At 39.3% G+C, this 144,179-nt stretch overlaps 1 protein-coding gene across 3 annotated transcripts; it reads left to right on the top strand.

Moving 5' to 3' along the window:
* Nucleotides 1-45,092: 45,092 nt before the first annotated feature.
* On the top strand, nt 45,093-127,585 carry spon1b (spondin 1b). Of its 3 annotated transcripts, none has more exons than XM_046393848.1 (16): nt 45,093-45,598; nt 46,841-46,947; nt 59,708-59,841; nt 72,284-72,357; nt 73,313-73,435; nt 74,127-74,275; nt 104,401-104,465; nt 106,431-106,632; nt 110,585-110,725; nt 111,127-111,202; nt 113,910-114,092; nt 120,706-120,876; nt 122,680-122,847; nt 123,121-123,279; nt 124,955-125,218; nt 125,313-127,585. In XM_046393848.1, exons 1-16 carry the CDS (start codon nt 45,373-45,375, stop codon nt 125,474-125,476), a joined length of 2,406 nt encoding a protein of 801 aa, XP_046249804.1. In that variant the 5' UTR covers nt 45,093-45,372; the 3' UTR covers nt 125,477-127,585. The 3 variants fall into 3 exon arrangements, with proteins under 3 accessions (XP_046249804.1, XP_046249803.1, XP_046249805.1); XM_046393847.1 differs by having other exon boundaries at nt 45,094-45,598; nt 125,310-127,585; XM_046393849.1 differs by lacking the exons at nt 45,093-45,598; nt 46,841-46,947 and adding an exon at nt 52,586-52,645 and having other exon boundaries at nt 125,310-127,585.
* Nucleotides 127,586-144,179: the final 16,594 nt, after the last annotated feature.

The following is a 144,179-nucleotide window of genomic DNA, read 5'->3' as shown; positions in this document are numbered from 1 at the left end:
TTTTTAATACAGAAATCACTGACTATATGAAGAACCCATATTGATGCCAACATATGCTTAGATGTTTATGTTTAATAATAATAATATTTGATAAACAGCTTATAGTGCCTGCATGACTTTTCCTTCCTACGTGCAGATAAAATAAAATTAAAATGATGAATCCCACACTGGCTTTGAAAGTGCCTCTTTAAATAATGCTGATGGAAAATTTCCATGAGTGCCTAAATGTAATATGTAGATCCACATATATCTGAGTATAAAGGTTCTGTGGCATATGGTTTTTAACAACCCTTTCGTAATTTTAGCTGTTGGCAATGTTTCAGTTGAATCTTTCCCATATCAAAGTGTCAGCAAGAAAAAAACCCCCCAAACATTTACAATCTGCTCCCTTTGGCGAAGCTTTATCAGAAGTAAAGGTTAAAGTGTCAAAATAAGCTGTGTTCATTTCTTGTATGAGTGTGCTACAATCATCATTTTTAGGCGACAAAGTGTTCACAGTGTCGAGCTAAGTCATTGTTTTGGGCAACAAAATGATCCATGATTATCCATGCAAGTTGTTCATGGACTGTTAAGTGTATAATCCCAAGATGATGCAGTGTGTGTCAGGGGATCATTAAGCTTCATTGTGTTGTATGCAACTCCTTTCAGTTCTTACAAAAACCAGTTCCACCGAAGACGTGAAATACACCAATCAGCAACAACATATACATTCTGTCTGGAAAACTGGCCCTGGAAAACCCTCATGGACCTCTGTGGGGTGCCTGGACCCCACGAGTTTAGAAGGTCGTGTTCCCATAGTGTGGTTGTGCTGTGGCTAAATTTTGCACATCCTCACAGTATTAAGCCCTCCAAACACAATGGGAGTATCAAATATAAATTTCAGACAGTTATTTTAAAGGTTAGATCAATAGTACAGTGACAGTGGAGAATACATGAAAGAGGTGGAACTTGTGTGATAGCAGTGAATATGCAGGTTCATATGCATGCATGGTCTTTTATGTGTTGATGCCATGGCATTTTAATCAGCTCGTTTTGTCCCAGGCTTCAAAGCATGTTTGATCAGTCTGCTTTTGCTAGCATCCAGTACGTCAAGAGACGATAACATTCTCCCACCGAGCCGCCCTAATCTGAATCAGGCCAGATCGAAAGTTTAAAAAGGGCAGCCCTCACTACAAGAGGAAGACAATCAATTTTTGTCCCAATCACAGATAAGATTAAGATCTGAGATTAGATATTCAAAGTCAGTGTTGTGGTAGGCTGACATACTGATTCAATACAGATGTGTTTTTATGTCCACTGACAGTCAAGTTGTTAAATCTCCCAAATCTCAAATTGTGAGCTCTTCTTCTCTTCATGACTTTCTCCTCTGTCTGTTTCTCTTTATACAGCCAGCATATTCCCAGACTGAATGAGGAACAAATGCTCATTCTTGACAGACTATGAGTGTCCTCATTTTTAAATGGGACCAGCAGATTATGAGAATCTTATCTGAACAAAACAAGGGGCAAACCAGGTTCCCCTTAGCTTATCATGTTAAGGTACTGCGGCATTCTTTCCCACAGTGACTTCTTTTCAGCTGGTTTTTCAGCCTTTAAACAGGAAAAAGTTAAACTTTTGAGGCTGAAATCAAATCATAGGCAGCACTTGTGTTGAGTTACTTGTGACATGATGTGAGTGGCAATATTCTTTTGGCAGAGCAGGGCTTTAGTGGAAATATTTTTCCCAGGCTTAAATTCAGATGATAAATCCGTTAAACAAACACACACATACATCTGCATTACACTCACACTAATATTGCATCGCTTGTTTACAAAATCAATTATTGTGCAATCAAAACATCCACACTGTTTTAATTAAAAAGAATTGCTACTTTCCATGCCACATTTTTTCTGATAAATGCCTAAATGCCAGGAAAATCCAGCTCTTAAAAGTGAATCACAGCCTTCATATCTCTTGGGGGGGGTGGGTGTTGAAATTGAAGCCAAACACTGAAACATAACTCTCCACAACTGACAAAACATGTGATTCATCACTGCAAGGAAATGGTCATCGCTGTTACGAGAAAGGCAGCATGAACCTCACGCCATTTAAATCCAACTTGTACACAATGATGATCTGAAGAAAAGCCTGCTCCATTTTAAAGACAGCTGTAAACACATGCTGTGGACATCCATATTCTCTCTGCAGTCATCTAGTTTCTCAAAGAAAAAGTAGAGACACAGGGAGGGGTGAGAGAGAGGGGGGAGAGGGAGAACACATCACACTTTTTTCTCTTTTTATTTTAATTTTTTCATCTCCCTGTATTTAGTGCTTAGAATGGACATTTGCAAATAAGAAATGCCACACTGGAAATACTCTATTAAAAATATAAGTCCTGTATTGTAAATATTTTTTAAGTGAAAGTACAAAAATATTAGCGTCAAAGTATACTAAAAATATTCTAAAAGTAAAAGTACTCTTTATGCAGAATAAATACATAGGTCAGAATATATAAGTCTATTATATCCCCGAAATATAATTATTGATCCATTCATGTATTCATTTTTTAATGTAGCAGGTGGTTTAAGTGAAACAAATTTTGATTTAGTTCTGTATATTTTATATATTACCTTACACACTGTTGGGTGGCTTGTGAATTTCACCTTGGGTGCGATAAAGCCATACTGACTTAGTAACAGCACCATTTAATTTATTGTTGTTCTAATATCTGAATTTAGTGCAAAACTAAGCAAGTAACTAAAGCTGTCAAATAAATGTACTGGAGTCAAAAGCACAACACTTGCCCCTGAGATGTAGTTTAGTTGAAGTAGCGTATACTAGCAGAACACCTCAAATTTGTGTTAGTATAGCACTACAGTATGGGTACTTAGTTAAAGTCCAACACAGGCAGAACTCCATGTAGTTAGCTAGTGGTGGCTTCTTCAATTAACATTACAAATCAGAAGGTTTGGCACATTATTTACCTTGCTCTGTATAAGATATGTGGCTACTGTGTTGTTATCAGCACTTTACTTGTTCAGACTGCAGATCATCAAACTTGACTCAGGGGAAACTTCAAAGGACAATAATTCTCCTATAATTTACTTTACCCTGAGCAAATAAAGTGTCTGTTAACCACTGGAGCCTCCACACATAACAATGTAACAATGGAAGTTTAATGTTTGCTAGAAAAATAAAAGATCACCATACATTTGACAAGAAGAGACCCCCCCCCATCCTTTTAAAAAAACTCTCCGGATCTGCTCGATTCACCTGAGTGACCTGGTTGACACTAAAATGTCAGAAAAGTGTTGACCTGGCAGGCATGCTTCTTCCCATCTCACACCTTCCTCCTCCATGTTTCACTCCAACGTTCCTGCCCTTCTTCCTCTCTTTGCAGGTTATATTAATGTTTGCAGGTTATATTTTATGCCTTACGATTCAGATATCTGCACCCTGACTGCTCTTTGGTGAAGTTCCAATGTCTCCCAAAAGCCCATGAAATGTACCACTATGACAGATTTAAAGTTTCATACGAGTGGGTTATATTTTTGCACAATGATTCACACTGTAGCTGACTACTTTTTGGAGATGTTCTGCCTTTTTCTCAGAAGGCCTTGGGAAGCATTTTTCTCTCCCTTAGAGTGCACCCAGAAAGACAGATTTTCTTCTTACAAGCAGCTTTATGTAACAAACAAATGATTTTTTGCTACAACATTATAGAGGAAATAGAGAACAATGGCAAGAGAGCAGCAATATTTAGAAACCATTTCTAACTGGTCTAATATACAATCAGTTACATAATGCTAAATTAAACAAATCAGCACAGTGAAAATGAAAGTGTCAATGCAGTGAAAGGCTGTATTTAGCATAGCCTGATTGGATTCTAAGACGCACAATATGAGGCTCTTGCTCCCACCTCTATGCCAAAGTGCAATGCTCACCTCTACATTCCTCAGTAAGGTTAAAACACACCACAGTTTAACAAATAACTGAAGATGTAGTTTGTCTGTAGTGACAGGCATATTCAGCATATGTGTATCTTACATATGTGTAGATGTTCATTTACACTGTAAGAGACTGGGGTATGTGGGGATTCAGGTGCATGTACATCTCAGATGCAATACACTGCTAAATGTCTTAAAGCCCTGCATCTCTATCAGTCTTACGTGTCTAATTTTCTCGATGCCACAGATGTTCTAACAACTGTGCTGTGCTTTTTTGTATATTCACATATGTCAACCTGCACATTTGTGTTACTTGTATAGCTACCTAAGTTACAGATCTTTTCACAGAACGCACCCTGACAGACACAGGTGTAACTAATAACATTCATTATGACTGAATTCCATTCAGATGTGTGGTGCTGCTGCTATTGTGTGGACTCGCTCACTGGCATGGCTTGCTGACACACCTAAATGGAACACAGCCATCATCGTCAGAGCTCTCCCTGCCACGACATGACTAAATATCCACTGTGAGAAAGGTCTGTTATGCCTTTGGGTGCTTGTGATGTGAAACCAATTAATTCCAGCTGGACAGTCCATTGTAATTTCCCAGCTGGGATGTGATAAGACCTGCTGGACTTCCAACAACTTGGCCTGCTAAAAAAAGCAAGTCAGAGGTCCTTATTTAGTGTCTGTCTGGTATAAAATATATTTATGTATGTATATTCTCATCCAGTTGCATATTTCCCCTAAAGGGTTTGTGTATGTGGTATGATATCACCAGTACTTGAATTTCCTTCGGGATCAATAAAGTATCTATCTATCTATCTATCTGATAAAATGATCTGAAATTACATGGCTTCATGGTGATTTCCTGACAAAACTAGAGTTAAGGGGTCGGTGCAATGAGTCATGTTTGCCAGCAAATGGCCATCTAAAGTTGTTGCTGGAAGTGGCATTGGCAGTTGATCTAAAGTTAAGTTACACTGCCAATTTAGTTCTACATCAAGGAAATTGTCCTCAGCTCCTGAATCTACTAAGGCTAACAAGGGTACAGATAGTTGTTGAAGAGCTAAAGTGATAGGAATTTGAAAATGTGGGGTTGAAGGTGGCTGAGGTCCAGTTTGGCCCACCAGTACGACCACAGCTACTAATGAGCCCTGTCTTTTGACTAAGAAAATGAGAAAAAATTGAAAAAAACATCCCTTCTTACCATGATATAAGCACTGACAATCAATTCTGAGAGCTAGCCTGACTTCTATGCCGCTTGACAGTCGGTACACTGAGGTGAAGGTGGAACAGAAGAGTATCCCTCTTCTAAGGAGAGGAAGGAGAAGGGGAATGAGAGGAGAGAACAAGAACACAGGAACAACACTTGGAGAAGTAATAATCCTGACATAAGGTTCCTTTACAATAACATTGTGCCCATTGAACAAACATAGATTTAAACAAGACTAACAAAACTATCTAGCCATCCAGCTATGTTAGTGTCCCCAAAGCAATGTCAAGATTTTCACAAATAAATGTGAGTCCTTGTGTATTTTTGGCCCCATTCTGAAGTAGTGAGATGAATAAATAATTTTGTGAGTATTTGTGATGTGTGTTATAGTCCCCATCCTGTGGTGAGGATGAGACACACTCAGTGCTGATATTCAAGATTTTTTTTTTCATGCCATTTTTTGCTAATGTGGAGTAGTCTGTTTCACTGGACGTACTTAGTCGGTGTCCACAGTATCACTTTGGACTTAAAAATTTAGGGTCTAGAGCGAATGCTATAGTATGGACTCTGGTTCTGAAGGGGGGAGTTGTTGAATTTTTTAGAAGCATTTTTTCAATGTCATGAACACTACAATTCTAATAATCTTCATTGTACTGGGATGAAGGCAGGAACCTCAGAGATGACCTCAGTGGCATGAAGTGAAAGTGAAAAAACATTTCGTTTCAAGTAAGCCAAAAATAAAAACAAATTTAATTGAGAACAAAAGAGCACTTTTTTGGTGAATGAAGCCGAGAATGGCAGTGTCAGCAATTAGTTTTTCTCATGCAGTTATCTTGAGATCACAATTAATCATTTCATAATTTGAGAAAACAAGCTTTGTTATCTTGCAATAATGAGATAATTAACCAGGTATCATGGGAAAATAATAATTTCCTCTTATCACTTATAAAGTTTATTAGAGATGAGGACTGCTATGCATGCTGCGTGGTGTTTTGATAACTGTAGCAGCTGATTTGGAATGTCAGGTCATGAAGTACACTATTAATCAACATATCAGATGTTAACTTGCTGAAATATTTTGATGTCATAACTAACATAACTTTTAGCTACTAAGAAATAAATCTTTTATTTATTAAGCAGGTATGGGTTCGTTTGAATGTACATGACATCTTCCTAACTTAGCTACACTTTAAACTTGTTGATAAATGTCCATGGTCACAGTCAGAAGGTATTTGTGGGCTAAATGGAGAGTTAGGTTAGGGGTTAGGGGTTAGGTTAGGCTGTGGGTGTCACTGTGTACAATAGGATGGACTTGCAAATGCAACTGGGCGATAAAACAATATTGGTATGAGATCTTAATAAGATTTATGTCAATAACCATGATAAACTATGGACCCTTTCACTTGATAAGGAGACAGTGTGATCAGTTTATCAAACAGCAGTTGAACAAGCAGAGTGTGGAAACTTGCAGAAACGTGACGTCTTTGAACACTCTACCTGCAATAACTCCCTGCTTACTTTCAGTCCACACCAGCTTTGTTTTGCACAGCCCTACGCTATGCTGAAGTGCTGAAAGCGAACTTGTGTTATCCACCATATTGGAAGCAATTGATTTTAATACAAATACTGCAATGTCAAATATATGCACTGGTTTGGATTTCTCAGAAACAATGAAGTACAGATTAAGATGGCTTGCTTTCGTATTGGTGTTTAACTGAGTTTGGCTGTATTCATTTTACCACCTATTTCAAAAATAAGACAGCTGTCCCATCATATTTGACTGACCTGAGCCACTGCTGCCAGCTTAGAATTGAATATTCTCACTGGAACAAGGGGGCCTTGAGAGGCGTCTTTATCAAGGGTTTGCATGAGCTTGGAAAACGTGTCGTGTAATGTAGTGCAAAGATGCTTTTTAATGTGGTGGGACATATAATTATTTTAGGTCAGCTAACCCAAATTACAGATATCTGGAGGTCAGAAGTTAATTACAATATTGGGTTTACAGCTGGATTGTCCAGCTATTTTGACCCAGCCCTCTCACTCTCTCTCTATTGAATCATAGCTTTGAAAGATTTAATTGCAGTTTTATGTAGTGGTGGTATTCACACAAAGGAGCAAACATCAGAAGTGCACTGGAGGTGAATCTGCCCACACATTCTGATATTCTTATTCAACATTGTTGTTTTTAGTTCAGTTGACAACATTGTGTCTATACCATGTGACTGAATTCACAACAATTACTTAGTTAGGGTGTTGAACTTCCGAATGAAGGGAGTCCCTGTGGATTCAGAGTGTGGTAGCTGTACAGTGCCATCAGATGGGGTTTTGGGGTAAAATGCTGGAATTAGGTGTAGAGGAATTTGACTTGACTTCTGCTGTGGTCCCTTATACTGAAGCCATATTCATTATTGTGCACTTACACAGACATACAATACACTCTGATACACACTATCATAGTTACAAAGTTGTATTTCCCCAAACTAAGAGATGTAATCTCTCCATTATGTGATAAACTTTCTCCTCAGGCTGTAACGGAAAGATAAGGTCCACCATTATTGAGTATGGTAAGGGAGGTAAACAGACAAAAAATTTTTATCGTCTTCACTGTCTTAATTGGAGCATCAGACTGAATTTATCTGATGCTGTCATTGAGTCAGATACCACAACCAGGCTTTCTTGATAGAAAGCAGTCAAAAGGTCACAGACAGGCAGACTCAGAGGTAATGAAATATAAAATCTCATTCACATAGACACACTTTTATGCTGCATATCCATCCAGCCAGTTGAAGTTCCTTTGAGCAAGACGCTCGTATCTTTCCTAATGTTTAGTTAGAAGAATAGTGAATGTACACTACAGTTTTGTCTCAATATGCCTTTATTGATACTCAGTGAATTGTTTAAAAGGATTAATCTTCATGCTGATTTTAAATCCAGTTGTTGTAAACTATCATTATTATGTTTCAGACAATAGAAAATTATAGAAAACACTACTAGAAATCAGATCAGTAAAGTAACTAAGTACAATTTTTTATGTGTCATATAAGTGTTCCTCACAAAGTGTATAAAACATATAAAATGCAGAAATAAATAATATTCGTTTGGATAATTGCTAAAGCTTATCCCAGCTGACTATGGTTGGGAGGTGGGGTACAGCCTGGACTGGTTGCCAGTCTATCACAGGCCCATTATGTAAACAAACACAATTCGATTTACGTTCAGTAAACATTCATTCTACTGGTGGACAAAAAATCCACATTGTGCTTTTTAATACAAACAACGCACAAAATGAGATGGACAAATCATCTCAGTACCACCATTTACGCATTAGTCAACATTCACTTTGACATTCAATAAACAACTTGCATGGATAGTGAATCCTACCCCGGCAGAACATTGTTTGGCATTACAATTAGATGTGTCAGTGAAGCTGCAGAGAGAGGATATTTTGTGGAGGACTTTTGGTGGCTAGAAGGCCTGGCTGTGGAGTAATTGCTTTATAATTAAAACAATGCAAAAGTGACACAGCACCACGTGAAATGATTAAAAAGCATTTGAAGTTCAAATATCCAAAGATGGCTCTTTGTCAATCACAGCATATTTTGCTGAAAATGGTTTGCACCACTGTCTCTTACAAACATCTGACCAATCCACTCCAATCCAATTCAATGCAATCAATTTCCATTCAGCAGGACTGATGTGAAAGACTATTCCTTTTCACATAATTCTCCCAAAAAAGAAAATGTTCTGAACAGATGAGCGATAATTGTCTAGAAACATATTATACAGCCAGTCAGGGGAGAAAATCAGTTTTTGATAGATGAATAATTCACGATAGCATTTTTTTTTTTTTTTTTTTTTTTTTTTAGTCTGAATGCTAAACCCCACTGTGACAGGGCACATATAATGTCATATAATGGCTGGCTTCTGCTTTTTCCATCTCTTTCCAGGTTCCTGCTCAGTCCCTCCCACTTCAGGTGATTGTGGTGGATGATTGTTCGCACCTGCTGTGAGTTTATAAAAGCTCACAATCCACAATGGCTCTCTTATCCTCCTGGAAGCCTGGTGCCTTCCATGCATCCAACATCCACAGCACACCACTACTGACTTGCTACCCTATTGTGTGATTTACGTTAACTTTATTAATTTTAATACTTATTTTCCATGGTGGCTGTGAGGACCTCCCTTCTTTGTTATGTTCTTGGACGAGGTGAGCATAACACCATGCACACACTCAGGCAGTTCCAGAACATATGAACATGCATACACTCACACAGACACAACAAAAACAACTCTAAAGGCCAAATTGAACAACTGCCAGTCACCTCCTCTGCATAGACATCAAACTATACACCAAGTATGAGTAAGACACTGACTCAGTGGTCCGCATGACCAGGATCTATAGCAACGACATCAGGATGTCATTCACAGGTCAGCCACAGTCAGGTACCTATGCAGAGTGAGGCAGGTCCTGAAAAGTTAACTGAATGGGAAGAACAAGGTCTGAACCATCATCACATGCGCCTTGCCAGTCCTCAGATATCCTGTTGGTGTAATAAAATGACCAAAGGAAGAGACAGAGGACACTGACATTAAGACATGAAAGCTCCTCATGATGCATGGAGGATTTCAACTCAAGTCCAGCATCCTGAGACTGTGCGCTAAGCGGAATAAGGGAGGCCATATTATTTATTTATTTACTTGGATGTATATACACCGATCAGCCACAACATTAAAACCACTGACAGGTGGAGTGAATAACATTAATCATCAGTGCATTGTTCTGCTTGGAAAACAGCTCAGGAATGTCTCAAGGACCATGAGAACAGTCTGCAGACTCACCCCCATTCCAACCAGATTGAGAATCCACAAGATGCACAGGAATAAGCTGAATCCACTCTCTCAGCAGGTGGGATCTCCAACAGCAACCTACAAAACATTAAGCAGGTGAATATATAAATCCCTCTCTCTCTCTCCCAATACATATACAGAGTCAGCCAAAATAATGTATACACACATCAGGAAAAGAAAAACATGCATAAATATTTAATTTGTATAAGTACTTCTATACTTAAAGATACCTCTTTCGAAGTTTGATCATATTACCATAACACTGTGTACTGTTGTATGATGTTTTCCCAGCAGATGGCATTACCCTTTTTTCCTGATGTGTGTATACATTATTTTGGCTGACTGTATATTAGACCTTCTACTTGAGCACCCCTAAAAAGAGGTTTAAGTTAGGTTCACCTACCATGCGGCATGACATTTTACAGTACTTTACGTACTATAAATATTCAAAAGTGTGATACTAATGTAAAACATGGCACTTTCATGTAACAAACTTGACAGATTAATCTACAATGTGGCATCATCAAATGATGTGGTGTTAACAGAAATATCATATCATCTCCTGAACTGATTACATTTCTTTATTAGCTCAACATTTATGTGTGTGTGTGTATGTGTATGTGTATGTGTGTGTGTATGTGTGTGAGTGAGTGTGTGTGAGTATTCTTGTGTGTGTTGGTAGGCTGGAGCAAAACCCCAGTGCAATCAGTTTTTAATTTCCCTGAAATCAAATTACATGGAAGGGCAATAACCGGAGCACTGGACTGTAGGAAAGTCATCTTGGAGATTATAAATCGACCCTTGAGCTTGTGAATGTGAAAGTGCATGGAGTCTGTGTGTGTGTCAATGTGCATCCATATGCAGGCATATGTGTGTATTACATCTATACATACATCTAACAATAAAATCAGGCACACTGGAGCAATCGGGTAATGACTTGCTTAAGGTCAGAACAAAAAAAATAATATCAAATCATAGATGAAAACTGAGAAAGAAATCAACCATGTAACAATCTGCTGAATGTTTTCTGTAAACTCCTCACAGTACTGTACCAATTAATTAGGTCATTAAAAAAAGAACTATCAGAAGGCGATGCTATGCTCTGTAATTTTTATTGATCTGGTGCAATGAGTACATGCATGGGTTTCTGCATGGGTTGCTTTTCCCACAGCAGTTTGCAGCAGAGTGGGTAACAGGATCAAAACGGAGTACTTATTGGAATTGTATTGGTATTGCTCCCCTTAAGGCATTGTTCACAAATTTCAACTTTTGATCATTGATTATACCCGCAGTGCTTGAATTATTCAGACTTGAAATCTTCATGATAGTTGTTACTGTTTTTGCATGCTATTAAATTAATCATTGTTTAACTCAAGATCAGCTTCTAAAATTAAGTATGCAGCAGAAAACCACTTGCCTTATAATATGGACAGTAAATCCAAGAAGCCATTTGTTTTGTTTAGAGAAACAATGAAAGTTATGCTAAGTGGAATATTACATTACATTTCTGCCAACAGATCGTCCTAAATCCCACAAACTGTACCTTTAAGTATTATTACTGACTCACCATCTAAACTTTGAGTCAGCAGTGCTTACACCAAACATCCCAGCAATGTGCTTCTTCTGTACCTCATCATTTTCCCTGCATCTGTCAGATGAAATACTAAGATCTATTTTAGGGCTCTTAGTGAGATCTAATAGCCGAGTAGATCAAAGCCCACATGCTTTTTCATTTGTTTTGATCACATTTTTTACCTAGAGATGTTTTTTTTTTAATTTCTCTGTCTTGAAAAAAAAAAGTTGCTGAAAGAGCTGTAATGATGTAGAAAAAACTGCATAAGGATGTTCTTTTGGTCTTTTGTTTCCAGAACTGATGAGGCTTTAAAGGGAACATCAGCCCAGGCCTTTATTCAGCATTCAGCAGAGATAAAAGCTGCTCCCTACCTGGGATCATATTGAAGCATAAGATTGATTTACAAATGTATTGAGTATATGCTTGTGGAAAGTCAGAGTAAAGGGAAGAAGATGAGGAGGAGACAGTGATTGAGTTAGGAGAGAAAGAGAGGAGAGGGGCTGTGAGAGATATAAACCAATCAGCATGTTCTGTGTGTGGAAATCAGAAGGACCCAGCTGACTGACAGATTAGGACCGATACATGTTCTGTCATGTATTCCATTTTACTTGCAAATCTCTGACTTAAAGCAGCCAAGTAGCATGATATTCATTATCAGTGCAGACTCAGCCCTTGTTTTTAGGCGTCGCTGAGTTTGGTTTGTGTGTGTGTTTAAACAAATCCTCTGGCACGCAAACAGCCAGAGGGATTTGGTTAAACATTTAGGCTGTGGGAATTTTCATGTGATTGATCCTCAGCTAAAAGAAAAGGTCTTTGTGGATCCTGCAATAATGTTGGCCATACTGATGGACACTGTACACCCCACTATTATTTCCTCATGTCTTATTATTTTGGCTTTTGTTAACTTGTAACCTGCAGTTACAGCTTTCAGTGGGTTTATTACTGGTTTTGATTATTGAACTTCAGATAGGCATTTTGGGGAGCTTAGGGGTCCTCTTGGGGATAGAAGCATACACGCATCAGTGAGTGGACAGAGGAGGAAGTGTGCAGTTATGTTAATGTGTCTGTACTTCCAAAAAAAAAAAAAAAAAAATACAAAGGAATAAAGAAATGTTAGACATGCCTGAGGTCTTTTTCTGTCTAAATGCACAACATATATTAGAAGCACCTCTGGGATGGTTAACATTCTGCTCAGTATCCCAGATGAGAATTGCCTTTGATTGATGATGGGAACGCACAGCCACAGAGCCGTGGCTACATCGAATGCAATGGATCTGGAGAAGCTGGCGGAGACCATGTCTCAGATACTGTGGCTTTTGCAACTCCATAGCTTAAAGAGGTGTGTAGGGCTTAAAGTTTCCAGGTACCATGCCTGATTTCAAGCACAGGATATTTTTAATTCATGTAATATTTAATTCAATATGTTGTGCACATTTCTTTCTGGACAACTCTTCTGGCTCACAAATTTTTCTCACTTTAATCCTTGGGAGTATATTGAAGCCAAAATCCCAAGTGGAAATGTCACAACAAAGCGAGCTTTAATCAGAGTAATAACAGAATGTGTAGACAATGTGATTAATGATTAACAGGAAGATGTTGCAATTATCTAAGGACAATGCTGAAGTCAGTTGAGAAATGACAGAAATACTTCAAATGCTGATAGTGAGGAAAAGACAGAGAGCAAAGCACAAAATAGCCAGAAAGCAGCTGAAGAAATGAGTTTAGCAGAAAAATACTCAATTCCAGCTAAGCAGTCAAGCTCTGTAGGATAAAGTGAAAAGGCTGAGTGAAAGAGTGAACAATGCATTTTCAAGTCAAGCTTCAGTAAAGGGAACAGAAGAACAAAGTTTCATACACAAACCTGAAACATCAGATTGACAGTGGCCAAAGTAAAAGACATAGTGAAGGCCCAAAAAGTTCTGAAGTACACCTATGGTTTTAAGTTACTGAACACACGGTCAAAGCTTTGTGGGATGCATCAAACTACCCTGACACCCCTACTGTGAGCTTGCTTTGATTTCAGCATGTCAAATGAGAACCCAACGACATGGTACAACAGCCACAGTAACTGGTTGGAGTGAGCAAAAAATATCCCTAAATAGTGACCTTTTCCCAGAATACTGCTGGTTCCTTGTCTTGCGTATTTGTAACATGCTTGATTTAAGTGTCCTCACCTTCTGCCAGGCTAAAATAATATTAAAGGGCCATTTCAATGAGGAAATGTTCTACAAATGAAGAACACAAGCAACAAGATTGCAAAAATAAATTAACTAACGACATAAATGTAGACCAGTCACGTGGGGCAAAGTGCAGCTAAAACCAAAGTGGGGGTACAGGAGCAATCAGTTGAAGTTGTGAAGCTGAAGAGTCATCAAGTACCTATTCTCACGAGTTCAAGAAACCAAGAGTTTTATGAAGCAGTGACGTTGCTAAAAGACCATCTCAAAGAGACTAAATTAAACGGAACTGGACTTGGTTATATGTCTTTGAAGATGTTTTGCCTCTCATCCAAGTGCCTTCATCAGTTCATGCTCATCAAGACTAGCCTAGACAGAAAGTGTAAAGACTTGCCTAGTCTAGTCTTCACGAGCATGAACTGCTGAAGCTTCTTGGAAGAGAGACAAAACGTCTTCAAAGACATATAACCAATTCCACACGCATGTTGCTAAGAGACAAAATGCCAAGTAACAGATCATTGTGGGAACACTGCTAGTATAAGTGTGGACAGACAGGGCTCCTTAAAGGACAGAGGAGTCTGGCAGAAATGTCTGACAGCATGAAGGTGACAGTATAGATTGTCACAACTCCAAAATCTTTAACTAAGGTGATAAGGTGCATGAGCTTCTCTGTAATCGAATCAGGTAGCTGGAGGTGATGATAGAGAAAAATGGAAAGGCTGAGTCACCAAGTCAAGCTGAAGATCCTCATTGGGAGGAAGTGCATGGTGGATTGTTTCTTCAAGGAAAAAGCAACACAAGCAGTGAGGGATGGAGGTTTTCAGCAAAAGCTGAAGAAAGACCTTGTTTCCACACTTATGGTCACAGAACATGGCTCCACTCCTTGTTGGAAAATAACAAACCAGACACCGATTCTCTTTACAGGCTGGGTTGAGTTGAAGTTCAAGTTGAGATCAAATAGGGACCCACAGCCAGAACTACTCTGCAAGAGTGGGAGAGCCACTGGTTATCAGCTATAGTGTGATTAAGCACTTGGTGAAGAATGGTATGGAGCAGTACCAACAAGTTACTATGATAAGAGAAGCTCTCTGCATTGACTGCATTGTAAAAAAGCAGATGCATTTATCCACATAGTGCAGCGCTGTGACCAGACTGACAAGAAGGGCATGGTGAAGACTAAGTATAGGCTGAGTAGGCTGAGTAGAATATAGACAGTGATTCAGCAGGCCAGACCAGGCATGTTAAGTGTTAAGTGGCCAGAGGGGTTGAACATTACTGAAACCACCATAAACCTGCAGAAGGGGAATTGTCCTAGGGTAGCTATCCCAGTCATGAATATCAACAGCCATGGCCTTATTCTTAATCACTACACAGTGCTGGAACAGCTACAGTTGGTCAGATTATTTACCTAGTAGATGTAAGACCAGCCATCAGTACTGAAACCCAGCCAAAACAGCCGGTGCAAGTGAAAACACTGCCAAAATAGTGAGTGTCTTTGAAAATGCAGCCACTCCTGGAGTCAGCCAAGGGAATTCCAGACAGCCTCCTATTTTAGATGATCACCTGACTCCAGACAAGCCAGAAAAGGTGAGGCAAATGCTATGAGAAGAGTGTGCTGTGAAGGTGTGCTGGTGCTCCACAAGGAGATGGAGGAGTATTTGGAAGACCTACTGAGTAGAGGTTGGATTTGAAAGTTCTGGTCCCCATCACCAGTCATCTGTGTATGAGAGTTTGCATTTCTCCATAGATCACTGGATCCTGACCCAAAAATCTATTCCTGACCATCACTCAATCCCTTGAGTGCAAGATGTGTGGAACAACACACTGCATGATTCTCCAAGGCAAGGCATGCCATCATGTTTTCCTTGAGGAGAATAGTGGGGTACTTAGAGCCTTTAAAAGACTTTGCCGTCTATGCAAGTGAGTAAGAATCCCTTTCAGCTTGTCCTCAGCTCCACCTGAGTTCAAGCACAGTATGGAGGAATGTCTTATGGGTTGAGGAGTGAAAGATGCCAGCTGTGTTTGGATAATTTGGATCTTGTCCATAGACAGTCTTTTGAGAACAATCGGTGTGATATAAGAGAGGTAGCATGATGCTATCAAGAAAATGAGGTCAAGCTGATGGCTAAAAAGTCTACAGTGTTGAAGGACAATGTGAAATTTCTAAGAATGATTGTATCCAAAGATGGCTACGCTCAAAAGCCAGATGTATAAAGGTTAGTCAGATTGAAAGAGCTCCTTAGCCAAAGTTGTGCATACATATAACAGCATGTGCAATGAGCTGAAAGGATATGCCCTATACAATGTCCTCCATGGGAGAACTGAGCCTCAAGTAATGAGTACTTCTCACAGAAAATATGTCAGCAAGTATGACAAGTACAGCTCTGAGCAAAATAGAGCAAGGAAGTAATATAACTGACAAGACTTATGGAACAGTACTATAGTCGGGAGTATTTTTGGAAAGTTTTAGGAACAGCCCTGTGAGGGATCCAGGAGGTTAAGGCTTTAGCAGCAGGTCTACTTTGTGACTGAGAGGAAGGTCAAGGACTCTCCTGCCTATGTAGTATGACCTGAGTGAGGACCATGAAAGAGTCCCTCATAGAAACCTATTACTGTTCTGTGACTTCCTGCCCGTGAAAGAAGAGAAACGGGAGAGAAAAAATACGAAAGAGAAAGTCAAAGACAGACAACAGGAGGAAAAGGTAGGCAAAGCAGGAGGAGAGAGAACCTGATGGTAGTTTGGAGGATGAAAGTAACTAAAATAAAGTAAATTCATCACCGCATCAGCAGGGTCATTGATCCAGGTCAGAAGTCAGCTGAGAGTCAAAGAAACTGAAGAGTCCAAGTCACAAGCAGTTGAAAGAAAATTTGAGCAAGGTAGTGAACAAGATGAAGATCCTGAGCCGCAATCATTTCCCACAGGAATTTTTTTTCAGCAATGAAACCCAACCAAGACACATACAACACATTAGGTAAGCCTTCAGTCATACACAGACACACATGATGTTTACAGCTCAAAGAAAAAGACACAAGTTCATGGTTGCAGCAGTTTAATAAAATAAGAGTTCATGGTGGCATGTTAAGTTAGAGTAAAATGGACAATTCATGTAGAGATAGATGGCTAGATGAATACCAGAGCCCAGACAGATGGATATGTGCAGATGGAACAGACACCCCTGTATAATTATCTTCTACAATCTAATTGTTTATTGGTTGGATATTATTTATTTTACTATTTTATTTACTTGCAATCTGGTGTGTGTTGATGTTCAGAAGCAAGGTTAAGCTTAAGAAACCTACCTTCTGGGACTAGTAAGAGACATGAAGGAAATGCTTTTCGCCTTTCAGTACTGCAAGGCCAGGAAGATGTCCTCTGTCTTTTGTTGGATATAAAACTTTGACACAAATTGAATTCTCACAACATGTATATTAACAGTGTTCATCCTAAAGACTGCCCAGACTGAAGCAGCTTCCTTCATAATTGTAGAGAATGCGTTCAAATCCTTCCTGTGAGAAATGCAATTACTGTATTCAATGATATGTATTCACAACTTTCTCAACTATTATTTTTTCTTTAGAGCTCTCTTGTTGTTGACTGAAACTACTGGAGTGTTAGATTTTATTAAAAAGCAAAACAAAAGAAAAAAGGAAATTGTTATTTTAAATGATGCAATCAATCATGGATACAATTTTGTTGTTACTGTTTACCAGGCACACTGAACAACATATAGCATATACATATGAGTTATTTTGTTTTAAATTTTTTCAATTAAATAGTAATTCTTTGGAAGTTTATCACCTATCACTTTGATGGCTGGGCTGATAAATCAGCTGTTAATATGTAGACTGGTATTTTCATTACGCCCCACAGAGTAAGATCACAGTAGTAGAATGAGTGCAGGCCTTTATCATAAAAATACAATGAATCTGTACTCTTATAATCCATGACAAATTGGGGAGAAATTAAAACAAACCAATACCTCTAGTGTGAAACAGAAAACATATGTTACTGTAATTTAGCATACCAACCCAATCAAAATAAAGAATAAATGTTAGCACTGCATCTGCCAACCGTTGATACTGTGTGTTAAATATGTACGTTTTGTTTATTTTGTTTGTATGTTTCATACCATTCATATCAACATTTCTAGTATCACAATGATATGTTGAAATTTTGTTTTATTTTGTGACATCGTGGTTAAGGTTGGTACACTGAAGAATCACTCCTGGCTTCAGAAAAAGTGAAAAACAAGATAAATTAAGATGAATACTTACAAGGAAAAACCCATTACGGCTACTGCTACAGCCTATCCTTTGAAGCAGTCAACACTGATGATAGGCTCTACATACGCATTTGTCCATCAAGCAGAAAATATGTGAGTCTGAGCACAGCTAACACCTGGTTTCTCTGTGACAACGCAAGCACCTGTGTTTGGCGCTTTCGTCTTTTCCAACAATTTTTAGCTAATTACATTTATGTTCCTTCACACTGCAATATGCTAACTGAATAAACACGCTGAAAAGTGATCAAATCGTCACCTCACCACCTGTTCAAAGCAGAGTGGGGCAGACGCAAAGAAAGTTTTCTTGCTTCATGAGTTTATGAAAACTAAAGCTGTCTCAGTCTTACAGAATTATAACAGCAGGGGTTCTTCTGGTGGAACTGATTAATTGTTGATTTATTCATCAGACAGTGCTATTGCAGTTGTTCTCAGTCCTTACATCTACTCAACGAACACAGACAGGAACACTTTCCCCCTTCGGTGTTCAGGAGCTGGGTTATTATTAAGTCAATAAACAAATTGCTTTTTGAACATACGACTCTCATGGACACTGGTGTTACATTTTTTAAAAATGTCATTCTGGTAATTGTGGTGTTCATGTGGAACCAGTTTATTCATACCTCTCTGTAACACTGTATAGATTTCTGATAGCAGTGTCTTATTTTTAAAATTATTCTCTATAAAATAAATGGTATAAATGTACTCTGTTAGTGGACGGCTTGCTTTTTCCTATAATCTGATCAGTAGCCTACATTGCAGCTGTTAAGATATTCACTTTAATTTCGGATTGATCAGCATTACATTGTTTATCATCATATTTTTTTGTGTTACCAACTACTAATGTAACTCATGCTGAGGCACCTGCTCACATGTCAGTCATAAAAAATCTGGGATGAGGAGTTATATGCCACAGTATTCTTTGTTGGAGTATCCCAGATACTAAGGCCTTTTTAAGGCCTGGAAAGTAATCAGGGCCCAATATTTACAGGCACTTTTACAACTTAACTTGAAGTTAAGTTGATTACTACCATTCAAAGCTTCCCAATTCTCTATAACCTTAATGTGAAAGACTTAACCGGCTTCTCTAAGGCATTGGAAATAAAACAGTGAACATACTTTAGACTTCTTTAAGGCATGACCAAATTAACAAACCATTTTTATAACTTAGGATGCAAATATAAATTGTAGTTTTCAAAGGATTGTGCACAAATTTAGCAAACAACAAGTTATTTACTTTACAAGTTACTTAAAATGCAGTAAATGCCTCAGGCGGTTTTTTGTACAGCTCTTTCCAACTATTTACAACACAATCAGGTGTCAACAATAAAATGCACCACAAATTATTTATAAAACTTATTTATATTATTTATTTATATTATTCATAAAACTCGCACCAAACATGCAGCAAACGTGACAACAATGTTCAGGAAAAAGCATTGCAGCTACATCATCTTAAATTGATCAAGTGATAAAGTCTCTCGACTCCAATGGGTTAATGGTTAAAAAAAAAATTTTTTTATATGGTTCACAAACATAAACTGTCACTTTTTTAAATGGTCAGTCATTTCCTAAAACAGCTGAGCATTCGGGAAATAGTGTATTTTTTGGGGACTATGTTCAGTGGTGGATTTGATGCTCCACTGAGTCATGAGTAAGGGTGTGGCTCATGTTGAACTTTAAACAGTTTCTGGACAACAATGTTGCCTGTAAAAAGGGGTATTTTCTTCATCAGTGCTTCCCAAAATGCACCTGACCGTTACAGACATTATTCACATGAATGTTTTCTGATCTGCCATCTTTGTACTTAATACTTGGTTAGTTTAAGTACCCAAAACTATTTGGTTAAAGCTATGAGGAAAATAATGGTAATGGTTAAAATAATCTATTGCATAACATAGCCTTGAAATGGAGCACAAGACCCTGAGTTGTCTCTTAAGAAGATCTACAGCACTGAGAACATCACGCTACGTCTGCTTTTGCTTCTGACAGACACGTTATTGTCAACATAGGTCATTTAAACCTACAATTTATGCTGTTATTTGTCTTACTGAGGACATTCCAATGTTGCAAATGACATCTCGGAAATGTAAATCCAGTCCCAGTAAATACTGTTTGTAGGACTGAAGCCCTCTCTGCCTTTCCTATTCAAAGTTTGAGAAGCAGCATGTAGCTGTCACTGTCTAGGAGCCAGTTCACTCCTTGTCAACATATCAGCAGTAGCCAGAGAAGGTGAGAATGACAACCTGCTGGCAAATAGAAGATGTATGAGCGAAGTTTCCAATTTGTCTCTTGTCCTCTGTGTCTCTGTCTGAGTGTGAGTGTGTCTGGCTGTACAATATGTCAACTCTTATAGCAATTGCTGACAGAAATAACATGACAAGATAACAACAAACCTGAAAGGTTTATGAAGGACTGGATGAGTCCTGTGTCCAGTTCTACTCCACATAAGGATTGACAATGTCTGATTTATACATGACATTAACATGCATCACCAGCATCAACCGTGAAATCAGACTGCTCTACCTCAATAAAATGCAAATAACTACTCCAAGCATAACACACACCTCTCATCTTTGATGCAAAATTTGTATTTTCATGGGTCTCTTGGAAAGATATGTAATCAGTGTAGGGGAAGGAACACTGCGTGTGGTTTTCCTTAAACTTCTTTCACTGATTAGTAAACTGCAGGTAATAAACTGGGCACTCACAGCCAGAGGGGTTTTTTTTTTTTAGCTCACTGCAGCTCCCAATTTGACATGTCCTTCTGATTAGCAGAGGTTGAGTTTTAGGTTTGAAAATTCTTGTAAACAAGAAAAAACTAACTGACGACAGTTACATACATATAATGAAGGATTTACCAATTTTATCACCATAGTAGTCAGTGGGAAAAAGAGCATCTTTAAAGATCAATTTCTCACTTATGGGGTAATTAATCTTTGGAAAAATAAATTATAAACATATCTATGTTGTTTAAGTGAAAATAAACAGCTTTCCCTACACAGCTCTGAGCAACCCCACAAGTAACCCTCAGTAGTGGTTTGAGGTTGTGGATGTACTGGTACCTATTCTCCAGGTAGCTGCTTAACCAGGAGAGTGCTGCCCTTCTAATCCCTTATATATTTCTTTAAACTTGTCAATAATAAGCCATGAGCTGTCATGCTTCTGTAACAAGAACACAAGGAACTGGAAAACTGAGATGCAGACAATGAAAGCAGAGCTGAAACAGTTCAATGATTTAATCAAATTACACAAGGTCAAGGCATGCAGGGGTCTAAACCCAATAAGCACTCTACACAGACAAACAGTATCTGAAAGAGGAGGCAGGAAATGGGAAAAAAAGATGATGTCTACAAAACAGAGATTCAAAAATACACAAGAGGTCAACACTGGGGAAAAAGAAACGTTTGAAACTGGCCAAAAAATGAGGGGAACATAAAGAGACTGACTACATGAGGTAGGGAAGGCTAATACGAGACAGGTGAAACTACTTAACAATCACAAAGTCTGGAAAAATGACGAAGCCAGGAAATGTAAACCACAAAAGGAAACACACTTAAAACAAAATAGATCTAGGAATACCCCCACTGCATATTTTTTTTCTACTGCAGTTGTTATTTCCTTAAGAAATTAAGAAAAAGTTCAAATGAAGTTCTCCTGTTAGGTCTAAACCAATGTATCTCCTCACTCGTAATATTATGCTTTGTGACAAATACATCTAATTTCTTCAGTATTTCTTCTTCAGTATTTGAGAGGACTGTGGCAGTACAGGTCTGAGAATGCATTCCATCCATCCATCCATTTTCTATACCGCTTATCCATCAGGGTCACGGGGGGGCTGGAGCCTATCCCAGCTGACTACAGACAAGAGGGTTCACCATGGACTGGTCACCAGTCAAAGACAAACAACCACACACAGACACACACACACACACACTGGCTACTGGCTTACATGGTTCATTATCTTGAAGGATCGTCGGTCCTCTCCCTGTGATTACTGTACAGGCTGTGAGTATATGTGTTAACCCAAGTGTTCATGTGCCCATGTGTGAGTAACCAGTTTGTAATATTAACATGGTTCATTACACATCTCATTCCAACCTGCTTTGCCATGAAAAAACAAGTTGCTCTTGAATGTTTCTTTTGTCTTTCGAACTCTTAAGGTGCTGTTTGGACCTGCAGCACCTGCTGGAAATGTCGGCTCAGTGAGCTTACTGAGCGAACACAAAGAACATCACCGCCTCAGAAGACATCCTGCTCATTTAAGACACACAATACACTTTCACTGCATCAGCACTCTGTGATGCTATAAAAATCGTTTTGAATGGAGGGGAGCACCGAGGTACTCGTTCACAATGGATAATCAACTCCATTTATCTCTCTTTCACTGTCCCTCTTCCATCTTTTTCCATAATGGATAAAATACTGTTGGGATGAATATTTGTGGTGTTATTCTTGTTTTATTGTGCAGAAATGGTAGAGATGGGCAAGAATTGTGCTGTCTCAGCCTTAAGCAACATGGTGTGTAAATCAGAGCTGACAGCGGAGGGGCTCATTCATGTGGATGAAGCAGGACAGACACAGGACATGAGGCCTTGAAAGGTGTTGGGACAGAGACAAGGCAAGAAAACTTGTTAAGGTAGGCTGTGAAGAGGTCTGAAATTTACAGCTGAGTGAGCCATCATGAAATAAAATACTTTTCAAAATGGCATTTTCCCAGTTTTAGTCTTCTGATTACTTTCTGAAAGTGGACAAGAGTGTGGACAGTACACTGATGCACATTTGCGAATGTATACTTTGCCAGCATTCTGTCAGTATGTGCACACTGTAGCTAAACTGTGTTCAAATGGCCATCCATTTTAATATACTGTAAGTTTGATGTCAGTTCTATAGTCGAGCTAGCTTGAATAGTAAGAGTTAAATAAGTAATGTGTCTGCCCACATGAAATCCAATATTCACTCCTTTTTCAATTTTGTTTTTCGCTCTATTAAATAATATTTCTTTTAGCTGCTAAATGTTCCACTATGTTCTCCATGAGTTGCTAACTTTGTCACTGTTGGTATTGGGCAAGTATTATACAGGGGGACTAACGGAAGCCTGTACTTCTTAATAACATTTCCTCTTTATGTAAAGACAAAATTGAATTGATTGGCATTGAGTTTCCATCATAAATGTATTTGCTGTTGAAAATTTGTTTTATATAAATGTAATTTCTAGGAGACAGGCCCAAATTGTATACTCCCTCTCACTGCAGAGTCTCTGACCAAGGAAGTGGCCAACATTTTTTTAAACTTCTAGGTTCGTTAAAGGCAACATTTCAAGAAAAAACACAATCTGAAACACCAGTAAATGCAACATTAGAAAAGTCTATACTGAAGTACTGCGATTTCATTTGATTACACATTTGCACTGCCATTGTCTGAAATTCCCAAATCTCATATGATATTCATAGAACTACTTATCTTGTCACTCTATTCGTTATGTCAGCATTGCTGTTTGATTCCACCAGGAATTCCGCCGGGAATATTTTAGAAGTGGAACGTTTTAACTGCCTTTTTGACTTGCGCAGATTTTGTTTATTTCTTGATTGTTGTGCTTCTATGGCTATGTAGTTGTTTCTTGTTACGTCTGTTTTGATGTGTTGTATGATCAGCAGTCTGCACAGGGTGTTTAATTTTGAAAATTATCTGGATGTTGTATGCCAGGAGTCATCAGCTACATTCGTCCAAAGGCCAGAATTTTTCTGACTGTGTCAGAGCTAGACTTTCAAATGATAACATTTTTTTAGTCCTAATTAGTCTATTATTAGCCTAATTAGTTTATAATTTTTTCATGTTTTTTCATGTTTGACTAAGTATAAGCCAAATCCTCATTGTGTACATTCACAAAAAGTGAATACAAAAGTAGAGCACAAAGCAGATGAAGAGTACTGGATACTTAGTACAACAGTTGGCCAGTGAAAATAAACCCAAGTGGCAAGCAGTGTCTGACAGACATCTGCAGCAGTTCTTCAACATCTCTGACGTTACCTCTTGTAATCTGTCCAGTCCTGCTGCTGTCAGCTCCAGCGAAGAGCCAGCCTGCGAGCCGCTGAGTTTGATGATGGGTTCACAGAGTGATGGTGTTGGAGAAAAGGCTGATTTGTAGAACAGATGAACTATAAATTACAGGCTTTTTGGTTCATTGCCAGGTGTTGGCAAGCTAATTGATGATCACTCTTAGGATGAACTGGGCTTCTTCTTCTGGTATGTACAATTTCTGACTTTATTAATATTCTGCAGGAGTCCTCCAGTTGACCATCACTGCTCTATGCTGTGTCTGACTTTCTGTCCGGCTCGATCTGATCTGTGCTTCTTGACACAGCTTCCATCAAAACAGACTGAGCATATTTTTAAAGTAGAGTACAGTAGAGATGCTTCTGGGCCATTTCTGAAACACACTGCATTGTCTTTGGAATCACAAGCCTTGCCTAGAACATCCACAATCAACTCTGGCAGCTGCGTTGCAGTTGAAATACAACACCTCTGTGCCTGGTAGAATCAAGCCATTGCAGCCCAATGACCTAAGGTTTATAATTGTCAGAGTCAAGTAAACTCTGCAGGAAACAAACAAGATGAGATGAGAGGAAAAAATAAACTAACCAATGGAAAGAAAAAAATTATCTAAACTCACTCTGGAAGTTTTCTTGATACAATATCCAGACTGATAATGATACCTGATCTGTCGTTTTTGGCTTACTGAAGCTATGGAAATCATGTGTATGTAGTGGAGCTCTTCTCCTACATATGTTTAATTCACACAAGCATATTTCCACAGTTACAGAAATTTGACGTGGCAGATCCTTTATAAGAAGTGACCACTGGATGTCCACTTAACTCCCAGCATCTCAGCACTGTAACCTAGCAACAGTCTGCTTGATTGAATGCTGTTCAGCAAGAACTGTTGAGGGCTTTGAAACTTTGCCAAATGCTCATTTGAGTTTTTGCAAGAGCAGACAGAGAGAGTTTCAATAAAACTGCAACTGAGAACAGTTTGATAATCGTTGACATTATCACGCATTCAAAAATGCATTCAAGCTACACTGCCCTTTTGCCAAGTATTCAGGGGTTGAGTGACTCGTTTGATATGAACTGCACTTGCAAAGCATACTGACCTGTTTTTATGGAAAACTATGCAGGGGCATACATACTGTAGCAACACAGAATGTCATTTCTTAACTGAGGCCGTAGGAAATATTTTAGACCTCTTTTGAACCAAGACAATAAAACAGTGCTTCTTCCTAACATAATTAAACTGGATTAACAAGCCAAGGCAAATTGCTTGCAGCCTGTATATTGTGTTTCGACTGCATCCTAAGAAGCATCATTAAAGAATGGCAAAAATAACACTGGAGGGGAGGCGGCGACAAGTGTACTGTGTGTCACTGTCTTATTATTCTGCTGACAGGGGACTGGGTTTATGTAAGTTTCCTCCCTCTGTGTGTGTGTGTGTGCATTGCTGCTTTTATGAGAAACAAAAATAACTGCAGCAGTAATTGGTTTTTGGTTTACTTTGATAGGAATACATGGTCACTGTGGGTCAAGTATAAGACAAAGACAAACAATGTTTTTGTTGTCTACAGTGATGCTAAAGTACTTTCTTGCTTTAATACATTTGTCAGGTACGTGAAATATTGTACTACTAAAGTTTTTCTAATGTGTGGGGGTTTTTTTTCAAGGTTACCTGCTGTATGTTGTGCTCTTTTATAAATTCACTCTCCACAGTGTGGTTTGTGGAGAGGAAAAAACACGAATATACTTTTAGATAACTGTAATTATGATTATCATAATGATTCTTTTTAGGATAATGAGTATAGGTCAAGTCACCTAATTTGCTTGCTTGAACACACCTCCAAACACAAATCCACACACATTTTGCCCTCAGACGTCAGGTGCTGAGGTTAAACATGTTGTCACTGCATGAACCTTTACTGCTTTTGATTTGGAGCGAACTGGAATGAACCACTTCAATTTCCACACATGTAATTATATGGCATAATTCACTGTCTGAAAGGTAACAACAACAATGATGCATTTCAGATCTGTCAGGAAAAAGATTGGAAAAAGACAAAAAAGATGGGCCTTGTTTAATCCTCACTTTTCCTTTCATGTGCAGTTATCATGTAATCATGTGCACAGCCTAAGAAAAGTTGGAGTTAAAGTGGTGTATTCACTCATATTCCTGAAAGATAAGATATTTAACTTCAATTATTGATAGATTTATCCACTTGGAGGTAGAAGAACTTCACAACAACAGCCCCTGTGCTCTTGCTGTACATAGTTAAGTTATTAACAGACATATCAAACATCCAGCAGACAGAAATGTGTTTATTTCGAGATTTGTTTCTGCCTGATGAATGTTCAAAACCAAAATTCAGTGTAATTTTTGCTCTCAGTGAACTCCTGGGAAAATCATTTCAGTGCTACCTTTGACTTTCTTCTCCAGATAGTTGCTAGGTTTTAAAAGGTTTTCCCAGAGTGCTAGCAGAAAAATGAATAAATAAATCTTTTCTAACAAGGCTTTTTTGAGTTCGGCATGTGCCAGGTCTGCACTGGTATGTCTTCTTAGCTGTAGCTGTATGCCCCCATTGCTGAGACTGTTTAAAGAGACACAGAGATATGTCCCAGTACATTTGTCTATATAGTGTATCATGCGATGATTCTGTTTTTTATTTATCTCTCTTAGTCGCTTGAAGTAGCCCAAGTCTTTTCTTGCTACTGAAAGGTGTCCTGTCTTGAGATGTCTCTTGAAATTCCTTGGCACCATTGCTGCATTTGACAGTTTTTTTCTCTCAGATAAGGTATTATGAAAAGCTGTAAGAAAGGTAGCTGTCTACATCCAGACTTTAGATCTACTGGCCAGCTCTCTGACATCTCAGAGTTGACTCTGCATTTCTGTCAAATCTTTCCATTCTCTGGCAGTAGGTTTTGCTGTTGTGGATGTGGAAAACTCAAAACTGCTGTGCACCCAGAAAAAACATGCCATAAGGCGTGTTGTGTTTCAATGGCAGCTGCCAACCTTGAGCTGTAGTTGCATAAATGCTGCACATTTAGCTGGGTTTTTTAAATGTTTTTTATGTGGAAACAAGGTTGGTGACAACAAAACTAAATTAATGAATTAATTAATTAATTACTAGTGGGCCAGGTTTACCTCCACCTCATGGTTTCAGCAGACACCGTATGATACTGTTACTCATACTTATCTACCCTCCTTTATTACACTTCTTGCTTTACTGTTTTTCAACTTATGAGAAAAAGCTGAAAGAAGAGGGAAGGGTCTGAATAGGCTTAGCCAGATGTTAGAAATCCATTGTTGATGCACACTACAGCCTTACTGTCCATTCTCCTCATAAACACGCATTACACTTATCACTCTCAAACGTGTTAGTACAAAGAGGATTGTTTTATTGTCAAAGTATACAAGGCCATTAAAATTTACAAGGCCATTAAAATTTGTCTTTGCATATTCTCCAATTAACATTTACTTATTGTTGGCATTTATTTAATTATTACAAACAGTACTGTACTGTAAATCAAGCCTTCATTTTCATGGGGGGATTTTGTACCTGACAGAATTGCATAGTTCAAATGAGGTTTGCCTTTCTCAAGTGTTTTCACTGTATAATGTTTGTATTGTTGTAAACATCTTTATACATGTGGTAAAATGGTAAAACAGGGAAGAAAGAGAAAGAAAAAGAGGAAACTGAATATAATCATGTTATTGAAAACAGAGGATGCTTAGATGGCACTTAGACCCCGGCAGGAAGTAAGAACACCACAGGAAACTTCTGATGAACGTGTTTCCAAATGAAGATGTCTTCCTCCGGAGCTCAGACACTGGTGGTGGTGCTGATGGTGGTGGTGAGGACTGACACTGACTCACGAGAAGGAGCTCATAGCGAGAGGATTTGATAGAAGCCAGGCGTCTGCGGAAATGGTGGTGAAAGGGCTGGAGGTTGGTTGCCAAAACGTCAGCAGCCTGAAATGACAGCTAAATGACAACAGAGGAAGAGAACACTTTTATATTTGACAGCTAGCAAGTGATTGGCTAAAGGAGTATGTGACAGATTGTGACTGGAAGATGCAAAAGTGAGATAGAGGAGAGCAAGGGGCGCCAGAAAGTGAGTGACATAAAGGGCATGTGCAAAAAGAAATAGTCCTCCTGACTGATCTTTCACTAAGTTCTATTTGTGAAATTTATGTGAAAAATTATATTGAGCATAGAATAAAGATGGTTTAAATGAAGAGTGATTCTGTTTAATAAAAGCAAGATCAGATATGTCCATCTTTGGTTTTTCTCAAACATGAAAAAAAAACAGCAAATATGTAATACAGACACAGTTTCTTCATGTTTAAAATACCCTGATATTGTGGTGGCATGATCTCACTCATGTCCAAGTACAATTAGTTGTCTCCAGAATGGACAAACCAAGGTCATCATCTTTTATCATCTCTTATTGTAGGAAGACCAAGAAATACTCCAATTCCTGACAGGCCTTCATCACCATTAACAATGAATGAATGACGAACGTGTTGAGCAGCCATCCATCGACAAGACAGAAATGCATATCTAAACAGATTTTGTAGCAATGGAAATCCAAATCTTAGTAAAACACACACTTGCTTAATCTGAAGCTTTTGAAACAATATGACAAACAACAGCTGTGCAGCAGGATATGAAGCAATGTGTAAAGATAAGGGCTATTTAAAATGGATTCTGGTTAAAATAGCAGTCTACTTAATGGTTGTGGTCGCTCACAAACAATCACTTAATCAAGCAGAATTCATTTCCTGCCTGATGTTTCTTTTTTCTTGCACTCTCTCTTTTTTTTCCATATTTTCCTGCTGTGTTTGTTGCTAATTAAAAATAAATAGTTTGTTTGAAGGCCATGTATTTAAAACTAAAGTGCAAACTTTATCACATACCTTAAAGGGTTTGCTGTGTAATCAAATATTTCATTAAAAGTCTTAAAGGTTAGCTGTTCATTAGCAATGTTTGTAGTTGTGGCCTGTGGGAACATAGCGATATCATTACATGTAACAGAAACACAATCACTTAAAGTGGTATTTAAGTAATTGTAAAATATGGCCAGAATTTGAAAGTAGTTCCAAAAACACAGGGGTCAGCATCTTACCAGAATATCTCCTGCTCACTGTAATCTCCCCGCTCACACTAGGGGAAGCCATTAGACTATCACCTCTGCAGTGGTATTAACAGAAAGGATGGGCCAGCACTAGCACGTTAGCATGCTAACTTGAGCAGATATCTGCAAGACAATACATGGATCATCTTTGCGATAACAGCCCTGTGATTGACTGGCGTCCAGTCCAGGGTGAACTCTCGCCGTAGTCAGCTGGGATAGGCTCCAGTCCCTCACGACCCTCACGGTTAAGCGGTATAGAAAATGGATGGATGGATGGATCTTTGCGATGCTGCTGTGTTTTCACATTCTGTTTATAATGTTATGAATTAACATTTGACGTTGACATTTAAATCTTTTTTGAACAAACTGTACTTTTAAGACATGTAGACAAGACAAGACAAGCAATATCAGAAGCTGATACAAATGCAATAAGTAAAAAAACTGTCATTTCACAGCATTTTCTACAATTTCCCTTGTTCTTCTCTCCCTAAAAGTGTGGATTTTTTTTAATTAACCTTATGAACCTATGTTTGTATATATATATATATATATATATATATATATATGTAAGCCACACACACACAAGCACACATACACATATACATGCACATACTGTCCTTTAAGTAATACCTGTCTGGCCAGCTGCACCACAGTCAGATGTTAATCAACAATGATCATCTCGTGCAAGGCGTGGTGAAGACACAAAACAGACTCAAAACCCATAAGTCATACTCACATGTAGTGTATTCACTGTGTGTGTGTGTGTGTGTGGGGGGGGGGGGGGGGGGGGGGGGGCTGTGAGCTGTGAGTACTGTGCAACTCAGCCAGTTTGTTATTTAGAGCTAAGTCCAAGGTGAAATCAAATCAATATGAAAAAGCTTAGTTTGAGGGTATATTTCAATCTGAATGTATGATCAAGAGAGAGACTTGAAGTGTCAAGTGATGTTTAGTTTGTTGCCTGTTTTTGGACCATGTTTGGTAAAAAAACAATTACATCAGGACTAAATTTTCATTCGCAGCCCCTGCGAAGGCAGGAAGTTTGAGTCGCTTCATGTTTGAGTCAATTCCAGGTGTGAGAAATATACAAAGAGAAAAGGCTTCTGCTGCTAGCCTGAGGATAATACAGGGAAGTGTCACATTACGCTTTACTGTCTGCATCCATTTGAATGTGTGAATAAGCTGGTGCTTTATTCACGTCGATAACAAGTTTTCCCCAAACTTTTTTTTACCGAATGATGACAATATGCTTAGACAGCGTTATGCAGATTCTGCCGCTAACAGTGTCAGGCGTCAGTCACATTGAAGACAAAGCTCACACACCAACAAACATATGTTTATGCGCTTCCATTCATCCATTCATACAGAAAAAAGCCACACATTGCCTCAGGCAGTTAGCATTGACAAAGCCTGTGGTTGCAAATGCTGGCTTGAGGAATGAAAAAAAAATACTGTCTTAAAAAGACATCAGAATGGCAGAGAAAGGAAAGATATGTCTTGAAAGGGGAATCTCATGGGACAGTGAGGTTCATTCAGAGCCTCTGGTCTTTAAACTCCCCTGCTGTTGAGGGTGTGTTTTGCTGAGACAGTGATTCATTAACATACATATGAGGGAAGGCTCCTCACCAGGGAATTTAGAAGATTTGAGTTTTAAACTTCATAAAGCTTTAGCTGCTCTCTTCCTTTCATTCTTTCTTTCTCTCTCTCTCTTTCTCCCTCTGTGTGTGTGTGTGTGTGTGTGTGTGTGTGTGTGTGTGTGTGTGCATGTTCTTGAGGCCATAACTTCACGGAAATTAGATTAGGAGGTCCCTGTTTGTCCTTGATGCTTCATTTCCACAGAAAGTGGTCAATTAGTTCCAAAAGTGTATCAGGTGGATTTAGAAATATGATAATACATGCAGCAAAACCAATGAGTTTGCTTAGGGACGACGCCAGGCAATTTAGGGCTGCACAGCTATTGTAACTGCTGTAAGCCTGGAAGGCCTTAGGCCCTTTACAGAGGTAATAAAGGACAGCCAGTCTGCGCTCCAGGAAAGGCTGGAACTACTTCAGCATCCAAACACACACACATACACACACAGTAGGTGGTTTGTGGTATTTGTACGGATTTAAATGGGATCTTCAAGGAATTTAATGTTTCCACAAAAGTAAAAACATTAGTATCCGACCACTACGCTCCAACACCTCGGGGTCTAAAAAAATAATCTCATATATTAAAGATTGTATCTATGACATTCCTCAGCTTCAGGTCAAGTTGTTAAATGGTTTGGTTTGAAATAGGAAAGGGAATTGGAGCATATATACTGTTTAAAAGTTTACACTAAGGGTTAGGCTCCCTTAATAAGTGTTTACAAGTGCTAGGACACTGGTTCACAATTAAACAAGCACAAACCTATCCATACATATTGTGCAGCCATAAGGCCATGGCATATTCCCAGCTCAGTACAACTGAAATAATGTGTGGAACTGCATAGAGAGTGTTTGCATGTAAAGCATAAGTGGTGGAGATTAAATTCAACACGTTTGTGGTAAATGAATCATGGATGATCTAACCCTCTCACTCTTTATTTAACAGGACAAGAGTCTTCCTTAACGCTTGCACTTCTGTGAGGCACAGTGCTGTTTTTGAGCCAAATGTCAGACTTCTATGAAGTTGAGGCATCATTTTGCCTCCCTGTTTTGTGTAAAAGGTACACACATGGAATGGTGGGGGGCATACTTGTTCAGTCTTTAAGCCGGCTGTGGAGGTAGTAACAGAGCCAAATTGATGTCTGTTTAAAAAGGATGAGATGCCAGCTTGGGACACACACTGTTAAATAAGCAGTAACGTGCTAAATGTCACGCCTCTTATGCTTCCATAATGTCGGCATGATATCTAAAATCCCACAAAGGGGCAGCATTATGTCAATGCTGCTTGGTTATCTTTAGTTCTGCAGGAACTTAGTTTTTAATAAAGGGCTAGACAATTCATAGCTTCTGACCTGATGATGGCACTAGATGGGAAGTCGGGGCATCATCAAAGTTAAACATATTGGACTAACAACTGTTATTCATCCTGAGAGGAACATGAATGTCCACATTTTACCAATGCTACCAGTAGCCTTTGACATTTCAACCAAATCCAAATGTCAATCTTATATTAAAAATGTCAGAGGATGCCATTAAAAGGAGGAAGGAAATTCATTATCATCCATCCTAGTACAATTGCTCTTGTACAAAATTTTTGGGCCAACCATGTAGTGGATGGAAGTTATTTTACTGGATAAGTGAAAAATTTGAGCTGTTGGTGGAACTGGATGAAACCTCAGGGGATCACAAAAGTTACCAGGATTCATCCTCAGGTCACAATGGTTATTTGTACAATATTCCATGGCAATACATCTGATAGCTGTCAGTCTGGTCCAAAGTAGTAACCTGGCTGACCAACAGACTGACCAAAACACACTGCCCTCCCTTGAGCCACTCAGCAAATTGAGCTAAAGATTGGTAAAACAAAATCTAAATCCACAATTTCCTCATGTAAATATATCGTCAGGCTATTGCTAAAATGGTGATGAATTACCAAAAATATGTTTGTTATTTCAGACCTGTTATTGCGGATTTGATTTTGTGAGCTAAGCTGATATATAAGCTGAGTGTATTTCTACAAAAGTTGTAGTGAATTTGATTAATATAACAGAGCAGGTGTTATGGTTTGCCGTTATGTGTTTTCTGTTGTGCTTTTCTCTTTGTGCTCTCGGTTTACCTTTCCATTTTCTGTTCCTTTGGCAGAGTCTGTGGTGGCAGGGGGTGTGGCTGACTTCTCCTGTTGGCAGCTTAGACACACCTGAGTTGTATCAGCTCATTCTCTCCTCTACTTAAGCCTGGCCTCCACTCCTGCTTGCTGCTAGATTATTGCTTGCTCAACCCATGCATGCGGCTCATCAGAGGTTACCTGGATTCTCCTATAGAGGTTATCTTTCAGTCAGCCAGCGCCTTGCTTCCACAGCCTGCTTAGTTTTCTGTTTTTAGTTTGTGGAGTTAATTAAAAGAACCTTTGTTCCCTCTCACCAGTGAGTAGTCTCTGCTTTGGGGTCCTTGTTTTTTTTAAGAACCTAACAACAGGTTTGGTTTCTCTCTACAATAAGATGACACGCCCAGTTCATTAGCCAAGACAACAGCAGGAGCAAAGCCAACACATGCCGCCATCTGCTGCCACTACAAGCACATCACCTGCAGGCAATGTTGGGCTGTCAGTGGGAAACAATTGTCCTTTAATCAAGGTGAAGGGAAGCCAATTAATAGCTTCTTGAGACTATAATGGCCAACAGCAAGAGGGGCAACAGCTGGTGTAACAGTGAGACAAGTCCAAAACCCTGCTGACGGCTCCTACAAGCTGCAGTGTTCAGGTACCCACAACAATATGAAGGTCAACACAAAACATGTTGAGAATCCAATGTAATCCACCTGTTTGATTATGAGACATGTTGTACACATTGATGGCCTGATGGTGGTGAAAAGGGCATGGACACAGTGTATCATGATGAATACAACAATGCTATAACTCTTCTCTCTCACACACACACACACAAAGAAATTTTCACCCTCTTGGCAAACTACACATGTATTGTTAAAGTTCCATCCTGTAAGGATGTCACTTCGATTGGTGAAGCATTTGCCATTTGAGCAGGGAGGAGCTCCACTGAACTGATTCATATGATTCACATAAGATGTCAAATCCAAAGTTTAAAGTCCCCTTCATTCAAAATGTGTTTTTGTGGCGAGTAAAAGAAAGAAGGACAACTACAGTATGGTTTTACAGTTAATAAAAAGGCACACATTAATTGAAATGAGGAGGCTCATGTCATGATCACCTTGATTTCACTTTTCAGTTAGCAACATACATTGCATGCTTCTTCCTGGAACATTGTTAATGTAAAATGTGATGTGTGGTGTTTGTCTGACTGGATGATACACCTGAAGATGTTCATTCAGCACAAAAGAAAAAAAAAGCACAATTGTAATTATGGTGACATGAAGGGCATTTACTGACCTACTTTGCCTACAGTACCTTAGCCACCACTTAGCTCCTATTGCCACTTTTCAGTTGGTGTGTTTCCTCTAACAGGGGATGAAGGAGAAAAAGACATCTGGAAGAAAGTTTCCTTCATCTTATACAGATTGCTGACCCAGTGCTTTTTCAAATTATTTTCAAGCATTGCCCTCCTGAACCTGTCCCCCTTGGGATGATGCTGCTGCAACATTTGTCTGATAAAGAGACTCAGCCCGGCTACCAAATCAAGAAATATTGAAGGAGACATCAGCAGAAACTTAGTTGTTGTCGATAACGCAGAAGAATCCACAATGAGAGCAAAGTTTGTTTTATGACACACAGTGCCTCTCATGGACTCCGGGCAGACAGAAACGCCTGCTTATATATTAGGAAATACTTACTTACTTTTTAATATCTCTCACAGTTTCAGTACAAAATACAACTGCAGCATATTTCTGATATGTTCTTCTGAGACACCCAACAATGTTTGCTTTTGAAGTCTCTGCTCCTGTTTTAGCCAACTTTTTGTTTTTGCTACGGGTAATTCTTCCCTCCATTCATCATGCAATGATCCCAGCCACACTGAGAAAATTTCTGCTTTTCCTGCAACAATGGATTGTGAAACCTCCTGCCTCAAATCCTATAAACCAATTATATGCTGTTAGTAGCAAAATCTTTACATGCATTCTTGCAGGAAAAGTAGATTATAAAATCATGACTGAGCAAAAATAAACGCAACCTGGCATTCAATTTTTAGGTGAGACTTGAAACAGAAACGGTACATCTAAATGTGTTTGCGTTGTTATGTGAGGGAAAAGATACGACAAATGTGTATGCGTCCTCATGCCCTGGTTCTGTGTGTGTCAGCTGTAGTTCTGCTGATAAGGTGCACACCAGTTTTTCTGGACTTAGAATGTAGTGTTGTGAACTTTTTATATATTCATGTCAATTTCTCCTGAATGACCTCAGCAGCACTTTGCTGCAAACCCACAGCCAAAAGAACTCAAGACACTGACCCCTCCAGTTGAACAGCTTCATTTTACCTCTGACCGTTTTCAATTATTCACGCTATTATTTCAAGTGGCACAAAGATCAAAAGCCATCCAATATCCTGAAGTGAGTTGGTGACAATATGAAGAAGCCAGGACGGCCATGAGTTGCAGCAGCAGGTTTGTGTTAATGTCAAAAAGATTTTCTTTTGTGTCATTCTGATTTTCTTTTGGGGTCAGTATAAACACTATAAATAATGCAAAAAAGTTCTCAAGATTTAGTTATGAATGAAAAGCCTACAGATATTGAGAAAACTGCAGACTTTCGTCTTTCTGAAACCTGGATGGCAAAAGAAATTGCCTGACACTTCTAAAGCACTCATGCCAGTGCTGTGTGCTGCTGTAGCTCCACCAGGCTTACTCTTTATGCACTCCATTTTTCATTCAGTGTTCATATATGTGTTTGTTATTTTATATCTCAGAGCTTAATGCTTATTGCAGAGTATTTGAGTGCTCCAACAAATCTAACTGTATAATCACCTGCTATACTAATCTACCAGCTCATTTTTATGTGGTGCTGCTGCTGTCACAGTCGAACTGAACACAGAATTTTACATGACAGTGAAATCAGAAATGTTTGGCTTGCAGCTGGGAATCATCCCCTTCAAAAGATTAAGGTAGCCTGTGTTGTCGTGAATGTTATTCAAAACACTGTCTCAAATCACTGAACAGTACTGTTACTGTGTGATCTCCACAGGTGTAAAAGTACTGTAATTAAACCCTAACCAGCTTCAGCTGCTAGCTTTTGATTGTAATTCTGCATATTGTGATCTATGATTCAGGTGTATTGTATTCAGATGAAATATCATAGCGGTCTGAAACACATGAATCATGCAGAGTATCTATACCAGCTTGTGCCAGGTATGGAAGTTGGTCAACTGCAATGCTGCTTATAGCGCAACCAAAGAACTAAACGTAGATAGAGACTGACCTCCAGACGTGCTATGGATGGAAGGAAGTGGGTCCTTGCAAATGCACCCTCATGTGGATGACATGACACACAGCAGACACACATTGCTATGTTTATGAACTCTTTGAAATTTCTGACTCAACGGACTTCATGGATACAAGTACAGCCTGAGTCCTTGTGTAGCATCCTCTGGGGTTTAGAGACGTAGATGGCCAACGCCCAAAGCTTGCTGCACTTCCAACAGTTAATGGCAGAATGTTATGCGAACATTAAGTATGTGAACACAAGAGAAATGTAATTGAAACCAGAAAAAGCATGCAGTTTCTCTTTAATAGATGAGGTCTATGCCATAATTTCTACATACATCTGAAGCTCCCTCATGCTCTTGAAAAAGAATTTATTAAGTGGTATGCCATATTATAATGTTATGATTAACAGAGACAGCTCTTTATGAGAGAAATTAAACAAAACAAAATTAAACAACTAGAACATCTCATATAGCTCTAACGATATCTAGTCAAGCAAGCAGTGTTGCTGGCATTGTGTTATTCAGGCCAAAGATTTGTCTGCTGAAATATCAATTTTGATATTATATTATCAGTTCTGTGACATATATTATATAAAATATTTTGTTCATTTTGTTGTCCTTTAATTTACATTTATTTATAATAATAATGATGATTATTATCATTATAATAAATGATTAATAATTTATCTCAGCTCATTTCCTATTTAAAACAGGATGATTTGGTGTCATGACCGTGCATTTCCTACCAACATAATATATTGCAAATTCATTTCTGCAAAGTGGCCAATTGGTGCATTTAATTTAGAGTGATGCCTTTCTTTGTTGTTAACGTTTACTAGTATACTACTATATCATATTTTTTTGGAAAAATGGAACTTGGAAAATCTCATTAGAACTATCACCTGGTGAAAAGCATCATTTTATACTTTATCGTGTCCTTACAGAAGGGTAAGGGTGAAGAGAAAGCGGGAAGAGGAGGCTCTGAAAGAGAAGATGATGAGAAAAAAAATTGGAGAATAAGGAAGAAAAAGGATCCAAGGAAGGACATTTTCATGGGCTTTGATTCATCTGACTGACTTTCTGTTATGATGTAAAATCTCACCAGAACCACTGAATAAAAAAGTCAAAGCAATGCCACAGACATGGCTGCTCTGCATTCAAAAGTTGAACAGGAGTGAGGATGGGCATACTCGGTCCTGAAGAAACTGACACAGTTGACAAGCTGGTGATAATGAAATTTGTCAACGAGGTGATGAAATCTTTAGCAGAAAGACAGCACATGTGCCAATAATTCAGGTGGACAGTTTTTGTGAGGCTATCAATTCGAGTGTGGTGGTGGAGTGATAATGTCCAATGAGAACTTTTTGTTTTGGTTTGTTGTGAAATGAATTGAACTGAACACAGAAAAGATGATCACCTACTCCCTCTCCAAATATCTCAATTATTCCATCCTGCAGGGGATACACAGGGTTGATACTATTTCAAGATCTGATGAGGCTAAACTGCATTCAAACTCTTTCTTCTCATTAGAATTGTGAGCTGAATGATTATTTCCCCCATCCCCTCTTAACATTTATTCCAAAATTATAAAATGACTCACATGTGTTGCATTTTGCTCTTAGCAGTCCTTAATTGGTGATCAGAAGATGTGGCCAACCTGAAGTGAATCCTTTGGCTCCATAAACACACAATGAAGACAGCCTGTTGTCATTATACACTGCTCTGCCTGCAGTTACTTTAATTCACTTCCCTGTTACTCCTCTGAAACTGAATTTCTTTACTTTCACTCGTTTTCCTGTCTCATTCTGAGGGCTGCCACCAACACAACCTACCCCAACTCCTCCCCGACACTGTTTCACAGCATCTATAGCTTGTTAAATTTGATTGACAGAACCTGATATTTGTGGTGAGTGTCAGGGCAGTGAGGATTTGGAAATGGAACAGAGATGGCCATGCATGGGGAATGTATGAAAGTAATTTCCATATACGGCTTTCACACTGTTATATCTTCACCACTTTGTCATGAATGATTCATTTAGATTCAGGAAGTGAGAGTTAAATTATGCTTCATTCTTTAACATAATTTTTAATAAGTGCAGCAGACGAACACTTTGTAATAGATGTTTGGTCCCTATAATTTGTTGGCAGACACACTGTTGCATGGCCAGCAGACGTTGTGGGGCACTGATTTCCACAGGACTAGAGCTACACTTCAGTGAGAAGCAAGAGAAAAGAAATTCAAATGAGCATCCTTGTCTTTTTAGTGGAATGTCAGTTGTATGTCCTCATCTTCCACAATTCCGCAAAAATTCAGGATTGTTTCTAAGCAGCCACCTCCAAATCATGTCCATGTCATTTTCTTCCAGTCTAATTTATGAAACCATTAGTCACCACAGCACCACAGTTTGCATGGCTGCTATACAGTAAAACTAATCACCAGTGCAAACACTGGTTGAAAAGTAGTTCAAAACAGGTTGCATTCTAATTATCAGTATTTGCCCACCTCCAAAGATTTTATATTTGTCTGTCACAGGTAGGAACTATTTTCTTTCCACTGAGCTACACTGTATCACCGTACAGAAAGGAAATGTCTATCTAATAATGAATAGAGGATGAAGTCCTTTGTGAAACCATTCGCACCAAGGTCTGTGGATTATCTCGAGTAATTGGATAATGACTTCTGAAAAGAGATATTACTGTTGAGTTTTTCAAATGTATTTTTTAGCACTTTGAGCACCACAAGTGAAGGGCCATCTAGTTTCATTATATTCAAGAAAAAACAGACATCCGTGCAGTCTGTATCTGCAAAACTCTGCAGCTGACACCAATACAATAGAGGAATAACTAACACTACAAGGTAAGAGAAAAATATATATTTTGGATTCTGAGGTGAAGTGTCCCTTTAACCATTTGAACACTGGGGTGTCTCACCTCAGTCAAAGACACTAGGACTACTGGTCTGAAAAGCACCACATAGACATAATTAATTAATCAGAATTGAGAGAGTTACCTAATTAAAGTAATTGGGTGTTTTAACAAAGTCCAAAATTCATTCTCCTTTTTTTTCTCCACCAATTCATGAAAAATCTGCTTCTTTAGATGTTTAATGGCTCACTGTGTTTTCCACCGCTTTGGCAGCCTTCTGTTTGGTGTTGGTGAGGTAAAGAGTATATCAGATCTTTCTGACTGAAAACAGCTGCCTGCTGCTGCTAAAAGCCTGGCTGAGGAGAAAGGAAAACCAGGAAGGAAACACTGTAAAATCAAAGCAATAAGTTGAAGGATTTTAAAATGTTTTGTAAACCTGAGGGCAATTGCAGAATAGGGTGATAATTATCTGAACAACGTCTTTCATCTTGCACATAGTTATTTGAGCCATTGCTATCACAGAAATATTAATTAGGGCAATTCTTTTCAATGAGATGTTTAGATTATTTTGTCTATGTGTATTCTTATGACAAAACAACTATATGACCACAGAGTACTGTCTAATTACAACATAGTCACACATATATGTAAGTGCAGACACATACACACACTCTTACATATATATGTTCAACATTCTCTATGTGTTGTATTTATATTTGGTAATCAGTGCTGATTGCACTTGCTTCATGTTCTGTTATCTGTGTCGTGATACAATCAGTAATCATTTGCAAGCATGTTGGTGGCGTGTGGACGTCTAGTGTGAATGTGTGTACACATGAGTGTGCATGTCTGCACTCTTCAGTGTGCTGTAACAAAAGCATGATGACTCAAGTGATGGGTGTCTCCTCAACAGAGCAGAGGTAACAGAGTTTGTTGCTATGCCTTCGGGCTGAAAGGTCATAAATGTCATTTCAGTTAGAACCAATATACTTACACCTTCCTCAGCTTTCAGTTTGTTTCCACCTCATTCAGCTTTGGCCAATTTGCTTTCAGTGTGAGCTTTAATGTGATATATAGATCTCATTTATCTCTGATGGCTATCTGGCCCTGAGCCCTAACTTGATATCACAGAAAGCCCATATCCTATATTACAGCATGGAAAGTCATTATGAAACTCAAGATCAAATGGCAGCCAGCTTCCCACACTACTTTAAAAACTACCTGCTGTAATACGACTGTGAGCTCCTGCATGTGACTACTTTTTAGTTTTAAGCTATAGTGAGTTAGGCTATAGTGAGTTAAGCACAGATTTAAGTAGAAAAGTGTATTAAGTGACTTTGAATGTGGCATGGTCATTGGTGCCAGACAGATTGGTCTGAATGTTTCAGAAACTGCTGATCTACTTGGATTTTTACGCATGATCATAACTAGGGTTTACAGAGAATGGTCCAATAAAGAGACGATATCCAGTGAGCAGCAGTTCGCTGTGCGAAGACCATCTCTGAATACACAACACATCGAACATTGAAGCTGACGGGCTACAGCAGCAGAAGATCACACCAGGTGCTGCTCCTGTCAGTTAAAAACAGGAAACTGAGGCTACAGTTCGTAGGGACACACCAAACTTGGACAAGATAAGATTGGAAAAATGTTGCCTGGTCCGATGAGTCTTGCTTTTTACTGCACCATAATTTCTAAGGTATGTTTACAGCACTCTGTTGAATCTATAAGGCAGTTCTGAGGGCAAAAAGGGGTCCATGTTAAGGTTGATGAAAATGAACCTCAAATGAGCAGACAAACACAACAAAGTTCAAACGGGTCTTTACTTAAGATAAATTCATTAACATAAGTTGAAAACTGAACAAAAAAACAACCCAGTTTCAGGCAACGAGTGAGTGCAATAAGTCCATAAAACACAAAAGCTCCAAAGGACCAGTCCTAGATCAAACACAGAAAACTTGGTTCAAAGAACAAACCAGGAATTCAAACACGGAGGCAGAACAGGCAGAGAAAGACCAGTGAACCTGAGCAGAGGAGAACAGGATTAATCTCAAAAAACATCGAACAGTTGCAAAATGCAAGCGAGAGCCTGACTGAACACCACTGGAGTAGACAGAATAATCTGGCGAAGGTGGAGAGGGAGAGCCGGCCTTAAATATCTGCAGGTGGAGGTGGATGATTGGAGACAGATGAGAGTCAGGTGTGCAGGTATGCGGCCGATAGGGGGACAGGTCCACTCCATCCCGCTCCGTCCTGCCTTTAACAAGATATGCTCATTCAAAAAAAACGGAGGTACTGAATGACAGAGAGACAAGAAGAAACACAGACAGAGACAACAACAACCACAAGAGGTAAATCCTGACAGTCCAACCCAGTACTTAATAAAGTGGCCGGTTAGTGTAGAATGCATCTGTTATTACAAGTTATTAGTTACACCTGTGTTTGATGAGCGAAACTATCTGTCGTGAGAAGGGTCTATTATGCTTTAAGTCTTTCAGCTAAGAGGTGATTTATTTTGTCTCCACAAACCCATTGTCAAGCATAACAGCTTTAAATGATTGTGATTAAAATTAAATTAATACCATCCAGCCTTACAGCAGCCAAATTTCCCCTTTTTCTCATGTTTAGTTCCTCACTGTTGGCAGTTAACGCTAATCCTAGGATAGCACTAAGTGTGTACGACTTGGCGAGTTGCAGTGGCGGCAGCGGTAGTTTTGGCAGGACAAAACTTTTTAGTTTTTTGTCCTTCTGTGTCCTACTTTCAGCCATGATTGTGCCAGCAGTTTAGGACAGTAGCTGAGGTAAACTAGGCCCATCTCAGTTCAAATTTGGCAGGGTTCTTGAATACTGTAATTAATCAATAATGATTCATTACTTGTTGAAAATTTAATTACATTTTTACTAATTGCTCAACAGAAAAAGTGATTATATACAATGCCTGTTACATTACTTTCTGTTAACATCCCAGAGGTGTACTCAAATGTCATATCCTCTGTGTTTTATACTTGCAGAAGTAGAAAACAAGACAATGAAGTTCTGCAAGCAGCTAGCTTACATTTTGGGCATATTGACCATTTAACAGCTGCTCAATGTTAGTCTTGGTGACTAAAAGATGGTGTTAGTAAACAAAAACAGGTAAACAAAATCAATCCAGCTGAAAACACAGAACACATGTATACGACTGGCTGTGTCTCAACCACCCTCAGCCTCTGTGCTGAACACTCAGTAGGTTCTATGTGGCTTTAAGTGAGCTTTCCCTCACTGCAACTAACGCAACCACTAAGCTTCATACAAATGACTACCTGACGCTAATTGATTGATGTTATCTGGCAACATTTAACAAGTTTTGGAGCTAGTACTAGCTACTTTAATTGAGAACGAGTTTGCAACACTGCACAGACTCAACTTCAGCTCTTGACTCCATCTGTAATGTAAGTATTGAATTTAATACTGAAATCCCTTATGCTACTGAATAAATTAATCACATTACTATAATACTGGTGAGTAACTGAGTACTTTGAGTGGCTCTGGTGTTTGCTTAATTGGCTGTTAAACATAATCAGTCAGGGTCCATCGTTTACTCATATAAAGCGTCGGCATGGACACACAAATTAGACATGACCTCACTTTTTTCTTTCTGTCATGTTGTCACAAAAGTAACCGATGGGCCTTCAAGCACTTAACTCGATGCTTCTTCTATTACGTGTGTCTTCTACAAAGGCACTGTTACTTAAGTAAAATGAATATGTAGTGGTAGCACTTCTTCTTCGGTAAAATATGTCTTCTTCACCATTTATGAAAATTAAAGACAACATAAGGAATATGTTCTTTCAACCATGAGCACTTAGCCCATACAATTCAATACATTCAATCCATTTTCATTATTTGAAATAGAAACAAGGACCTTAATGAAGCCAAAGCCTTCTATGAGCAGAATAAAAAAAGCTTTGTAAAATGATTAGAAATTCTATTACACACTTGAGCACAATACCAAGGACTTTTTTAGAACCCTTATAGTCCATTAGAGGAAATGACTTCCACACACCAAGATCAGTGTAATTTTCATATTTAATACACCCTTTTGGCCCATGCTTCCTGCATCAGAACCTTATTACCCCTGTGAAAGTTCAAGCATGCAAGTTGACTAAAGAAAAATGCATATGTTATTATAGGAGCTGTAGGGAAAATACTGTGTAAAAGGAAACAGCATTTTATTTAGACATGGATATATGTATAAGAATAAGTACCATGTAACAGAAAACCACCCTGGGCTGGCTAAAGGTGAATTCTGAATAATGTTAAACTACCAATGCCCATACCATGATGCTCTAGGGTGCAGACTAGAGGATTTCACACCAAAACTCGACTGAATTCCTCAGACTGAATCAACTAGTTGGATGTTTGAATGCAGGAATGTTTCTGGATGCTAAACAAACAGGTTGTTTTCATTCTGAAAGGTCCTTGGGTTGTTTTTGACATCTTGGGCAAGGGTATAAGCCAGACATCAGCCATCGGTCAGACAGTTTATAGTGCAGCTTCACTCCAGATGGGATCCATCACACAAAGACATCCAGGCTGATGCTGTTTAGTTTAACCATCTCCAGCTCTGAAAATTGCTTTCAGTTAGGTAACACCCGCCAAGTTTAGAAACACACACACACACACACACACACATTTGTTCCTAAGGAATACACCTTCATCAGGGAAGGAAAGTCAAAGTTTAAAAGGTTGTGCATATTTGTAGTTTGGGGAGAATAAAGGAGGATTACAAAATTGCATAAAGGAACAAAATAAATTACAAAAAGGAAATGGATCAAAATATCATCTAACTTCAACTTATTGCTTCAGCTGGGTGCAAAGTGCACATTTAATATGAGATCTGCATTTCCATAATCCCTCATATTTTCTCTAGACTATAATGAAACCTGAAGAGATGGGAGAGGTAAAGGTGCAGCGATGAAGAGAGTGACAAATTTACTAAGTAGCTCGAAATTACCTGAAGGTGCAAATATACTTTGGCGACACCTACTGATCCAAACACACTGCCGTGAATGCATGTCTGTCTTGGAAAAGTGGTTAAAATGGAGTATTGTCTATGTGAGGACTGCTGAGGACGTGTTTCCAGTCCACGAGATGTCCATACAGACAAATGTGCATTTAATCCAACAGGAAATTATCAAATAAAATTTCAGCAGCTTAAAATGGAGCAAATGTTTATACACTTTAAGGTTTTCGAAACGTAAATGATTTATAATCAGTGGAACAATCACCTGAATCGACATTTAAAGTCCATTTTTGCTTTATTAGAAGTGAAAGCAGCTCAGACTGGTTGCCGGTGCGCCTCCTCGGGTGTCCTTACTGCTTGCATCAAATTCAGAAAGCGAACAACCTGCTTTGTATTTGGCACTTCAGCAGAGTATTGCTGAATGCAGTAATACTCTGCTTTTGTGCGATGTTAAGTGATGTCAATTGTTTCATTTGTTCCTGAAACAAAACAAACCCGTCAGAATATGAGAAAATACGACAGGACAGCACCAGAAACATTTTAGTGTGCCTGTGTGGCTCAGCGTTGGGCTTGTAATGACTTTATCTATGCTTTATCGTGCTGTTTTTCAAGCCCGGTGCAGCGGGAGCAGAAAATGAAATGATTGTCATTGCTCATTTGTTAATGGAACCCGGTGATCACAATGCGCATAGGAGTTGAGCATTAATGCACACAGTTCTAATCTCCCTTCAGTTTTAGGAAAACTGCGACTCACTTTTGAGTTTATAATGTTCATATCTAACTTCTTGATCTCCTTCAACTCCCGTGTAGCCCGCGGTGTATAGAATTTTGAACAGCAGTTACAAGATTTCTTTCCCCCAAGAGACAGCTCGGTGAGATCCACAAACACGCACGTAGACAGCATGTGTACTCTGTGTGTGTGTGTGTGTGTGTACTAGAGGAGGAGGGCTGCCTCTTATTAAAGCGCGGAGCTCTAGTTTGGACCTTCCCTCGCCTCAAGTCAAGGAGACAGCCGCATGCACCCGCGCTTGGCAACATCACACACTGATCCGGGAACAGCAGCAGCGGCAGCTCCTCTCTCCCACCCGCTTCAGCGTGGTGCGTCCCAGGCGCGCTCTCTTCACTTCAGAGGATGGACTCATCTCCTTCTCTTCACCTTTGCCACTGACTGTGACGTTGCCGTAGTTTGGCAGGAGTTGCTGGGGAAGGAGTTGGAACTGATCCTCTGTCTGTTGTATTTTGATTGAACTGCTGCTGTGCACTCATTACCGGGCTCCGGGATGGCAATGCACTTCCATCTGCTGCTTCTGCAGTATTATTTTGTCTCGAGTTTTGTGTGTAATGCTGTCGCTTTCGTGGAGGAGTCCTCCGGGGGCAGGTCGGACGGGTACTGCGGGCGGATCCTCCGGGCGCAGACACACGGGACCCGGAAGGATGGCCACCATGAGTTCAGGCTCAGAGTGGAGGGAGATCCGGAAACCTACCAGCCTGGCAGCACCTACAGAGGTACTTTTCAGAGTCTGTCTGCACAATCAGTGCGTAAACCTGCGCCTGATTTAACAAGTTGACTTTTTTTATTAAGTTGGAATAGAGTGTGCTTGCTCTGAAATTAATTATACCCTAATTTTATTTTAATTCCAGAAAACTCTGTCTTGCTCACCTAACTCTAAGTAATAGCTACAGTCCTCTAATTTCTTTCTTTTTTTTTTTTTTTACTAGAAATTGCAGTCTGTAGGACACAGTTTCCAAACTAGTCGCTCTGCCTCCTCTGGCTCCTGCAGGGAGAGTTGTGGTTTGATAAGGCTATTTAGTGTTATAATGTCTGACCTATATTCGCTTCCTCTCCTCTTCCTGCAAACAAGGAGACATCCACACACACACACACACAGAGACGCACACAGATCTGGCCCCAATTAAGGTGACCGCTACAAATTTGAAGTCCCTACCTTTGAAAGACATTCACTCACAAAACTTCATGAGTTTACAGTAAGCAGTCTTAAACTCCAAATACAGCTGGTTTGTTTTTCTGCTTTTCAGTGCAAACTTTGTTTATAAATAAATCAGTCAGTCCTATAAAAAGACGAGGGCGATTTTACAGGAATAACACCTGCCATGCTGCGATTTTTTGCACAAGCTTTAAAAACAAGCATGAACATTGACGGTCACCTTGTCTGAAAGTCTCCCCACTGAGATCCTACTTTAGATCATGCAGGGCTTCGCCTGTGACATCACATTTAGCAGTCCAGGGCTAAATTCTAATCAGCTATCAGGGACCTGTGAAGGACACCACCTTAAACAAAGGAAGTTATTTATTGCGGAAGCCTTCATAGCTTAAATACAAAATCAGCCCACTTTTTAAAGACTGAATTTGATCGAAAAGATTGATGTCTTTGTTCTTAGCACCAGGGGCAAATTTAACTAAATGGACTTGTACGAAAATGAAAGGTTAAGACACACGGGTGAGCAGAATAAAATTCCACCCCCATCTCATTATATGGCCTGCCTCTTGCAACAGGCTCCCGTGCATCAGATTTATAGACTTTTTTTTCACTCTAGTGTCAGAGGTTAAACCTCTGTTGCTCTTTCACATCGCATAGATGCTCACATGAGTGCTTTCATGTGTGTTTCCCTGGCATTATCCTGGGTGACCCTGCGTCCTGTGGTGTGACCCTGATGTGTCAGTATATGTGGCTCTTTACTGCTCAGTGTCTCTGTAGAGTGAAGTCACACTCTATCTCCACTTTGCAGTGGTCCTCCTGGCAACCAGTCCTGCTTATTTCAGAGGTTTCACCCTCATCGCACTGAAGGAGGGCAGAGAGGGCACCACTGATGATGACTACACTGGCCAGTTCCAGGTAAGGGAGAACAGGTGTGGAGAGGAAAGGAAGAATCACTGTATGCTGAATGAGCTCTGAGCTTTCTGGCAAAGTTCACAGAAGATGAACTCATTTGCATGCTGTAATGCACATGGGAGTCGACTCAGCTACTCCCTGCTGTCTTCTGATATGGAGGTTAAAGGAGGTGTTGCTGACAGATGCAGCACAGCTCTGCTGGATGAAGCTGGAAAACTGAGCTCTTGTGTTGTGGCAGAGAAGAACAGAGAATCTGGTTTCCTCTTTGGTGCAGCTCTTCTAGGGTGAGGCGGGCATTGCATTCCCTCACTCAGTAGCAGATATTTGCAGCGGCGGAAGAAAGGGGAAGGCAGGAGAAAGCAGAGGGGGAAGAGAGGAAGAGGCACGTGAGGACAGAGAGAAAAGGGATAAACAGATAGAGTTCAAGAGAAAGCAGGAGAGAGATGTGTGATGTTCAGTTCAGTAGTAAGGCAGCTCCCACTGTGCAGCAGAGAGCTCCTGAGGAGAGAGCCAGACTTCCTCAATTACCTCCTGCTCAGTGTAAACAGGAACACACATCTGTAGCTGTGTTTCCACCAGCTGATCCTTACCAGACTCTTACCAAACAGAGCAGGAGCCTGCTTTCATGTAGCCAAAAAAATTAAAGAGAGGACCAAGAACATTTTGCTTTGCTTTGTTTCACCCACAGTTTAAATAATCATGTTTGGTGGCATTTTGTTGCATTGCTGCTTACCCAACATAAGGACACACCAATGAGTGTATAGAGTATATGTCTTTTTTTTTTTCCCATGGTTTATTTACATTTTTTACAGTTATAAAATCGTTGCACAAATAGATTCAGCAATTACAATATGCATATATGTCTTTTTTTAAACAAAAATTATAATTATTTATTTTTATCTTCTTGGCAACATCGGTGTTAGCCAGCTCTTCTGTGCTTCATTTATACAGATTGTGTTTCCATTGAAGATGGAATTAAAGAAATTGCAGTTATCGATTCCTGCTATAAGGATTAACATGTATTCATCCATAAAGGAGTCATGTAATTTGTCTAAGCACAATGGTACCCTGCTGAGTTATTTGACCACAATGCAGGTAATGTGCAGGCAATGCAATACACATTTCTGCCACCAGTGGTGCTTTGAGCTAATGTTAACATCAGAATGCTAACACACTCACACTGACAATGCTTAGACATATCAATAAAAAAACTACTACCCTAATGGTGGTGCTAAAGAAAAAGTCAGAGGATAACTTAACCTTTGGTCACTGCAAATGCCTGTACTAAATTGCATGGCAGTACATCCTGTAGTTGTTGATATAGTTCCATCTTGACCAATACTGGACTGACTGACGGACAGACAGATTGATAGATAGACAGACATTGCCATTCCCTACAGTAAAATCAGCTTTTGTTGAAAAGTCCACAGGGTATCTTAACAAAAGGACGCCTCAAAACCAATAGTAATAATGATAAATATAACCTACATCACAGTATAACACGTCAACAGCACCACAAACTACAACATCCAAAATGGTCATGAAATTGAATCATCACCTCTTTACAGTTGTTTGAAAGAAAAAGAAGAAGATTATAACCTTTATGACAGGAGGATTTATTGCAAGATTGTTTCAATTCAGTTCTGCTACTAGTTCTGCTCTTCTAAACCAGACTTGGAATTTCATCCTTTAAGGGGCAGTATCAGTTTGCTACAGGACAGGGCTAAACAGAGTTGCCACAAATGCATCCAATTAGCATCAGCTAGTTACCAGAGTTTTTTTAAATTAGAACCAAACATCAATAAAATTGGGTGAAAAATTCATTCCACTGGCTAAATGATTAGTGTTAGTGGTATGCACAAAGGAAAAGCAGAAGAAGAAGCAGCACTGCTGCGCTTAGCAGTATTACCGTGTTTTTGGTGGTGTGTTTTCAGAGAAACTACAGCTTAGCGTTTCTTACCTTCAGGTGTCCATAAACCACAAGTTATAATTATTTTATTTTTTTTTTGAAAAGTACAAAACTGTGAAATTATCTGTTATTTTGTCTGCATTTGGCCTGAGAAGCAGGTAGTGATATTGATAATACTGGCCGAAAAAAATCCATATTGTGCATGATTGTTATTAATTGCTTCCTTTTATTCATTCATCCACTTTCGTCTCATCTTGCTAGGGTGTTTTTTATTCTTACATGTTGTACAGTCTTACATGTCTGCCACTATTTCAAGTATTCGTATCTGGCAGCGGCGTTGCCTCTGGGTTTACTCCTCTAGTTTTGAACCACTGAATCAGAATGAAGATTCTTTGCAAGTTTACACACTGCTCTACAAATGATAAAACAAACAGCCACATGATCAAGAATTAAAATAAGTTGTCCTTCCTGAGAATAAACCACCTTGTTGAATGAAAGTGAAGCTATCAGCCTAACCATGTTGTTTTGTTGACACATGCTTTTGGCCAAATTACTCGGATGATTTTAATTTAAACAGTTCAAACACAAACATCTCGGCTCACTCTGCTCTGTTTGATTTCTGCTCCGAGCACAATAAATACCTTACAGTCTCAACCTCCCAATAGAGTCTGGAGTGAAGCTGAGACCAGGGAGTACGCAGTGAGCAGAAACTGGAACAGTGTGGGCTGAGCTTGAACAAAATTAAAGTTGACAATCTGGCCTTACAATCTGTTTAATACATATTGGCAAATCCATCAGACATGCTTTGTTCTGTAATTGACAGTTGTAATAGACACTTTTATCCACATGTGGGAAAAGATTAAGGCCTCTAGAGATAAGCTACTATCAAAATACTGTCACTTGTTTAAAGAATACATTTGGTTCTGAAAGATTCTGATAACCTGACTGTGTGAAACAAGATGTGTCCTTCATGACACTAGCTTATAAGGACTGTGGGTAGGATAGGATGCATGTTCGGTAGGCAGAGTTCTTCCATGTTGTGTCTTAAAGAAGCTTGGCAAGACTCCTTCCTAGCATTTGTAGAATGAGTATTTTGGAAAAAGGAGTGTGCATTGTTGAACCCACCTTTAATTGTTATTGCATTGTTTTGGATGCCGTTCTTGCGCTCCTACTTAAATTAAAAATACATTTGAAATAAATCAAAAAGAAAAAAAAAATAAAAGAGGATCCTTTCTGGGCTTTGAGATTGTCCACCTGTCTGTAGTCACCACACTGTGGTCTCACTCACAACAATTCAAAATATAGTAGATGGGAATTTAGTAGAAAATTGAAATTTGTATTGAACAGTAACATTACTTGAAAAAATTGCACTTAGTTACATTCCTCCACTGGTTATTCTAAATTTTCATACTAAGATTTGAATACAGGTTAATCGATCTCCCTGATTACTTAAAACAGATATCGGCACCAGCCCTAAAAAGCATATCAGGTCGATCCCTCATAAGGACACTAAATTAAATCAATGAAAACTTTACTTTAGATTCATGTAGTCAGAAAAATTTGTTTCAGAATGATTTCATTTTTTAAACAAGCCATCCTTTGTGTCCCAGTTATATTAGCGGGTCGATAAGGGAAGATGCAGCATGACAGCAAGTCTGCCTTTTTATCTAAATGACCTCAATCCATCAAACTCAGCTTCTCTTCAGAGAGGTTTACATAATAATCCTTATGTAAAATGAAGTTTATGCAATTCATGTTCCTGACAGTTTATTTTTCACAAGTTAATTATGCAGCTAGTTTTGCAATGTCATTGTTGTAATATTGCAGTGGAAGAGGAGCCAAACAAACACAGTCATGGTTCCCTGTACGGATGTTCTCTCTCCTCGTTTTCTGGTACTTGCTTGTTTCTGGAAGCTCTCCTGGAATGTGCCCGCCTGCTGTTTCACTAAAACACCACAACTGAGTCACTGCTTATTGTTTTTTTCCTTAAGCAATAATCTGCTCTTTGTTCCCATTACTACCATTAAAGGACTTCTGTCTTAATGTGTCAGACCTTGGAGAGTACGTCTGTGTGTGTGTGTGTGTGGTGTGTGCGGGCGTGTGTTTGACTCCCAGAGTATGCACTCTTTGTCTGCTTGGAAATGTGTGTGTGTGTGTCTTTGCGCTTAAATATACACTGAATAGGCAGTGGGTATACGTGTGGGTCTGCATGTGTGTTTTTCCCAGCCCTCCCAGTGTTAGTGTAGGACGTGGGTCATATTTATCGAGGCCAGCAACGTGTTATTGCTCAGGGAGACAAACGGAGCTTGTTTGGATAAGGGGAGAGATGAGCAGACACGAGATGTTATCTTCCTTTCTTACTAGACAGATTATCTAGGGCTCTGAGTTTAGCTGGGGATAAACAAACCCAATCAGTTGAAAGTGCCAAAGCTAAGTCATAGGTTTCAGATAGAGGCAATTGCATAAACCAAGCAGAGCTTAGAGGGCTTTAAAGAAAAAGACGTGGGATGTGCGTAGAGTGGGAGTGATGGTGACCTGATATGTAGCATAATCACACTCAAATGTGATCCTAACGTAATTATTTCCTCGGTACCCAAAGTTAGATACGTCTCCTTGTTTTTCGGATTAACATAGAAGGACTACCATGTGCTTGTTTTCTTCAAGGAACTTCTGGTGGAGCCAGAAGAAGCTTAACACATTTTTATTTGATAAGCTGGTTGGTTCAGATGCTTGAGGTTTGCATAAATAATTTTTTGCTCTGCACTGATTGTGGCTTATTACTGTAAGTGCGTAATGCATCCAGACAATGAGCATCAGGCTGCTATTTCTCTCTTATTGATTTGCTAAGAATTCAGTTGTGGCTCTTTACGTATCTAAACAAATGACTATCCACATCCACAGGGGGTTGGGGGGTTGGGGGGGTTTGAACTGATGTATTAAAAATGAGCAAAATGGATTTTTACAGTTACAGTTATAAGTAAATGGTATTTATGCTAATCACAGATAAACTAAAGCAATGTTTTTTTTAAACCTGTATCCAAAGCATATTTTCCATTTTCTATTTTCTGTTCTGTAAAGCCTTTTTCTTTGGAGCACAGGAACTGATTTTAAATTCATGCAAAAATGACAGTGCTCTCATGTAGTCGGACCTATCACAAACAAACAGATCCCCACCCATGAACATGTGGAACACAAGCACAATAGAACCAGAGATATCACCACAAAATATTAGACCTTGGCTCTCAGCGGAGGGCAAAAATATTTCTCATTTACACATCATACTTATTGCTAATCACAGTGTTTGGTAGACAGTTGATCTGTGGGAAGTCCAGTGGAGAAACACTCTTATTTTATAGTTTCAAACAGCAGCAACGTTGTTTGATAAAAGTGGTAAGCTTGTAAAAGGAGTGATAGCCCCACTGCTGAACAGACAGAAACAAAAATATCATGTACAGAAAGTCTTAAATTTGTCTTGTGTTTAAGTTATGCTTTGTCTTTTGGTTTTTTGGTCTCATGTCATGTTTCATGTTCGTCTTGTCATGTGTTTTTGTCATGTCCTGTTTTATTTTGAAAGCGTCACGTCCCCTGTGTGTCTCTTTTTCATGTAGCTTTGCTTTGGTTTATCATGATTGCTTTCTCCTCCCTTAATGTGTTTCACCTGTGTCTTATTGTCCTGTCTATTTAGTCCTCGTCTTCCCCCGGATTGTTTTCTGTTTTATGTTGTCAAGCCAGGATATTCTTGTTTCACCTTGCCAAGATTTTTGCTGCAGTTTTTGTTGATCGCTTGCCACAGTAAGTGTGTGCTTGTTTGAGAGTTTTTTTTATTTAAAGTAAAGATTATTATTTCGGATTTTTGCCTCACTGCCTCTTTGTGATTCTGCACTGGGGTTCAGCCCTCTGCGTCAGCAATGTTTCCTGACAAGAATACTCACAGATTTTTACTTGTATTCTTTATTTTTTGTGATGCCTAGAGGTCCCACCAACTCCATGTATATGCCCCAAACGACAGTAAGTCGCCAATCCAGCAGCAAGAGCCGATCCTTCTCTCTTGTCACACACACAATAATTGAAACACGAGTATGGGCAGTATGGTGGTTAGCACTGTGGTCTCACAGCAAGAGGGTTCCAGGTTTGAATCCTGGTCTGTGTTCTTCTATGCAGTTTGCATGTTTTCACAGTTTTCTGTTTTCTTATGCGACTGACTGCCCCCCCCACCACACACACCTGTATGGATAGAGCAGTGTAGAAAATGAATGGATGGATGAGAACGGAAGAGCACACAAGCAGAGATACTCCTATAAGGGTTAAGTGCTAAAACACTATTGTTTTACATTTTCGACAGCAGTAAATAATGTTATTTTTACCACACAACAAATAAATAATTGCCATTCACAGAAATACAATGGAAAATCTATAGAGAAATATGCCACAGTTTTCCGTGCTCCATACTGTGACTATTTTTTTTTTTTTTCATCGTAGGGTACAAACATGGTAGTTGTTGCATCCCAACATGTTTACTCTCCCTGCAGAGTATGTTTAAACATCATTAAATTAATATTTTGCTTGCTTTGCTCGTTTTACAATCCAGAGCTACAACCAAATTACACGTCCATATTGTGGAAATTTCCCACAAGTGTCATTTGTGTGCAGCAGTTACCTTATGAACTCTCCCTCCACGGATTACATAGCCTGTACATGCTACTAAAGGCAAGACACAGTTTAAACTTTTTATCATTGAATTTTTTCAACATCTGAATCGTACAACCCTCTTTAAAAAACAGGGCATTGTTATTTATGTAAATTGTCTATTTATTACAAAGCATTTCTTGATAATACAGTCAAGATGGAGAAAAAACATGAATGTGCTGTCTTACATGTTGTTTATAGTGGTGCTCCTCAGTTTTGTGCTGATGCAACAAAAATTTTCAGGAAGATTGGACTTTACTTTTTGGGGGATTTTCCTTTTTCTTCTCCAATTTTCTATTCCACTTGCAGCACTAACCCTTCTACTGGTCTTGGGAAAGCCTCAGACAGACATGTTCTACTTAGAACAATTTCTTTTCACTTGACAGAAAGGCAGAATGGCATGTTGCATGTCACTCCCGCCCTCCACTGCCTCTTTTCAGCTCGAAGTCATTAGTGCAGTAACAAGGACCTGATCCATCACTGGCTTCACACATGCAGTGAGTTGTTTGATGGACTGCATGCACGATCACACTCTAGGAAACAACCTGGTAATTAAGCCTTGGTTCTCTGGGGTGAAAATTTTGGCCCCACACTACTGTTTAAACTGTTTGATTGACAGTTGAACTGAGGGAAGTTGTGTACAAAAACACCACAATGAAAATAATGTAACACAGAAGATGGAGACTGAATAATGGTCCTAAAATTTTCTATTTATGAATTTTAAAAAAATCATTATGGGCTCTGTGATTGACTGTCAACCAGTGCAGGGACTCCAGCCCCCACACGAAGCTGCACGGATAAGCAGTATAGAAAATGGATGGATGGATGGAGTCTATGTACATTTCGTCAAATAAATTTTTCAATAAACTGTATGCTTTGTGAAACTACAGTATACTATGCATCACTGGTCCAGGTCAAGCAGAATGACTTTAAAAAAATACCTCTGTTTGGTATCAGAAAAAGTCACTATTTAGCTCTCACAACATGTCTGTGTCTCGCCCGTAGTCAGCTGGGATAGGCTCCAGCTCCCCCGCGACCCTGACGGATGAGCGGTATAGAAAATGGATGGATGGATGGAACATGTCTGTGACGCAGCCTTGGTCTGAGGAGAAGTCTGTGTAGTTTATTTATGCTGCTTCGCATTGACAATAGCCTAAACAAATTGAGTGGCCAAAACTGGAAAACAGACACACAGACACACAAAACTAGACCAACACTGTCACACACTAACAAAATTATGTTCACATGCACATGTACACACATACACAACAGCTCTGTTTGCTTCTTCAGAATAATAATGGCCCAACTCTTCGGTTAAGGTCTTAGTCAGGTTAAATTGTTAACATGAACCCTTGACACCCTCCCTGCTCAATGATGCTATGAATGAATCAGTAACCAGGATACTCCTAAAAAAATTAGGTTATTATTTGACTTCAAGCTACCCGCTTTCTTTCTAATTCCCTAAAACAAGGTCAACCACCCAGCGATTCAAATTGGTAATTTACTAAAAAACGTTATGTACTTAAAAACGTTATGTACTTAACTTGTTACAGAGAGAAGAGGCAGAGGAACTGCAGGGTTATTGTAGTCATAAAACCCAAAATGGCTGACAGTCAAGCACAACTTGGTATTTCTTGTATGAGAAAGAAATGATGATAAAGTTGGATACAGTTAAACTTCATTCATTCAGCTTTACTTTATTTGCAGGTAGGAGAATTCAAAAGTGAAAGGAGTAAATTTAGTTTCATGCCACAAAGTCAGCAAACATTGTTAGTTTACTGGATTATTGTGCTTCAGAAACATGTCAGGTAAAGACTTCATTTCAAAAACTGAACCCTCAGTGTTTGTGAAGGATTAGCTCATATCACAGAACGCCTTTCACTTTACCACATTGCATGTGTATGTCTCTACAGTTTGTATCATTTAGTCTGTTCTCTGAATATGCTCCTCACTGGTAACAACAGCCTTTTTGGACATGACAGACTTAAAGAAAGATGGGAAAGAAAGCATTTAACTTAGGTTTTCTTTAGAATAGAGACAAACCGTCCCTGTTGTTCTGACTATGACAATATCATAACATAAAAAAAAAATCAAATTTCTACAAAGTGTTATAGCATAAAAATGTAAAAAAGTGAATTTTAAAAAGAACCTTGGGGTCATTTTTATGTTAAATAGACCCAGTGAACAAAACACTGTCTCTCCTACTATGTTGTTTCGTGTTATTGAACACCAAAATTGGCTCAATTTGCTGGGAAATAAACCTACGCACACACCGACATCTTTTACAGAGTAGCTGTTTGGATATGTGACACCGCTGCCTTGGTTGGGTAGCTCAGACACAAAATGTAATATGATGCAATATTTGTGATAGCCTCAAGATCTCAGCGGTACTCTGCAGTAGTAGTACAGCTTTGATTGATGGAAAGCTTAAGGCAAAATGTAGGCACCTTCGAGGTCTTCATCGAGCAAGCGAACTTTGTTACTTTCTGAAATAAGCTCATTTTCAAGTGTTGATGTGACATTTCAATCTATCTGTCTGTCTGCCTCTGTTTTCCCTCAGAAAAGTCTCATCTCCACACTCAGGTCCCAGTGGTTTCAACTGTATTCACTCCTTTGTAGCTACTTTGCATTTAATAACAAACCTGCAATGTGTGCACACACTGACCAACAAACACACACAGATGCACACGTGCGCGCACGCACACACACTCTTATTGTCATTTTCCTCGAGGGATCCTGGGTGTCTGTTCAAGCCTGGGTCTGATGGTGTGTGTGTGTGTGTGTTTGAACAGGGCTCCGCATTTGCTTTTGCAGGCACTCTGAAGCATCTGTGTTTACCGTCTCAACAGAGAGCAAGAGATTGAGTGAGAGAGATTGAGACAGACAAACCGTGGACACACACAGACATGCCAGCTTCTGCAGTGAAAACAAACGCTCCTTTGCCAGTCTTCCCACACTCACTCTCTTCCTCTCTTTGTCTGTCCTTTCACCTCTCACACATTTTCTCTTTCAAATGACACAATAATATGCCCTTCTTGTTTCTAGTTTGTTTTTTATATAAAAGTGGACTGGGAATTTGTTAATTTATAATTTGACTGTGTTGACTTGGACTTGCCTATGTTCAAATTCACTTTTTTGACCATCAGGCAGACTTAGGGCTTTACTTTTTCACTTGTCCTGACCTGTTGACCTGAATCTATGTCTAATTTGGGATTTGCCTGTTTTGACATTGGACTTAGCTATCTTAACCTTGAGCCTAGTGCATACTGGACTTTTGGTTTTAGTGTGGGACTTGACCGTTTTGACTTAGGCTTTGATTGACTTATTTATATTGATCTTGGACTTGTGTTGACTTGACTGGCTCGACTTTTGTTATTGAACTGAGTTGAAGAGACATTGTTTTTGAATGAAAAAAACTCACAGGGACCATACATTTTGGACTTGGTATGCAACCTATTTTCTTTATTGCAGGACTTGACCATGTGGGTTTGGGATTTGACTATGTTGACTTGGAACATGACTTGGGTTTTGACTGTCCTGATGTAGGGCTTCATGTGGAACTTGCCTGTCTTGTATTTGGGCTTTACGTATCGTCTTGTCTTGGCTGAACTTGGCATGCTCCTTCACTGATATGACTCTAGTCTTTTTTAGGACTGATTTGGGACTTGACTGTCCTTAGTTTGGACTTTACAATTTGGAGTTGGAACCCAGTGTTGTGGACTTGAGACTTGGGCCATTACTTAGTACTGGACTGTTATGTCTTGATTTAGGACCTGATTGTCCTAATTGAATTATTATTGTTTTTATTAAGTAGATTTTCTTAAGTAGTTGGCAGATTCAGTCTTAGAGAACAGAGTGATGGACAATTGTCCCATTCATATCCATCCTGTTATGCTATTGCTCTTAATTTTAAATGCAGACACACATCTGAGAGGACTGCGTCATTACAGAAAAGCAGCTATATTTTTCTCATGTCTAGACAGCAGATATTTATTTAAGTATTACTGCAGTGCAATTTTTCTTTCAATTTATCACGTTGAACCCTTAATCCATCTCCATATTCCTCTCTCTCTCGCAAAACTCTTCTTGTCTTCTCTTTAAGCATACACCTTACTTTTTCTTTATTTTACTCTCTTTCTTTTTTCTTCCTTTGACTCCTTAATCTCTTTCTCTTCTGCTTTTTAGCCTGTTGTCTGTTTCTGCTTTTGACTGAGAGTACTTCTGTCCTGGTGGTGCAAAGAAAGCCCAAACTGTGTATAAAGAGGCATTAAAAAGTCAGTACAGAAATACACAGATGTATGTGTATGTGTGCGAGTTTATTTGTTCTGTTCTGTTCTGTTCTGTTCTTCTGTTCACGTTGTGTGCATAGCCATTCTTGTGTGTAGATATGTATTTCTGTGATAAAAAAGGGGAGTTTGTGAAAGAAAGAAAGTGAAAACTAAAGAAAGAAGGAAGGAAAGTTGTCTGTGACTTTTGTCACCCTATTAATGTCCTATCAGGACTTTGGAACTGGGCGTTAGGTCATTTGTTATTGTTGAGCCGAGGCAGCTGGAGAACACCACCTACAAGGTCATAGGCCATGTGTGCATGTGTGTGTCTGTCTGGGTGTGTGTTTAGTCTTTTAAATGTCTGACAAGGTCCAAGTACTGAATGGACTAGGCTAGACATGTGTTGAATACACAGGACTGTTATTATCCTCACTGAGGGACTTTGAGAATTCTCCTTTTTCACATAACTTTGCTTTGGGTCAAGCTGGTGTCCGACCTTTGATCAAATGAATAAAAAAGGAGAATAGTCAATGTAATCAATGAGGATGCTTTCATTGGGTTTTTGGGGTCGATCTGCAATCACTCATTGCTGGAAGTGGTATTGACCGATCAAATGTTGTTTCTTTACTTTGTTACCATTTATAGTTTTTAGTTGTTAGGGGTATAATAAAAAAAACCCTATTAAAATGTTGGGGAAATAAATAAATATATTTATTATGCTCAGCTCAAAGAAGAAGGTCTTAAACAAAATGAAAATTTGAAAATGAAATTATGTGTCTCAATTGTATACTAAAATCTGGTTACTTTGATCTCTGACACAAGTTCAGTAAAATGTACGCTGAAGTGCCTGTAACCCCAAACTCAAAGTACTTGTACCTTCACACTGTACTCGGCTGAACCACTTCAGTGCATTTATTTATGGCTGTGGCTCAGGAGGCAGAGTAGGTTTTCCTCTTATCAGAAGGTTGGTAGTTCAATCCTCAGCTTCTCCAACATGCATGTTGAAGTTTCCTTGAGCAAGACACTGAACCACAAATTGCTCCCATCCGTGTGTGAATGTGTGCAAATGTTTACATCATTTCTTCTGATGGATAGCAGCCTTTGACATCTGTGTGTGAATGGGTGAATGGGACAGTCGTGTAAAAATTCTTTGAGTGTAAGTACAGTCCATTTATCATGTATTTACTGTAAACATGTTGTCACATCAAATTACAGTTGACTGTTATCACCTCATGTTCATCTGAACAGAAACCCTCAGTCCTGCTGTGTGTTTAGCTCCACTGTAAGTTATTGGCTCTGTTTCCTAACCAGACACCACAGGTCTGTGCTGCTCACTGGCTGCTAACAGCTAATAGCTCTAGCTCTCCTGCTGTCGATTTTAATTTGACTTTCCTGTACCCTCTTGGTTTAACCTACCTGACTGAAGGGAGAGATTCCATCTCTCCCTTCAGTCATCAAATAAGTTTGTTATTTACTGAGCTAGTCTGTTTGTTTTTCTGTTGGTGGACGATGAGACAGCTTTCAAGCCTTGCATTATGCTGTGGCACTTTAGAGGCACAAAACATCAGAATCAACGATTGGCCTTATTACTACGTATGGTTGTTGTCTTAATATCAAGTAGACATTTGCTAACCATTGAGATTAAAGGTGAAATATGAGTTTATTGAATGACTTACATTACGAGTTCTAAAACAGATGCTTTACTAAAACATTAAACATTTTGCTCCTTTCGTCTTGCAGATTAAGTTAAGTGCACCCACAATATATTTTTGAGGAAGCAAAGTGCCTGTGCTTTCCTGTGACAAAATCTTGAAAGTCAGTCAACAAATTTGGATTCAGGACAACCATTGCAATGTGCTTTCTGATTGTTAATCCTAAATTATCTCTCTTTTGCATTCAGATCATTGATGAGGATGACACACAGTTCATGACCAACTGTGCCCCTGCAGTGACAGAGAGCACACCTCGTAGACGCACCAGGATACAGGTCTTCTGGACAGCCCCGCCTGCTGGAACCGGCTGCGTTATACTGAAGTGAGTTTGATTTTTGTGTAATATGGTGCCACTGTCAAAGAAGCAAAAAAAAGTACAGCATCAAAATCAGCAAGCAGACACCTAAAAAAGTAAAATCAGAGGTGGACGAACATATTCAGGTCAGTTAAAGTACCACTACAACAAGGAAAAAAGTTGATGTTTTGTAAAACATTGGGTTGTCTTGTGTTTTTATTGGAGAAAAAGCAGTTGTTTACATGAAACCATATGAGTTTAGAGGAGAAATGCCTGTGGTTAAACTACTATCAACTTAGACATCTGAAACATGAGAAGGAGACACAAGTACATGCAGAGTTTTGTGAGAGACCACAAGTAAAAAAGCATGGCATCCATTTGATTAATCTTTCACAATTGTTGTGAGCTTCACCAGCATACTGGCATACAGCATACCAGCATACTCACATCACCACAGTAAACTTCTGAGTTGGACTTCAGTTATTTCTTCAATACAGTTCATTATATTTTGTAAGCTTTGTGTGGGCTATGTGCTTTTTGATTTATAATCTTAATCTGAAATGTAACTAGTGATTACAGCTGTTAAATAACAAAAAATAAATGCAATATTGCACTCTGAGCTTTAGTGACGCAAAGGACATTTAATTTATTTTGTTTTTCTTTTAATTAAGTTACCTCACATGACATTGCAGTTTGCAAGCATGGACTGTTTAGAAAACCCCCCAAAGTGATGAAATCCATTTCAGTGTCAGCTTCCTTGCATTATTTAACTGTCTCAGAAAACCAGAAAGTAAAACAAGAAGCAAAATGATCATGTGAATGGGACTTGAAGGCAGCGACAGTAAAGACGGAGTTCAAATCTAAAATTCATATGCTGTACACTGGATAATGGAGAAGTTCTAATGAAAAGTGGTTTACCTTTAAAATGAAAAGCCACTGGTATGATCCATCAAGTTACACAACACTGATTGAAAAAAGGTTGGGATGCTGTGTAAAGCGCAAATAAAAAGGCAACCATTTGTGTCTACCGATAGCAGTTTTACATAATGATCCTGAGACCATGTAGTAATATCTTTTACATAGTGGTGTTTTACAAAGTGGGGAACCTCACTCCATGTTTGAGCAACTGTCTTGATCAACAGTTTTTCCATTTTACTCTCAGAGAAGAAAGCAGAATTCTTGACTGCTTTACAGCCAATGAACCCTCAGACATGGTCATTGTTGTTTTTACAGATGGTCGTTATTAGTTATGGGCAACACATTAAGTAAGCTAATGCCAGGTGTTTCTCCAGAAGCCATCACACATTGTGGCTCATGTGAAGAGACCAGCTCTACAAAAAAGACGCAGATGATAATTATTGGGGGCAATTTGTGGTTTGAAGCAGGTGTGGTTCTAAACCTGCATTGTGTTATTTTAGTCTATATACACACACACGCACACACAGCGTTTCCGTCACTTTTGGGGACGTCACACAGACTTACATTCATTTCCTGGAGGCTTAACCACCACCTAACCGTAACAATAAACCTACCTTATCCAAACCCTAACCTCAACCTGACCTTAAAGCAAGTCTTCATCCTAATGTATAATGATACATTGATACATTGTGGGGACTTGCATTTTGTCCATAAGTAAGGCACAATGTGACTGTGGAACCGGATTTTTGTCCTCACAACTACAGGAATATATGTCCACACACACACACACAAACACGGCCATCTCACACATGTGGCTGTGTGATATGGCAGCAAGAAAACCCTCAAACTGATAATATTTCTTGTACGTATCAAACCAAGAGGGTTGATCTGGAACAGTGTTTGTTTGTTTGTTTATTTCATCTGGACACACATTAGATGAGCATTAACTGCCTAGTTTTGTGTCTCCCTCTGTCATTTTAAAGGGTCCATAAAAATGGCTATGAGACTGTTTGTTTTTGTTTGTTTGTCTGATGATTGCATTATGTTAACACTAACTATACTCACATTCAGTGTTGCATATATTCTGTTTAGTTGTATGCACCATCAGCTCAGCTGCTCTGTGGAGAAGGAAGTTTGAATTTGTTTGAACACACTGGAATGCATTGAAGTCTGTGTTTAGCCTCTGGACTACAGTACGTGATGCTCATGTCATGATGAATACATTCATTCTTAATGTTGTTCTTACAAGAGCCAAGGGCTGTTGTGAAATTAGGAGAAAATCGTTAGGTAGACAGCCAAAGAGAGAGCAAAAAGATCTGACTTCACTGAAATAACAACAACAAAGAATTGATTTTTACCCCCAGTGACTTTGATATATGTTTGTACAAATGTAATATTTTCTGATAATGAATAGCGTTTAAAATGAATACATAATCATGTGTAAAATCTAATTTGTGCCACCTGTGTAAGCACAAACACATCATGTGTTGGCTCGTAAAGGTACAGTGAGTTATGGAAATGTGTAGCTGCTAGCTACGTTTTGACAAATTGAGAACAGAAGCTGATAACTAAGGATGAACAAGGCTCTGAAGTTGTTTTTTCTCCCTGTCTACCTTCCTCCTTCTTTCTTTACAGTTCTGCTTTTTTCCCTCCCTCTCAGTTCCATCTCCTCGTCCGCCTTCCCGAAGGGAATAACCTCCCTGCCACGCATCTCTTCCTCCTCTGAGCGAGATGCTATAGCTTGCCCTTACCTCCACAGTATACTCACAGCTGTTACTTTTAATTTATCTGCTACTGCTGTATGACAGATGGCACGTAGCCATCCCAGTGTTTGCTAGTCCAATAAATCTAGCCCTGTGCAGCGGAACATCTGCTATGCAAATTCACCTCGTATTACTGTCACTTTTGTCTGTCAGCGGTGAGATAGAGATTTAGCATTACTTCATCTAATGTGCCACCTTTTTGTCTCTCTCTGTCTTCTACCTTAACTATCGGCTCTCTGCTGTTGTCACTTCATCTTTGTCGAGGCCATTTTCCTGTTTTTCCCATGGTGCTACTGGCACAGTCTTCAGAAGCGAATTCATGCCAGTCAGGGAGGAGATACTTGGCAGTAGGTCTATGCTATAAAATGTCACTTTAGTGGACAACATTAGCAACTGTCTCCAGTGAGTTGTGTCTCTTTCATACTGGACAGTGTTTGTTAAAATATAGACTATACAGAATCACCAAAGCTGCACATTTTTTAATGCTTTTTCTTCCTTTCTCTTTATCTTAGACTATGTGTTACCAGTCCAGCACGTCACACACACACACACGTCTCTCAGCTTATTCCAAGGAGTTTCAAATACATATCCTTACAGTTGGGAGCCCTCCAACACTTTCCCCTCATTGCAGAAATCTCATTGGTCCTTTCAGTAGTGGGGCAGGCCTGCAGGACTGTTTTTTTTAATTTGATGCCAACTTCACACCTGCTATTTGAAAATCAATTCATTATATTTTTTTATTAGGATTGCAGACAAAGCTGTTAGTAACAGCTGTGGTGCTTAGAAAAAGGGATTTGTTTTTATTGAAAGATGAGCCAGAGATTTAGACATTTATTTATATATTTGTTAAGATCCTTTGTTAATAAATACAATGGCAAAAAGCCAACCCTTAATTGAGTTTCTATGACTGTTTCTTTGTGTTTGACTCAGTTTTGTGTAGGTTTAGATGATCTGAGGGGCCTTTTGTTCTGTTGACAACCTTTTTGACTGTAACTAACTGTTGTGATGTCATTTCATGCATCATTCATGTATAATCTTTCAAAGACTATTAATCAAATAACAGAAAATTTAAGATAACAATTTTCTCTTTGATAGTAATGGCATTGGATTGTTTATTCACAAAACAAGCAGTTTTATTATCATTATAACTTGACTTAGAGAATTTTGGTGGGCATTATTCCATAATTTTCAGTGATTTTATGGGCCAAACAATTAAATAATAAAATAATATGATAATGATAATATGTTAATCCATAACAAAAATAACTGTTAGTTACAGTTCTATTTACGGCAGTGCTACTCCTTCCAAGTAAAACTCCATTTTAAGCGATATGCAAGGTGAACACCTGAAAGAAGTCAGCTGTTAAAACACGCTCATCAGTTTGTTGGCAAGCAAAACATGTCAGCAGCTTTCAAATAGCACTCCCTATATGTGCTATCTTTGTTTGCCTCAGCCATTACTGGCACTGAAACTAATAAACACTTCAACATACAATGTGCAACTTTCTCCTTCAGGCAGGAAGTGTACTGTCAGGCCTGCTCTCCTCCTCCTCAGTTGGTCAGGTTTCCGCCCCAACTCTTGTCATTCATCCTGCTGAGCTGTCTGACTTGAAACAACATGTAGCCTGAGGTGAGGGGGAACCAGCAACTGCAAAGCCTCCACAGGCGCTGAAAAGGTCCACGCTTGTGTTGACTATGTTTTAACTTTTCAGCCACATATTTAGCTTCGCTGTGTTTATTTTTGATACCGCTTTCCTCAGTTGTAGATGTTCTTCTTACCAAAGTTTTGGCCGAGGTAAACAGACAAACAGGACTTCTGGCATGAACACACATTCTGTGGGCTATTTACTTGTTGTTATACAAGTGATAATACAAAATAGTGCATATTGATTGACCTTTATCTGAGTTTTATTGAGCTTTTACCATAGCAACTTACTTCTCTACTACCTTTCAAGTTAAATTCCTTATTGAATCCAAGTTTTTGCTTTCAGTAATTACAAGTATGAGAATTTAAAAGTAACTTTATCTCAAAGATTTAATTAATGGAAACTATTTTGACAAGAGCAGTGACAGTTAATCACAACAGTAAAGTTGTGCCAACAGATGGTAAAAAGGGGAACTGATTACTTTCTTTGGCTTTGGGAGTAAGACTGACACCTTTCATGGTACGTGCAGACATTTGACCCATTGTTACTGATTAGTGCAACTTTAAGAGATATTACATCTTCCATCACTGCCAAACGACCATCTTTGTGAAGCAAAATTCCTGGACGTTTTCAAAGTTTCAAAAGAAAATGACTCACACTCAGCACATGGATCTGCGAATGAACTTCCAACCTCAGGTTTGACAACCTCTGTAGATGAAAACGGTGGGCACTAGAAAGTTTTGTTTACATCTGGGACCATATCGTAAAAACTGCTTCATTACTTTTCTGTTTCATGGGGAAATCTTTTCAGATTGCTTGAATAATGGTGAGACACCCACACAATTTCCCTGCTTTCTCCATCTTCAAAGCCTCATCCAGTTTCAACTGCTGCATCTTATGAGGGGGATTTTCTGCAGGAAAGTTTTTATATTCTGCCTTGTTTTGACATTTTATCTTTTGCAAACGCGACATGTCTCTATATGCAAGCTCCTCGGGGTGCAGTAGGGTGTGTACTTACATGTCAGATTGTGTGTGTGTGTGTGTGTGTGTACAGAGAGAGAGAGATTATGTGTTTGTGTGTTTGTGCCTTCCACCCCAGGTCACCAAGGTCCTTCTGGTAGTTCTGATGAGCTCAGCCCAAATCTGTTTTTTAATCTCCAGAAACTCCTGAAAAGTCTTTCAGTGTCTGGAAACATTTCCACTCGGAGCAAAAAGAGAGAGACAGGCAGACAGAGAGGGATGAGAGAAAAGTGTGAATGAGTAGAAAGCAGGCTAGGTAGACTGTTTTCCAATCTAAGTGTTGCTATACTGTTGATCACTTCTCATCTCCTTATCAAGTTTATACTTACATTTCTTCTCTCGCTCTTCCCCTGTCCTCCGGCCGTCTGTTCATCACACTTTCACCTCTCATCGACCTTCTGCTTGATCCTCCCATCAGTATTCGACTGCAGTTATTTGAGGGCCACCAATCGTCTGCTCATTCAGTGACAACACAAGTCGACGACTCTGTGAAACTGCTTGACAGCAGGATCTGAACTCTTCTGTCTTGACGCAGTCTCAGACAGAGACAAGCCTTTGTATTGATCACAGGACTAGATTATTTCAAGTATACTCAGCTGTCAGAAAACACTACTAGCAGATATCTTCTGCTACTTAACGTCAGTTTTTGTATTCAAGCTATGAATTGACTCTTTCTGTATTGCTTCTTTTTTTTGGAAGCCATTTTGGTTCAGCAATTTCCCTCTTTCACACTAAATAGCAGCCACTCGCAGCAGTAAAGTTGCTGCTTTTCACGTGTTTTTGGTCATTGGCTGCTGTCTTTCACATTATTTTGATGATTATGTCTTTCATGTCTTATTTTCTGTACCACTTTGGCAGTGTTGTTCAGTGATTCAGACCTTTCCACTTTGGCAGATATGTCTGATGAGATTTATTTACAAAAATATTTTAATTATTATTGATCATTATTATTGTTGTTGTTCATTTATCATATTCAGTTAACATTTTGAAAACTATGTTCTATTCTACAAGAATATTTTTCCTATGACTGGGAAATTTTTGCTGAGAAGATGCATATTGTTGGCAGATTGTATCAGTATGCACGTTTTCAAACAAAAATTCAGTGTGAGCTACTTACTTGGTAAAATGACATGGGCATGGATAGGTTTGATAAAAAGGATACTCTGTATATTGTAGGCAGACCTCTGTTGTGTTGCATTTATTCTTTGCAAGCTATTTTGTGCTTATTTATAGACTGGACACAGCCTATGTATAACTCTACTGTCCATGCTGCAGCTGTTGGTAACAATGTTGAAGGGTTAAGGTCAATATTAACTCTAGACTGGGGCTCCTTGACATGAAAAATGAAATGTCCCAATTTCATTTTCTGCTTTTTGTTTCAGAATGGGAAATAAATTGACGGGGTGGAAACAGGATGATGATTCAATTTGATTGAAATTTTTTCTTTTTAAATTAATGTTTTTTTCTCTGATGTTGATCATTGCAGTTAGGAACACTTACCATGGAGTGAAAACACTATTGTATGAACAGTACCGCAGCTGTGTGTTTCAGAGCTTTTCTCTGTAAGGCTTCCCACATGAATCCAAATAGAATGCTAAAATTCAGTGGGGAGTGCCCTCCAAACCTTCAGGGTACGCAGAAGAGAAGTGAGCAGACATGTTGCTGAGATGTGAATTATATACTGTATAATGCATGAGGCATGAGATATCAATGGAAGTATTATCAATAAAATACCTAAATAGAGTTAGGCAGGGAAGTACAGCGAATGAGGATGGAAACAGGTGGAAAAATATAGATTTGAAAATGTTAATATTCTTTGTGTACAATATTGGCACATGTCGCTTGAACACATTTTCTCCTTTGTAATAGCCTAAAGGGCACTGTTGTTTAATTTTTCCATATTTTAAAGTGCCAGGCTTATGGGTTTCTGCATTACATTTTGCTGCATATCAAGAAGTGTCAGAGACGAGTATCTACAGCAACTCCACTGGTGGGCTATTTGACAGGACAGTCAGAAAGAGAGGATGTCTCGAGAGAGGTACTGCACTGCGTGCTCCCACCCAATGTAAGAGCCCAGATCTAAAGAGAGAAGCCTGGTGCTGAATCCCACAATCGGAGGGGAAATGGCAAAGGAAAAAGCCGTGATCAAATCTCACTGTTTGAGGCGATGTCAGGGTGAAAAGCTGCAGACTAGATGCTGCTCTCTGTAATCGAGTCTAAGTGTTTAGCTCTGTCTTTTCTGACTGACAGAACCCTTTTGAACTAACATAGTTAACGTGTAGTCTCAGCAGTATCCTACCGACAAATACAGGGTGTGGTAAAGGACACAATAAGGGACACAAAATGAGTATTTATTTAAGTCCAAGAAAGGGAAAGGTGAAGCTGGCCTATGTATGAATATACTGAAGGTATCATACAAATACAGCACCTTTCTCGGTTACTTAAAGGTGCAATGATCAACATTTTAATATTAACAATAGATCAGATGACCAAGTGTAATGTGAAAGGGGTCACTCACAGTAGCAAACCCACAGAGAGTTATAGTCCAACTTGGCAGTTCCCCTCAGCTATACAGGCTTGTTATCTTTCAGCTCACTGTTTTGACTTTACAGCCTACAACTGTACTGTTTTGGTGTAGTCAAGCAGCAGCAGACATGTTATGTTATGAAGTCCTAAAAAGACACTAAACATTACCTGCCCAGCAACAAACAAGTGACAAAAAACATTAGAGACTAGCTTGTAAACATGGCAGATGCTTCTCTCTCTCAGGAGTTGGTGGCGACCAAAATAGAGCCAAAAGGTTCAAAGGATTGCCAGGAGCACAACTATACTGTGAATGAGCAATTGCTTTCTGGCACATCCATCATAACAAGGTGATAATATTTCACTGTGTTGTTTGTCATGGGTTTGACTGCCTCAGTGTGGCCGCAAAAAAGAAAGACTGTATCACATCACATGTACAGTACATCAGAAGGCATTCATATTGCATTATAATTATAGGTGCATTCATAATGATTCATAACTATGCTCATAAACACACATAATGCTTGATACAACAATATAGAAGTGACCCATGGTGAATTATAGTGATATAATATAGAGTTATGGCTTTGGTTATAGCGAGGTGAAAAAGATAACATGGAAAATGTCCTGGAATTCAACAGTATTTGCAGAATATCAAGATAAAACAGACACTTTTTCACCATTGTTGCTGCATAGCTTTACTTTTCACTTGTAGACGACTGGAAAAGATGTATTATCTATGTCATCTATGAACTCCGTAGGACAAGAAGGAAATGCAGTAACATTATTAGAGCTTGATTCCTCCATCACATGTCTCTATTACTGTCTGCACTCCCGGAGGTGCAGTGGCCTGTAATTGACAAATTATCAAAATAAAGACATGTAAACTCTCACACTGATGCAGCTTGAACAGAGTAGCAGGGATATCTTAAAGAAAATTGGGCAGTAGGTGTAACTGTAGGTATGAATCAATTTCACAGTGAAAAGATGTGAAAACCTTCTCTTAAATGACCACATTTATTGTTGGATTTATTGATGAATTTGTTTGATAAATATACCAGTGAACATTAGCCTCATTGGAACTATTACAGAATTTACTTAAAAGCCATCAAGGTTAGCTCAATAATAGTCGAAATATTTCACTTTTGTTTTTCAATTTCATGCCCAGGCAGTCAACCCATGTTGTAGGGTATATTGCACCATTCAGTCTGTGTAAGATTTATAGGAGCAATATAACCGATAACTCCTACTTAATGTCGCCGGTCCCTCCTCTGTCTGCAGTCAGTGTTGTTCAGCTCACTTTCATATCCCACTTTTATGTCTCTCTGCTGTATAAGGCAGAGACAGTTTGAAGACTTTGCTGCTGTGACAAAAAGACTGCTTTTAGTGAAACGTTATATAATTGTTACATATTTTCCTTTATAAGAAACAGTTATGTATTATATAGTGCAGTTTCTTATGACATTTTCTGATACATATTTAAGGCATTCTGACTGTGACACTTTATTTTTCTTAGTCGTTAATGTGAACTTTGCTGCAATTGTCTGATGTCCACAAACTTTGTAACTTTGAAAATGATACATGGATGATATGTGATATGTTTTATTTATATTTTTTACATTTCATGGCCCGAAGCAACATCTTTTCAGGTTGTCCGTCCCATAACCCACCCATCCATCCATCCAGCCTATCCCAGCTAACTACGGGCGAGAGGCGGGGTCCACCCTGGACTGGTCGCCAGTCAATCGCAGGGCTGACACACAAAGACAGACAACCACACAATCTCACACTCACACATAGGGGCAATTTAGAGTAGCAAGTTAACCTAATGTGCATGTTTTTGGTATTGTGGGAGGAAGCCGGAGTACCCGGAGAAAACCCACGCAGGCACAGGGAGAACATGCAAACTCCACATAGAAGGGCCCAGACCGGGATTCGAACCTGGAACCCTCTTGCTGTGAGGCGACAGTGCTAACCACTGCACTGCCATCCCGTCCCATAACAGTGAAAACGATATTTAAGAAACGCCTGGAGGGAACTTCTTCAAATTTGACACAAATGTAAACTTGGGCTCAAGGATGAACTGATAAGATTTTGGTGGTCAAAGATCACTATGATCTCACAAAACATATTTTTAGTCATAACTCAAGAATTCATGCACTTGCTGTGACAAAATTTCACACAAATGTCTAATAGGATAAAATGATGGCATCTCTTTTATCCACGTCAAAGGTCAACATCACTGTGACACCATAAGTGTTTTCTGTCCATTATTCAACAGCATAACTCAGGCACAGAAGGACAGCTTGTGATTGCTGATAGTGTTGATCTTCTGTGCTGCTGGGTTGAACATGTGTTTGAAGCTTCCACGTTTTAGAATGTTGTTTATGTTTGATGTATTTGAAGCATTTTAGTCCACCACAAGCCCATTGGTTTTTAGGTGACTGATGAAAGTGATGAAGCTCTCTGTCAGTCACTTCATATATTATATGAGTCCGTACAGACATGAATTTGAAGTGCAACATGACCGGTGCATGGAGGCAGACAACCAAGAGGCGGTAAATCTAGTTTTGAATTGGCATCTCTTAGGTGGTGTATTTTAAACTAGGGAAGAGTCACAGCACTTTTACCGGTCTTACAGCTCCCCCACCCCACCCCTCACATCAGCATCTGCTTAGATTGGCAACTGGTTGTTACAACATTTTTATTCACATTTTCTCTTTGAATTCATTCCTGTCTGTCAGTGATTTGCCTGATTAGCATTTGTTGTTCGTGTGTCATATGCACGTACATTAATAAATATATACACTTAAACAGGTAGCATATGCATTTAACTCAAATCAAACTAGGTACAATACTAGCCACAATCAGCAGGACTGCAGCATGCTCAGTGCAGTAGTCCTCAAAACTAAGAAAACAACCAGCTATAATATCATGAAGTTATGTTAGAGTGTAAATCGGAAGACAGCTATCTTTGGTATGGTGTGCCAGAGTAATTGGAAACAGCAAGGTACTTTAAAAGCAATAAACTGTTAAATCACCTGCACACAAAGCAACCACCTTACAAGAGAAAGGTTTGAGTGGTCTTCCAGAACAGAGCAGAAACCTTCAAAAGACAATGGAATTAGTTGCTGTGTTGTTTTTTCCCTTGCTGTTGGTTTGTTCAGAAATTTTCAGTACTTAGGACAACGACCCCAAACATACGGCCAGTGTCATTAAGAACTATCTTCAGCGTAAAAAAGAACAGGAAGTCCTGGAAATGATAGTATGACCCCCACAGAGCCTTGATCCCAACATCATCGAGTCTGTCTGGGATTGCCTGAAGAGACAGAAGGATTTGAGGAAGTCTGCATCCACAGAAGATCTGTGGTTAGTTCTCCAAGATGTTTGGAACAACTTCCAAGTCAAGTTCCTTCAAGAACTGTGTGCAAGTGTACCAATAAGAATTGATGCTGGTTTGAAGTCAAAGGGTGGTCACACCAAATATTGATTTGATTTTAGATTTTTTGTGATTTTTTTTTTTTTTTTCTTTTTGTTAATTGATGAAAATAAACTATTAACACTCTCATTTTTGGAAGCATTCTTAGTTTACAGCATTTTTTCACACTTGCCTAAAACTTTTGCACAGTACTGTTTTACAGAAATGTGAACCAAGATGAGGGACATGTGATGTGATTTCCTGGTTCTATAAATTCGAGTAATAAATATTTCTAGGGTGCATGAGTTTTGGTCCCCTGGGTGCATTTTTTTCAATTATGTTGTCTTGCAAAAAACAAAAACATTTAAGAACCTTAAGTAAAACTACATATTAGATTTGATAATATGGTATAAGAAGAACTATTATAATATTTAGATTTGTATGAGTCATGCCAAGGGCTAACAATCGCATCCTCTTCTAGTTCATCCAACAATTTATGACTTCACAGCCGTGAAAGGAAGTATTTTATCTTAGAGTGATGTAGGTGAAAACTTGCAGAACTATTCAAAGGGAATCTAAAAGTGGGAGTGTGTCTAACTCCTTTGTGATCTAATGTAAAACTACTGCAAAATGTTGAAGTGTTGCAAGGCCACCAGACCTTATTGTTCCTCTGACAATTTTTTTTACCGACTTTGTCATCCCAGAATTTCCATAGGAGCTTTTTACAGCTCTTTCTGTGCAATATGAGAAATGCATTTCATTTTTACTGAAGATGAGTGTGAAGGGTATCGCTAAAACAACCTCTTTTCATTGGGACTCTTTCATTTTTAGCCAATATTAGTTCATAAGTTAAAATCTGTTCGCAGCACAAAGATCTATATTTCTACTTCTGACTGTAATTCCAGTTCTCTCTTCTTCGTGTCCGTGGCTATGATTGCTCTGTTACATTTGAAACTGCAGCAGTATTTCTGTGAAAAGATGTGTACTTGGGGAAGCCATTACCTTCCCCTCTCACCACAGATTACATGGATCAGATATTGAATAAGAAGAAAAAACACTATAGTATTATCCATCAAATGCCCTTTTTGCTACCCCTTTACTATCTCCCTTTTTCTCTCATTATATCTCCACTTTTTTTGCTTCCTTTCCCATTCTCACTACCCATCTCTCTGTCTCTCCAGGGCCAGTATTGTCCAGAAGAGAATCATTTATTTCCAGGATGAAGGCTCTCTCACCATTCGACTGTGTGAGAAAGGTAATGACAGCTGCCCATCATCTCCTCCTCTCCCTCCTTGGCTGCTTATCGTTTCATCCTTGACCGCTCATCATGATGCCATTATCCCTTGCTCTAGCTGTCGTTTTTTTCACCCATTTTTGACTCAGAACAGCTCCCTGACATTCGAACTGTGGTTAAAAAAAATATGAAGCCAACAAAGGCGGTCGGGGAAACTGTGAGGACAACGAATCACAGCTCTTTTGGAAGTGTCTGTGGAATTTAAATATTCCTTTGAATTTTGCCACTGAGCAGCGCTGCAACTCTTTTATGTTACCTGTTCACTGCAGAGAGAAATGCCACACCACATTTGAAAAGCTGTCCAGTCCCAAATAAACACTAAAGTCTTATGAGACAGTGAGGTGACAGGACTCTCTGAGCTCCAATGCACACATTTATTGTACTTTAAGAACCAGAGCCTGTACAAATGGTTTTTAAAATTTAATCTCAGGGGAATTTTACTTTCATAAAATCTTCCTCTCCTCACCAAAATCTAATTGTGCACTCTGTTATGCAAGCCAATCAAGCCACCCTTTATTCAGTTTGCTTACTTATCCTGCTATAACTTAGGTGTTGTGTGAGAGTTTCTTCCGAATAATTTGGGGACTCATAAATATTCAGGAACTCTCCTTGACCTGTCTTTGCAAAACATTACTCAAGGTCAATTATTTGAATATTTATGAATCTGCATCAAGGCTAATGTGTCATTTAAATACCAGTTCATTGCAGCAGTGTGATTGCGTGACATCCTCACTGATTTCAGATTGTTAATGTATGCAGGTGCATTTGTGTCAGTGTTCTCACACAGACTGCTCTCCATTTGCCCATGAACTATGTGTTCTATAATTTGTTATGTTTGAGCATCTCATAGACCTGTAAATCTTTACATACAAGTGTGTGTTTGTATTATGTGTTGTCATGTTCCCACACCCCACAGAGCGTGTGCCTGGTGAAGCCACTGAGGCTCCTGCCATGGAGTGCTGTGCCTGTGGAACGGCCAAATACAGGCTTACCTTCTATGGGAACTGGTCAGAGAAAGTACATCCTAAAGACTACCCAAGTGAGTTCAGACTATGTGTAAACTATGCACTAATGCATGTACACTACACATGTACACTGTGCACGCTCACCATCTAGAACAGAATGCACTGTAGATCTGCATATGTGTTGGGACTGGGTATCTGTACTTGATAACTAGAAGGTATCGACTGAAGTAATCTGGTATCAAGTAATACTGACACTCCAGTCAAATGATACCTGTGTTTGATTCTTTTGTACCTAGAACTAGAAAAAAATTACTATTTGTATGATCTTGCTTGCAGTCAGTACATCAGAGAACACTGTAAAAGAAGAACACAACCCCTCTAAAACCACAACTTATATAATAATAATAAATGATATAGAGCCTTTTACAAAGTCACTGTTACTGTCACTCACTACTGATTGATAGTAGCAATAAATGGGCATGAAAATCAATGTATGAATGAATAAAGTGAAACAAGATGTCACTGTCTGAAAATCCGGCTAATATCATCATTGTCATAGGCTTCAGTGTATTACCTAATCTATCTGTTACAGAACAGAAAAACCTTAATAGCCAAAGAAAAATGCATCTGTAAAATACAGTTTAGTGATAAAAAGAAGTGATAAATGGCATCAGGGAGCTACAGTTAGTCAGCTAATATTAACTTGCTTCTTTACTCTACCACTCAAATCTAAATTTCTTTGTCTCTACATCTCCTGTCTCCAAGGACGAGCCAACCACTGGTCAGCTCTGATTGGCGCGTCTCACTCCAGAGGGTATGTGCTGTGGGAATATGGAGGCTATGCCAGCGAGGGCGTCCGTCAGGTTGCTGAGTTTGGCTCCCCCATCAAGATGGAAGAAGAGATTCGACGGAAGGTAGAAACAACACTGGAGGGAGAGTCCTCTGTCCCCTCCATTTTGATGTAACAGAACTATTTTCATGTCTTTCCATATGTGTTCTTACCATATGTGTTCTTACATTTTGGACTAAAATCAAGTGCCAGTGGCAAAAAACACAGACAAAATCACGTAACACGTAAAATCCTAGAGTAATAATCAAGCTCTGACTGCAACCTTCAGTGTATACAGAATGTAGATATAGTATTTTCATTATGTATTTTTGTGCCCCTGTTATTTGTCAGGGGGCTATTAGAGCATACTGAGAGGTTAATAACAGGTTGCGGCAATACGAATCAGTAATTTTGCTCTGTCAAAATGGTAGCATATAAATGTTCAAGTGCAGTGAAATTCTTAGTTCAACATAGGGCAAAACGTTTACAAAGCAACATAGGGTGTCGTCATACTCTCACCCTCTAAAATCAAATGCATGTTGACTGTGTATGGTGCTGCAACCTACTTGAAATCGGATTTCGATAGGAAACATTTTGAGCAAACTATGCCTTTAGGGAATCAGATATTTTTGAAAGACATCCACTGGATAGCACCCTGAGAGGACAGGCTGTTGCCTCAGCTTCTGAAATGTGTGTGTGTGTGTGTGTAGAAAAATTTAAACATAGCACAGACGTTGAAGATTGTGTGACAGGACACAGCTGGAATGGTTGCTCGAGCGTGCTTGTGTGTATGTGTATCGTGTAGATGAGTCAAATGCTTGCATGTCTTTTCAAATCCATGTGGGATTGGGTAATGTATAAACATATAGCGTAGTATGCAAGTAGTGACTTGGGAGTGAATTTCATCAGTCAGTGATTTTAATCTGTTCTCCTCGCCATCTTTATGGCGCCGTGAATTGTCAATCCATGGTCTACACTATGTGTCATGCGAAGCGAATAATGTTTCTAATATTATTATAAACATATTTAACCATTACTATAAGCCCATGTGTTATCATCATGAATCCAGTCTCAGTTTTGAAAATGCCAAATTTGAGACTGGATATTGGCTTACTATTTATATATTTTGATATTAGATTACTTATAATGATTGCCGTCTCACAATATACAGTACATTACTATCACAGTTGTTGCTTTTGTTGCTTGATGTTTCTGGATATTGAGCACTTGTGCAGTAAGTAAGTTTTGTACAAGTGTATGTGGTGCTGCTGGGAAGTAGCAAGATCCTATTTCTGGCCTCATGAGTAATACGTTACATTGGATCTGGGTGTAGACTCATGTACTCACCAATACCCAATCCAGCATTTAGGCTGTTTCGGAGGCATTTCTGATACTAGTACTGTATCAGAACAACCCGAACCATTATAGAAGATTTTATACATATGGACCAACTCAAATCTGTATGTTACATATATTGTATGTCCTGTGTGCTGGTTTGACCGATGTCCTCAGCATGTGTCTGTCTGGGTGCATCTTTTTTCTGCTACACTCTCTCCTTCTGGGCACTGAAAGGTGTGCCCTGGCCATTTGCGTGGGAACAATAGTGTGTTGTTAGTGGGCTGTCAGTTTAGTGTGTGCCTGTCAGTTTAGGTTTGGGTTGTTGTGTAGAGACATTAGAGGCTGACGGACAGCCCTAACTCCTCTCTTGGCTGGCTCTCTCTGTCTCTGGGGCTAATAAGTACCCTGACACAATGGAAACTTCAGCCTATTTTATAGTGGAATGAGATGGCTTGATTGTGTACTGTAGACAGGAATGTTAGCGGTCGAGCTGTGGAGTGAAACAGCTCGATTGTACATTGGACACTGGAATGTCAGCTATTGAGCTGTTGGATTTTGTAACAAGGATTCTTAAAATTTTTTTAAACCATGAATCAATAAGGTTTTGTGTCCTGTGCTATGTCCCATACACATGACAAATATAGATCCCACAATGTGTTTAGTGTCTCTTCTATTAACTGGAGAACTCTTCTTTACAACTGGCAACATAGTAACATAGTATATTATTGCAGGTAAAACACACACACACACATATATATATATATATATACATGTATATATATATATATATATATATATATATATACATATATATATATATATATGTAGTGGTGTGTGTCTTCTTCCTCAAGCTCAGGTCCTCTACCAGAGGTCTGGGAGTTTCAGGGTTCTGTGGAGTGCTTTAGTTGTTTCTAGGCCTACAGTCTTCTGGACAGAGACCAGCGATGTTGTACGTGGAATCTGTTGGAGCCACTCATCCAGTTTGGTACCCCAGTTACCACTGGCAACCCTGTTGCTTTTACTGTCACATCTTTTCTAGGTCTCTTTTCAGCCCTTGGTATTTTTCAAGCTTCTCATGTTCCTTCTTCTTGATGTTGCTTTTGCTTGGCATTGCTACATCTGTCACGACTGCCTTGTTCTGTTGTTTGTTGACCACCACAATGTCCGGCTGGTATGCCATCAGCATTTTGTCAGTCTGGATCTGGAAGTCCCACAGGAACTTAACGTGGTCATTCTCAACCAGGGCGGCATCTTCCATTTTTTCCAGCTCATACTCCCACAGAGGTTCCTGAATACTATGCCACCCACTGGGTAATGATGTTCCATGCACGCTGGTGCTGTCTGCATCTTACACACTGCTGTTATGTGCTGAATAATCTATAATAATCTCTGGGGCATCTTTGCACAGCCTGTGCCTGGAGTCCTGTCTGGTGTGGTAGACCCCAGCCTCTATTCATCTTCTATGGATTGCCTGTTCTTGTGCCGCCATGATTAGTGCCTCTGTGCTGTCCTTCAGTCCAGCCTTTTCCAGCCATTGGTAGAATTTATTGATATCAGCCCCTTCTTCTATCTGTTGGTAGTACATGTCATGCAAGGGTTTGTCCCACCATGATAATTGGTCTTCCTTCCCATCATCATCATCATTTCCAGATTTCTGCTGCCTGAGGTTTTCACTTACCAATTCATATCTGGGGGGCATCTTTCTGATGTATTCCTGGATTTTTGTTGTTTGTTTTTGTGTGTGACTGGCTCTGAGAAGCTTGAGAAGCTGCTATTGGTGACAGTGTTTTACAACATACCATTACAATTGTTGTGCAAATTCATGAATGTATGCCACAGGAAACCAGACCACCGGCAAAAGATGAGGTAACATAGTATAAATTCTAAAAGCTCCTATTGTTTTGTCTTATAAGAATATTGACTCTATGTTAAATACTTCAGCTGAGGTATAATCATAAATAACACATACATGAAAACAAACTACTAATGTTTACTTCACTGTATGACTGATAAGTGATATATTTTATCAAATTCATTTCAGTGTTTCTGTGTGTCCTCTTGTACGAGCACATACTTCTTGTGCATAAAACAGTTTTCTTTGGTTGCTGAAAGATATATTGAAGGTTTTAGACACAAGCAAACTTAGACACACACACATACTCACAACTATTCAATTCTCTGGGGCATCTAGGTTCAGACTGGGAGAATATCGAAATGGCTGCTGTAAAGGTGGGAAGCCGACATGGGTCAGTAATCCCTGTCTTAGCTGAGAATCCCAACCATCCAGGGGAGCAATCAGCTGTGGTGATGTGTGGACAAAGCCTTAAGACCAACTTCTCCATCCCAGCGCCAACCTGCGCTCCCCTAACTAACACAGCCCTAAGCCCAAAACAAGACAGGCAGACCGGCAGGCAGACAGGCAGTGAAGAGAGCGGCCTGAGAGCTCTCACTGTGATGATGTGAGTACAAGACAGAACAGCTCCATCCAAGCAGTGCTTCTTCAGACTTACCAGTGCTGCAGCACACGGCACGAGGATGTCATATTGTTCAGAAAGTCATGACGCAGTGTTTAATAACCAATCAGAAGTTACACACGGGTTTTTTTTCTGTAAGCAAATATTTAGACACAGAATAGATATTGACTCTACAGTTGTTAGCTCCCTCTAAGTAGAGTAAACCCAGCAAGGGCCACAGTCAAAGTTGAGGTGTTGCATTTCTTTGCCAAATCGTGACCTAAATCTATCGTCCCCTGCTTGTTTGTTTAAGTTGAACTTGGCCATCATGCCATCCATCAAATTCTTCTTGGTAAGCATGTGAACACAAAGGCCCACTGGACAGGGCCTGACATGCACGAGCTTGTGGAAAATATGTATGATAAAGCTGGTTTTGAAAGGCTTCAGGCACATACAGCACAAGAGCTGAGAATCACAGCTTGTACTGCTTTCTGAAAATAGATCGCTCAAAATACAGGTGCCTTTGACTTAGCAGCATTCAGCAACAGGTTTAAACGTGCCAGTATTTTAAAGTGTTTTGTCAGGGTTAGTGCTGTCAGAACACATCCTTTGGAGACAAACATAACATTGCAGACTGCACGTGGTTGAGCTAGTTGAAAATGATTCATTTCAACTTGGTTTCAACTCACTTGTACACAAGTAGGTGTGTGTGTGAGATATTTGATCATGAACATGATTGGTAGCCCCAAATTTTGTCCAATCTTCACTGACAAACTTGTCACCCAACACTCAGGCTAAGCATTATATGGAGCTACTGTTAAAATCACTGGAGCTGCAAAAGGTTTATACAACTTTGTTCATATGTGCAGTAGTAGTCCATAAGAACTGTAAACAGGCTTTGACATGTAAAATTGATGGAGTTTCTCCCTGGAAAAAGGCAGACTACCTGAACATGACTTGTACAGTCTAAGTAATAAAATCTTGCATTTACTTAATCTATTTCTATCAACAGTACAGTTCCACAAAACAGTATGCAAGTAACTCCAACTATATGTTTTATGTAAATCAAACCATAATGTGCTAATTAAATGCTATATCAAAGAATTATGTTAAATTAAATTAAGTTAACTTTATCTTGAATTTCCTGACAAGTGGTAGAATTAACTTAATATGATTAACTTAATTTTACTTATCATGCACAAGTTGTATTGATGTTCTAAGTATATTTAACTGCACCGAAGGAAAATATTGAGATTTCATATCTATAATAAGCTACAACATGTTGTGGTGTTACACAGTTTAACAAGAAAGCAGCTCAGAGAAATTCTTCCTAAGTGCCATCAGCTATTCAGTCAGTTATTAAAGAGGAGTTACTGTGAACTTATCTTCACCCGAGGTTACAAGAAAATGCCTTCTTCTACACAAAGCAACTGCAACTTTCTACAAAAACCTGCAGAACTAATGCAAAGAACTGCAACATCAGTGACTGCGTATGATTAGCGTAAGTGGTAACTTAGAACACAGTTTACTTAAGTCCACAAATTGAAACACACACTGTAGAGCCTGCTGGGAAAACCTCTCCAACACACTACAATACATACAAATTAAATAACTAAAAATCTTTTCACCTGATTATCCACTATCCACTTTTACATGTACCTATGGTAGGTATAGTATATATCTCCTTATTTTGACTGTCCTGGCACTCTATACAGCAATTCTAAATATAAGTAAATTGGTGTAACTTGTAATTGTCTCTTTGTCACAAAAAATTCTGTTTGCAGGAGGATGAGTGAGTGTGTTGCCATCAAATATGGCTCACCTCAAATAGCTCTTAACTGATCTGTTTGAAAGACTTCATGATGTATTATTTTTTAACACCAAATGCCAACTTGTACATTTTTGCAATGTGTACAGTAGACACAATTCTTCCAGTCTTGGTCACACCAAGGAGAGTTGCCTGAGGTCATTTTGAATGAAGCTGCTAATGTTAGTATGTGAAGAACAGAGGGTTAAGACAGATTTGGGTCCCTTTGTCCTTAGGAACTAAAGCATTTTAATGTCACCACTCTCTTACGCAAGAAACAAAATTACAACTGCACATCTAATTATTGATTGCTTGCAAATGTCACATGTAGCCGAAAGTGTGAAATGATCACACGAGTGGAGGTTGTAAAATCTCAAGAGCTGCTGGCCAAGAAGTAAATCCTCAACCCTTAATGCCACAGCGCACTGACAAAGGACAAAAAAAAATCTGTAGCCACCTAATTATTACTCCCTGTGAAATGCCACATGCTCTCAGCCAGGTGTGATCACACCACGGTCAGACAGCAAAATGTCAAGAGCTGCTGGCCAATGAGCCCTTTGTATCAACTTTAAAGGGGAGAAGTGTCATCACAGGCCCAGTCAATTAGATTATTATGAACTTAATGAAATTCTCTCCCTCCATAGTGATTGCTGCATTCAAAATTTCAAGGTCTACCAGAGCAGACTCGCTCCATAGTGCACTTTTGCTCACCTCTAAAAGGATTTGTCAATTGGGTTCCTCTTGCTTCTGCAGGCATCACTCAGCAGGTGCTTCAGGGCACCGCCTGTCACGGCTACAGCTGTTGTGAAAAGCCATTTGACGTGCGAGTCCTTTGTGCGGAAGCTTAACATGTTTTTAAAAATTGCCTCAACTTTTAGCACAGTAGGGAGCAGTCAATAGCTCGCCTTTTCCTTTTACAAGAGGGAGACAAAGGAGGGAGGATAAAGACAGGTGGACACTCAGCCGCACATTTTTCCTCCAAAGGTTGCCCTTAGCCATAGGCCTGGCCATTCATCGCCCCCCGGGTTTGTATCTATCAGACCTCTCTGGGGAAAGCTGCAGCTGATATTTCCTCTGTACAAAGTGACACTTGTTTCCATTACAAAGTCTTCGTTTGACTGTTGAAAATGTAAAATGTGTCGCAGTGACCTTCTCTGTGCCTGGAGGTATCGGCATCAATTTCTGCTTTTCATATGTGGCTGCTTTCTCACATGACTGTCTTCTCCGCAAATGTTCTGAAACTCACTTTGCGCTTAGTTGTGCAGCTTTATGAATAAAACTGCAATGAAAAGTCATTTTGTTCATTAGTCCAGTTGTTGTCAAGGTGGAGTCCGTGAGGGGGCTCTAGGATTCTGTTCTGATATGGGATTCATAAAGGGTTTGAAAACTCACAGTTCTGGTTGAAATTCAGATGGAGGACCCTGGAACAAAATAATAAATCGTAGTTCGTGGTCTAATTTCTATAAGTTTGGGAAGTTGGGAACCACTGAAAATCACTTGCCAACTATTTTGAGAATCAGTTGATTGATTCTTTGAATTATTTTTCAAGAGAAAATGTACAACATTTGCTGGTTGCAGCTTCTTAAATATGAAGATTTACTGCTTTTCTTTGTCATTTATGACAGAAGAAGGAATTTGAATTTGAATTTGAAGACATTGTGATGAGAATTTTTTCATAATTTCCTGACTAAACTCTGAATCCATTAAGAGTCAGAATCATTGCAGATTACTTGTTAATGGAAATATTTGTTACAGTATTTTCAGCCCTGCGAGTCCTTACTTCAGGTTATGAGTTCTTTATGTCTTCTTTCTTTCCCTCCCTCCTATCTTTCAAATTTGTCTCAACTCTTTTGGTGTTTTACTTGTTCTTCCCCCATATGTCATTTCTGTCGTTTGCTTCTTTTTCTCTCTCTTTCATTCCTCTCTCCTGCCTCCTTCCATACATTTATCTCAGCTTTACTTAGTCTGTAACTCGAAATACTTTTTTCTTCCAAGGACTGGTATCATTAGCTAATATCATGGGTGACTTTTGTCCTTCATTCCTCTTTCCACCCTTTCAGCTATCTTTCTTTGCCTGCATGCTTCTTTCCTGTCCTCATTTGTTCCACTCCACCCCCTTAATTCCGTTCCTTTTCTTTGATCAGTCTTTGCTTCTTCTTCCATCACTGCGTCCTCTCCAAACTCCTCGCTCACTAACAGATAGACACTGCTTCACGAACGCTCAAAACGTATTTTTTTGTTCAGGCTGGTATGAACATATGAGTTTTTCCTTTCCTCTTGACTGTATCATTTTTCTGGCTTTCCTGTTCCCTCACTCCTTCTTTCTCTTTCCTCTCAGTGTTTTAATTATTTTTTCTGTTTTGAAAGACCTTATTTCTGTCAGATTGTCAAAGCAGGGTGGAGGGCGAGATGAAGGGATGGGAGAAGAGGCGCAAGAGAACTATCCGTCACTTTCATCTTTCTACTCAAAACACTTCACAGGAAATTGCTGCAGACATGCCACAGACAGACAGAATGGCGAACAGGCACACACACACGCAGACACGCACACACAAAACACTTTCAACATCTTTATTGCTTCTCCAAGAAGTCTGGATCGCACCACTGAATAGAGAAAGAAAACACAAGGCGCTCCGAGAGCGCTCCACAGTCGCCCTCCCATTTCTTTCTCATGGCTGACACCTGTCAGATTAAGGACGAAGGAAGTAATACTACGTGATTTACTCTCTCTCTTTCTGAGTGTATCTCTATGTGCATGTTCACGAACTGTCGCTGCTCTGTGAGATGTTTTGTCAAGCCGTCACAGCATCTGCACTCTACTGAGAGAAATGTTTTGTGGTGCTGCTCAAAATGCCTCAGCAGGGAAATTTTGGTAGTTAGCCAACATTGCTGTTAGACATGCAGTGAAGGGAAAGTGTAGTCAGCTATTTTTCTCCATGTCTCTCTGCATTTTACACTCTGAGTCCTTCCATTTTCTCCAGCTGTTCTAGAAATGTTTAATTTTTATTATTTTATTCTTTTTATTTATTTGACAGGAAGACATACAGAGATCCTTTTTTTAAACTTACTTTACACTCTTACAGGGGTTGTTATGGCACAAGGTTTTGTTTTAGTTTTGATATTTTGAAGGAAATGTATTAGTTTAAGACTCACCTTATTTTTGATTTCTGTTAGATTTAGTCAACAAAAACCAAAGACATTTTTGTATAACTCTTGTTAATTCATATTCACGTTAGTGAAGTTTTGGTAGTAAAGTGAAGTCATGGTGCATTTTTAATACATATGTCTTTGTATTTTGGTACAGTAGTCACTGGTTTTGAAGGTTAGCATACTTGCAGCTAAATAGTAGTTTATAGGATCTGTTAGATTGCACACACACACACACAAACACACACACACACACACTCACAGTATCAGTAATGGTTGTTGTTTCCAAATTTTGTGTTGTTTGAACAAAGTCAGTTTTGCTCACTTGACACAGTACTGGATGTGAATCTGTTCTCCACTGGTCATGATTAGATTCACTTTTTGAGACAAGCAGCTAAGAAGATAGTTACTTAAATGCAATGCTAGCACTACATTCACAGTCTTTGATAATGTCACATTAAAGTTACATTTTTACAAATAGAAGTTTTAGTGCTTTTTCCTCGCTGTTTTGTTGCTGCTTCTTCATTTTCAATGGGATTATGAGCTAATTCTAATTCTTAATTAATTCTAAGAACTCCTAACATTACGGACACATGCATAACAGTACTGAAATGATACATGCAGCCTCTCAGAACAGCAGGTCAAGCACCTTCTAAAAGACACATAATTTAGGGCAGAGGATACTATTCGATGAATCAAGACATTGTAGTTGTTCCATTTTTCACATATTTGTTTAATTTTTATTCTTTGAAAATAGAAAGAAATGAGAAATGATACAATTGTAATGTGTGTTGTCATTGATTTCTTATTTATAGGTTACTTTTTATTCAGGTGTTTATTAGAAAAAAGGTTACATTTACACATTTGCATGAACATTCCTAAGCAGAAAGATGGGGATGGATAATTATTTGTTTTAAGTATCCGTGTCACATCACACTGGCCCTTTGGGAAACAGTGGGTGATAGGCAGCTTGTCAGACCTTTATGAATAATGACGCACTGATGCCACCAGTGCTTCTTAATGGAAATGTGGGGTATCATATTATTTTCAGCGCGTGCTTGTTATTTATTATAGATCGACTCCCATCTTGAATATAGTTCGCTGGAGGTGTCATGATGAGTCCACACTGCTACTTTACTCGCACTTCTCCTTGCCTCTGGGCATTTTCTTTTTAATCAGATACACAACATATTCATTGTAAACCAAATGGAATATGTTGCCCTTTTAACCCCAATTCTCCTGCTCTACACAGAAAGCAATGCTTTGCTTATTTACGTACGTGGTTCACTCATTTTATTTTGCACATTTTATGCATTTCACACCCATGCATGTCTGTGCTACACTTCACTGGGCCTCGGGGTGATGTGACAGCATTTGTCAAGCTGGTCATACAGCAGTTTGTAATGAAGAGTGTTGTCAGCCACACTATATTTGGACTTAACTTCTCACCAAGAGCGAGAGGTGGGTGGAAAATGAGACACAGCTTAGCCCGACATTGGCTTTTTGTGTGTGTGTGTGTCTTTTCCTCTGTGTGTATCTGTGATTTGTGGACATGTGGGAGTAGTATTATGTAGCGGTATCTTGAGTTCTCACTATGAAAGAATGAGAGGTAGTTAAGTCAGGGAGCCGCTGACGACGATGGGACACACACACACAGATACACACATCACGCTCACAGAGGCCGTCCTGAGGGATTTTTGGAAAGCTTTTGGCGGCTGACAGACGGACAGCAACTCACAACTAACTCTAATTGGCTGAGAGTTCCAGGAGGGAGACAACTGGACGAATGAAGCGGAGGATGAAGACAGTGACAGCCGAGACACTTCCTTCCCAGTTTGAAAGATTATTTTGTTTCATCAGTGCCCTGCAACCTCAGCTTTCTAGTACCAATTAATGACTGTGTCTGTGATATGCTGAATTGTCTCCTGCACCTTCACTGACAAAAATCTCAAAATAATTTTAATTTAGAGGCTCACAACTGGACAAGGACTCCGTAGAAAGGGAAAGTGGATGGGAACAGAATGTGTGGCATAAACTGAGGTGAAAACACATTTGTGTAAGTGAAGAATGTTGAATGAGCTTTAGTGAAAATTGTCTCAAAGTATGATGAGTTTTGTTTTCCTCCTTTTTTTCAACATTAGCAGATATTTTGTGTTCAAACATTAATTTTAGTCCAATGTTTTGGCTACATTATTAGTCTTATTTTGGTTTGATTAGTAGTAGTCAGTACTCAGGATGTTTTCACACCTGTAGTTTGGTTCTTTTGTTTCGGACAAATGGAAAATTGCGTTTTAGTTCTGGACCTTTTTATGTTTTCACTGACTTAGAACAAACAAATTAAGCAGATTGAATGTGTATATTTATGTTCTTTGGTGTCACAAAGATCTTATAAAGAAATAACTGACTATAAGACTTATTTATATTATTAGACTGCATGGAAATCAACAGTATGTTATGAATAATAATAGCTAACAGATAGAGATAGGAAGTAAATGAGGCAACTTAAAGTAACGATTCAGGGCTGGCAGGATGGCTGGATATGAACTGACAAAATAGGATACAAGCATAACAGTGTGCATATGTGTCACCGTGATTACCAAATGCTTTGCGTAAATATGTATACACATGGCTTATACAGATGAATTCTAGATAGATTGCCTAACGAATGGATCAGCAAAAGGATTTATTAGCTGTTTAGCTTTTTAGACTAAAATCACATAACTGCTCCCATAAAATCTGGTCCATTTGCACCCAACAAATGAACTGCTTCAGGGTATGAATAGAAGAGAGCTGAGACCACCCTTTCATAGTGAACTTGGCCCCCTTATTTTGTCCTGCATCTGAATGTGATTGCTGTGTTCACATATGCAAAAAAGTAGCCAATCTGTGCTGATCTGACACTTCTTTCACCTTCAGTTACATCCTGTGAGCAGTCACTGACTGGACACCATCAACTTGATGAACAAATTATTCTGTAGTTAAGTCAATGACTGAGAAATCTGGCCTCCCAAAAGCTTATAATGGACTGGAGATTGCATGGAAATGGGAAACACTGAACACTTGCATTCGTCTGTAGTGGGGACCTTATTAGGAGTAACTAGCAACCTGGACAAATATTTGTAGGAAATAAAAGGCCACATATTTATTTCAGTGGACCCCTTCCTACAGTACTTTTTTCTGCAATGTCCCATTTAAAGATCTCTGAACTAAATTATAGAGCTGCACGATATATAGTTTCAGCACTAACATTGTGATGTAGCTCATGGCTACTGTCACAGATGATTTAACCTGAGCCCTAGAGGCACAAGTTTCTGCTACATGAGGCTGTTTCTCAGTATGTGTATTCTTGTTATCAGCAGCACCACATCCTCGGTGCTGGTTAAAAATTAAAAAGTTACTGTCATGGGCTTGTCTGTGCCCTAATGTAGGAGATGCTTAGCACATGCAAAACTTGCAATATTTTGATCTGTTTGTTGCTTCAGTTTGAGAGTTTGACTATCCTCAGCATTGTAGGCCTGTTGATCTTTGAACACACAGATCAAGAAAACAGTAGAACATAATCAGAAAAAGTAGCTCACATGTAATAAGTAAAATAAGTCTATTTGTAAATTTTATTAAGAAATGTGTTGTTTGACACCAGATCCCTCTTGAAATTTCTGTTATTACCTTCTTACCTGTAAACTTTCAGTAAACTGTCATTGCAATTGTGAAAAAAACACTCTTGAGTAACTAACAACCCAGTCAATGGACATTCTGAAACCCCTTTTAGAATCCTTTTTGCTGTTGGAGATTTATTGGGATTTCTTTCCATTTTAGAAAATACCACAGGAAGTTATTTTTAAAAGTGTGACAGTTATGATCACTAGATGAGTGGTAGATCAGAAAAACCATTTCCATATTCTGTACTGTTAAATATCTGAGATTAAAAATGAATGAAGGTACTCAGTTACTTGTTATTGAGTGACCTTTTAGACTGAGGATACAAATATGTCCACAATGATTAATTAGAAGCAAAAAAATATAACTGTTGTCTTTATGTAATTCTTCCTGTGAAATAGCAGCATGCTAAATCCAGCAAATGTGTAGATGCTTGACAGTGACGACCGTGGGATGCAAAGTTGTTGTTTTTTTTTTTTCTTAAATTTTACAAAGAGCTACTAGAGTTGGCCGCTGTTCTTCCATTGGTCCTTAAATAAATACTAGATCATCCCTGGCCTGGTGCCCCAAATAGTGCTGTTTGTTGCTGAAGACTTACTAAACTGCAGTTTTAAGAAAAAAAAAGTGAAATAAAAGAAATTATGAGATCAGGGTAGCTGACAAGGCAAACATCAAATTCAGTCTCTTCAACACCTTCTGAAATAATCATTGGCAAATGTAGTCGTAATCATGACTGCACTTTAATTATTGTTAGACTGCTGGTGAGTTCGGTGTGTGGTGAACTATTGTATTATCATGAAATTCAGTACAGATACTCTTTTTTTACGCATCCAGTGAAATATCTCCACTTCTTATGGATTGACTGGTACAACAAGGATAAATGCTAATGTCTTTTGTGACAGTTCCAGCAGTCAAGGGACCCCTTAACTTTTCATCTAGGTCAACATTTTAAATTTGAATGGTTTAAGTTTTGATTTAGAATGCAGATGTTAGCATTTAGCTCACAGCACCACTGTGCACAAGTACATCCCATGCTATTTGCCCAAACTTTCTGGTTCTGGTGTTGGTGTAGAAACTTCTGACCCCAGAGGAACAGACAAATTTCAAGAATTTCCCTCCAGGGATTAATAAAGGAATTCTGATTCTGATTCTGAAATCCAAACTTCAAAGGTCAAAAACAAACTGTGAGCAGCACTCTAGAGACAGCAGGACTCAGTGACGTGAGCTTTTTCACTTCTTCATCCGCTTTGGTATAAAGCAATACATATCAGCTATGTTGGGAGACATTAATGTGCAGTTTATGGACATTAACACCCAAGGGTTTGGGTACTGAAATGTAAACTTGTTAGTTATCAGTGTCCTCTCACTGCCATATGGAGCATCCAACATGCAGAATCCTGGCAACTACCTGAGACGAATATATTTATTTTTTAGATAGATTACTGTGTAATGCAAATAGAATTTTACAGCAGATTATTTTATCAGTGAACTAAGATGGTTTACAACTCAATTACATCCTAGTGTTAGACAGTATGACGACATCACTCACAGCACATTTCGCGCCTCTGTCTGTCTTTCATCTAATGTTGAAAGGCTTTAACGCATCACTTTGTAGTGGGACTTCATTCAATGCTCAGATGCACTGAGGGAATTTTGGTTTCACAAGTCACTGTTGTATCATTTCCTCTTTACTGTGGAGACGACTTCTGCCTTTAAATTGCCTTTTTTACCATAATTTGCCCCCATTTGAATTCTTTAATACCTTGCATAACACTTGAACTGTCAGTTGAATCATTTGTCGTTAAATATGGGTCATGATGTTCCTTTCTGAATATATGTGGTCTGACTGATCTTACAAAAGAATGTTGTTTCAAAGGCCACGATAAAAGTCTGTCTTTCAAAATAATGTGACTGCAAAGCTAAATGGATAAACCAGTGATACATAAGTGATGAATTACATTAATAGAACTGTGGTTGTAATAGCTCTTGTCCAGTCATAAATGTTTAATAAGGTATTTCAAAATGCACAGCACTGACAGAGAGTGGTGTCCGGAATGAATGGTTTTCACTTGAGGCTAAAGATCCCCTGTCAGCAAATCAATGGAAAAGATTGAGGCTGTAGTGAGACAGTTTGTTAGATGGCTGGCACCTCAGGGCTTGTCTCGTCTTTGGCATGTCTTACTTTGTTTTATTTTGTTTGGTCATTTTATTTCTCTGTCAGGGTTTTTGTCCTTTTTTGGAAGTAAAGGTGGTGAGGCAATTTTGCCTAAGCCTGACTGAAGAAGAAAAATTGAACAAAGACAGAGAAGTAGAGAAGTTACTCATGTGGTTTTGAAATGACTACAATCCCATCTGACACAACTGTAAAGTCGTGTCGACTGTGAGTCGCCTTCATCTGAAGGTCTGTTTAGACTGAATACAAATTTTTATCAGTGTTGGTATCCAATCATGTTCCTGGAAAATCTCATGCCAGGGTGCTGGAAAAAGAGGCTTCAGCCAATTGTTGGACCTCAGAGAGGTAGTGTGGATTTTGTCCTAGTTGTGTGTTGTAATGGTCCATTTATTTACAATACTGATCCTGGAAGTCTGCATATCAAGTCTACATGTGTTTTGTGGACTTGAATAAGGCTCATATCCATGTCACCGGGAGTATATTGTAAGATACCATGGGAATATAAGTTACTGGGGCCATTACTAAAAAACGTTCAGATGAACTACAACAACATGCAAGACTGTAACAACAAAAGGGATAATAAAACAAACTTGTTTCTACTTTAAGCAGAAGCATATTGTTGAGTACAAGGAGAGTTCAACAGCCATTGTGAGTTCAAATGTAAAACTATTTTTCTGTTTTTGTTATATAGTGAAGATTATCGCAGCAGTACCTTGAAATATTATGATATAGTTTTAGGGCCGTATCACCCATCCCTTCAAACAAAACTTTGAAGCCAAAGTCCTTTTTTTTCATAGAAGTGTACATTTAAATATTACAAATTCCATGAGAGCAGGGCACATGACAGAATAATACAACTGACAGCTCAAGGACAGCCACCAAATGAACACTGATAAGATTGTTTTGTGAAATACTATTTGTACAGCTTATCAAAATTCAGTGTAGTTTCAAAGTGAAGGTATGTAGTAATGACTGCATACCTTCACTCCCCGTTTGTTAGTCCAACACATCGTTCACTGTTTCTATCCCACAAGGAACACTATTGCACTTCTCCAGCTGCCGCTTTATATGTTTGCATCTGCAGAGTCTGTGTGTGTGTGTGTGTGCACGCATGCCTCCATCCTCTCCTAATTGGGAATTTGTATTCATTAAATGCCCTGGATGAACACTAAAATGCAAGTCCACACCTGTTGTTTGTGTCAGCGGCGCCTCTGTTGGAGGCAGGTCAGGATTAACAGCAGCCAGCCGTCCCCTCCCCTCTCTCATCAATAATCACAATCGTATCATGAATCCCCAATAATCTCCCAAGCTGCTGCCCTGGGGCAAGTCTTTCTTCCAGTTTCAGAATAATAAAAAGACTTTTTTAAGCTCTTACCCTGCATCCTGCCATAGATTTTCATCCTAATTATTCCTTTCCATTGTATTTCATTATAGAGGAGAAGAAAGATTAAGTTTTGATCAAAAGGAGTGTGTTTGGATGTGTGGGCTTTTGCATAAGTGAGACAGAGATGCTAAGATCAGCTCTCTTCTAGTTTGGTTAGTAACAGAAGTACACACATGATTGACACTAAATAAGGGGTGTACAGTAGCTTGTTAGCCTCACATGCCTACAAGGTAGAGATATGTTTCTGAGCTTTATAATGAGGCCGCTTCTTTCATGTGGACTGAAGCTTTAATCCTCAACACATCAGCAGCCTGACATGATAAAGAGAGCATTGTTTGTCTCCTACACGCTTTCTGTCTTTGGAACATTTCATTCTCTATACTTCCCTGTGAAATGAATCCATCTGCTGTTTTCCTCCTGACTTCTTCACTCCTTCATTCCCTCCTTTTAGCTGTTACTCTTTTTCTTGCTTCCATGATGTTTCCTTTCTCAGTATTTCCTCCCTCTGCTCCTTCCTTGCTTTGTTTACCCTTTCTTCTTGCTTCTCTCCCTGATCTCCCTTTTTCTAGCCAGCACTGGCAGATAATATCATGGTTATTTCAACTTTCTCTCCTTATTATTTACTTGGGTTGGAGATAAACTCCAAATAAAGGTCATGAACAGCATCGTATTGCTTCAATTGCTGCTGAGGGTGTGTGGGCCGTACAGCAGAACCTGTCAAAATGTTCTGACAGCCATGTTCGTTACCCTTACGCACACTCACCTACAGCTGATTTGCTTTCTTTTCACAGCTGTTTTAGTGTAAATGTGTTTATTGCTCTGAAGAAGTCTGCAAGTTCTGTCTAGTTGACTAGTAAACAAGACCAATGGCCAAATTTACTGAGGCTTTTTCTACCTACCTATCTGATGTGACATTCTGACTGACACTGAGAGGAAACGCGTAAACAGAAATTGATGATGCTGGATTTACAAAGATCATGCGATTTTCAACAGAAATATGGTACGGATGGGAAAGAAGTCACAGGTATGGTTTAGGTGGGAAATAAAGGCTGATTCTTATCTTAAGAAAAATGGTTTCCACCTCCGCCCTCCCCAATCTGAGCTGCTGGACCTGCTGCTTCATCCTGATTTCTCTCTCTCTCTCTCTCCCTCTCTCTCTCTCTCTCTCTCTCTCTCTCTCTCACAGATTGTGTTCTCATCTTTCCATAATGCCCTTTCCTTCTTTTCCTTAGATTCCTGTGCTCTGTGTTATCCTTGCCATTTCATCGTTATTTAACACTTATCAGCCGGATGTTGGGTGATAGGAAGTAATCAGGGTTCCCGTCTCAACCTCAGTGCCTCTGTCATCTCTAACATGAGTGTTGGCATTTACTGCATGACAGCAGCTCAACACCAATTCACATTTCTTTTCATTAGGGGAACCGGAGCCAGTTATATTTTGCGCCAGTCATCCTCTGTGTGATCAGTTGTGTAGAACACACAAAACTAGCCCTGTGGCAATAAAGTTGCCCAGGGTTCCCGAGGGATACTTATGATGGTGAGAACCACAGAACTCAGGCAGAAGTTGTAGTAGTTTGAACTTTAGACTGCGATGTATATATTCCCATCAGTTTAATCAAGTATTGTACAGAAGTACAGTTTTCAGGTACTTGTACTTTACTTGAGTATTTCCATTTTCTGCTATTTTATATTTCCACTCCACTACAATATGGAGATACATACACTGTATATAGGTATTGGGACACACCTCTTTATTACTGGATTTAGGTGTGGTATGGGGCTGTTTTTCAGGCGTTGGGCTCGGCCCCTTACTTCCAGTGAAGGGAAATCTTAATGCTTCAGCATACCAAGACATTTTGGACAATGCTATGCTTCCAACTTTGTGCCAACAGTTTGTTGAAGGCCCTTTTCTATTCCAGCATGACTGTGTCCCAGTGCACAAAGCAAAGTCCATAAAGACATGGCTGGATGAGTTTGGTGTGGAAGAACTTGACTGGTCCACACAGAGTCCTGACCTCAACCCCATCCAACACCTTTGGGACGAACTGGAACAGAGATTGTGATTCAGGCCTTTTGGTCCAACATCAGTGTCTGACCTCACAAATGTTCGGCTGCATAAATGGGCAAAAACAGAAACAAAAATCTTGTGGAAAAGAAAGTCCCTGATGATGTAATGGTCCATAGTCCCAATACTTTCTCTATATGCTGCATCTGCTTTTTACTCCACTACATTTATTTGATAACTTCAGAGTCAGGTTATTCAGTGTTGATAGGCTTTTACTCATGCAACCAGTCAGATAATTGTGAGCAGGATACTGAGTGAGAGAGCAAATGCAGACATTAGTGTAAATTAATCAAGTTTAAATTGCAGTAGTGTAAATTAATAAAAATTTTTATTTTTTTTTTTATCATTTTAGCAGTCACTCAGAAAAAAAACAAAACAAAACATTAGTCTGTCACCTAGATATTCATAACGATATTTAGTGCTCACCTGCACACCAATGAAATTATCTTTATTGATATTGCCACTCTGTACCAAAAATTTATACTGCATAGGAGGTTTTGTCACTACACACTTACACTTATTACAAATTTTACCAAATCTGTAAGCAACACAAAAATATATATTAAATAAATGAAAGGGAATATCAGTGCAGTTTTACGTAAAGGATCTGAGCACTTGAAACATGTGACATGTTTTAAGTCTCCAAGGCAAGGCTCATAAAGGATCATTTTTCATGCAGTGGGTTACATGGTGCAAGCCATTTCAGAATTTTCCCGTTGCTGCTATAAGCCTTATGAAAGTTTAATGAGCAGGAAAAACCTGTTAATGTATTCTTTGTTGGAAAACTCTGGAGCTGCTGCAACCGAACAGAGACGAGCACAAAGACACGCAGTGTTAAGAGCTTCTCTCTCCAAGTCCTCTGCTGTTCGGTCTGTCTGGTCATAAACATCATCCCATGACAGGTCACACAGGCCAGAATCCATCTGGCCTAACTGTGTTACAAATATTTTCTGCTGCAGTCTCTCTTGTTTCTGTGGCCTTTAAGCATCCCCTCTAGTCCACCTTTTCCATTTAACAGTTTCCCCTGGCGGCTGTGAGACCTGCCCGCCCAGACTCTTTTTCAGGCAGACTTGTCCTCCCTCTGTGTTTTTTTTCCAAGTGGTCATAAACAAAAATCCCTGTGAGCGGTTACTTTATTCCCGCGACAGGGCCGAGGGCATGGAATTCATCACTCTCTTTGACTGAGTTACACCTCGGCTTAGCTCAAGGTCAAAGCAATTACTGGACTTTCACTCCCACTGTGACCTCCTGCATCTCCCTTTTCTCTGCTCTCCTCTCCTCTCCACAAAACTCAGCTTCTCATACTCTCCCCTGGCCATGCTTCCTTTGCCCCCCCCCCACACACACACATACACACACACACACACACACACACCCCACCACACCACCACCCTACGTGGTCTTTCTCTCTGACACCCATAGCTACTTGTGCTTTTTGTTTTTCTTTGCCGTTCTTTTCTTTTTTCAACTTTGCGACCTTACTTGCCTCTCCTTCCTGCCTCCATGGTGCCTTTCTTGTTGACACATGTTGCTCACAGAAATTGCTCATTTTTTTCTTTTTCTTGTGAAAAAATGGAAGTAAAAGTGTAGACGTTGTTTTAAAGTCATAGTGTCATAAAGTCATAGTGATGACCTTGTCTGTTGCTGGATTGCTTTCCAACAGCAGTAGGTCTGCTACAGTGACTTAATGTCCTGGGCATTAAGTCCCTGATTTGATATCAGAGATAGACCCCAGCTGGCTGGTTTGATTGGAGAGAGCAAAGTGGGGTTTCCAGATGCTTCATTTCACAGACTCGGTGGTGGCCTTAGATGGAGTTTGCAGCTCTGACCAGCTTCACCACAATGAGTCAGTATCATTAGGGTCCAAACTGAACAGTTTGTTTAAGTGTTGTTTTTGAGTAGGAACTTATCATTGATCCCAGCTTGTTAACTAGCTCACCTTTGGCAATGCTGTCCTGTGTCAGACCTCACTTTACTAATACACTGATTTGTGGGTTCCATAGTAAAGATGCTTAAGACCCCTACCTGAATGCAAGTACTTTTTATGTACAACATGTGGAACACTATTTCTTAAAGGCAAGACACAAGCACCAAAGGAACAATAAGGAATAATCCAGGCAGTGTGGCTATTCAACAATAAAGAGTAACTCACCTTTGATAATTTATCACTCATTAAACTGGACGCAATCTCTGAGATCATTTTACATTCAGACCCAAGGTGGATTTCTAGTAGCTGCAGTAGATACGCGTGGGTTCCGCTGCAGCTGATGTGTGCCTCCCAAAGGGAGAGAGAGTGAGCCATCCCAAATGTTTTGTAACGTTTTTCAAAAACATAACTTACTCTTATATTTTATTCTATATTATAGATATTGTAGTCACTGTCTTAAAACAAACATTAACACTAACACCAACTGATATAAACACTGATGAGTCACATTGTGCTCACTATATCCATGACACAGATAAATGAGAATTAATAAACTCATACACTATGCATAGAAATGGCCATTTACAATGTATTATATGCTATAATTACAATAGTTATGAATATATACAGTGAATACATTTATGGAAAATCTTCAGGGGGCAGCAAAATCAGAGGATTTAGTAGAAAACAGTGTACAGAGCCATTTTAATACAGTCATCAATACTGTTTCTTTGGTTGGCATTTTTTACACCTTTTTTTATCTATTGTGGTATACTACAATATAGCATATAATGAAAATGCCAGAGGCAATTTCAAAATCATCACCTCAACTGCGAGAGGCAAGGAACCCGTTCTCAGTTGAGCATATAATGGCCTTTGCTTTCTTCTCAAATTACAGCCAAGGAAAAGTTCAAGACTGCAGTATCTGCTGCCTTCAATAGAAGAGGCTACATTCAAAACCTTGGTAAAAATGACAGGATCTTTCATTTCCCAAATGACCAAATAATTGAGTCAATAGATGGAAAGGAGAGTGGACAGGACAAGAAGCCACCTAATGATACAAGACCGTCATTATATTCACACTAAATTATACAAAGGAACAAAATTATCCACCCTCTTCTCTTCTCTTCTCTTCTCTTCTCTTCTCTTCTCTTCTCTTCTCTTCTCTTCTCTTCTCTTCTCTTCTCTTCTCTTCTCTTCTCTTCTCTTCTCTTCTCTTCTCTTCTCTTCTCTTCTCTTCTCTTCTCTTCTCTTCTCTACACCCTTCGGAAGATCTCAGTGATATTGATGTTTCAGATTTAAACCCGAGTGCCTGGTCCAAAAGCCTTCGAGGTGTCTTGGATGAGTGCCTGCAGTCTGCTGGATAGCAGTCTGTAAAACGTCATCTCCTTTTCTAGATCCACTTCAAACGCAAATTTAAAAGGCTTTCTGCTGAAGCTTCCGCATTTCTTCTATAGCAGAACCTTAGTTTTCAAAAGTGCTTTCATATCAGATGATTTATTTTCATTGTAATGACAACATCTAATTTCTTATATCAGCTAGAAAGAATTTTTTCTAGAGTTTTCTCATCCGTCATAACATGTTTTTACATTACATGATGACTGAAAATGACTTCTTTGCTCATTCAGTAAAGTCATCCATTTTCTACTACCTCAAAGTTGAAAGGCCTGATAAACAAATCAGCAAGTTATACCTGCAAGTACACCATATCAGCCCTTTAAAATGGGATGATCTGTGGTTGTTCTTTTACTCATATTTTTCTCACGTACATACAAAATAGGTCGGTACCACATAGTTCTGGGCCTGATGTATTCACAATCTAAAAACCTCATTGTTCAGCCATTATTAATTGCAGCCGTTTGGTTCTTTGTAACAAACAGAGAGGTTGATCAAAACAGAGCATGACAGTGATCTATGCTGATTAATGTGACAGTGTTTCCTCAGGTGAATGTGTCACATATTACACCTGACACTGGTGTGATGGATTACCAAGCCCTCAGGTTATAATATCGTGGAGGAAATACACACAGAGATACACACACACTAACAAAATCATCTTGTCACAGAAACACAGAGAAAAGTGAAAAAAGGGTGCGCATACGGTATTGTGGCTGCAGCACCGATAACCTCCACCAACAGAAAGCATAAGTAATCCAGATGTGCATGTCAAGAAAAGCAGTGTCATGTAATGTGTGTCTAACATGAGCTGTTCAACATGAACACAACCAATTGCCAAATTTACATGAGAGATTTCTCTTTTGTTATGCCCCACTCATTGGTTTGAAGCAGGCTGGACCAACACAGTGTACCTCCTGACACCCTTCAGGATTTAGCAACATGACAGTTGTGAGTTGTTGCCTTAGGCTGTTATGCCACTGTCAATCAAGTTTGATTAATCCAAACCCACCACCCCCTTCATTCTGATGAAGCAGGTTAGCTTTATTAGTTTTTGGCTGTTTAACTTTTATTAAATAATAACTTCCTCATTTTTTTCTGAACTGTTCTGAAACATCTTGGACACCTTTTTTTAAGTTTTATTGTCCCATACTCAATCCACATTTAACCCATGCTAAGGACTAGGCTTGACTTTCCAGAGCTCTAAGTAATCGATGAAGAACTTGATGGCTTGCTCCCTCCATGTCTATGCTCCCTGCTGATGCATTCCCTGCTTGCACTTTCTACAAATCTTCTAGTGCTTGTTCTAAAGCCATGAAAAATATGTCAGATTTGAAAAGATTTTAAGGCAGGAATTCTTCTACACAAACACCGCACTTTAAAACAGCCTTTTTTTGGTATTGCATTGGCATTTGGCATTGCTGCAATCATTACAGTTGGAAACGTAGTTGTAAAGTGTCATAAAAACTCATTTGTAATTTGGCCTGTGGTACTGCATTGCTTTGAACATTGGAGCTTAAAATGTGTGTTTAATGTGATGTATTAAAATTTTACACAAATTACTGAAATATGAGCTATGTTGAGCTAAATTGAAATGGGAATGAACATGCTCATATTGCCAGGGGCCAGAGTGTAGAATTATCAAGTTATTACTATAATTAGAAACATCTGAAATGCCAAGCCTTTCACTGAGTTAATCAGATACCTTGAAGTGAAAAAAAAAAAAAACATATTAAAAGTTAAATTATTAATATTGAATTGTGATTTGCAACTAGCAAGCCTTCAGGGGGAAAAGATATAGGCTTTGTTTATTTCAAATCTGTTTGTGGTTTTGCTGTAGAGGAACAAAGGTTGTTATTTTGTACAGTACAATTATAGCTGCTAGCTTCAGGGAGAAGTAAATTACAATGTAATTGGACAGATGATACAGCGTGGCTCTTCATATCCATGTCACAGGTGGTTGATAAATAACCTGCTGAGCTGAAATTGTTGTGTGACAAATGATCAAAGACATGTTGCTAAATGAGGGGAATTAGAATTTATTTCCGCAAGAGCAGATTGTTTCATCATGTTGTCACCTTCAGGTAAAACTTTGTGTGTGTGTTCTCAGTGTGGCATGACATGTAAGTGCTGACATGTGTGAGTGGATATGTATGTTTGTGTGTGTTTTGACCTAAGCTGTAAATTTTATCTGATGGAGTTACAACATAGTGTCCCGGTCATCCATCTGTTCCACAGCCCCTATGCAATTGTAATTGCATTAGTGCGGTGTTGATTTTTTATTAGACACTTTTCCCTGTGTCCCCAGGCTCATTTTCCTTTATTAAACTGAGTCTGAGAAGACAATGCAAAGCCTCACGCCGCCACACGGAGAGTCCCTCCAGGCAAAACTTCATTCCAAAGTGAGCAAATGATAAGTCTGCAGAACTGACACCATTGAGGGCATTTGCGAAGGAGTGGTGCAGACCGCCTTTGAGTCTGCCTCTGTCCTGTTCATACAAGTGTGTTTCTATTCGGCTGTCAAAAAAACATATTACAAAGGGAATGCTTATACTATGCAAATAGATAATCTTTCTAATTCAGTAAAGTTAATGTTTAATGTTGTTTAAATCTATTCCTCCATGTAAACATAAAAAGAAATATAATTTTGAAACAGTGCAATCAGAGATAGACCAATTGTCAGCCTAAATGATTATCTGATCCAATTTTCAGCCTTGGTTCAACTGCTGTTAAAATAAATTCATTTAAAAATAACTGTTATACCACATACAGTGGTGGTCAAAAGTTTACATACACTTGTAAAGAACATAATGTCATGGCTGTCTTGAGTTTCCAGTTATTTCAACAACTCTGATTTTTCTCTGATATAGTGATTGGAACAGATCCTTCTTTGTCACAAAAAACATTCATGAAGTTTGATTCTTTTATGACTTTATTATGGGTAAACTGAAAATGTGACGAAATCAGCTGGGTCAAAAATATACATACAGCAATGCTAATATTTGGTTACATGTCCTTTGGCCATTTTTACTTCAATTAGGCGCTTTTGGTAGCCATCCACAAGCTTCTGGCAAGTTTCTGGTTGAATCTTTGACCACTCCTCTTGACAGAATTGGTGCAGTTCAGTGAAATTTGTTGGCTTTCTGACATGGACTTGTTTCTTCAGCATTATCCACATGTTCTCAATGGGATTTAAGTCAGGACTTTGGGAAGGCCATTCTAAAACCTTAATTCTAGCCTGATTTAGCCATTCCATTACCACTTTTGATGTGTGTTTGGGGTCATTGTCCTGTTGGAACACCCAACTGCGCCCAAGACCCAACCTTCGGGCTGATGACTTCAGGTTTTCTTGAAGAATTTGAAGGTAATCCTCCTTCTTCATTGTCCCATTGACTCTCTGTAAAGCACCAGTTCCATTGGCAGCAAAACAGGCCCACAGCATAATACTACCACCACCGTGCTTGATGGTAGGCATGGTGTTCTTGGGGTTAAAGGCCTCACCTTTTCTCCTCCACACATATTGCTGGGCATTGTGGCCAAACAGCTCAATTTTTGTTTCATCTGACCACAGAACTTTCCTCCAGAAGGTCTTATCTTTGTCCATGTGATCAGCAGCAAACTTTAGTCGAGCCTTAAGGTGCCGCTTTTGGAGCAAGGGCTTCCTTCTTGCACGGCAACCTCTCAGTCCATGGCGATGCAAAACACGCTTGACTGTGGACACTGACACCTGTGTTCCAGCAGCTTCTAATTCTTGGCAGATCTGCTTTTTGGTGCTCCTGGGTTGACTCTTCACCCTCCTGACCAGTTTTCTCTCAGCAGCAGGTGACAGCTTGCGTTTTCTTCCTGATCGTGGCAGTGACAAAACAGTGCCATGCACTTTATACTTACAAACAATTGTTTGCACTGTTGCTCTTGGAACCTGCAGCTGCTTTGAAATGGCTCCAAGTGACTTTCCTGACTTGTTCAAGTCAATGATTCTCTTTTTCAAATCTGTGCTGAGCTCCTTTGACTTTCCCATTGTAGCGTTTGTGGGTGTTTTTATCCAATGAGCCCTTTTTAAATGGCCTCAGAGAAGTCACCAGCTGTAGTCACTCATAATCACTCACAAGAAGTTAAGAGGTCATGCTATGAAGCTCATGTCATTGACACAACTTTCTAAGTCTCCAAAATTGCTCATTCATGTTGCTGTATGTATATTTTTGACCCAGCTGATTTCGTCACATTTTCAGTTTACCCATAATAAAGTCATAAAAGAATCAAACTTCATGAATGTTTTTTGTGACAAAGAAGGATCTGTTCCAATCACTATATCAGAGAAAAATCAGAGTTGTTGAAATAACTGGAAACTCAAGACAGCCATGACATTATGTTCTTTACAAGTGTATGTAAACTTTTGACCACCACTGTATATATTTCGTATAATAATCTGATAATAATCTACACAATAACTGGTCACTTAATTTATCAAATAAATGTAATAAGTAAGAAGTGCAGTAAGTTCAACAAAACCAAAATGTAGTGGAGTGGAAGTGTTATTGTACATTCCATCACTGGTTAATCTTATTTTTGATACTAACATTTTTACAGCTAATGAAAATCATTGACGTTGGAAATAGTAGCTAAAAAGCCGTATTTTGTACAGTAACAATGGGTCCGATTATTATGTATCACGAGAAGGAGTTGCTGGTAACTGCCTTATGTTGCTGCACTGTCAAAATATCTGTCCAGATTGTTCAACAAAGCAAGATTCAGGTTTTAGCCCAAACCATTCAACACAGATCTCAGATGTCTGGTACACCCTGAAACAGGAACCATCCAGAAGAAGGCTGGAGTGTGACAGCTGTTGGGAATGTTGCATATGTGTGACAGCAAGGACCCTGGACAAGGGACTGAATGAATGCACAGAAACATCCAACACTAAATGCCACCTTACTGTGTATCTTCATATATGAACACTTATTTTTATGTGACCAATGATCCATACTTCACATATATAGCTGAACAAACACCATATTCTAATAAAGGCTGTGAGATGTGGCGGAATGAAAAGAGCTTGTAAATGGATCTTTATTTCAGTCACTGCTTATCTCATAATATTTTTATTGGCAGTTGAATAAGCTGCAATTTTTTTTTTTTTTTTTAATCAAAGGGAAAAGTATTTTATGAGCTTCTCCTTTTTCCGTTCGTCTTTTAATTTGATAAATTTTTATTTGCAACATCATGCACATTAAAGCCCAGGTGCTGATTAGGTCAGTTTTCATCTCTGCTTTGATATTTGTCCATCTTCTCTGCTTCACTCTCTATGTCTCTGTCTGTTACCCTGTCAGCCAGATGGTCCAGATATAGATTTTTTATTGCTGTCATAGCTCAGTCACAGCCTGGACAGCAGTGCTCAGGCCTTCACCTTAACACCATGTACCTGTGTGTTGGCCAGCAGTGTCACTTATTAATCTTTGCAATTTCTCTGGAAGATTGTTCCCGGGCTTCTGCTCTTCCCTCTTCACTTTTACTGCGGTCACACCTGCTGCTGTCTGATATAACAAGAAGAATAGCAGTCACGCGAGTAAGACTAAGAGTCTCAGACCCGTTCAGACCCTCAACGTTCAGCTGCAAATAAACATGCATGACCTGAAGCGAAGTGAAGAGAGTGCAGTCAATGATTATTTTCATTAAATTAAATCTATAAATGTCTTTACTCATGTGGTTCAGCACTTTGGTCCAGACGGAAATATCTTAACTATTAGATGGCTCATGAAATATGGTACATAACCTCATGGTCCTTACATAAGAGAACGAAAGACAGGGAGGAGGTATATTGGAAGGAAAAGAGGAAGGGAAGGATAGATAGAACAAGTTGGGGGAGAGGAGTAGTGTTATCATGTGAGGAATTACAGATTAAATATAATGAATGTAAAGTTATACTACATGGATGATTGTCTGTGTGAGCCTCTCCTGCTCTTTTACAATCTCTCTCCTGTTTCAAATTATAAATCTCTCCTTCCATTAAGTGCATTCTTGTTGTTTCCTCCCTCTCCGCTGTGTCGCCTTTGTTCTGACTCATTCCTATTCTCATGCTTTCTTCTGCTGTCTTCTTTCTAACTTTTTCCTTCCTTCTCTTGCTCTTATTATTTTAGCCTTTTATTCCTGTCTTTTTCCTGTCTCATTCTTTTCACTATATCACCTTCCTTGTCCCACCCTCTCCTCTTTCTACTTAAAACTCAGTATTGTCATTTGTCTTCTTTTATTTTCTTCTCCTCTATAAGACTTCTCCTCCTCTTTTCTGTCCATAACTGACTAGCTTTTTGAACTCCACCCACCTCTCCTTCTGTTCCACACTTTCTCTTCTCCTTGAAAACATTCATGAAAATGTAATGTGCATTTAAACACTGGTAAATCACAGTCATTTTGTGCCATTACAATAATTACTGTAAACAAACAAGACCATTACAGGAAGATTTGCATCTCCTACTGGCCTCCACAAAACATTTTGTATTGCGTGATACTGGCTGAGGGCTGCTACAAAATGTGCAGGACTCTTTTAGAGGAACAGAATTTTTCTTTTTTTCTTTCTCCTAAATTGAGCCAAAGCATTGACAGTTTGTGGTAATGGCTGATAGAGGGAGTGAAAGAATGATGGAAAAATTACCTTCTACATGTTTATCTTGAAAGAGGGAAACATGTAATTACTGGCTTCCTTTCATTCGAGCTGCTACAGTGGGAAAAACATGAACAGAGTGTGCAAAAAGTCATCCTGTGATTTGAGTATGTAGTGCATTCATATTGGAAAAATGATGAGTAAATACTGTAAAAAATAAATTAATAATTTTCAAAATAAAGAGTTTTTCATGCAGTTGGTGACAAACCACCACATTCTGAACATTTTGTTAGCATAAAAGTGCAAACTTAACCTAAACTACTCAGCCCATCTCCAGATTTCATCAAACGTGGTATAAAAGATAGGCACGAAGCTTAAATAAACGTTTCAGCTGTATAGATTATATGCAAGTAGAAGTACAGGGCAAAGTTTTGGTGAGCAGGCATGTGGAAAACAAAGAAGATATTTGTCGGATGTGAAATGTTGTGAAAATATGATGTGAAAAAGAGATGATTAACTTGTTTGTAATCCAGGATTTAAAATTCACTCATCCTGATTAATGAGACTGTCACTCCACTGATTCTAGAGATTATTTTTCTCAGTATCTCAGTTCTTATAGTAAGTCAGTTAAAATAAGTTTAGGAAAAAGCACTCACTGATCATCCCTAGAAGTGTTGAAGTGCGATCCGACCACCAAACAACGCAATCCTAATTGACATACATGTTCTATAGTCATAGCTTTGTTAAAATGTTGATGTCCATATATTCATGCCTTGCAAATTTTACTGCCTTTTATGGAACTGAGATAAAGTTCTTCACAAACACAAGACACTGACCTGCTCAAGGGCTCAACTGGACATTACCCTGACTTTGTGCTCAGGAACTGGTAGGGTAAAGTGGGGTTTAAGTCCAGACCAACTGATCTGGACAGCTGTGTTCACTCATACAGCTCCTTCATGTAATGTTTAGATAAGGTCAGGGCTGAAGTGCATGTGGGAAAGGGACTTAAGTAAGGCCTTTGACACTGTTAAAGGTATGGGACTTTAATGTGACATCATGAGCAGAGATTTGAGAAAATATCTCTTCACAAGATAATCCAATGATTACATTTCCAAACCGGTTCAGAGTACCGGTTCCCGGTTCATCTTTGTTTTTGCCACATAAGCCATCGCTGATGCAGGTGGAAGCATAAATTATCAGTAACTCCACTTGTCATGATAGCCATCCATTAATTACTCATTGGTTCTTCTGTGTGTCTTGATTCTATGCCAGCTTCTATGTGTCTACCCCACTGGCTGGCTATATTCATATACATATCTGTGAGTGTGTCTCTGTGGCTGTGTGTGTGTGTGTGTGTGTGTGTGTGTGTGTGTTTATTTGTGTGTCTGAGAGAGGATGGAGTGAGGTCTGAGGCCAGAGAGGCCACAGAGCCCCAGGCTGCTCTGAAGAGAAGATGGACACTGACTTGTAAACTTGTTTTCATCCACACAAACACACACACACAAGTAAACACACTCCCAGCCACCCACCGACACACACATAGTAACACAAACGTGTTTTCTCCACACCACCCCAGGGAAGAGAGGGGGCTTTCGGGGTGACTGTGGAACCTTCAGTCATCCAGAAAAAAGATTTTTTTTTTTTTTTTGGCATATCCCAAACTGAAGCTGTTGTTGTGTGTTTGTGTGAGTGTATTTGTCAGCGAATGTGTGTGACAGTTTCGAACACAAAGACAGAAAGATGGGAAAGCGGAGAAAACACAATAAAGGCTTTTATGAAACCAGAAAGGGCACATATGGAGTTTCCAATTCCGTTCTAATCAACTGCTGTGCCACTCTAAATCCATCACTTGTCTCCCAGCTTTTGGCTGAGTAATTACGTCTGATGCATTATGATAGATAATGTGTTGTGCAGTCCATGAAGTGGCCGTAATACTACAGAGAGTGGTGGCAGTGCGTAGTGAGGTTCCCTTCTAGAATAACAGATGTCTATTATAAAGCAGCACAGAGCGGTTTTGTCCTGATAAGACACACTTGTCCAGGCTCTTAAGCCTTTGAAAAGTCGAATACACTTTGCTGTCCTTGGATGAGAGTACTCACCCTCAGTCATGTCAATTTGTCAATTTTGGCCTTTTCTTTGTCAATGTTTCTTCTTTCTCCCTTTATCGTGATCCATTTACTGACAAATTGCTTCTTGTATCTCTCTCTCTCTTTCTCTCTCTCTCTCTCTCTCTCTCTCTCTCTCTCTCTCTCTCTCTCTCTCTCCACAGGGAGATGAGGTAATGACTGTCATTAAAACTAAGGCTCAGTGGCCGGCATGGCAGCCGCTCAACCTGTGAGTATCATTCAGTGTCCATTTCGCTAAAGAGAAGAGGCTGTGATGTGAGAGATATGATTGAAAGAATCAAAATCAAAAAGAAAATCAGCTAATGTCAAACAGGAAGGTTAATGTTGAACAGCAAGCCAGATTTATTTATGCATCCATGCAGTTTGTTTTGACTTATTTGATCATATATTACATTAGAGTTCTCCAAGGAGCATGATTTTATTTCTGCACCTGCAAAAGTTGATAAGGCAGTAATAAGCTCACAGGCAGTAAAATGGCTTCGAGCTAATATTGTTTTTCAACACTTTATACACTACACAATTTCCTACAGTACTCTGTGACTCAGCGAGTGTTAAAATAAAATGAATGAAATGTAACATTTAATAGGATTTTCTGGATTCTCTAATGACGTTAGCAAGCTAGGCTAACTGTACTGTGATGTTTGAGTGAAATAAATAGCACAGGTTTTCTACGCTCTCCCAAATGTTGGGTGTTCAGAGGGCCTGGACAATTGCTAACAGTTACAGAATTAGCACTGTGCACTTGTTCAAAAAATATTTCTTCTATTGCTATCAGGAGGCAATATGGGACTATGATGTGCTACAGTCATCAGCATAACGTTTAATGTTGTCATGGGATTCACCCACCCCGAGGAGTGAAGCGTAGTCATAGCTTCCACAATTTGTCCAATTTTTATGGATTTTCGACATATTTTGGTCTGACGGTCAACCTAAAAACGAGGCTGATTTTTTTCGTTCATGAAAAGTCTGTTTTGGAGTCCCACGAGCACTGTGTCATTTTTTTTAATCAGGAACTGAATGAGTGTTCCTTAAAGCAAGATTAGTCGTTTTTTTTTTTCTAAAGCATAGAAATAATTAGTTTGGCTTGAAGTAAACAAAGTTATACAAAATTCTTGCTCAGTGATCTGAAAATTACATTAGAAGTACCACAGCTACAGCACAACATGAGACACATGTTTTATTTTTTTGTTACAGAATTCTTTAACAATGTCACCTTTCCATGAGTCACCTAATCTAGTATGGGCATCTTCATTATTATCAAATCCTTAATTAACAGGATGAGTGCAATATTGAAAAGTTGGGAAAATGTACAACTTCTGACATTCGACAACTATTGTATTGTTTTATGGCTCCTTTTATGCATCTATTAAAAGCCAAGCTAACTGAATTGTTACACACTCTGGCATCCTGTGCATTAGTTCAAGAGCAATTAGAAACTTATCGCAATTCTAGCCCTCAGCCCTGCATGAGCACACACACAGACACACACAAACACACACACTAATGTACTGTATCTTTCACCAAACATCTGTTTAATTACCCCTCCTAGCGTTGTCTGTCATTTGCGATATATTGTGCCATTATTATTTTTACTAATGAGAACATTCACACACATGCATGCTCACCCACACAGTCACACACTCACTGGGAGTGTGAAATGTTAGCTCATTTTGTTCAATTTTGCATGCAGAGTTGTCAAGTTAGGGTAGTTGTGTTTGCGCTTATGTCTTGATTAAGACATTATAATTAAGATACCAAGGACTTTACTGAGGGTTTTTTGTAAATAAACTTTATATTACCCTTTTATTATCTTCAAAATGTACATATTTTTAAACTTTCCCTGGCTTTTATAAATTCTGAGAGAACAGGTAATTATCTAAATTATTTTCTGCCACTAACTGGATATTTCAGACCTTCTGTTATCCAGCAATTAGCAGATTTTCATTCGGGTCAGAGGTCATAACATGAAGATTGGCCATTTTGCAAGTAATTAACTAAAAACTGTAATAACGCAGTGTTGAGATATAGGAAAATGTTTCTCCTTAGGTGGTGGCATATGCTTAAGGCTGTCTCATTAAAATAATATTTAAAAGGAGGATTTATTTAGCTGGATAAGTGTTTTTATTTGGTTGTTTTGTTATTTTTTCTTTACCTTGCCCATCCCTGTTGCTAGGCGAGCAGCTCCATCAGCAGAGTTTTCTGTGGACCGGAACCGTCACCTGATGTCCTTCCTCACCATGCTTGGGCCCAGTCCAGACTGGAATGTGGGACTGTCAGGAGAAGACCTCTGTACCAAGGACTGTGGCTGGGTCCAGAGACTGGTGACGGACCTCATCCCCTGGGATGCAGGCACTGATAATGGTGTCACGTATGAGGTAATCTATCCTAATTTTGCTGGTTACTTCATATGTACATTGGCAGTGGCAACATCCAGTAGAGGGTTTGTCTGGGTCCAGACCTGTGAATCATGACACGAAACAGCTGTTTCTCAGTTGAAAGAGCAATCACTTCAATGGGCACTGTGGATGGACTAATAATTAGCCCATCAGCGCCACAGGCAGGACTGACAAGCTGTAAGCTGGAACCAAGGACAAGTAATGACTGCCACAGACAAGTTAGACACTGCTATCAAGGCAGTTTTAAGTTGATTAATAGTACCAATAACTATGAAATCTACACAGCCATCTGTTTTGAAACCATTAGTTTCAAAGGGAGATGTTTTTGCGCTCTCCCCATACATTGGTCTCGAGTGACTGGTTAGGGAAAATTAAATTCCCCTTCCACACAGAAACTGGTTCAAGTGGAGGCAACGCCAGACTGAAGATAGAAATGGAGTATAAGGAGTCGCAGACAGAGGGTTGAGGGTTGTGGCTATGTCACAATCTACAACAGGTGTTGTCATCATGGATGACCCCTGGCCAACTGATTGTAATGAAACAGAGACAACATAGGGGTGTCCTAGTGGCACCAAAAAAATCTGTAAGGAAGAAATGATATGTAACAACATAAATGATGAGGTTTTGTAGACTTTAAGAGTAAAATGAGTCAGAAGTTTGTAGAGCATCAGAATGTGCTATTTAACTGACCCTATAGGTAGCTCACTATAACTAGATATAAACAGCCACATCTAGTTCTGTTGTGTTGACCACACTTTACCATAAAAGTTTAAACACCTTCAAAACAGCCATAGAGGGTGTGCTACATCTATACAATACAATAGTGTGGACTGTTAACTGTGCCTTATGCTTTAAAGGTGTGCTGATGTGGGCTGATTGTTAAAGATAAGGCAGTTGATCTAGTGAAGTATAGTCTAGTTAAAGTATATTGCATATTATTATGTGCTTCATTGTTCACTAGCTAATGACAGCAGCATTTCTTTAGACCACCACATTGCAGCATACCTGCCTGTTCCTGTGACAGACTTTAGTTTTCTACATCCTCAGAATAAAAGGTGCTCATCCATATTCACCCGCCGTTTGGAGACTACAGCAATTTATTTATAGATTACAACTTCATGAATAGGCAAGGAACTTATCCTGCTGCAGGTGGTAAATACCTTTCAAAAACTTCACTAACATAAAACTAGACGTTGTTCAATTCAGCTTTTAGTACTTGTTAAATGTGGCATTATTCTGGTCTATTCTGGTCCTGTTTTTAACCTTTTACCAGTTCCTTTATTTAATCTTCTTAGCCCTCGAACCAACACTGATGCTTGCTTCATTGGTATTTAGCCCAGTAAGTACATGTGTATTCTAAGTAATAAAATTTTATGATCATAGGGACAGTAATTAACGCAGTCAGCAATTCTGAGCACATTCAAGAGTAAAGATGGATTTATGACTTTTGCTGTGCTATATGTACATGAATCAGCCTTTGTATAAAATATAAAACATATTAAACACAACACCATTATTTAAGTCTACAGTGCATAGACATTGTCATTTCCTTGGTCTTGGAAGGTCTCATAAATTACAGTTTCCAAGCTTATAATGTATGCTTCCACATCTTACTCTGGAATATGTTCCCCTGACAACACAATGTATAAGTTTATAAGTTTAGCAGCAGATGTTGCATGTACAGCAGACATCAAATCACTGCCACCTACAGACTGAGACATGGAAGTACAGGTCTTCTAGACATTTGTGCTATCAGAAAAGCAAAGACTTGTTAATTTCTTTATGTTTGCAGTCATTACAAGTAAAGTAACAGTTATAATAATTGTCTCAAACAACTGATGGATGTCTTCCTTATGGTCTCATTCTACACAGATGTTTAACCAGAAAGTCAGTCAAACCTTTGGTGAACAGGTGGCTACAAAGAGAATCATTGGCACTGTTGTTGCAGTGCTGCAGCTGAGAATGTAGCTTCATACATCTTCTAATACTTCCATTGTAGATGTCTTACCTTTGTCTTATTCAGTACACCTGCATAAATAGAAAGGTGATTTGAAACCTGAAACAACAAGGTTGCATTAACCTTTAAGTACAAAGAGAATGATTCATGTGTGTCATGTGTTTTTATCTTTTCTCTCTGTATAGTTTTTTTTAATTTCTAACAATACATGGACAGGCATGCTTTCACACACCTGGAAACAATGCCATGAATCTCTTATTAAAGGGCTGTTAAAATGAATATAAATGATGCATAGTGAGATCAAACAGAAAAGAGGCCCCGGACCAGATGGCTTATGAGAGAAGCAGAGACTCTTTCAGGCCCCTGACACCTACCTGCCTCATTTTTGGTCAGAATAGAGTATAAAATCAATGTAGCCTTTGTAATGTTATTACTTTTTATTAACTCTGGTTTGCATGCGTAAATTACTGCTGCTCTGTTGTTCCTTTCCTCTGGAGAAATCATGTTGTTCTCTTTTTAAAAGCCAGTTTCACAGACATGCACACACTATATGCTGCTATTGAATCAGTTTTTTCATCCCACAAACAATTCCCATAGCGTAAATTTTGCCTGTTTAACTTTGATTACTCTAACCATTCCTCGGTGGAAGGCTCAGACTCTTCCTCCCAGGCTTATTTGTTACTCAGTATACAAGAACAGATGTTTTCCTCAAGGACACTAACCATTCCATTACCAAGTGTGTAATTTTTACAATGCTAATGTGGGAGGGTGGGAATAGTCTCCCCTTCAAATCATGACTGGATCGTCACCTGTAGCATCTTATGTGCGCACGTCCATTTCCCCCTGATCATTAAAGAGCTGTCAGAGCTAATTCACCTTTAGATTCACAAACTCCTGAAAGGTCCTTGCAGTGCTAAAAACTTCCTGTTATGATGTTCAGTACATCAGGTGTAGCTTCTTCTAGGTGTAAATTCATGTTCATCTCGTGTCTTTGCTCAGAAATGTTAATTTTTTTCAAGCAAAGTTAATGGGGACTCAGAGTGTTCCCTGGGCATGTACTCTATTATGGTCTGCCTGGTGGCAGTGCACTCAGCCTAAAACACAGCACTTACATTTTACCTCAGAGTATAAAGCTGCTTTGACGATTGTGTTTGTTTCCATCTGATGAAGTCCAATATCATCATCTTGTTTTGCAGCTTTGTTTTAGTCTCCAGCAACTCCACTGGAAAATGGATCTTTTGTAGCTTAATGCAGTGCTATAAATGAATAAATAAGTGAAACTGCATCTTTGTATGCGAATTTGTGTGAATATAGTGTGTGATTAATGCACATTTATGGTATTAATATGTGTAGATAATCTTTTGCTGAGGTATTGGTATCGGTTGCATTATTATAAACACAAGTGATGTAGTGCCCTGAAGACTGCATGATGGTATGATGTTGCTTTTATGATTTGAAACGGAGCGGAGTCACATTTCGTTGCAACCTGCATCCAACAGACAACAGTGGCCTACATCACTGCAATTTATTTTGAGACCATCATCACCGTGGTGCTAATCACTTAATTTGGGCACCCACTGGCAAAAACATAAATCAGTCAGCTGATAACTTCATCAGTCTGCAATTTGGTGCTGGGCAAGTAGTGAAAAGTAAGTTCACAGAGTTTGCTGCAAACAGCTGCCAGCCAAACGACTGGAAACATCACTGATGAGAGCAATAAAACTGAACAAGACTAGTAAGTTGCAGGCCATACAACCAAAATAGCTAAAAGATGCTAAAGCGTTCCGTAGGGCTGAGGGGAACTGCAGAGTCTGGTGATGTGAGTTCATCCATACAAGCAACACCTTTTAAATGGCACAACAGTCATTTGATCCATTGTGCACATGAAAATATCGATTCTAACAGCTCTAACCCTTGCGTGCTATGCTGTACATCTAATTTGTTCACTTACACAGTCATTGTGCCCTGTTTCAGTCGCCAAACAAGCCATCCATTCCTCAAGAGAAGATCAGACCCTTGACCAGTTTGGACCACCCCCAGAGCCCGTTCTATGACCCTGAGGGAGGGGCAATTACCCCAGTTGCCAGAGTGGTGGTGGAACGCATTGCTAGAAAGGTACAATGTAGTATGTAATTATGTGTGAAGTGAAACTTTTAGAAATGATCTGACAGTGGACAGTAATAATAATAATAATGCATTTTATTTATAGGTGCCTTTCTAGACACTCAAGTATACACATACAGACAGACATGACATTAAAGGCATGTTTTGTTTTACACTATATTTTACTCAAACTGTTGGTCTTTACTGTTGACCGTGTTAACACAAAACTCTGAAATTCTACTGCCACACATACAGTCAATGTCTAATGTTGTAGTAACAGTTTCCACAGGTATTGGTCAAACTACCATTTTTAAAGACAACTTTCATGTTCAAAGATTATTTTGTCTTGTTAGAAACTCTGGAAAATTTTTCTATGTGTGTGAGACTGCATTTTTTGTTGTGTGTGCACACAGGGAGAGCAGTGTAATGTGGTCCCAGACACCATAGATGACATTGTAGCTGATATTGGACAGGAGGAGAAGGTGGAAGGTACAGTAAATGCACACACGCATGTGCACACGAATTCACACACATAACAAGATACAATGTATTAACTTAATTGTTTTCTCAGTTCATTTAATATTTGCAAAACATTCACTTTAACTACGGACCTACAGACTGAGCCACTGACGGTGTATAGATGGACAGTAAGAGGGCTCTCCTGGAGTTGCCCCTCCATGTTAGCAGATGCGACATGGTTAAAACTAAAGACTCAAATTACAAAATAAATTTTTCTCAAATATGGATTCTGTCATTTTAGGTAGTTCTTATCACACTTATATATGTTCAGTTGTTCATTTCTGATAACTTTTGTTTGAATGGGTGATTTGATGCTATAAAGACGGTTTGAAATGTCATGATATACATCATCTGTGCATGGTAGCACTGAAATTCGGGATAATTTGACTTCACTTTTGTACAGTGGGAGAAAGCGGTTCAGTGTCTTATGATTTCCAAGGACACACACGTAGCTCATTACAGACACTGCTGGTCTAAATAGGGTCTCAGATGGGCTCAGGTAAGATAGTCATAATACGCACCTGGCAGGGATTTGTCTACACCCTGCTGTGATGGCTGTGATCGTCTTGCTACTGCTGCAGAGCAACACGACTGTGTCGGGAGTAAGTCCTGTCTTTGTCAAACATATTTTAGATTCTAAGACGCATCACAAATCTTATCACGCCATACCATAGTGTTTATAGCTGCACTGCACATGAAATCAAATTAAATTTCTTTTTCTGTCTGTGATATTTAATATTTGTTTTTGCTGTGGTATTTGTATACAGGACAAAAAGCCTGTATCTTAAAAATTACATTCACATACAACCCACTAGCAATACATTTTTTTAAGAAAAGTAATACTTGCCAGATCTTACAGATCTTACTGTATTCCATGAGTTTCCCAGCATTATCCACACCACTCGAGGCACTTGGTTAAAGAGAAGTTCAGCATTTTGGGAAATATATGTACCCGCATGATCATTTCACCCCTTCTGTACGACTCCATGTAGACTCATTATGTGGAGCTGTGCAAGCATTGCGGGTGATTTCTTCATTGTGTGTTGTATATATGAATGTTAATAATTTACTTTGATGATTGGAGAGATTTTTTTTTAATAATTTTAAACATGCAGTAATATCATTGCAGCAAATACAGTGGGACCTTTAAGCAGCAAAACTAAGAGCTGCAGTTAAAATGTTGACATGGCGGAGGAAACTTTCCAGTCCTTACAGCTCTGATGGAGTTCAGGATTAATCAGAAGGACGGCTGCTTTATTCCATTACTCACTCGCAACATTTTCACTGTTTAAACCTTGACCACGCATAACCTTAGATGTGTGGTACACAGAGTATTATTTAACATTAGATCCTGACCAATCCTCTTGACACATTGAGGGATTTAAATAATTAATGAAGATAAGCTTCGGTCTTTCGTGCATAAATGCGCACAGTATCCCTCCTAATGAGAGACACTCTGAAATATTTCTGCTGCTCAAGAATCACTGAATCTCACTAATATTTTCTTCATTAGAGATTTATTATTTCTCCACCAAAACCTCATCCACTGTTTGTCAGATTAACAAAAACTATGCATCATTATAGTCAGGTATGAAGCTAGAGTCAGGAGACAATAAGTTTAGTTTATTAGCTTAGCTTAATTTCTGAACAGATACATTTACACTGCCTTCAAATGTGGCCCTTCAGAACAGGCGTTAATACTTTTGATTTGGAATGAACAAACAGTGCTGTGACCTCAGAGCTAGTTGTTCTTTGTTCTTATTGTGGACCCATAAATGGGCTAAACATGACAAACTGATCCATGGCAGTGTTTGTGTTGTACATAGATTCTTTTTGCTCATTTTTATTTAGAGTGGCCTTCGGTAGTGTGCAAGATTTTGCCCATGCAGCAGAATTCTTAACAAGGATCTCCTGCCGCCTAATAAATGTCCTCCCCACTCAGCCATAGACCATTTGCTTCTTCCCTTCTTCCTTCTTCCTCTTCCCCTAATTTACCTGTCCTCATTTTCCCTCTTCTTTGTGTGAGAAGGTGTGTGAGATGACACCAGGGAGGCAAGTTTCTTTTCTGGCTGTCCCCCTTAGTCTGCCTAGAGCTTTCACTTACACATCAACTCAACCATCCTCTTACCTCCCTCTCTGCATCTTTAGCTCCTTTCTTCCCTCGTTCTCCTCTGTCATTACACTTTATCCCAGAGAATTGGACCCACTCAGGTTTGTCCCTGAGGCCTTTTCTCTCTCGCCTCTCCTCTCATTTTCTCTGCTTCTCTGAACCCTCGAGAGAGAATTATTAATTGAAGCTCGTACCCCTCCTACTTCTTGTAGCTCAGCTACCACTGATAATTGGGCAAGACACTCACAAATCACACTCTACTCTTTCTCCCCAACTCTATCCCTTCACTCCTTCCTCTCCCCCTCAGATATCACTCTGTGGCCTCTTGGGGTCCAGTACCTGTGCTAATCATATTTTGGATACAATGTCAAATAATCACTGTCACCCCAGTCTCCCATCCCCCACCCCTCTTCTTTATTGTGACAAATCTGTTCAGCTGCTAACAATGAGCATCTTATCCTAGTCAATCAATGAAAGAGTACAGTATTTTAATAAAAGAAAGAAATATCTCTTTTCCTTTGGGATCTCCTCCATTCACCAAACATTTGCGTGTGGTTTCTCTCTTAGATGACACACCAGAAACGTGTATTTACTCAGGCTGGTCTCCCTGGTCGGCGTGCAGCAGCGCTACATGTGAGAAAGGCCGTAGGATGAGGCAGAGGATGCTGAAGGCCCAGCTGGACCTCAGTGTACCATGTCCACATACCCAAGATTTCCAGCCCTGCATGGCACCAGGATGCAGTATGGAGGGTAAAAACACACACACACACACAAACACACACATAAACAAGATTTCTCCTTGAAAAGTTGTTAGGCTCGGTGGCTTTTGACCGGGGTCGACAGCCCAGGATGTGCTCGTAAGCTTTCCAAACGTAATGAGCCTCCCACTGTAACTGTAGTTTAAAAAACATCTTGAAAATTAGTCCCACACAGGAGGATATGCTTATCTCCTGATTCAATACTGTCACCAAACTTGGATGCCAATTTGATTCCGAACTTATTTTCAATTGAATGCATAGATTGCATAGGTTTCCAGTCTTTTGCTCCAGTATATTGTGTGCCAAACCATTCACAAATACAATATGCAACATAACTGGCAAATAAGATAGATGGTGTGTAACTTTTTTTATTTTAAAAAGGTTGACTGATAAATTAATGAATTAAATTATTTTCAAAATCGCTGCACAGGAACAGACTGAGCACAGAGTTATTTTCATCAGCATGGAGTTGATTTAGTGTAAATCTGCAGTTGTTCATGTTTGTTACTGCTGAAGCTTGCTACCTGACTAATGTTAGTCTCTGGGTGGTGAAAGTTCATGAAATACGTCGTATTGGTCTTTCAAAGCTAATTATTGAGTCAATAAATCAAAATATAGAAGCAATAACTTGCCTTTTGTGAAGATAAATTACAAGACCTACTGATCAACCACAACACCACTGAGAGCTGAAGTAAATAAAACTAATCATATCTTTACAATGCAATGTTCCACGGGGATACCTTGGGTTCTGGCAAGCATGTGGATGTTCTCTGACAAACACCACCCACCTAAACATTGAACACCAAATACATCCCTCCATGGCAACGGTTCTTCCCGTCAGCAGCTGTCTCCCCCCCTGCTGGACCATCCATACCATCTTTTGAAAATAGCTCAGGAATGTCTCAAGGACCGCAACAACGGCCTGCAGACTCCCCAGATCCCATAGTGAATGAGACTGCATGGAATGCACCGGAATAAGCCAAATCCACCCTCACACCAGTGTCCAGGTGTTACGCTGCCCTTACATTTGTGTTCCGCTTTTTTGTATTCCTTCAGCATCACTTTGACTCATATTTAGAAAACAGATTTTCTGGTGAGTTCCAGTGCTTATGTCTAGCAGCGGGGTACGCTTAGGCTTGCAGTACACTGATGGAAACTCTGCAGATGTGGGGTACAGTGACTGCATAAAATTATGGGAAATTACTCACCTCTTCTTGCTGAGAAAATGTATGGAGGGAGTTCTTGGAGCATGGCACTCCACTGTAAGTGCTAAGTGGTCAGCTGCACTTGTGCTGGGCAAAGGTGCACTTATATAACCACATTGATATAATTAATGGAGGGTTTGGAGGAGACCAAGCATTTTCATCCAATTTTCCTGCAATAAATAACATTTATTTGGTCTTGTGGAAGCATTTTTAACACAGGAGGAGAGCAGCTCATTCTTCATTTCCCTCATTACACTGAATGTAACAGTTCTTTAATTCTCTCTAAACAGGGCGAAAAAGGAAGCATTTTCTCACTAATGAGCATTAGGGCTCATTAAAACCTGGAGCATGCCATTTGTTACCAAGCTGTTAAATATTCAGTGGCTAACAACTTTAGCTGCTGTCAACAACATGCAGAAATACTTCAAAACATGATGGAGAGGTAAATGGGGCCTATAGTTTATGAGTGACACTTATGTGAATTTTTAGCCTTGCTTGTCTTGCTGCTCTGGGGATGCAGCAAGACGAACGTGCTACGTGCAACATGATTAAAACTATTGTGCTATTTTTTTTTCCTCTGTTTACCTAAATAATAAAAAAATCTCAAACTTTCCATAACTCATTTAATCACTGATGTTTTTGTTGAGCTGACATCATGAGACTATTAACCTTATACTGTATACGCCACACACAGTCTACCTCTTGCATTATGAATTCATACTTGTGGTTCCAAACATTTCTTCTCTTCAACCAGTTTTCAAAATTTAGCAGAGAACACTTTCTTCTGCTTTCCGTCACTTTCCACACAAAAAAACAAAAATGAAAAGACTAGATCTTATTTAGCAGCAATACGATTAACCATATAGAATCCTCCTAACCTCTTTCCCTGGAGACCCCCCCACCCCCATCCCATGCTTATCTCCAAATAAATCTGAGCTTGACTGACCCAGACCCTGCTCTTTATCAGTAGTCTCAATATCAATGTAGTCTCCTGTTTTGTTTTTTTTTTGTTTTTTTTTTTATCTCCTTGCCAAAAATTTTGTTTTGGTTCATGCTGCCATTAACTAGTTTCTTGCCACAGCTGACACATTCTGGCTAAATCCTGTCCCACCCTTCAGTAAAACCAAAGTTAAGATAACCTTTTAGATATGCTTTTTCTTTTTTTTCTCTTTTCTTTTTTTTTTTTAAGCAGCAGTCTTATGTCTCTCAGCCGTGTCAGCCATGTCAGTCAGTCATTGAATACTGATGCTTTGACAGCAGGAAAAAAACCCGATGAAGCCAACGGACAGCACAGGTCACAGAAATGTGATTAAGGAATGTTTTTCAGAGAGGATAAAATAATATAGCCTATTTTTGAAACTAGTTTTATATACAAATTTTTTTTTACATAAATTATTATTATGATTTTAGCAGCAGTGTATAAAATACACATTCTACATGTACATTCACACAAACATGTACACATTCATATGACCTAAAATAAAAAAAAAATGTATTGCATAAATATAAGCACACTGATATTCCTTTCTCCTGCACTCGGTGCTTCATCAGATAAGTAAATTAAAACAGGTGGCAGCTCCATGAAAGAGAATCAGAGGACTGAAAGCACAAGCTGGCTGTAAAAGGCAGTGAAGCCCACACATATCTGAAGTTGTTATGAAAGGGAAATGTCACAAAATACAGTAAACCCCTAATCAGACATTGTAAACATTGCTGATTGGTTACCCTAATTACTTCAGTGAAACGTAACAGATTATGTGGATTAGCTGTTAATGCTGAGTGTTCTCCTGCACCCAGGATACTTAAACCAGGATTTAATTGTGTTTGTCTTTGACTAAAAGAAAGCAACGCACCATGCTTTCATTGTTATGTTAAAGATAACAGAACCAACAAGAGGATTGTGTGTATTCTGGAACCTCATTAAGCTGCGGAAACGAAATGAAGATGCAAAGACACAGACGTATTTAACAAAGCGGAGATTCACTGTAATCCCAGTATCAAAGCTGATGACAGATGTGTTTTGAGCAAATTAGCATCAACTTTTCTCAATTCCTCCCTGTTGTTGTCAAAGGGGAAACTTTTCTTTCTGGGTTTCTTCAAAGTTGACAGCTTGATGCTCTTTTACTGCAAGTAACAACCCTCGATTCCGCAACAAAAACAAGCACAAAACCCCAGGAGTTTGCCTTTGTCCAATTTCCAGTGAAGTTGTCAGTTTGGAACAAATGCTGAGAGGCAGCACAGTCAGCATCTGTCTTCTCCCGTCTCACTCTTCTCCCCTCTCTCTCAGCATGTCTACAGTCATCAGAGGAATGAATCCCGGATTGTTCAAGGCTGAAGGAGCTTCTCACAAACACACTCAAATGCACACACACACACGTATACTTCCATCCTTCAATGCTCCTCTTATCGATTATCAGACAGCAACACGGATAGCTTTTTGTTCCTGAGCTCCCCTCCTTTGTTTTCATTTAGCGCTCCGTTAGCGTGCAGTGGGAGATTGATAATTGTGAGGTTCATGGTGGGGCAGAATAGGGGCCGACACTCGGGGTGATTAATATTCCTGGGAACCACTTTGGCTCTCTGGAGACCTCATCCAAGCTGGATACCTGTATCTTTTATTAATGATTCACTTAGTTCTCCTTTATTAGGCCACGGACGGCTAGAAATGCTGTTGTCAGTTTGTTGGAAGGCAGAGAGTGCAAGACAGTCAAGTGTGAGTCAAAGAAAGTTGTTTAAATTTCTAAATAAAATCCTATTTACAAGGCCTGTTTGTGCACAATCGTCTCTTTTTGACACCCTGCCTTCTGCTCACTTTTAATATTCTGTCTGCACAAGGACTACGATGTCAGAGGAGATGTTTAAAGGAGACGGCAGTAAAAGGCAGTTCGACTCTTACAGTGACTCTCTGTAAGTGAGGAACAGGGAGATCTTGAAGCACCATGCTGGGTAATAGTGATAGAATACACCAGAGTGGAGCCTCGTTAAGCCAGAGAAGCTGCAGTTCACTTTTCAGCTAATAGAAGCCAGGGTCATACATATTGACTTTCACTCCCTCAGGTCCATGCTGTGAACAGGACTTTCCCGCAGGCAACTTGCATTATTAAAAGACAGCTTTTTCAAAAAGGTACATGCCATTTTGAGATGACTTAAGAGACAGAAACCCAAGCAGCTGTTAGAGAGAACTGTGTGTAGGAGAGTGTCCCGTAACTGGAGGACCTGGGTTCAGGTATAACCGCCAGGCATCCCCACTGACGCCTTCTTCAGAGTGAAGCAGAAATAGCTCAGTTGGGAGAATGTTAGACTGAAGACATAAAGGTCCCTGGTTCCATCTGGGGGTTCAGCAGAGCGGTGTGTATTGCTGTTTTGTAGCAGTTGTTATTAAAGGTCAGTACTGTCTTTATTTAGCGTTCCCATATCGTGCAGTATGTTTTCATGTGGGTGTCTTCCCACAGTGGGTCACATTCATCTTCCTCCTAATATATGATGACATAAAATTGCTTCCTGAATGATAAATAAATACTTAAATAAATGCTGTAATAAATAAATCAAAACTAAACACAATTCTGAATAAAAAAAATTAAAGGTGAAAAATGTATGAATGCTTAATTAAATTTATAAATAAGTTAGGGACAATGCTACTCCGAGAATGGAATGAATGAATTCAGATTTTAATTAACAGAAAAGGAAAAAACTAAATATAAACATGAACACAGCAGTTGCTAATAATAACAATGATAATAATAATAATAATATGAAAATGATGATGATGATGATGATGATGAATGAATTATTTTGTTGATAAATACATGCATTTACTGACCTCCCTGTAAAGGACTGTTGGTCAAACCAGGCAGAGGCAAAAGATCCAGCCTCATTAATGTGCAAACACAGATATACACACAGGAAGAAATATAGCAGTATTATATAAATACATGTAGATTAAGAGGCCTTGCACAAACAGGCTAAACTTATCTCTGTCCATAGTCATTGTGAACTTCTATTAATTAGACTGTTTATTTGTCTTTATGTATTTATTTCAGCTTTGATCATATAATATATCACACAGAATATATAAATATTAATGTGATTAATAAGCCATTTTTTTACAGTAACTTCTCCTTATTGGGAACTAAACAGTTTGAGTGTTTAGTTTTGTCTAAAATACTTACTAAGTACTGTTTAGCAAAACACTGATCATCAAATTTCTGCAAATGTATAATATGTGCTTACAAAAAAAGTTTGACATGCAAATGAAGTTGCATCTGAGTGCTTCAGAAACGATTGTGTTCTTTCACCAACAACATTGTTTAATTTAGGGGAAACATGTCCAGTCCTGTAATCCAGGATGATAAACACTGCTGTAGATTAGAGTTCAGAAATGGTGAATCCACATTAAATATGAAGTACAGCTCACACCAGGACAACATCACACACAGAATAAATTTAACCCATAATAGTGGTAGGCCCTCTGATAAAACACAACCAAAACGCCAGTAGCTATTTGAATAATCAAACATTTTATTTAAAAGAAATATTCTTTTAAACACTGCAGTGAACTGCAGAGTGTTTAATAAAATAACCAGAATACTTAAATAACAAAAAAGGAGTGGTTAAACAAATTAAAATGTGACTCACCAGTTTATCTTTATGTAAGTATAGAGAACAAAAAGCACAAATGCATCATCAACAAAGATTACAATCTTTAAAACTCCACCTGATCTATCGGCAAGTGTTCTCCTGAAAGTATTTAACTATAGAATGACCATCCAAGAAAACAGCCATGCCCTGCATTGCTGTTAATTGAGTTAATATGTCCTCTTAAAATACACACAGTGTCATAACGTGCACAGTTTAATTTGAAAAGAAATTAGACAGGGTTACTTGTGTTGTTATGTAAAAGGAGCACCCTGTCTGCCACGGGCTGTGTGCTTTATGGCCAAACAAAAGTTTGAAAGAGAAGTAATAAGAAAATCCAGCCCACAAGTGCTACATAATGATTTTGATGTCAAACAGATGTAAAACAGACTTAAGCAGCGAAAGCTGATTTTCATTAGCAATCCCTGTAAACTGCAAGAGGTATAGTTCTGGAATGTTGTTGTGTTTCATAGTGCATCCAAAACAGAACCTTTTGCAGTGGCAGCCAATATTATTTGGCCAAAATTAGCTTGATTATGTTGCTCATTAAATAAATGGTCAACTTCAGTAGTGGACCTACTTATGTACTGCACCTGCAAGTCATCACAGGACACACAAGCCCTTTTTACAATAGTGCAGTACTTTTTCCCAATAGTAAATAATCAAAGAGAAAATAAATAAAAAAGAAAAGATTTAGACGTTCCTGTAACAATAATCTGTTTCATAATAGATCTTGCTGTTGTGTTTTCTTTTCCTGGTGGGCAGAGCCATCGACGTGTATGATGTCGGAGTGGATCAGCTGGTCAGCCTGCAGCGTGTCCTGTGGGATGGGGATGAGGTCTAGAGAGCGATATGTCAAACAGTATCCTGAGGACGGCTCGCTCTGCCAGCTCCACACTGAGGAGACAGAGAAGTGTGTCGTCAATGATGAATGCTGTGAGTCTTTCTTTTTGTGCTGCTGTTTGCCACTGTGAGTGTGAGCATTGTGGTTTTCTTTCTTTCTTTTTTTTGTTATCCCCCTTATACCAGGGTTACATAAAATAGGACCATTAATTTATGTTTTCAATGAAAGAATCTATGAGAGGGCAGCACGGTGGTGCAGTGGTTAGCACTGTCGCCTCATAGCAAGAGGGTTCCAGGTTTCTGTGTGGAGTTTGCATGTTCTCCTCCTCCCGCGTGGGTTTTCTACAGGTACTATGGCTTCCTCCCACAATCCCAAATACATGCACATCAGATTAACTGGTTACTCTACATTGCTCCTAGCTGTGATCGTGTGAGTGGTTGTCTGTCTTTGTGTGTCAGCCCTGTGATCGACTGGCGACCAGTCCAGAGTGAACCCTGCCTTTTGCCTGTAGTCAGCTGGAATAGGCTCCAGCCCCCCTGTGACCCTGATGGATAAGCAGTATAGAAGATGGACAGATGAAATTATGAGAAATTTCCCACTGTGGAACTAATAAAGGCCTGTCTGATCTCATCAAAAATTTTCCAATCAAAAGTTTTTCAAAAGCTGTGACTGTGTTTCCCTGGTAACACCTGATGGCTTGACTGATACCTTGAACAGTCATTCCCATCCCATAAGGTTCCTATGCCATGGAAACATTCACTGTTAAATAGGACAAATCTTTAATATGACTTAGCAACAGAGATATTTCCAGCCTGCTCTGCCCTGACTCAGCTGTGAGCCAGAAAGCTAATGTTATGCTAGCAAGATTCAAAGTCAAGAACGTTGCACACGGTTGACATGGTTTTAACAGTAAATATAACAGGACAGTATGTTTGTGTATTTAGCTAACCAGCCATGTCACTCTCCTTATATCAATGTCAAGATTCTCACCATGTGCTCTGCCAGCCACAGTCTGAAGTATAGTGTTGAATAGTGAATGAGATGTGAGCTGAACTCTTATGTTATAGCCTACATAGGAAGTTCAGAGAGGCAGTGAAGGCTGAAGCTTCTGTATTACAGTCGCCATCCTGTGGTGAGGATGAGACACTGCAGGACTACACTCAGTGTTGATATTCAGATTGTTTTTTTAATGTAATTTATTTTTAATGTCGTGAAACTACTTAGTAGGTGGCCATAATCAGGAGTTAATGGAAACCCTACAGCCAATCAGATCTGTATATTCATCCAGACAATGGTATAAATCATATATAATGCACAGCTAGTGACCATATGTAATATATAAGATATATATAAGAACTATATACTTCTGTTATTATCAATCATGTTCAAATGTGCTTATGGTGTCCTTGGTATGCTATCATTGATTTTGAGTTAATTAAATTAAAATTTTCAATTGTCTACAATTTCACTGGTGAAAAGTAATCAAGTACTCAATTTTGAGTTACTTTATCCAGATATTTCCAAGTGATGTTATCCTTTACTGCTATGCCATGACAGAAGCAAACATGTACTTGTACAAACAATGTACTTTATAATCTAACTACAAAAGTTACTTTTCGGATTAAGATTTTACATGGAAAGGATCTGATCAGCTTCTCGCATAGGATTCATTGTTACTACAGCAGCAGCAACAGGAGAATACAAAGTAGCTGAAATTTGCTTCAGCTGCTACATTCCAATGCTGCTTGCATTCTGAAACATAAGTAATAATAAAGCAATGTTATGATACAATACGATACTTACTTACAGACTTGATGTAGTTTGTGATGGAAGTTGTTAGATACCGGAACACTGACGTGTTTATATTGGGTTTTGGTATTGTTTCCTTCCCACAGCACCCAGTAGTTGTGTGGTGACTGAGTGGGGAGAGTGGGACCCATGCAGTGTCACCTGTGGGTTGGGCATGAGACGCCGTGAGCGCATGGTGAAGATGCCTCCTATAGACGGTTCTATGTGTAAGACTGAGGTGGCGGAAGTGGAGAAATGCATGATGCCAGAATGTCGTAAGTTTTCAAACATTAATTTCCTTTCATTCTGATGGCATTGTAGTATTATATATCAGTTTTGAATATTTGTCTGTAAATTTACACTTCTCTTCAGTTCACTGTGGTGAATAAGTAAACTGATGGGAGAGAGAGATGCTGTACATAAGCATGAATCAAGTTGAAAAAATAATGAGCAATATTTCATGAGCTTCAATATGAAAAGCACAGAAAATGCATTCAACTGACTGTTTAACGTGATAATCAGCACTGCGTGTTTGTTTGTGTCTGCAGATACCATCCCCTGCATGTTGTCACCGTGGTCCGACTGGAGCGAGTGCAGCGTGACGTGCGGGCGAGGCATACGAACACGTCAGAGGATGCTGAAGTCTGATCCTGCAGAGTGCATCGAGGAGCTGGAGCAGACCGAGAAGTGCATGTTGCCCGAGTGCCGTAAGTAGAGAGCTGGTGCTCTTCATCTCCTTACTTTCACAAGGCTGTTTTTGTCCCCTCTGTTAAAGACAATTTTTCTTTTTACCGTCTGGGTTGATAGAAGTTTTGGGCATCATTTCCAACAGCGTAGTTCACAAATGTGCTGACACAGCTGGGAGGCATGTAAAGGTCAGTAAGTGCTCAGAGGGTCAGCCCGGTCTTAAACAAGTCCTCATTTTTACATGAAAATGCACATTGACCATGTTGCCTAATCAAATTTACAGAAGTGAAATGAATGATTAAAATTGTTGGAAATACTAGTTTGGTTTTGTAGAGGCATAAGTTTGAATGACTTTACTTACTGCAATGGAAATTCATCCATGATTAAAAAAAAATAGACATTTGTGGTTCATTCACTTTAGTCTTATTTTCAAATAAATAATTACAACCTGTCCAATCATGTGACAGTTGCTCACTCTGCCCTTATACTTGCTTGCTTTCTTAGATATGATTTGTGGTGTTGACACATTTTGTAAGGTTTTATTTCATATATGTATTCTTTTTACAGTTTTTCATTTTAAGGTATCATTTCATAATTAGTAACAATACGTGCCAGATTCCCTAGTCCCTAGATTTCCACAATTACACTGAGAAAAATGTTATTATAACTGACAGGATTGACTGAGTGTCACCAGTGGCCCAGCTCACTGATCACTCATAAATGACTTGGCCCTTTGCCTTTCACATCTCCATAGCCAATGACTTCATTTACTCCCCATATTCACACTCCATTTCATTAATTATCCAACATGCCCCCTTCACCTTCCCTCTGACCTTGTTAATATGTAGAGCCAAATGTCATGGAGGTGGCAACTCAAAGAGTCAGGGGTAGCAAGGATAGGAAAATAATGAATCCTCAGACTTCAGAGTGAAAGTAACAGGCTTTAAAGCAGCTCAGGGCTACGATGATGGGAGTCCATTCTTTACACTGCCAGTAAGACACTACAGTACAATCCAAAAAGTCCCGCTGAGGTAACATGTCACAGTGGTTAATCTGAGACAATTTTTTTTCTGGAAGTTTATCACAAGAGTTTATCTTCCGTGACCAATTTGAATTAAACACTCTTTGAAACAGTATAACTTTGGTCATGTTACAAAGTAGTTCACCAGGAATATGCACTTGCATGTGTTTAATTAGTCAGTACAGCAACTTGGAGCAGAAGCTGAACCACGTTAAGCTTGTTTGATGTGCCCAGCACGTTTTGACATCTGAGGAGACAGCTGGTCAGTTCAAATGAATGAGACCACAGCATTTTTGTAATGCAGGTCTGGGCACAGCTTTAGTGACAGTTTAAGAACTAGAAATGAGACAAAATAAATACAAAAAAATTTACTATTTTCTGCTTAGTCACCTTAAGGCATAAACTCTGCAGATTCAGTCTGGTTTTAGAAGTTCACTATGTTTGATACATTTATATATGTCACAAGTACAACTCTGAAGGCTGAATGATTACTTGGACTTCTGACAAAGTCCAAAGTTTTGATTGTCTGTCTTTCAGTTCAAACAGTCGGTCGGTATCCAGATTTATAAACTTTAGATATCTAGATTTTATGTTACTTATAAGTCTGCCTCCACTTTTATTGGTTCTTTCTCTGACATTTCTTCTTGTTCACTTCCTCCTGTTCTTCCTTCCAGCTGTCGACTGCATGGTCTCTGAGTGGTCCGAGTGGTCCGAGTGCAACAAATCCTGTGGTAAAGGACACACCATTCGGACCCGTATGGTCAAACTGGAGCCACAGTTTGGTGGCAGCCCGTGTCCCGAGACCATCCAGAGGAAGAAGTGCAAGATCAGGAAGTGTCGATCAAAAACAAAGGAGGAGAGAGGTGGTGGAGGTGGAGGAGGAAAGAGAAGGAGACGGGGTAAACAGGGAAGAGATGGAGCAGTCGAGGAGCAGCCAGGTTGGAGAGAATCATCTGTTACGTTTTCATTATTATTAAAATTGCTACATAAGACCAGATTTGAAATGCTGCTGGATTTGGTTTGTTCCAGCAGGTTGCAGGATGAAGACTTGGACCAGCTGGACAGACTGTACCAAACCATGCGGAGGAGGGATCCAGGAACGTTTCATGACGGTGAAGAAAAGAGCTAAGGGCACTCTGCTGTCCAGCTGTAAAGACCGGAAAGAGATACGCGCCTGTAATGTTTATCCCTGCTAGGGGGCACTGCTGCGCTACAGAGGAGTGCGGGGGAGCAGTAAGGGTTTATTTGACAAAGATGATGGGGATGAAGGTGGGAGGTAAAGGTGAAGGTGAGATGATGGGTTGACACTTTGGAAAAAAATGAGTTTAGGTATGTAGAGGGCGGGGGAGAAGAAAGGATGAAAAAAGAAGATGCTGATGTGTTGTTTAGTGAAGTCATTGTAGGCATTTAGTTCACAAGACTGACTTTTGGTTTAGACCACAATGGAAGTGTTATCTGTGTCCTGCAAAAATATTAGCTTTTCAGGAATTTTAGAAAAATAATCAAATACAGTAGCTTTTCCACTGAAACATACAGCTTTTGTTTGTGTATTTTCAGTAGTTTTGGCCCCTGGGGTATAAAATAGGGGATTGGGATCCCATTATTTCCTCTTGTTGACACCCATTCAATCCTATTACTGCAATTGTTTTAGAAGATAAAATCCATGGAAGCCTGGGATTTCTGGCCTATATCTGTCTCCTACTGTGTGCACTGATGGAAGGACAGCCTTCTCCACACTTTTATGATATCATTAATGATGTTCTCTAAGGATCATTAATGACACTATGAAATATTTCACCCTTGGAATGTCATTATTAACATAATATAACTGGCTAAACTTAATTTTTGTTTCTTCCTATACCTATTCATAATAAAAAGGTTGCCTGCTGCTGTGTGGCAAAATAGTTACAGAACAAGTGTAAAAGAATCAGAGCAATGCCCACCATATATCCACTTCTGCACAGGGGATAGTTCCCACATACCTATCTAAAATAACGAGAGATATATGCATCTTTTAGGTCAGGACTGCAGCCAGTAAAGTTACAATCTTCAGTGTTATCTGTGGTGTTTACAGGGCACAAAAGACTTTTGTTCCTTGGCTTAAACCTTTAAGGCAGTAAACATAAGTGCACCCTTCAAAAGGCACCAAGCCTCTGCAGAAATGCTGTCTTAATGTCAGACAGATGTCTTGAATCCCATGAGCTCCATGAAATGGATGGTTATAGCTAAAACATTAGTAGTTTGCTAAGTAGGCACACACAGCTTTGAATATGAAGCGAACACAGCAAGGCACAATATCAAACATAAAAAATAACATGGTGCATTTTCTCCACTTCCAAGATAGTTCTGAGAGCACTTATTGTTCTACTACCACATAAAATAAAAATTTAAATGAATAACTTTGAATGACTTGAAAATAATGGACACACATTAAAACAGACAATTTGTCACTGGATGGAAAAAAGACTAAACTGAAATGTAGGATTTTTTGCAGGACATCAATGCTCATACAGGAAGTCTCTAAAGACTTATGGATGTACTGTATGTCGACTATCTAACCAACGCATATAAATGACACTACTATGTAAGTACTAAAAACAACTTTCCCTAATAAACAGATACATTTAAATGGAGATGTTTTATACTGTTAAAATTAGTCTTTATATACTGTACTGCTATTTATCTGTTGTTTCAGCTGATGTAGCATTAAACCTGCGATAGCTCTCACTCTGTCAGAAGATCTTATTTTCGCATGTGCAAAAATGTATGGTTGGACAGTTCGCTCTTTCTGTCGTAGGTGTTGTCTTAAAACAGATAGCTCAATGACTGTATCTGTATCTGTTGGCTCTGGAGAACACAAATGGTTGGAGAACTAGAAGTTTCACATCTTACACGTGCTGTGCTGGTTGCAATAGAGGTTGTATGGAAAACATTGCAGAGGTTTCTACAGTATCAAAACTTGTAGGACAGCTCAACATATAGTAGACTGTTACTGGGGCCTTGGTAACAACACACTTTATTTTCATGTATGGTTTTTGTTGCGCTTTTCTTTGTATTGCCATGATATAATGCAAGTGATCTGCAAAATCTTTTTTTTAGTATTACTTTAGATTAGGTTGCATTCTTTTTCTGTTTTAATAAGAATGTCATCACCAAAGTTCTATTTTCTGTGGATGTTTTCTTGACTTTTTTGCCTTTGCTCTTTTTTGTTTTCAGGCCTCTTTCTTTTATTTCTTTGCCTCTGTATCACTGTACTATTTTCTAAGAAACCACCTTTACAATAAAAAATGTAAATGTGAAAATCATGAGGTCATTGGACTTGTGTTTGTCAGCCCTGTTGTTCTATTTGGGCCCCCTTTGACAACAAATCTAACATTGTAATGCTTTTAAAATAACTTCTTATATAGACATGATTTTGAAGTATTATGTTTTATACGATGACTCCTTTTGTTTGGAATATTTAAAAATGGACATATATAAACATTTTGTATTGTCAGTATGACATCTAAAACAATTTACTTATTTTTATCAAATGTGCAAGCCAATTTTGTTGTAAAGTGAAGGATTACCACCTCAGTACTCTTTGAGGAAAAAGCATTTGTTGACTTTGCAAATTGTTGTCAGGTAAAAAGATTTAATGAAAATCATGCAGAACAAACTTTTACTTTAGTTGGATTCATTTATTAATATTTGTTGGAAAAAGAGCATCCCTTATTGACTGCATGATCATTCATGCCTGCAGCCCGTCTGTAGTGGCAGCTTCCTCAACTATAGTAATGTACTTCGTATGTCATCCCACTAGATGGAGCTAGAAGAATTACAAATCATATAACCCATGAGGAAATCAGGACCAAGATGATACAGGGAGCAGCAAAAACAGAAGAACTGATTCAAACTCAAGCCTTAGTACTTTGATAATTAAGCTGATATGATACAACATGAGTTCTCTATATATCACTCACAATCTTCCCTACCCAGAAATGCCAAATGCCAAAACATACCCCCAGTTGATAACGCAGGCTTTCTATTACTCATTCTAGGCCTCCATGCCCACACTGAAACAACCCTCAAGGTATCAGTCTTACACCACAACCCCACCCCTCCCTCCTATAAAATCAAGGTCTCTGCACTTTGCCGATCGTCCGCATTAGGAGCGATTTGAGCAGATCACGTGCATTTAATATTGTGACTGACTTGTTTCACGGTACTGTTAACATAGATATTTTGGAAATTTGTGAATTTCATGGATAGTGGAGGTTAAGTGACGACTCTGGGGTTTAGTTATTCTTTAAGAAGGGACACCAGAGAGTGTGTTCCAACTATAGAGGGATCACGTTCCTCTGCCTCCCTAGGAAAGTCTCCAGGGTACTAGAAAGGAGAGTCCCAGCCTCGGATTCAAGAGGAACAATGTAGTTTTTCCCCAGGAATGGAACACTCGACTAGCTCTTTCCAGCCTTGTGAGGATGCAGGAGGGGTCATGGGAGTTTGCCCAACCAGTCCACATGTGTTTTGTGGACTTGAAAAAGGCTTACGACTGTGTCCCTCGAAGTATCCTGTGGGGGGTTCTATGGGAGTATGGTGTGGATGGACTGTTGCTAAGCACCATCCAGTTTCTGTATCGTCAGAGTGATAGCTTGGTTCATGTTGCCTGCAATAAGTCAAAGTTCCTGTCAGACCCTGGGTTTCTGTCACTTGGTTTTTGAGTCATGTTTTATGTGTGTCTTGTGTTTCCATGTGTTATGTTCAAGGTTATTGTCATGTCCTGTTTTTTTGAAAGTGTCACTTCCTCTGTTTGTCCTGTTTTCATGTAGCTTTGCTTTTGGTTTTCTTGATTGCTTTCTCCCTCCTAATGTGCGTCACCTGTGACTCATTGTCTTGTCTTTTTAGTCCTCGTTTTCCCAGTCACCTTTGTCAGAGCGTTTTTGTATTGTCTCCATGTTCTTCCATGCCAGGTTATGTTTCTTGTCTTGTTTCACCATGCCATGTTTTGCCAAGAGTTTTTGCCACAGTTTTCTTTGATCCCATGTCACAGTAGGTGTGAGCTTTTTCTGAGTTTTGATTATCATTAATAAAGACTATAAGTTTGGACCTCTGCCTCGCATCCCTGCCTGTTGACTCTGCATCGGGGTTCAGCTTTCTCTGCGTCAGTCTCGGTAATGCCGTTTTGTGACAGTTCCCAGTCAGGGTTGGACTCCGCCAGGGCTGCTCTTTGTCAGCAGTTCTGTTCATAACCTTTATGGACAAAATTTCAAGGTGGGTCTCAAGGATGTCAGAGTCAGTGACTTTAGGATTCTGTCTCTGCTTTTTGCTGATGACATGGTCCTATTGGCGTAATCAAATAGCGACCTCCAACTTGCACTGCAGCTGAGTGTCAAGCAGTTGGAATGAAGATCAACACTTCTCAGGCCATGGTTCTCAGCTGGAGAACCATGGCCTCAGCTCGGGATCTTGCTCATGAGTGAGGGAAAAATGGAGCGGGCGATTGACAGGTTGGATGGGGCAGAATCTGCTGTGATGCAGATGCTCTACTGGTCTGTTGTGGTGAAGAGTGAGCTGAGCCGAAAGGCTAAATTCTCGATTTACCAATCCCTCATTGATGGTCACAAGTTGTGGGTAGTGATCAAAAGAACAAGATCGCTAATGCAAGCGGCTGAAATAAGCTCCCTCCGCAGGGTGGCTGGGTTCAACCTTAGAGACAGGGTGAGGAGCTTGGACATCAGGGAGGAGCTCAGAGTAGAGCTGCTGCTCCTTTGCATCAAGAGGAGCCAGTTGAGATGGTTCCAGCATCTGGTTAGGATCCCTCCCAGCCATCTCCCTGGGGAGTTTGGGAGAAGGCCCTGGTACAGAAACAGGACAGGATGGAGGGACTACTTCTCTCACCTGGCCTGGGGAACACCTTAGTGTCTCCCCGGATGAACTAGCGCAAGTGGCAGGGTTAGAGGACATGCGTTATAACGTGAAACTTTTCATGCTTTCCAACAAAACTGCACTACCTGGAAAATCCTGCTTATCTTATCTACTGTCATGTCATCTACTTTTAGAGTGACATGTTGCCTCGAAATAGGATGAAGTTCTTGCCCTCCATCTATCAACCATAAGCGATTTGGTTAGGTTTGTCAAGATGATGAAGATGAAGATGAAGATATAGATGAAGACTCTGGATTGACTTCATACAAATCAGAAAAAAATGAAATATCAAAGGCAAGCCCATTTTTCAAATGTTCTATTTTTGATCTGAGCCTAAACTCAAAAGTGTGAAACTTAAAGCACTATTTGGTTTTTTGTTTGTTTGTTTGTTTGTTTTTTTGCATCACATTCAAAAACAAGAAATGAAAAACAAGTCACTTTCATTTTTCGATACTGAATGGAATGTCGACTGAATAAACGATACATGGATGTACATAGATCCTGCATGTTAGGTTTAACTTTAGATTTCTTTCTTGTGCACTTAAATCTAATGAACTTGTTGAACCTGAAGTTTTAGATGTTGCATTTCCACCACAAATGTAAAATTTCAGCTGCCTGTTTAAACCAACTGTGCAATACAATGTGACATTAAGTGTTATGAAGTCAGCCCACGTATCATGAGTAAAGAATGCTTTTGAATAATACATGTTAGATGAAGTACAATAGCTTTGCATCTCCTAATGATCAATATTGAATGATGTTTTGCAGTAGGATGGGCTGTGAGCATGGTGTTTCAGGTCATACAATGAGAGCAACAATTATGCTTTCAGCTTCAAAAAGGGTATCAGACAGAAGCACTTTGCGACAGTTGCCATGATAATGGCCACAGTCTGTTTCTCTTAAAACCTCCGAGACTTAGAAGTTTTTCTGAGGATATGCATCCTGAGGCAGTGGAGGGAGAAAACAGCCACATCAGACATTCAATCATTTTATTTATTTATTTTATTTTTATGTTTATCAAGGTTCCCACCAAATGGAAAATGTACTACTAAATTATTTTTAAAAAAAAAAACAAAAAGTATAAATGCGTTTGACATTTAGACTGTTGTGAGGGTGTTCATGAAATATGACTTTTTGGATATCAATAAATTAGCAAATAGATAGATAGATCTTTATTCTTGTTGAAGTATGAAAGCACCTGAAATCATTTAGACCATCAAATGATGCTAAAATCCTCAAGTGTTTATTTTTAGGTGATTTGGCAACATAGGGACATGAGAATGGTATTGACAGGAACTATTTTCATCCAAGTAACCATCTCTTCCAGCTCTTCCACCTTTCCATCTCAATGAAGCGAAACAACATTTTTAAATCACATTTTATGAAATATACAAGGTGTTTTGTAGCATTTTTATTAACATTCATTTATCAAAGCTTCATGTAAGGGACAAAGCAATGTGTCAGACAGTGGCCCACTAATTTATGCTGCTATAGGTTTAGACTGCCGGGGGACCTCCCACAACACACTGAGCTCTCTTTTCCTCTCCCTCTCCTTCTGCACACATTTATGTCCCATTAATGCATGTTGCTAATTCAACTTCTTCCCTGGAGTCCTTGTGCTTTCTCGTCTTGCAGGTTCCCATGGATCGTGGCTGGACCTCCTGCTGCGGTCCTGCTTGAAACCTACTGCAATTACTACTTTTTAGTCATAATCTATTTTAATTCTATTGCTACTCTGTACAGCTACTACCATTATTACTGTTACTAATAATCACCGTAGTACCTCCTGTATACTTCATTATCATTATCTACAGTTCCAGTGTTTCTAGTATTATCATTGCTGCTATGCATCTCTGCTTGTGTGCTCCTTCTCCCACGCCCTACCCCCTCTTCCTCTCTCTCCTTGTCTCTCTCTCTCTCTCTCTCTCTCAACCCAACCGGTCAAGGCAGATGACCGCTCTGAGGTTTCTGCCTCGCCACTGTTGCCAAGTGCTTGCTCAAGGGGGAATGTTGGGCTCTCCATATTACTATTTAATTAAAGAGTTTGGTCTAGACCTGCTCTAATTAGAAAGTGTCATGAGATAACTTTTGTTGTGAATTGGCGCTATATAAATAAACTGAATTGAATTGAATTGATTTCTGATAACTGACATCATGGTCACTTACCAAACAAAAAATAATTAAGACCGTTAATTTATATTCCCATGAATTTCTCAATCAAAATTAAAAGTTTTTCAAAAGCTGTAACTCCAACTAATTTTAAAACTCCATTTAAACCTGAGGGTTTAACTAACAATCACAGGTGGAACAATCATTAGGTTCCTGTGAACTGGATGTGAGCTGAACTCTTACGTGATAGCCAACAAAGTAAGTTCAGAGAGGCAGCTTAGGCTGCAGCTTCTGTGTTATAGTCACCATCCTGTGGTGAGGATGAGACACTGCAGGACTACACTCAGTGCTCAAATTGTTTTTTCATGTCATTTATTTCTAATGTCATGGTGTCCACAGTCAGCACATTAACAGACAGTATCACTGGAACTACTTAGTAGGTGTCCATTATCAGGAATTAAAAGTGTATGCATTTAAGCTATATTAACCCTGTTCCAGTAAACGCAATGAACAATATCAAGGAAAATGAGTCATGGGGTCAGCACCCCTACAGAGAGGTGAGGGGAGGCTACAAGACAGAAGAAACTGGATATGTAAGTGCATTATCAATATCCCTATGCATGAGTAAGAGAGAAGAGAGAGCATGGGCTGGATATAAGTTGGGAAGTTGGGGAAACAGAAGCACTGTGTGCAAGTACTGCAGCAAGTAGCATGTATACATCTTCAGCAAATTATTTAGGATCTCTTCCATACGTGTATTGATATGAACAAATCTCAAATGTGTGTCTGACATGGTTTTACAACAACGTTCAAGAGCTTGAATTTTATGTAAATTATTGCAAACACTTATCTTTGAGTTCAAGTAAGTATTGAAATTAGTAGCCCGGATTAGCTACTGCAGATAATTGCACAGTGATCTAGTTATGGATCAACTTTTCAGCTAAGCAAGTTGGCTGCATGCCATCAAGTGTTGGAAATAATTTGTTGTTCAGTAAGTGAGTTTTTTGGAAAGTTTTAGGGTTCATATATGTCGTTTTATTCTTCTGAACATGGTGTTTCCAAAATCTCTAAAACAAAGTAAAAGGCAACGTATTTTCCTTTAAATTTGTCATTTCACCAATTTGTTCTGAGAGTTAGCTTGACCCCTCCTGTAAATCCAGCTCTGACATTATAATACTGAGGCTTTTTATTAGCTTCAGAAATTCTCCTGAACATTAAGATTGTCTTGTCAGTGTGATCATCTGCATCGTATATTCTGCATGCAACAGATTCATCCATAGTCCCATCTGAGTTTCGTGGGTTTCATTTTCACTGTATAATCACAAAGACCAGCACAAAGGCAATACAATAGAGGCAATACACATACAATTGCGATGTGGTGACACATGTGGCATAGATTTGGCCCACATGCAATCTATGAAGCCAGTTGTGCCTGCTGACACATGTTGCCCAGGATGCCTTCCAAATTTCTGCACAGGCTACAGTATCAAATTGCATGAACTGTGAACAAAAGTGAAATGAATCACTGAGTCTCAGGGTGAAGTGACAGCTGCCTGGGATGTTGTAGTGATTGAGCTCCCATAGTTGCTCTTATCACCTGTGTAGCTGTACAGTGGGAATGTCAGACCTTTAATTCTGGACAGGAGTATGAGTCCGTGGTGGGTGTGGTATAATAATTTCTCCAGTTCAGAAGGACATAAAATATTTATTCAAAACTAGTGGCCAGATGTGTAGTAATGAAAGATAAAAATGGAAATTCAGGCTTTTTCACAGGAAACATATTGACAATTGAAATTTGAACACAAGCTAAAAATAGAATGCAAACATTTGAAGTCATGCATGATGATGCAGCTGATTCAACACTTCTGTAGGCACCCACTGAAAAATTATGACTAATTTGTGCAAGTTTGACTTTAAGTTTATGAATTGAGTTGCTCATTTTTGCTGCTGCCATATATAGAAAAGAAACAATGTATTTCAGCAGGCCAGAGCTGCATGTCAGTATTTGCCCAATTGCTGTTACAATTGGAGTGACTTCAGGTTTTCTTTGTGTATCTTTATTTTCTCTATCTCTCTCATGTCTCCTTCCCCTTGTCATTATGTGTGTTGTGGGCGTGGTTTCTGGGCACCTGGCACCTGGTTGATCACGCCTGTAGACAATCAGCTCATCAACTCACAGTACAAGAACCCTGGTCCTTTCTCCCCTCGTGACCAGGTTGTTTTCTCTGCTTAGTATTACAACCAAGAGTTGTATGGGCAGCTATGAGTGGGAAGCAAAACATAGGGAGAGAAAAAGTATGGCAACTGTGACATGGTTGAGTTTCTGCTTGGTGATTAACAGAGTGCATATATGCTCTCACAGGCTTTTCCTGGTAATCCATCTGATTGCTGTCAAGATATTTAGGGATTGGCCAAATCTGTAGAGCCATGTCAGTAGTGAGTTATACAGATTTTGGTGTCAGATTGGGACTCAGTATCAGCAGATTCCCTGAGTTGAAGTATTCGAATTGTTATTAGGAGAAAAGTTTATTTTTAGGTTCTAGTATACCATAATATGGCATATGTAGAGTGTGACAATAACAGGAATAGAAGCTACAGCCAAGACCAGTGCTTTACCATCCATCTTTCTTCTATCAGTGAGTGATTTTAGTCTTTCAAAAACATCAAAGCTTGAGAGTGTTTGTGTCAAGCTTTATTGGACAATTTTGCACTCCAGCACCCTCATTTACAGGTTGAACATAATTGTTTCAGCCATTAAAGCCACGGAGCATATGTAATCTACTGCAGCTTTCATCCAATTACTAACAAGGTTTTTGGATTCAAGTTGAATAACATGGAAATCTGAATCTCCTGAGGCAACAGTGTAGCACATACATGCTAATATGCGGCTCCTTGAATATCTGGTGCAGCTTCCCATAGAGGATTACTTGAGGTCCCTATTTTATTCAGGGGTTCCTTCCCAGCATGCTTTCTGTCACCAGTGAGCTGGTCCCTGTGGGTTTGGCTTTATTTAAGTTTGCCAGCTCTGGTGGACGGCTGAAAGTGACGGGGAGCTCAAAGTCTAGAGTGGTGCTCTGATTTACCACCAGACGTGAAATATTCATGATCTCATCTCCAGTCAATCTATTCTCAACGCTTGTTGTGCCGTGTTCTAAAAATACACATACATCTGTCAGGTGCTAAAAGATCCATGAAAATGATTATAAATGAATAAATGATTATATTGCTCACATTGGGTTTTTGAATACCCATCTTTCCTTGCATTCAGTTTATGTTCAGGAACAATGTATTTTTGTGTTGATGTATGTTATTTTAGTACATCTGACATTCAGCTCATGTTTATGCATTTTTTTTTCCACTTTGAGATTACAAACAAGTGGGTAAGTCACTGCTCAGTGACATGAAGAGATCTCCACAGTGGTACCATTAGCATTGTGTGCATCTTGCATTGTGCATCTGTGTGTGTTGAGTCCCATTAATAGTCATGTGGTTGACTATGTGATCTTGTTTGCTACTCAGCTAAATACTCAACTACATGCTTATTCCTGGTGTGATGGGCTCAGTCCTACCTTCTCAGTCTTTCTCTTTATCCCACTCACACACACACACACACACACACACACACACACACACGTATGCAGGAAGTGTCGCCAAGTAAAATGGCTAAAACTGGATAATATTTCTGTTAGCTCCTTAAGCTCCTTAATAGAACATACAGATATCCATTCAGTCACTCACTCAGTCAATCCCTTCTTAAAATTGTCATGCAAAAAGCCAATTTCCTCCTGGTTTTATTGGTGGTGATACACTTTCAAATAACCAAACACAAACATCAACTGGTTGAAAACCAGTAACTGGACTTAGTAGTCAAAGACTTTATTCGAAGAGTCTCTTAAGCAATTAAAGGCTGATAGTGCTCGGTTTGCTCCTTCCTGTAAATGACTGACTGAATGAATTAAATACCACAGGCTCTTCACTGGATCAGTGTTGTGTCCTGAGTGATCTGTTAAAATGGGAATGGAGAGATAAACACTGCAAAGCAACAATATGTGGGAGGGAATTCAAATTAAGCTAAAGCTGAACACCTACACGTCTGCATAAGCACAATTATCAACAAACCTAACTGTAACTGACAGCTTTTATGATGAAGGCATCCAAGTTCTTCCCTGTAGGGCCTCTCTCTCAATCAAACTCCAGCATTATAGTTTGAGATACATTTGCATTTTCATATTAGAAAGACATTCCCTCTTGGGTGTTTGGTGTTTGCAGAGCAGAGGTCTCCTGAGTGAGCAAGAAGACCAAAAAATCAACCACTGAATTCTACTGAGATTGAAATCTGTTTCTAAGAGAACTCTGGCCAAAACTAATTTACATGAGGCAACACAGAATCAACATTCAGCAGAAAGCAGGACAAAGAAAAGAAGAACAAGACAGAGATACATGTCATTTCTTTCATTTGATTTGTTGCTCACTCCTCACTTGACCCAGAAATCATTTGTCATGAGGATCCCTGAGCTTTTGTGGAAGCCTTTTAAGAGACTGACATAACCATCTGTTAGTAATTGAACTGCACAGCTGATTGGACTGTTCTGAAACAACATCACAACGTCACTGCAGTTTAATATGAACACGGACAGATGTAAGGGAACCAATTCATAATCTGTTTCCCCTTTCAAACTGTATCATGAGTACTTCTGTCACTTCTATTCAATCACGAATGAGGCTGACGGTCCCAGTGATTTGGCTGGAAATACACAAATATGTCAGCGAAAACACCAGCATTGCAATTCATTTTGAGGGTGGATAATGTGGTTAAACTGTGGCAGTGTGGACTTCAGATGAATAAATAATTAAATAAATAACAGTGTCTCTGTGGCAAAAAAGTTGAAATGGAGTCAACTTTTGGAGAAACCTAACCAGATGTCACGCTGTAATGGCCAATCACATAACCTGGTGATCACACTGGCTGGTCAACAGTATTGTGGTTAAAGCTGTTTGAAGGTTGTTCAGGAGTTTCTATTATGTTGTTTGGTGCCTCAAACATTGTGCTGCCACAAGACTGACAAGCAGAAAAACTCTTCATACTTTTCTGAACCTCTCTGAATGAGTTGTTGCTCCCAAGTATTGACTGTATATAAAGTTTGATGTCATGAGAGCTCCCCAAAATTGAATCCCCCCCAAAAGGGGGGGTACATCATGTGGCAGTCGGGGATGGTGCCCTTGGACTGGCAGACCGGGGTGGTGGTCCCTCTTTTTAAGGAGGACTGGAGGGTGTGCCCAAACTACAGAGAGATCACACTCCTTAGTCTCCCTGGGAAAGTATTTCAGGGTACTGGAGAGAAGGATTCGGCTGACAGTAGAACCTCGGATCCAGGAGAAACAATGCGGTCTTTGCCCTGGTTGTGGAACTCTGGACCAGCTCTATACCCTTTGCAGGGTGCTTGAGGGAGCATGGGAGTTTGCCCAAACGGTCCATGTGTTTTGTGAATTGGAGAAGGCATTTGACCGTGTTCCCCACGGCATCCTGTGGGAGGTGCTCCGGGAGTATGGAATCCGGGGCCCTTTGCTAAGGGCTGTGCTGGTCCGCATTGCCGGCAGTAAGTCAGATCTGTTCCCAGTGCATGTTGTTGACCCTTTGTCACTGGTCCTGTTCATTATTTTTATGGACAGGATTTCTAGGCGCAGCCAAGGGCCGGAGGGTGTCTGGTTTGGGAACCACATTTCATCTCTGCTTTTTGAGGATGATGTTATTTTGTTTGCTTCTTCGAACCAGGACCTTCAGCATGCACTGGGGAGGTTTGCAGCCAAGTGCAAAGCGTCTGGGATGAGAATCAGCACCTTCACATCCAAGGCCATGGTTCTCGACCAGAAAAAGGTGGTCTCTCCCCTCCAGGTTGGAGGAGACTTCCTGCTTCAAGTGGAAGAGTTTAAGTATCTCGGAGTCTTGTTCATGAGTGAGGGAAGATGGGAGAGATTGACAGGCAGATTGGTGCAGCGACAGCAGTAATGCGGTTGTTGTATCGGTCCATCGTGGTAAAGAGGGAGCTGAGCCGTAAGGTGAAGGTCTCAATTTACCAGTCAATCTACGTTCCTACCCTCACCTATGGTCATGAACTTTGGGTCAAGAATGATAGAACAAGATCTTGGATACAAGCGGCTGAAATGAGCTTCCTCCCCAGGGTGGCAGGGCACTCCCTTAGGGATAGGGTGAGGAGCTCTGTCACCTGAGAGGAGCTCGGAGTAGAGCTGCTGCTCCTCCATATCGAGAGGAGTCAGTTGAGGTGGCTCAGGCATCTGTTTCCCCCTGGGGAGGTGTTCTGGGCATGTCCCACAGGAAGGAGGCCCCACTGGAGGGACTATGTCACGTTGGCTGGCCTGGGAACACCTTGGGATCCACCCAGAGGAGCTGGAGGAAGTGTCTGGGGAGAGGGAAGTCTGGGCATACCTGCTCAAACTGCTGAACGCCATGACCCAGTTCCGGATAAAGAAGAAGAAGATGGATGGTTTATAAACAAGAACTTGATACTGCTCAATACTGCTTGATCAGTGAGTGGACTGAGGACAGGTGTGCAGATTAGACCAGATGACTGATCTGCAATCAGCTTTATAGAAACTGAAATCAGCTTCATTGGCCAGGGATATGTACACTTACAAGGAATTTCCTTTTAATGATCCTACACACAGGTCCAAGAACAATTTACACAAGATAGAACTAGACAGCTGAAAACAAGGGCAAATTAAAACAAAGATGGCAAAAATAAACCTAGATCAAATACTATTATATACTTAAAAGTAGTGAAGAAATTGGTATAGGCTGTGTGTACAGATATAAAAAACAAAATTAAGATTAAGATTTAAGATTTCTTTTATTGTCCCACAATTTGGAAATTCACATTGTTACAGCAGCAAAGTGGATAGTGAAAAACAGAGGTAGGCATCTATAATAAACAATTTACATAAGTGATAAACAATTTACATAACTGAAAGAATAATAATGTAATATAAAACACTATTTATAAGAGAAATCAACAAAAAACACACATCATTATATACCAACACAATAGCAGCAGCTGCACATGGGCTAATAGATTGCACAGTGGAATAGTGAATTATTGCACATTAACTATTGCACATCCTTACTATTATTATTGTTATTGCCGAGATCTCTTCCACAGTATTTAAGTGAATGAGTCCTTAAGTGTGTGTGTGTGTGTGTGTGGTCTACTGGGGGCAGTGCTGGTTGTTAAACAATCTGACAGCAGCAGGAAGGAAGGACCTGCGATATCTAATATTTAAGCTTCAACATACAATGTCCTTGTATAAGTCAGTTGTTTTCTGTAAATTATAACTAATGTAATGCAAAGAAATAATTGTGTGGATATACGGTGCATGAAGCAGATGATTATGTATGGCATGCATACACAGCCAATTTATATACAATGTGCAGGATTTATATTTGCTAGCTATGGATGATATACATGTTAACTGTTAATCAACCTGTGAAAAGAGGCTGTTCTTTTGCCTGGTTGTTCTGCTCTGCACTACAATAAGGGAGAAGTTGGAGCAGGTTGTCTCCCAGGTATGACTGGTCTGCGGTGATGTTTCCTCTTTGTTTCTTGGCTCTGGACATGTACAAGTCCTGAATGGAAGGGAGGTTGACGCAAGTGTTTTTGATGTTTTTTTGCAGTCCTGAATGTCGTACTATGTTCCTGTCCTTTCTGGTGACTGGTTTAAACCAAATTTTGATGGATGTGTAGAGACAGACTTTATTATTGCAGTGTAGAGCTGAATCAGCAGCTCCTGAGGCAGGCTGGACTTCCTGAGCAGGTGCAGGATCAAACAAACATTTCATTAGGCCTGCCTGCTTATTTTCATCCTAGGTTGTCAGAAACACCCCTTTGGCCCTTTAGCATTTCTGTGCTAAGCGCAAACCTTCCTGCCACAAAAGACGGTGAAACACCACTTTGGTGAAGTTTAGGCACAATATCTACTTGGTTAGGTTTACAACCATATCTATTTGGTTAGGTTTTTAAAAAAGATTTCGTTTCATATGTGATACAGACTCTGGTCTCCTGGGTGAAGGTAGTAAACTAGGCCAAGTTGTGCAGTTGATGGTCTCATATGGACTTGGATGTTTGCCTTGGTGGTTCATTTAAGCCTGGTGTGTTTTAACCTTCATCCCTTTCATCCCTTCAACTTCTAGATGAGACCCTGGGGGATGTGACAAAATGGTGGTATATCACACCCTAGGAATGAGGCTCCAGTACACCACAGAGAATTTTAAATAGGTAGATTTCATGATAATGTACACTGCATAGAATCCATCATTTTAATTGTCACCTGTACCCTGCCATTACTGTGCCATTTTTACTGGCATCTTATTGTATAATTTTATTATATTATATACATATGGGGGATAAATTAAAGGAAAAAATCAACATAAGGCATTAGACCACCATGAACCTCCAGCAGAATTTCAGTGCTCCTTGTCAGACATTCTCCAGGTCTCTGAACTCTGCCGGCAGGATGAACAGTATTCCTCCAGAAGATATTCCCACAATGTGGTGTATTGGTTGCGATGGCGGAGAGCACTTTCTAACTTGTCAGGTTTCATTATTTTTGGGGGGTCTATTGGTTGTGACATTCCTCAGTGACCTCAAGTGCTCTGCATAGAAGCATCTGCACTTGTGATGTTTGTGCATTTACAGTATTTATCTTTAATTTTTTATCAGTCTGCAGTCATACTTCGTATCTTTTGTGTGTTTTAATGAAATATGTAAACCATGTGTTCAGGTAACCTATGGTATTTTACAAGAGAATTTTTTTTAAGTATGCTGTCATTTTGAGTTTGACTTTAATTTTTCATGGTTCCAAGCTTAAACCTTTTCCTCAAATGTTGCATAAAAGACGTCATATTCCCTTTAAACCATTTGCCAAGAGGTTCACAATGCACACAGCTCACTCTGCCTGTATGATTCTGCACTGTTATTCATCAATAAATCCAACTGAGATGAGGAGAGTCCCACGCATGCCTTCCCTCATTATCATACATGTGGAAATTAGTCAATAAATGTGGACATAAATATATGAAAAAATAAATGTGGACATAAATAGATATATACATAAAATACATTATTCTTTATTTGTTTGCTATTTGCCATTTATCTATCTCTTCTTCTTCTTCTTCTTCTAGTTTTTCATGCTCAGTTATTCATTTGCCCGCAGTGACGATCTTTATAATTCAGAGAACTTAAGCCCCTCGTGTTCCTTTCTGTTGTCTGTGGTTGCCTTGGTCACATGATAAACCTCAGTGACAAGTTGAAACAAGTTCAACCACCATCAGTGCATACAGCAGAGACAAAGAGCCATGTGCACCCATGAGAGCAGCAGCAGTTCTCTGTCTGATTTCCACTGCCACTTCCACCGAACTCTGTGGCTGAAAACAAAGAGATCAGCAACCTTCCAGAACCTTAACATAGTGCTGTGAATGGCCTGTTACAGCTCGAGAAACATGTCTGTAAGTAAGCAGCAGGCTACTGAGGAAAAATAGTTTCAGCTGACAAAATATAGCATAACCTGTGGCAAAGATGCTGGATTTTAGATGTTTTCAAGAAGTTCATCTTGGTTAGAATGCCCACAGCAACTATCACAGGAACTGTACAAAATATCCACAGAGCAATACACTCCTTTCCAAAAGTGCTTTGCAGGAGCTTTCTGTAAATTGGATTTGAGAGCTCAAGAGGGATAAATTATGTGGACAAATTGGCACCGTATGCAGCCTGAAGGCGCCTCACTGTTGGATCCTTTCTAGTGCCTGTTGATAAGTTGAATTACATCCAAGATTACATCTGTCTTCACTAATGTTCCTTAATTTTTAAATGGGGCCCAGATTCTTCAGTGATCTGTGGTTTGAAACCGTGAATTTAAATGACTGAAAATAATGTCAGGATCAGCATAAACACAGTGTCAGCATTAGATGGTTTTATCTACAGCAGTCTCATCATGGCAGCACAATTCAGTTCCCCTGGTGCCTTCGTACACTCTGAAATTGAAGTGTCATCCCATTGTATTCGTAACACAGGAGACCTCAGACAGAATATTACCCAAACATCACTCAGACTCTACATGGCTCCATTATAGTCTCACTGTCGGCTCACCTAACCTCGCACAGAGAGCCTTGTTCCTGTGCTCCCTGCATTGTCAAACTTTCAACCACAAGACAACAAGGGAAATCTTGCTGAATGGCTTAATACTTTCTTTTTTTTTTTTGGAAAAAAAATTTTGGTTTAGCAAGGGTATTTCACAGGGGCTAAATAACAGACAATGAGATATAAACAGCAAAGTGCCCCTTCAGCCCCTTGTCTCTTTTTTCTTCTTGGTGTTGTAGACTGAACATAATTCACACCTACAAAAATTGTTAAATCATATAGTCATGCCATGTTTCACTGCGTGTGTCACATAAATTAATTTACAATGTATTATAAAGCTCTGTGCTGTTGCTATAACCTTTTCCCCTACAATGTACTGCATGCTGTGGTCATGCAGCAACTTCTTTTCATGTTTTCTTTTGAACTCAGCAAGCGTTCACAGTGTTCCAGTGTGCCTTTCTTTTTCTTCTTTCTTGTTATCATACTGCAGATATCTTAGCAACACATTGGATCAGATGTCAGATGTCTTTAGAAAACTTTAAGATCACATGTCATATAAAGTACTGTATTTATATTTTACAGCTGAGATGATTTTTCTCTTTTTCTTCTTCTTCTTAGTTTTACCACATATGCACATGGTTGATTTAATATCCTCTATTGTGTATCAGAATTGCTGTAGGTCTGCATTATGGTGATCTCCAGTTTCTTAAATTTTTGATCTTCATTTTCAAGTCAAAAGAAGACATTTACTGTTTGTTGCTCATTACAGAACAGTCAGTTATGCTGCTTTAGATGAATGTATTATGGATGTCAAAAATATATATATACGCACTAAAGAGATGTTGTTTTCTGCATCCTGTTAAGTATCATAATGCCCTTTAGTCTTACGTCATCACCTTCAGCAATACCATAAGATCCAATAAAGTTAGCTGAAGTTAAATAAAGCTGGTCATTATCCATCTTTATTTTACAGTCACTGGTTAGACCACACAGTTTTGTAAGTAGGGAGACCTTGGTTTGATTGGTCTAGACTACAAGATCAGAGCAATCCTTGTTTGACTATAAAGTCTGAGAGTGATCTCACCAGAGAAAGGAGAGCATTTTTCAAATACTTAAAATGGCCTGTCTTTATATACCTGACAAGAGACCTTTTGTGTGAATGTGAATAATGACTGTCCTTTGTCACAAGAAAAATCAGGCTGGCATTAGAAACCGTCTCCCACCAACAGTCACGGTTCCTTCTTACCTTTGTAAAACTCTGAAACAGAGTTTAGATGTCAGATGCACCTTCCCAAATTATGATGTTGGAAATGTGTTGTGGAGGTTTTAGGCACTTTCCACATGCATATAGAGAAATATTCCCAGGATTGTCACCCTGTATAAAAATGACATTTTTATACAATCCATCTGCAATAGCAAATATGTTTCTAAGGGAAATATACTGATGCTCAGTTAACATGAGAGACGTTATCAATTAACATGTGCGGTCAGTTGCACAAATGTAGATACAGAACATATCAATAAAATACACTTGCATAGACTGCGTACACATTTCATGTGTTTTCTGGAATATGTCACAAAAAAAACCAATGTTTCCCTAACCTTAGCCAAAGAGTTTTGTTGCCGAACCAATCCAACCTGTCCACCTCCTTGTGAGTCTGGTGTGTGTTTGATTCATTCAAGTAAACATAATCTCTGCATCATATTCCAGGCATTATGTTTTCCTTATAATTAA

This window comes from Scatophagus argus, chromosome 7 (assembly GCF_020382885.2).
Source record: "Scatophagus argus isolate fScaArg1 chromosome 7, fScaArg1.pri, whole genome shotgun sequence".
In the NCBI taxonomy this organism is placed as follows: Eukaryota; Metazoa; Chordata; class Actinopteri; family Scatophagidae; genus Scatophagus; species Scatophagus argus.
Note: the sequence above shows the minus strand (reverse complement) of the source record. Positions and strands in the feature narration are given on the sequence as shown.

What these genes read in the sequence shown, in the direction of transcription:
- spon1b (XM_046393847.1), top strand. Translation starts at nt 45,373, where the DNA reads ATGGCAATGCACTTCCATCTGCTGCTTCTGCAGTATTATTTTGTCTCG. An exon ending in ATAATGGTGTCACGTATGAG is followed by an intron (nt 106,633 to 110,584) that starts GTAATCTATCCT and finishes GCCCTGTTTCAG; the next exon opens with TCGCCAAACAAGCCATCCAT. An exon ending in ACCAGGATGCAGTATGGAGG is followed by an intron (nt 114,093 to 120,705) that starts GTAAAAACACAC and finishes CCTGGTGGGCAG; the next exon opens with AGCCATCGACGTGTATGATG.